The sequence below is a fragment of the Microcaecilia unicolor genome, chromosome 6, assembly GCF_901765095.1.
Source record: "Microcaecilia unicolor chromosome 6, aMicUni1.1, whole genome shotgun sequence".
Classification (NCBI taxonomy): domain Eukaryota; kingdom Metazoa; phylum Chordata; class Amphibia; order Gymnophiona; family Siphonopidae; genus Microcaecilia; species Microcaecilia unicolor.
In genome coordinates, this window is record NC_044036.1 from 151,340,547 (window position 1) to 151,484,725 (window position 144,179).

The 144,179-nt window shown below is 43.7% G+C and overlaps 1 protein-coding gene across 1 annotated transcript; it reads left to right on the forward strand.

Annotated features, from left to right (window-relative positions):
• Positions 1-311: 311 nt before the first annotated feature.
• PRICKLE2 (prickle planar cell polarity protein 2) lies at positions 312-93,736 on the forward strand. Its single transcript, XM_030206240.1, is given in 13 exon segments — positions 312-336; positions 339-442; positions 444-458; positions 21,969-22,082; positions 24,247-24,384; positions 32,423-32,626; positions 46,412-46,598; positions 50,887-51,294; positions 51,297-51,335; positions 51,338-51,424; positions 51,427-51,629; positions 51,632-51,740; positions 91,820-93,736. Coding segments are annotated over 13 exon segments (2,496 nt in total). The 5' UTR covers positions 312-326; the 3' UTR covers positions 92,698-93,736.
• Positions 93,737-144,179: the final 50,443 nt, after the last annotated feature.

Below are 144,179 nucleotides of genomic sequence, written 5' to 3' on the forward strand. Positions count from 1 at the left end.
ATTCTTTGTGTTTTTAAACATTTATCGAAATTCTTTGTTCTGTTACCTATAATAGATGGCCTTTGACCTCTTAACAAAGAGAGGGTTAAGTTTTCACAAAGTGCACACACGGGGAATTAGAAGACTGTTTTGCATGCACTAGATACGTGCCAGGGGCATGCTGCCAGGGAATGTGTTTAGAGTTTGGTATCCAGGCTCCAGTGACTGGCAGAAATCATTGAGACTGTTTCTGTTTTTGAAATGAGACTCACGAATGGATTTTCTGCTTCCTGCAGGAAGATTTGTCTTCACTGTAAGTGCCCACCGGAGGAGCACAGGTAATAGCGATGCCACTAGAAATGAAAAGACTATGAACAAGCTCATGTTCGATTTTCAAAGAAACTCGACATCTGACGATGACTCCGGTTGCGCCTTGGAAGAGTACGCTTGGATTCCTCCTGGATTTAAAACCAGAACAGGTAACCCGATCCTTTGTTTTTACATGATTTTCAGACAATTTCCACTGTGTATAATGAATGGCTATCTGCAGCGCATTGTACTGAATACTAGAAATGAAGCTTGCTTGCTTGTTAAATGAGAATACACTGGAAAGACCTGAGCAGTGTGTGTTAAAAAGGTATTTGTTATACAGTGGTAGTGACTCATGCAAAAGAAATTATTTATAGCTGGCTGTGCAGATGAGAATTCATAGAGCTACAAGAAGCAAAATCTGTTGAAAGAGTCAGCTCTCGTTAAAGATTCTTTCTTCAGGACACAAGTTGAAATCTAACTACTAAACAGAAAGGGATCAATCAGTGTCACAAGTTTAGCAATGATGTTTTTTGCACAGGTGAAGTTACATTTCCATATCCTGCAATTCTGTTCATCTGCAACTGAAATCGATCATTCCTACTTACAGAGCTATGCTAAACCACTAAGAAAAAAAAATACATACCTGTGCCTCAAAACCTGATGAGTTTCTCTTTCAGGGCAGTAATAAATATGATTGTCCATTTTTTATGCAGTGGTAGTGTATTGTAACAAAGGACACAGCGAAGCTTGTTGCAGACATGAAGGTCTTAGACGATGTGCAAAAAGTCCACTTTATTTAATAAGTCCAGCACAATGTAGTGAGGTGACTCAACACCGGCCGTTGTTTCGGCCAACCGGCCTGCCTCAGGAGTCTTAATGTTCTTTAAACAGAGTCCGTAGAACAAAATCAGGCTATCGATCTGTCTTCAGAGACTTCGTTTGTGTGCTCAATGCTACAGGAGTACGTTGTGCAGGGTCAGCAGAAAAACTTCGCCCTGTCTGAACGTTAAAGTCTCTGTTGAAGACAGGGTGATCCAGAGAGAAGTTGGTGAGGTGTTGGTAAAATTATAGCCATCATCAGTTGGCCACTTGTCTTTTTTTTTTTTTTTTTTTTTTTAATGGCTACTTGTTTTGGCTGAGTCACTTGTGTGGAGTTTTGGTGAATCTATACCAAGTCTTTTTATGCAGCTCTTCTAGAAAGAGAGGAATCTGTAACTTGTTTTTGTGAACTGTGCCTTGAATACTATGAGCAGTCATGTTTCTCTCTGAAGCGATTGTTAAAAATCGGACTTAGCCACCATTTTGGAATTAGTTCCTGTGTTCAGCATGGCATTCTTGAAGATGGTGTTACAAGGCTACTCTGTTCTTTTGCTTCTATGAATATTCCTGCATGTATTTCCCATTTTCTGGTCCAATTCAGCAATTTTATCACCGCTTACGAGAATCACTTAGCATTCCTCTACTCAGCTGGAAGGGACAAGTTATTCATTTGTAGGAAGATGGGCTGTTGGGACATGATTTAGAATCCACCCAAGCTCCTTTGACTGCTGTTTTGGCTTTTAATTTCCATCACACAGAAACTCATTATCTTTCATTGCTTATTTTTGGTTATTTTATTATGCCATATTATTTCTCTAAATAAGGATTGTTTCAAGAAGCCAAAAGATCCAGGAAGACATGATTCCTAGTAGGCCACCCAACAAGCCATTAGTTTGAAATACATATCTCTTGCTGGTTTCATTTTATTAAAGCACAGCAAGAACTGTGTTCATACAAATGTTCTGGCCATTCATTTTACCTTCCTACTAGAAGTAGAATTTAACCAAATCAATCTGTATCCTTCAGAACCTCCCTTCAAATTATGGTCCTCTGTTTACCTCACAATGTTTTGTTGATCAATAGAAAGAAGTAGCATTTCCAAAATTACTAAAATACTATTTAGAAACAATTTTTATATCTCACGTCTTATATAAGCACATATGCATATAGTGATAAATGGATGTAGGAGGGTAATTATTAACATGTGTTATTTGCCCTAACATATGTTATTTGCCCCTTTAAAAAGTGTTTAAAAGGCAATAAAGTGTTTTTCCATTAAAGTAAGTAATTACAGGATGCACAGTAATGAGATGCAAATGCAGCAGAACACCTCATTTTTATGTAACTTGAATAAGAGGCTTGCAATGAAACATTTCACATCATGCTGTTTTCTGGAAAAATTCTGCCAGCAAAAGCTCTTTATCTGTTTCCCTCAAGACTCCCACTAAGGACGTATGAGGGTAACTTTATAAGCCTTTCTACACCAAAACAGTTCTTTTAGTTGCAACCTGATACTGTGTGGTAAGGCAAGTGTTAACCCACAAATTGCAATGGAAAAGCCAGGACATCTTAATAGTTACTGCATTAGGGGCCCTTTACTAAAGGGTTGGCGTGCAGCAACAATCTTGCCGCACACCAATCCAGAACTACCGCCAGGTTACCGCAGGTGCCTAGCAGTAGTTCCCACCCCCAGCTTGCGCCTTTTCCAGCACTACTACAAAAATATTTCTATTTTTGTAGTGCCAGCGCTTACCCAGCGGTAACCGGGCAGGCCGTGCACTCCACCAGGGTTAGCGAGGAAGCCCTTTCCACCACCTCAATGGGTGGCAGTAAGTGCCTCCTTCCTGAAATGGTTCACTACCGCACGGCTATTCTTGTCCAGCAAAAAAGACAGCCTTTTACCTGCTGCGGTTAAAAGGTGGCCTCAGCATATGTCAAGAAGCACGTGCTGATGTTAGCACAGACCCCTTTAACCGCAGCTTAGTAAAAGGACCCCTAGATTTGCAGCTCCCATACGTTAATTTTCGGCGTTTAGGCCACAGCAACTGAAATCTAATGCTTGGAGTGTCTACCAAATGGGTAAAAGAAGATGGAATCCCTTGGTAAAAGGAAAATTGGAGGCAGAACATTGATTGTTTTCACTGATGTGGTCTTTGAAAGTATATTCCTCAATTTCTTTTTAACGTTTCTTGGTTGTTTCCAAGATTGTTTTTCTCTGTATCTCTTTACAATTACTGTTTCCAACGCCAGTGCTTTAGAGTTAAGTGAATTGTCTGCACACTCTTAATTTAATTTCAAGTTCATATTGTGTTCTAATGAATGATGTGCAAAGGGAAATAGAAGGTAATTGCACACTTTGAAATCCTTCCTTTCCACCTACAGTAACTTTTCAGTATAGAATAATATTTTAAGTAAAAACAAAATAGAGACTCTAAGGTCCCTATTTACTAAAGCTGTCCCTATTTACAAAAAAGGACATCTCTCTATCTGCTCCTTTTCCATGACTAACTAGAGGTCAAGATTCCACTTGAGAGCTTTTAAAATAGTGCCAAATGGAGCCAGAAGTAGGAGGTCCACTTCAGAGCCCAGGAGATTGCTTAATGAGAGCTCTGATTTTTAACTGCAGCTGAAAAGCAAGCTTAAATTAAACAGATCATTCCGGTTACAGCAGCTGCATTATACATGTATTCTATGGACAGTGATGCTAATTATACATATTAATATAAGCATCAGCGCTTTAAAGTCATTGCACTGACTGAAAATCCGCCCAATAAATGACTACAGGTAATAAACAGCTTGAGAAAACAAATATCGCATTTGGAGCCCTAACAGCATGTGGACTTACCTCTTAAATATCTGTAAAATAATGATAAATAATCAAAATGTAGAACAGATGCGTACAAAATCTCTTACATCAAACCTATTTGTATTAGTGGTGATCATAAATCTGTTTCTACAATGATATTAGTTTCATTGAGCTCTTACTTTCATTCAGGGTTAGATTATGACATAGCAAAGTAGGCAGCTGCCTAGGGCCCAAAAGGCTGGGGAAGGGAGCTTTCAGATATGCCAATTTTACAGTTCCCAACTGGTGCTGTCAGGTGTGCAGTGTTCCCTCTAAGCTGTGTGAGTGGGAGCATGCACACCAGTGGCTTAGCTACGGGGGGGACCACAGGGGCCTGGGCCTCCCCAAATTGGTTCTGGGCCCCCGGTTTGGCTGGTGGGGGTTGGAGTGGCAGGGGGGGAAGTGGCGGTGGGGGGTGGAAGTGGCAGCAGGAGGGTGGCGGCGGGGAGGCAGTAGCAGCCGCAGGGGGGGGGCAGAAGTGGCGGCGGGAGGCAGGCCAAAATGTGCCCCCCCCCACCTTGGGCTCTGGCCCCTCCTTCCGTCGAGGTCTGGCCTACGCCCCTGGTGTGCACGTGCCTAGCAAACTGCACACACAAACTTTTTGCTGCCTTTCTTATTGTGAACATAGGCTACACCGCACACAGAATCGAAGCTGAAAGCTTATCCACAAGGAGGAGACTGTATATATGGAACCAAAAACATTGGCGTGGAAATCAGTGCCAACCAAGCGTATTCTATAAGTGGTGCCTAGATTTAGGCGCTGGTATATAGAATGCGCTTAGTTACCTTGGCACCTAAAACTACACGCCTCCATTTATACCGGCGAAAATGTGGCATAAATCCTGGTGCGTAGATTTAGGTGCACTGGTCCATATTCTATAACTATGTGTATAAATTTTGGAACGCCCATTTCCCTGCCCATAACCATGGCCCTTTTGCTGTGCGCATTCAAATTTAGGCGCAGTGCGTTAGAGAATACACTTAGGGAGTTGTGCATTTAATTCTAATTTTCGCCAATTAGTGCTCATTATTCTTGTTAAATGCTGTTAACAATGCTGATTGGCTGGTTAGCCAATTAAGTTAAGTGCGTTACAGAATACACTTGGTACAGAATACACTTGGATTTTTGGCATGGAATGCTTGGCGCACTCTCCAGCTTATAATTCGAACGAGAATAACGCCCAAGTTCCGACCCTAATCGGGAGATGGGCGTTCTTCTCACAAAACAAATAAAGCGGTATAATCGAAAGCCGAACTTTGGACGCTTTCAACTGCACTCCGTCGCGGAATGCGGACAAAGTTGACGGGGGGCGTATCGAAGGCGTGTCGAAGGCGGAACCTGGGGCGTGGTTATCGGGCGAACAGAGATGGGCGCCCTTCGCCGATAATGGAACAGTTTTGAGCTAGAATTTAGGACACTTTTCCTGGACCCTGTTTTTTTGACGAATAAGGCCCCAAAAGTGCCCTAATGACCAGATGACCCCCAGAGGGAGTCGGGGATGACCTCCCCTGACTCCCCCAGTGGTCACTAACCCCCTCCCACCACAACAAATGATGTTTCACAACTTTTTTACTTTCACCCTCAAATGTCTACCCTCCTCCCAAGCAGCGTATGCAGGTCCCTGGAGCAGTTGTTAGGGGGTGCAGTGGACGTCAGGCAGGTGGACCCAGGCCCATCCCCCCCTACCTGTTACAATTGTGCTGCTAATGCTACTAGTCGTCCAACCCCCCAAACCCACTGTACCCACATGTAGGTGCCCCCCTTCACCTCTTAGGGCTATAGTAATGATGTAGACTTGTGGGCAGTGGGTTTTGAGGGGGATTTGGGGGGCTCAACACCCAAGGGAAGGGTGCTATGCACCTGGGAGCTCTTTTACCTTTTATTTGGTTTTTGTAAAAGTGCCCCCTAGGGTGCCCGGTTGGTGTCCTGCCATGTGAGGGGGACCAGTGCACTATGAATCCTGGCCCCTCCCACGAACAAATGCCTTGGATTTATTCGTTTTGAGCTGGGCGATTTCATTTTCCATTATCGCTGAAAAGCAAAAACGCCCAGCTCACACCTTGACGAATAAAACATGGGCGTCTTTTTCTTTTAAAAAATACGATCCGCCCCGCCCCTTCACGGACCCGTTCTCGGAGATAAACGCCCATGGAGATAGGCGTTTCTGTTCCATTATGCCCCTCCATATAGAATCCGGGGAAAAATGTTTTTTATGCGCACATAGGCCAGCAAAAAGTAGAGAGAACAATGCAGGTGTGGGGCAGATTTTAACTCCAGGGACTTGGCCAGAGCCACTGTCACCTGCGACAGTCGTACTGTCCGTCCTCCCAGACCCCTGCAGAGTCTTCCACCTGGTTCTTACCAGCAGCTGCCTACAACTCTGTTGATGTTCCTCTGCAGTCAGAACCATGTGGAGACCTGTAATTTCAGAAGACTGACCAGCCCCACACAGTTCCAACTGCAGAGGAAGTGGAGTAGGAAGAGGAGGAGCCAACAGTAGGTAAAAAGAACTGACTGCTGAGGATCAGGCAGTATAGGGGCAAAGAAAGTGAATATGCCATGGGGAGGGTATGATGGTAATTTGATTATGCCGTGGTTGGATGTTGAGGGATGAGGAGCTGATGTGAACATGCCAGGGACTGGAGAATGCAGGCATATAAAATTAGTATTTGTATTATGGTGGTGGCCCCAACATGCTTGCTTGCTTATTTATGTATGTATGTATGTATATATGTGTTGTCTATTGGGCTTATTAGCCACTTTTATGAACAGCAGGCACAGCCTGACATAAAATTTACAATGTAACAACGTAACATTAGTAAAATGACCAAATATACAATCAGTGAAGTAAACTTGGAGATGGTAAAATGAATCCTAGTAATAGTACAAACATGAAAACAGTATTAGAAATTAGAGGCCCTTTTATGAAGCAGCGGTAAGCCCACGCGGGCTTGGAGGAGTAGCCTAGTGGTTAGTACAGTGGACTTTGATCCTGGGGAACTGGGTTTGATTCCCACTGCAGCTCCTTGTGACTCTGGGCAAGTCACTTGCCCCTGGTACAAAATAAGTACCTGAATATATGTAAACTGCTTTGAATGTAGTTGCAAAAAAAAAAAACCTCAGAAAGGCAAGTACATCAAGTCCCATTTCCCTTCCCTTTCCCTAAAAGGGAAGTACCACAGGGCTACCGCAGTAGTTCCCTCCCCAGTGTGCGCCATTTCTGGTGCTGCAAAAATATTTCAATTTTTTTTAGCGCAAGTGTGTACCCGGTGGTTAATCGGGCAGTGCCGCGCGCTGCTCATTTACCGCTGGGTTAGCGCAGGAGCCCTTACTGCCTCCTCATTGAGAGGCAGTAAATGCTTCCCCACGAAACTACCACACGGCAAGTCATTCACTTGCCACACGGCCATTTCTTTAAGAAAAAGGAAACCTGCCTTTACCCACTGCGGTAAAAGGGGGCCTCTGCGCATGTCAAAACACGCACTGACACCAGCGCAGGCCTCCTTTTGCCACAGCTTCATAAAAGGACCTCATAGTAATAAAGCAGAAATATGATAAATGTCAGCAGAATATGAATGATACCAAACCGCATGGAAACTTGTTTGTTTAGAGCCCACTAGAGGGTTAATCCTGTTTGCTCATGTTTTGAAATTTGCCAAGGTGTTCTATCCCTAGTCTGAATGCTTTTAACCTTTGCCCTCAAATGTGAATGGTTTTAAATTTCTTTTTAGAGGCTCTTCCTTTCATATTCAAATGAATATTGAGTTAAACTCATTTTTGGCCATGTTGATTTAATTAGTCAAATCCCTATAGAACCATGGAATCTGTTGCTCAGTTCAGAAGGCCATGGGTTGCACCAACATACCTCTGTTTGAGACCTATAAAACACTTTTAATGTAACATCTAGTCATGGCTGATGTAAGAAAGAGAGAATCAAAAATCCAAGGCAGTACTGTGCATGCTAGGGCAGGTGGGTACGAAATGTCATCTGCAAAATATAACCTTGAAATCTTCTGCGCAACCATGAAGAAGAATTAGCAAGCTAGCATAGCCCTTCTGACATTGTGTGGCAGAATCTAAGGTGGCAGATTCAAAGTGAGGACTGCGTGGGCAGACAGACCTGCATTATCATATCTGCTGTACTTCAGAAACCAGCTCTTAGTGCAGAGAGGGGGCTAAATAGCTGGAAATAAGGCTGTACCCCCCTTCTCACTTCATACGATTGTGCTGAATTGCGCAATGTTCTTGTCATTCCTCCACAAATTATTCTTATTATGGTAACAGAACACAGGGAAGTTAACGACATGAGACATTGGGGGAGGGGAGGGGTCATTATCAATGTTGAGCTATTTTGGCACAGGGTCTCATTGAATAAAATGTTAAGATAGATTATTATACTGTTTACCCAGGTTGCCTGGTTCAGATCCTATCTGTCAGACAGGCAACAGTCCATGGGCACTGACCTGTGGAGTACCACAAGAATCAATACTGTTACCTATTCTATTCAATATCTACCTCAAGCCACTAGCCAAGCTGATTTAGTCAATGGGTAATCTCTCTTATCTGCACCCTTCTCCGCCATGCTAACGCCAGACTCCGTTCCTTTTATCTTGCTGCACCATATGCCTGGAATAGACTTCCTAAGCTGGTACGTCAAGCTCCATCTCTGGCTGTCTTCAATCTAAGCTAAAAGCCCACCTTTTTGATGCTGTTTTAACTCCTAACCCTTATTCACTTGTTCAGAACCCTTATTTTATCATCCTCACTTTAATAGTCCCTTATCTCTTGTTTGTCCTGTTTGTCTGTCAAGCAGGGACTGTCTTCATGTTCAAGTGTACAGTGTTGCGTACGTCTAGTAGCGCCTTAGAAATGATAAGCAGTAGTAGTAGTAGTAATGGACACTCGTTTCTACATTTATGTGAATGATGTGCAGTTACTCATACCCATTGAACCTGACTTACCCTCAGCCCTGATTAAACTGACTACCTGTCTAACATCAATTCAAGAATGGGCTAAAAACAACAAACCTAAGTAAAACTGAGCTTCTATGGGTCCCTAACATAACACATGGGGACATACCTGACATCAAAATTTCTTTGGGAAATACGAACTCCCCCTCAAATCAGAAGTCAGGAACCTTAGAATATAACTCGATTCAACACTTAGTCTGACCTCCCAAATCCATGCAACTTTCAAGAGCAGCTTCTATCACTTGCGACAACTATGCTGCCTCTCTCCTTACACTGAGAAGGCAAGCTTGTCTGCGTTGTGCATGCCATAAAAACTTCAAGACTGGATTATTGTAATGTACTCTACACTATTCTGACTACAAAGGGTTTTGCACCAGCTCTAATTAATTCAGAATGCTGCAGCAAGACTAATAGAAGGCTGTAAGCGACGTGACCAACATCACATCATTTTTGCATAAATTTCATTGACTACCAGTACAATACAGAGCCAAATTTAAAACTTTGTTTGACCTTCAAAAACCTTTAAAGGAAATGGCCCAGAGTACTTGAAGAACAGAATCTCCCTCTACACACCTTCAAAGTCACTAAGGTCCTCCCAAGGAGTTTCCCTAATCACACCCTCTCCAAAGGACATCGCACAATGCGATACCTGCAAGCGAGCCTTCTCCGGAGTAGCACCCATGCTGTGGAATGCACCTCCTGAAGGCTTCGCTTAACACAAGACTACTCTACTTCAGGAAGCAGGTAAAAGCTTGGCTCTTCAACCAGGCTTTTAACGGAAAAAAGTAAATGACACCGGCTGCACATACTATAGCAGGACCTGTTTATCCACTCCTACCCTAGCTAAGACCATATTCAAGCAACATTCTTTAATCTAGTTGGCTGCGGTAAGGGGGGGCTCGAGAGGGTCACGGCAGGGGGGTCCAGGGGTCAGGAACTCCGAGGGGGGGGGGTCTGGAAATTGGAGGAAGGGGGGGGCTGCAAATCGGAGGGAGGGAGGCAGGAAGGTGAGGTCTGGAACTCGGAGAGAGGGAGGGGGTCTGCAAATCGGAGGGAGGGAGGCAGGAAGATGGGGTCTGGAACTCGGAGAGAGGGAGGGGGTCTGCAAATCGGAGGCAGGGAGGTGGGGTCTGAAACTCAAAGAGCGGGAGGGGTCTGGAACTCAGAGGGGGGTCTGGAATTTAGAGGGGGGAGGGAGAGGGGTCTGGAACTGGGGGGGACGGGGGTCTGGAACTCGGGGGGGAGGGAGGGAGGGGGTCTAGAACTTGGAGGAGGGGACGAGAGGGGAGGAGGGGGAGAATGTACCACCTGTACAAAACTTTAAAAAAAACGGGGGGGGGGGGGACAACCCTGGAATTCGGAGGGAGGGAAGGGAGGGGGAACGACGACCCTGGAACACAGAGGAAGGGGGGGACACTGGAACTGGGTGGGAGGAGGGCCCCCAGGCACACACACTCTCACAGACACACTCGCACCCAGTATCACCCTCTCTGTCACACGCACATACTCGCAGATTCACTCTCTCTCTCACACAGTCATTCTCACACACACTCAAACATACACACTCTGAGGAAAACCTTGCTAGCACCCGTTTCAATTGTGTCAGAAACGGGCCTTTTTTTACTAGTTTATTACATATAGCAGTGATTTTGTCATTTTACTGTTAATGGCAGTTATTAGAAGATCTCATTGCGTAAATGGGACCTGTGCTAAAATAGCATCAGTTAGTGGTAAAATTACATGTCTTAACGGTAGCCCACATTGATAACTTCCCCCCTGATTTTCATAAGAAAGAGGCAAACTTTCAAAAGATTCACACCAACTAATATTTATTGAGATGTATTGGCTTCCTTTTTGAACAGATTCACCCAAGGCAGTATGCAGCTTCCAGAGTTACGGTTAAATCTTTGCTCTTGAAGATAGCATGATATGAAGTTGCAAGGAGGTAGATTCAAGAGCAATGTCAGAAAGCATTTTTCATGGAAAGGGTGCTGGGTGCCTGGAATAGGCTCCCGTTGAAGGCGGTGGACAATGTACCTTGTTAAGGGGTCCTTTTATTAAAACACATTGAAATCTGAGGCTTTCTCATGTGCTAAGCCCATATTGTACGCGAATGACATGACATACAATTTTTGATACCTTTGGGTAATGGTATTCAAGAAACATTTGTGAAATCGAACTTGATTTTGCAGTCAGTTGATGGTTGGATGTCCATGAATAGTCTGAAATTAAACATCAATAAGACACAGATTCTGTTACTGACAACCAGAGAATTGGATGATGTTCCCAACAATGTTTCAATTTAATAGTAAATCTATCCCCGTTGTTCGAAATCTGAGAAATTTAGGTGTGATGCTTGATGAAAGTTGATGATGAAATCTCATGTGCATAAGATTATCGGGGATGTTTATTTTAAGTTATGTACGTTACGGTGAGAAGATTAAAGAACTTGTTAAAACCATATAATTTTAGAACTGTTGTGCAGAGTTTAGTAACCCTTGCTTTCATTATGCAAACGCTTTGCTGTTAGGATTGCAAAAGACTCCGATAAAAGCATTACAAATAACTCAAAATTCAGTGGTGAGGGTTTTAGCAGTGTCACATTTTGGATCAGCTAGATTTAAGGAAATGTTATGCAAAAACTCTACCCAGTTGGTTCAGTTGAAAACTCAACTAAAGATAACCTGGCGAGTCTCTTACTTGAAAGGAAGCTCTGGAATGAGGGGCCTAGGATGAAAATGAAAGGGGACAGATTCAGGAGTAATCTGAGGAAATACTTGTTCATAGAAAGAGTGGTGAAAGCGTGGAACAGTCCTCTGGTTTGCATCTGAATTCATGAAAGTTTGGGATAAGGATATAGGATATCTCATGGAGAGGAAAGGTTAGTAGAGGGCATAGATGGGCAGATTGGAAAGGCCATATGAGGGTCAATTTTCAGACTGTGGGAAGTAGCCGGGTTGCCTTCCACAGTAATGCTGAGCCCAGGTATTCAATGCCGGGCAGTTTCCAGTGACCGGCATTGAATATCCACAGCCAAATATGGCTGCCAACTCACACTGAAAAATTGGTGGATAGCCATTTATATCAGGTGAATAACTGGCTATCCACCAGCCGCTAACCGGCGATATTCAGTGGGAAACAGCCGGCTATCTCCTGCTGAATATCGCCGGATAGCCAGCTAAGTACCATTTAACCGGCCAGGTGCCATTCCTATCCAGTTAAATGGTTTTGAATATCGGAGTGGGGGGGGGGGGGAATGGTCTTTATCTGTGCTCATTTTTCTATGTTTCTATGAATTGGTGAGACATTGATTTAACATCTAACTATATAAATGAGAGGTGACTGACTCACCCACAAATGCGCAGTAGAGAGCAGCTGTTCTGCGCATGAGTGGCACGTCACAGGTCTCTTCCGATGTCAGCTGATCATAACTGCAACTACTTATCATTTCTAAAGCGCTATACTAAACGTACGCAGCGCTGTACAGCGACCCTCCTCTTTCCCCTGCCCCCTCCAGCCACCCATGTCCAGCGACTCTTCTCTTTCCCCTGCTCCCCCTCCAGCCACCCATGTCCAGCGACTCTTCTCTTTCCCCTGCTCCCCCTCCAGCCACCCATGTCCAGCGACCCTCCTCTTTCCCCTGCCCCCTCCAGCCACCCATGTCCAGTGACCCTCCTCTCTCCCCTGCCCCCCCCCCCAGCAACCCAGGTTGTCCAGCGAATTCTTCGGGGCAGGCAGGAAACAACCCCAGTCTTGCCTGCCTGCCTGCCTACCTGCCCGCCCGCTGCTGGTGCTGACTCTCCCCCGCTGCCGGATCGCTCTTCAAAATGGCTACCAAGACTTTAGCAGAAGTCTCAGCGGCCATTTTGAAGAGCGATCCGGCAGCAGGGGAGAGTCAGTGTCGGCAGCGGGCAGGCAGGCAGGCAAGACTGGGGATTTTTCCTGTCTGCCCCGAAGAATTTGCTGGACAACCTGGGTGGCCGGAGGGGGGCAGGGGAGAGAGGAGAGTCGCTGGGCATGGGTGGCTGGAGGGGGGGCAAGGGAGAGAGGAGGGTCATAGTATATAAGAGTGTACTGTAGATATCCACTCTCATTTCTTGCTTTGGCTATTTCATTACATTTTTCACAACAAAAATGTCGCCCGTTTTAATGGGCTTTACGGCTTGTATTATATAAATGAGAGATGCAACTTTCCCTGTTTCACCAGAAGGATTATTTCTAAACCTTTTGTGCTGTGTTATGATGAATGAGTTAACGACAAATGCGGTTTTCAGTTGCTGTAATGAAACTGATGTGCACCAATGCCTTATTTGTAAAAGACATCTGCAATTTGGAGGAGTCAGACAGTTGGCTAAATTGAAACGCTCTGTGCAGTGTTCTGGGTTGAAACGTAGTGCTCTGAAGCAGGGGCGTAGCCAGACCTCGCCGGGAGGGGGGGCCAGAGCCCGAGGTGGGGGGGCACTGTTTAGCCGTCGCCGCCACATTGGACCTCCCTGCCAGCCTGCCGACGATCCCTTTGAACACCCCTCCCACCACCAACTCTCCCCCGCCGTTGCTGCCTGCCCCGCCGCCGCATACCTATTTTGCTGGCGGGGGTCCCCGAACCCCACCAGCCGAAGAGTCTCCTTCAGCGCCGGAGTAGCGCCTTCGTTCAACGAAGTTCCTACGATCAGCTGTTTTGACGCCTTACGTCCTGCACCATGCATGTAGCCCCGTGCAGGACGTAAGGCATCGAAACAGCTGATCGCAGGAACTTTGTTGAACGAAGGCACTACTCAGGCGCTGAAGAAGACTCTCTTCGGCTGGCGCGGTTCGGGGACCCCCGCCAGCAAAAAAGGTATCTGATGCGGCAGCGGGGTGGGCGGCAACAGCGGGGGAGAGTTGGTGGCGGGAGGGGGGTTCAAGGGGATCGTCAGCAGGGGGGGCCAGGGCCAAATCTACAGGGACCCAGGCCCCCTCAGGCCCCATGTAGCTACGCCACTGCTCTGAAGTAGAAAACAATCTTTTAATATACAACCAGTTTTCATTGTAGGATATGACTTGAGGGTCCTTTTACTAAGGTGCACTGAAAAATGGCCTGCAGTAGCGTAGGCGCGTGTTTTGGGTGCGTGCAGATCCATTTTTCAGCACGCCTGCAAAAAAATGCCTTTTTAAAATTTTTGCCGAAAATGGACGTGCAGCGAAATAAAAATTGGCGCCCGTCCATTTTGGGTCTGAGACCTTACTGCCAGCCATTGACTTAGCGGTAAGGTCTCATGCGTTAACTGGGCGGTAATGACCTACGCGTGCAAAATGCCACTTGGCGTGCGTAGTGGACGCGCACCAGAAAATACAAAATTATTTTTCAGACACGCGTATCGGACAAGCGCCAAAAATGAAATTACTGCAAGAACCACATGGTAGCCGGGTGGTAACTCTAAATTTGCGCTCATTGGATGCGCGTAGACGCACTTACGCGGCTTAGTTAAAGGGCCCCTTGGTGAGCCTATTTTTGATTGTATCTTTGGCCATTGGGAAAAGCTTAGCTCAGTGGTTCCCAAGTCTGGTCCTGGAAGCACCTCAGCCAGTCAGGTTTTCAGGATATCCACAATGAATATTCATGAGAGAGATTTGAATGCAGTGGAGGCAGTGCATGCTTTATGTTGGCATTGTAATGTAGTATACTATGCCATACTTTCTATTGTAATTTCTATATTTTACTGCTGTAATTGTTCATTGCTTATGTTTGATTTATTCTTACTGTAAACCACCTTGAATTCCTTCAAAAAGGTAGTAACCCCCCTTTCTTTTTGTTTAGCTTTCTTTGGGGGGGTGGTACATTGAAAACCATTGTTCAAAATTCTTGGGGTACATGTAAAGCAGTAGCTTTAATCTTGAGAGTTTAGAATAACGTCTATTAAGCACCAGTTTAAGTTAAATTTTGTACTGTTGCACAATTGGTTGTTACTTTGCTGATATTGCTAGGTGTGCTTTACCTTTCTATGTCAATACTCTCAATTCTTAATAAAGACTTCAATAAATTAAAAAAAAAGGCAGTAAGTAAATCCTAATAAATAAATAAACTTAGAAAGTCCATAGCATAGAAAGAAAAAAGAACACTTCAGGGCTTTTCTTCACCCCATTGCTTTTTCTGCAGAATCAGTGATTGTATAATCCCCAAAAGAAGAGCAGATTCATAATAAGCACTTTCTCTTTGTCAAAACACATCTAACAATGGAATCTAGTTTATTATAATAATATAGGCTGCGTTTTCATATTTTACCCCAACGATGAGCATTTTTGATTGTATGTTAGGACTTTAAATTACAGAACCTTATCCAGAGCTCTGTATTTAACAACATATATAACAACATTTGCTGCATTTGGACCTGATATTAAATATGATAAGGGGTATGTCGTGCACATTTTGAAATAAATTACTTGACAGAAAATATAATCTGATTAGTCATGGCTCCTTCTTCTCACCTGATTCTCAATCTCTTACCCTTCCTCTGTCATGCCTCTCAACTCTGCAGATGGGTAATGCTTTTGATATGTCACCTTTCTGTGGTACAACCAAAGTGATTTACATATTATATTCAGGTACTTTCTCTGTTCCTAGTGGGCTCACAATCTAAGTTTTTGTACCTGAAAGAGATTGACATTGAAAGAAAGTTGCAAGAATCTTGTGGTAAGTCAGAGCTTTAATGCAACAGTAGATATTTTAGATAAGCCATCTTAACTCTTTTGTGTGGCTTTTCTATTCTTGTAATTTCATTTGCAAAGAAATGTGGCTTAAAGTTTTGTGATTACCATCACTTGTACAGACAGATGCACCATCTTGAATCAAAGTAAACTGGCACATGGTAATACCAACCATTGTAAGATGCATACACAAGCTGTCAGGAACATATAGAAAGTACAATTTCCTCAAATTACTCCTGAGCCTATACTGGGTCAGAAAAATGGTCTATCTAGCCCAGTATCCTGCTTCTAGCAGTGGCCAGTCCAGGTCACAAGTACCTGACAGAATCCCAAATAGTAACAAGATTCCAGAATTCCAAAGAGTAACAACATTCCAAGCAGAGGCTTTCCCCATGTCTATCTCAGTAACAGACTATGGACTTTTCCTCCAGGAACTTGTCCAAACCTTTTTTTTAAACCAAGATACACTAACTGCTGATACCACATCCTCTGGCAACGAGTTGCAGAGCTTTTCTATTCATTGAGTGAAAAAATATTTCCTCCTGTTTGTTTTAAAAGTATTTCCATGTGACTTCCTTGCGTGTCCCCTAGTCTTTGTACTTTTGGAAAGAGTGAAAAATCGATTCACTCCTACTCATTCTACACCACTAAGTATTTTGTAGACCTCAGCTATCTCTTTTCCAAGCTGAAGAGTTCTAAACTCTTTAGCCTTTCCTCATATGAGAGGTGTTCCATCCCTTTAATAATGTAAATGCTGGGTGAGTAATCAATGCTGTTCCATAAATGATGCATGCAACTTAGCATAAAGCATGGGCTGGACCCACATTTACACACTAAAGTGTCGCGTTTAGGCACGTGCATTTACACCTGTAGGCGCATTGATATCAATTTACACTAGTATTCTAGAACAGAATTTTGGCGCCCAGATGCCATTATAAAATTAGCACTCGAAGCCTAAATTGTGGTGCTCAGCTATAGAATTGCCCCCTTAATTTTTTAGCCCTGCCTTAGTCCCACCCAGAACACACCTCCTTGCCAAATGCATGATTTTCATTTTTAGACTTGTGTATTCCAACTTTCTAAAATTAGGATTTAGACTTTTAGGCAATATACATGTTGAAATGCCAGAATGTGTACTTCTAAAACCCAAATAGTGCTTCTAAAATAAGTACCATATTGCATAAAAACAGGTACTATTTATTTACATCACTTGATGTACTGCCCTTCTGGCTTGGCGCCAATCACAACTGGTCCAGCAGCCAGAATCGCTTCCAAGCTTAGCAGTTGGCAGCAGGTGTCCCCAAGCCACAGCCTCCGGCCCCCCTACTGTGTTTTCTAAGCACATGTTTTTATACATCATACGCCTGGGATATTGTATGAGCATCCTTCCTTTGCATGTAAGAGGGCCCCTTGTTATCCTTCACTCTCGTGATGTCATCAGTTCTGGAACAGGGAAAAGGAAGCAAGTAATCATGCTTCAACTGTGATGGCAGCTTAAGCTAAGGGCAGGAAGCCAAAAATACATCAGACACCCCACTATCACATTTGAATGGCTTCCAAAATATTTGTACATACCAACTCCGTAATAATCAATGAGAAAAATGGGTAATTAAAGGAAAAGTAGAAATCAATAATTTGGTTGAGAAAACACTTTCAAATCTATACTCATTTCAGATAGGCAGTTCTATAGATGTTGGGGAAACCCGCCATAATTGTATTAATAAAATAACCTCCAGAATGAATTGTTTTATCCCCAGTGCATTGCTTAACATGTGCATCATGGAGGGAAAATCAGACATGCAGATGGAAATAAGCAGAATGACAGGCCTTCATGAATCATCGATATTTCTGCAGTTCTAGGAGTACAGAGACATATGTCTTTCTGTTTAAGAAGATGAGAAGTGAACATGTGGAAAACCATTTGCATGCATCTAAAAAGACTGCAGCATGTAAATGAGTATTTGAAAGAGTTTATGAAAAAGATAGAGGGAATAAAGGTGCATTTTAAGGAAAACCTAGAGGCAGATTAGAATAAGGCAGTGGTTGATGAGATTCTAGTCTTTGAGATATGCCAAAGTGTTTTTTTAAAGGGCTGTGGACTGACTCTTCACCAGTGACTTTTGCATTGGAAAATTTAGCAACTATCTAAAATAAGGACTGTTATCCGATAGATGAGAAGGACAATTTTCAAAAGCAATTAAATGAAAATCACCTGCTCTCTCTGTGGATGCCCACAGCAGAAATGTTCCTGGGGTGAGATTAGGCTGGGGAATGCGACCCCACATAGTTCCTGCAGAGAAAAAGTAGGTGGAAATCTCCGTAGGTACTTTAGCCTGGGACAGTTCTCAAAGGATAGCTTGCACGTATTTTGAGAAATGATGCAAAGTTTTTCAGTTAAAGAACCCAATGACTTTGTGAACATGTTGTTTAAAAATTGCCTTCTAAAAAAAGAGCATGGTTCCAATATTTAGCGCTATTTAACTGGCTAGGAACGGCTCCTGGCCGGTTAAATAGTGCTTAGCTGGCTAACTGTTAATATTGAGCATTAGATAGCCGGTTAAGCGTGAATAGTCAGTGCTAACTAGCTAAGTTTAGTGGTTAAGATAGGTCTGCCTATCTTTCAACACTAAGCACTTAAGCGCCCTTTAACTAAGCTGCGGTAAGCAGGAGTGACTCTTATGGTAGGAGGGGGGGGGGGGAGGGGGTGGGAGGTTAGGGTGGGTAAGAGAAGTGAGGTTCATGATATAGGTTTTAGATTAATAACAGCGGGGTAAGTTGGGGGCTCTAAGGGGGAAACATCTGCTGATGCAGTGTTATATTTTTATACCATGGTGGACAAGTTACGTAGTTGAGTCAGGGGTATTTAATAAGGGAATATGTATTTCCTGACATGCCACCCATAAAACATTGTTGAAAGGTAACAATGGTTGTTGAACAGTTTGACCTTTTTATATGTTACTAAGTTGAACCCGGTTCTTACTAAGGCCGCAAGCTGGGGGAGGGACCACAAGAACAAGGATTCCTTCTCCGATGTACCAAATTATACTAAGTTACAAGGTGCAGCTGGATTGGTTGGGGTGCGGGGAGTCCAGGGGCTTAAACTTCTGAAAAAGGGCCTGTGCACAATTATGACACAAAGGACCTCTGATACTATACCTCTCCACTTTGCACAATTTGGGGGGAAGAGTAATGGTTGGGGGGGAGGGGGGACAAATGAAAAATACTTGATGGTACATGTTCTCTTTTTGATTCTTTTTGTGTATTTATGAATACTAGAGTACTATTCTGTACAGTGTGGTTTTTGGTTATGTATTGTGAGTTGATCCATCAATAAAAATTGTTGAAAAATTAACTAAGCTGTGGTAGGCTCTACGCGCATGCAGCGTGCGCCCAAATGAGACTATCGCCAGGCCAGCGCTCCCTCCTGGCGGTAATTTCAGATTTGGCATGCCCATAATGCGTGGATCAATTATTTATTTCCTCCTACGCACGCCGTTCCGACAGTAATCGGTACTTGACGTGCACCGACCGGTCACCACGTGTGTAGCGCATGAGCCTTTACCGCTACATCAGTGGGTGGCATTAAGGACTCAGGCCAGTTTCAGGCACACGCTGGTTTCATTTTTACTACAGGCCCTTTCAGATGTCATTTTTAAAAAAAGCCATTTTTCGTAGATGCGGTAAAAACTGGACCGGTGTGCGCCCAATACCCGCGCCTACACTACTGCAGGCCACTTTATACCATGGCTTAGTAAAGGGCCCCTCAACCAGTTAGCGCTGAATATCAGTTTAATCGGTTGTGTTGCCGCAGACAAAACTGAAACTAGATATTCAATGCCGATCACCATTGAATGTCTGGAGTCAGCGCTTGCAGTGGCAGCCAACCGCACTGTCTGCCGCTGGCTGAATATCGAAGGGTGTATGTTTTGGCTGCCTTTCCTGTTTTCATACATGCATAATTTTGGATCACTTCATTGCAGTGGTGTTGTAGCCAGACAACTAATTTTGAGTGGGCCTGAACCCAAATGGGTAGACACAGAATTTGTTCACTACCCCTGCCCTCTGTCCCTTCCCAGCATTCCCCAATTCAAAATGTAAATACTTGAAGTGGTGGGGATTCCCAAGCCCCACCAGCTGAAGGCCTCCTCTTCCAGCAATCAAAATTCCTTTCAAGCTTAGCAGTCCATGGCAGTGCTTGAAAACTGAGTGTGTTTTTTTTTTGGGGGGGGGGGGGGGGGGATGGGGTTGGAATGATTGTGGCAGCAAGCGGCTTGGGAACACTGCTTTGGAAATTGTTCTCTCTGCTGGAGGAGGAGGTCTTCAGCAGGTGGGGCTGAGGGATCCCTGTCAGCCACAGCAGATGTGTACTAATTGTGAGTGGGCTTGAGACCAAAATGGGTGGGCCCTTGCTCATTCGATCCCACTTTTGGCTACACCACTGCTTCATTGAAAAAAATGGTGAAGCAGAATTACTGCATTGAAGAAATGGTGAAGTGGGTTTATGACACAAGGAAGAATGAGTAAATATATTCACTTGCAAACCAATAACATATAGATGTATTTGTTTAAGTAAATCAGTATAATTAGGTAGATTCAATGGTGCATCCCCTATCCTTATTCAGGTTATACTAAATATTGTTATACCAAGTATCTGCTGTTATGACAGCTGTTATTTGAGGGTCTTTTTTTCCCCACCCCTCACCCTCCAGAAGGTAGAAATAATTTGGGTGAATTGAGCTGATGCCCTTTAAGATTGTCAAAAACAAGCTTTTCAACAGATTTCATCTGTTAATCATTTTTCGCAAATTGCTACAGAAAAGCTGCCGGGTGTTTTGGTGTAGGTGGAGGCAGAGACAGCATGTTGAGTGCCAGGGAGCAGCGGCAGCATCTGAAGCATAGGCAGGTGCTGACATATCCTCTGAGTCAAGGGAAACATGCTGAAATGGTGGAGACTTAGGAGGGAAAAGGTAAAACTCAGCTTGACTCAATCCCCCTTAAAAACACATCCGTTGTAATACATAAGAACACAAGTGTTGCCGTACTGGGACAGACCAAAGGTCCATCAAGCCCAGTATCCTGTTTCCAACAGTGAAATATCCAGGTTTCCAGTACCTGGCAAGATCCCAAAACAGTAAACTGGATTTTAGGCTACTTACCCTAGAAATAAGTAGTGCATTTTTCCCCAAGTCCATCTTAATAATGGCTTATGGACTTTTGTTTTGGGAAGTTATCCAAACCTTTTTTAGACTCTGCTAAGTTAACTGCTTACTACATTCTCTGCCAACAAAATTCTAGAGTTTAATTACTCATTGAGTGAGGAAATATTTTCTCTGATTTGTTTTAAATGTAGTACTTAAATAGCTTCATTGCATGCCCCTAGTCCTAGTATTTTTGGAAAGAGTAAACAAGCGATTCACGACCACCCATTCCATTCCACTCATTATTTTATAGACTTCTATCATATCTCCTCTCAGCTATCTCTTCTCCAACTGAAGAGCCCTAGCTGCTTTAGCCTTTCCTCATAGGGAAGTCATCCTATCCTCTTTATCATTTTTTTCACCCTTCTTTGTATGTTTTCTAATTCCACTATATCTTCAATTTGGAGATGCGGTGACCAGAATTGCACACAGTATTCGAGGTGCAGTCGCACCTGGGAGTGATACAAAGGCATTATAACATTCTCATTTTTGCTTTCCATTCCTTTCCTAATAATACCTAACATTCTATTCACTTTCTTAGCCGCCGCTGCACACTGAACAGAGGGTTTCAAAGTATCATCAAGGATAATATCTAGATCCTTTTACTGGTCGGTGACTCCTAATGTAGAACCTTACATCACGTGGCTATAGTTTGGGTTCTTCTTTCTCACATGCATCACTTTGCACTTGCTCACATTAAATGTCATCTGCCATTTGGATAACCAGGCTCCCAGTCTTGTAAGGTCCTCTTGCAATTTTTCACAATTCTCTTGCGATTTCAAAAGTTTGAATAATTTTGTGTCATCATCAAATTTTATTACCTCACTAGTTATTCCTATTTCTAGAACATGTATAAATATGTTAAAAAGCAGCAGTCCCAGCACAGACCCTTGCGGAACCCCACTATCTACCCTTCTCCATTGACTGATCATTTAACCCTGCTGTCTGTTTTTCTAACATTTTAACCAGTTTTTAATCCACAATAGGACACTACCTGCTGGCTGAACATCTTGATTTATTTCAGCTGCATTAGCCGGCATTTAGAAAAAATACCAACTGCTGTTTGTATTACCCATATGCCTCTTCTGTAGAGTTTCATGGTTTGTGAGTATAGAAATGAGACCCAGGTATATGTAGCCTTTTTTTTGTTTGTTTTTTAGGTTCACCAGTATTACAGCTGCCTCCCAGATGACAAGGTGCCCTATGTGAATAGTCCAGGAGAAAAATCTAGAATAAAACAACTTTTACACCAGCTGCCACCTCATGACAATGAGGTAAGTGGTAGAAAATCATTTAACATATGTCTGCTATGGCATGCAAGTTTCTCCCTTACATGCCAGAGAAGCCCCTCCCAGTGCATCCGCAGATGCACTGAGCAGTGCAGGGTGCCACCATTTTGGAGATGGTGCCACCATTTTGGAGATGGTGCTGGAAGGAGGAGGGAGTGCTACTCCCTCCTCTGTCTCTTCGAGGTAGAGGGGCAGTGAGGTTTGGGGGGGGGCCATTAAACCTCCGGGGCTTCTGTCAGAGGGAGTTTGGGAGGCTTCTTAGCCCAGGGTAGTATGGGGAGGCCTACTAGGATGTAGACACATGCTGGACAAGGCTCCCCATTTCTCACCAATGCTCTGCAAACCCTAATGCCAGCTCCGAGCTGGCATAGGGTTTGCCACAGCAGCAGCATCCTTGTTTGGCGTGTTGCCTGCTGATCATTGAGGAAGAATATATAATTCCCTGATTAGCGTGCGTTTGCAGTCAGAGCTGGCGAGCTCATTTTTCACGCGCTCGCTGGCTGTGATCATGGGGCTGGAGCAAACAAGGGCGCTATTATGGATCTAATAGCAGAGAGGTCACGCATACATTTAGGCACCGCCATTTCTACCAACGAAAATATAGTGCAAATGCCTGTGCCTAAATGTATACGCAGAGCACTATTTTTCTATAATTATGCACATAAATCAAAACCACGACCCACTCGTTCCACCCCGAAACGCCCGTGACCCTCCCATTTCCGCACCCCCTTTTTCAGGCCACGCGTAAATTTTAGGCACAGACCTTGCACCTAAATTTATGCATGTAAATCCTGATTAAATCTAATTAGTGCCAATAATTGCTTGTTAAACAGCCAATTAGCACTAATTGGCTCGTTATTCTATTAAATTGCACACGCAAATCAGGGGCATGCCTAAATTTGCACACACAGTTTTTGTCAACTTTTATAGAATCAAGATGTTAGCAGGCAGAATATCACTGCTAACCATTTAAATACTAGCTTCCCAAGCTACAAGTGATTTTAATTGTGATTTCTCAATGCTAGAGCTCAGCTTAATCACTCATGGATCTAAAAAAAAAAAAAATCCTTGCTTTTCTGTTTTATCGATCTTTTAATAAAGTGTACTTAACTTCAGAATACCATTCAGGATCCTGGACAGCATTCTGAAGCTAAGAACATAAGAATAGCCATACTGAGTCAGATCGATGATGAATCCAGCTCAATATCCTGCTTCCAGCAATGACCAATCCAGGTCACAAGTACCTGGCAGAATCCCAAAGAGTAGCAAGATTCCAGAATCCCAAAGAGTAGCAAGATTCCAGAATCCCTAAGAGTAGCAAGATTCCAGAATGCCAAAGAGTAGAAAAATTCCAGAATCCCCTGTAATAGCAAGATTCCAGAATCCCAAAAAGTAGCAAGATTCCAGAATCCCAAAGAGTAGAAAATTTCCAGAATACCCAGTAATAGCAAGATTCCGGAATCCCAAAGAGTAGCAAGATTTCCGTGCTACTCATCTCAGGGATAAGTAGTGATTTTCCCCATGTCTATCTTAATAGCAGTTTATGGACTTTCCTCCAGGAACTTGTAGAAACCTTTTTTTAAACCCAGATCTGCTAGCTGCTTTTACCATCTCCTCAGGCAACAAGTTCCAGAGCTTTAAATATTTGGATTAAAAGACCGGTAAAATAAAAAAGCAGGGAGTATTTTTAGATCTGTGACTGATTCAGCTGAGCTCTAGTAGTGAGAAATCAAATGCAAAGTGCTCTTTGGCACTGAGATCTTTTTTCTCCTGGCACAGTGTTTCTGCCTATAAATCGTTTTAGGTTTCAGGTTATTTTTGCCTTTTTGAGATTTGCCATATACTTCATGAGCATGCCATGGTAGTCTCAACCTACTATAAATGTAAAACATATTTTTTTCACTTATGCATGCATGCAAAACCTTAGCATGAAGGTGTTATTAGTATATTTTCCTCTGGCACCAATTCACTTAGGGGTCCTTTTACTAAAGTGCACTAACAGAATTTGCATACACTAACGATTAGCGTTTGCTAAATCTATTAGTGTGCCTCAGTAAAAGACCCCCCTTTTACTTTGGATTTAAATCATGTTCTAAGATAAGAATAAAACTCTTTCTAATTGTGTAAAACATCTTTTCATTTGTTATAGGTACGATATTGTAATTCATTGGACGAGGAAGAGAAAAGAGAATTAAAACTCTTTAGCAACCAAAGAAAAAGAGAAAGTTTAGGTAGAGGCAATGTTCGGCCTTTCCCTGTGACAATGACTGGAGCAATTTGTGAACAGGTAAATGGTAACACTCTGCGCTGCTTGCAGACAATGTTCCCTTTTCATCTGCTGGACATTTTTCCCATATTAAATAATGTTTATGAAAATCAGATAAAAAGCTTATCTAACAAAATAGACTTTTGTGTACTATTTCTTGATCTTTCTGTCTTGTGCATAAGAAAATAAATGTTGCCATACTGGGACAGGCCAAAGGTCTATCAAGCCCAGTATCCTGTTTCCAACAGTGGCCAATCCAGGTTACAAGTACCTGGCAAGATCCCAAAACAGTTAAATAGATTTTGTGCTGCTTATCCTAGAAATCTAACAACAAAGAATAAATAATGGCTAAACTTAGTCCAACAAAAATTTGTAAAAAACACACAACAAAAACTGGACAAAGTTCACGTATTGCAATAGAACCATAAACGGCTAGGGAGGTTATCTCATAACGTCAGAAGTATCCGTGTGTGCCAACTGTTGTTCTGGCTCACCGGTCTGTATGTATTTGTAATCATTGAACACCTCCAGCCAACCAATGGTACCCGCTAGTACTCATATGTGAAAAAAAATTGCCTATATATTGTTCATTAATTTCAGGAAAAAGGCACAACAATGTCCGTGGGTACCATTGTTCAACAACAACTCAGGCTGCTACCTATATGCCCTTGACAAAGCAAGAGACCGCGAAACAGGGTCCTGTCGGGCTTATCAGATTACCGGAGTTGCCTAAAGAGGTTTCACTAACCTAAACTGAAACCCGATGAGCTCCAGCCGTTGAAGTTATTAGACAGCGCTGGGAGCTTACAAGCTAAGTTGATTTTGTGCATTACTTGCTCATTTACTTAAGTTGATTTTGTGCATTACTTGCCTATTAATTGCAATAATGTTTAATTTTTGAATTTTTGAACAATGGTACCCACGGACATTGTTGTGCCTTTTTCCTGAAATTAATGAACAATATATAGGCAATTTTTTTTCACATATGAGTACTAGCGGGTACCATTGGTTGGCTGGAGGTGTTCAATGATTACAAATACATACAGACCGGTGAGCCAGAACAACAGTTGGCACACACGGATACTTCTGACGTTATGAGATAACCTCCCTAGCCGTTTATGGTTCTATTGCAATACGTGAACTTTGTCCAGTTTTTGTTGTATCCTAGAAATCAGCAGTGGATTTTCCCCAAGTCCATCTTAATTATGGCTTATGGACTTTTCTTTTAGGAAGTTATCCAAACCTTTTTTAAACCCTGCTAAGCTAACTGCTTTTACCACATTCTCTGGCAATGAATTCCAGAGTTTAATTACATGTTGAGTGAAGAAATATTTTCAATGATTTGTTTTAAATGTATTACTTAATAGTTTCATTGCCTGCCCCCTAGTCCTAGTATTTAATCCTCAGCATTATTTTAAAAAATTGGGGAGCAGGGTACATTCAAGAAAGAGCCCAAAAATTTAGGCACCAGGATGATGCACACCAAGCTTGAATTCTCTAATGGTAGTTCCGCACGGAACTGCCATTATAGAATACTTCCGTAATTTCGCGCTTAATTTTAGACACGAGTACTTATACCATATCAAAGGCTGTTGGTAGTTAAGCTTGTAACTCCTAGTGTTATATAACCGCTGTCCCCTCTAAGCTGAGCGGGAGTCCTCCACCTATAGTTCTGCCAGTGGGTGACGCTGTTTCACTATCACATTTTCAATAGTGAGGTACAGGCAAGCTCTGCAGGACTCCCGGGAACCTGCCTGTCTGTAGCAATTGAAAACACAATGTTGACGCACCACCCCCTACTGGCAGCAATGCAATTGGAGGACTCCTGCACAGCTTGGAGGGAAAAATGTTTATAACCTGTATGCCTAACACCCTAGACCAACCCCTGATGCGTCATGCCCATCCCATGGCCTCACTCCTTTAGAAGTTGAACGCAATGGAATCAGCACGTGCAACTTCTAGTTTAGCAACTAAGGGCAGATGAGTGCATAAATGTTAATTGGTGCAAATTATTGCTGTTAACTCCAATTAACAGCCAATTATTAATTTAAGTTGCATGTACAACTGCCCTTATTCTATAACTTGTATGCACAAATTTGCACAGTAAGCATAAATGTGGGTGCACAAGTTTATAGAATCTGGGGTTATGTCTTCATTTTCTAAATTAACCTTCAAGAGCTTGTGCCCATCACTTTGCTTCCATTCTTGAAGCAGTGGTGTAGCCAGACCTCCAATTTTGGGTGGGCACAAAGTCTTCTCAGCAGCTGCTCTCCCCAGTTCAACTTGAAATACTCAGTTCTTCTCGGCCGCTCCTCACCCTAGCTCAACTTGAAATACTCAGTTCTTCTGGGCAGCTCCTCAGCCCAGCTCAACTTGAAATACTCAATTCCTGACCTAACGGGAATCTTGCAGCTGAAGAGCTCCTTGAAGGCGTTCTGAACTTTCTCCCCCACAGCTCAGCAGTCAGCAGCAGCGTTAGTGAGCCTGATGCCGGCACCCGGCGGATGCTCACTAAAGCTATCACATACTGTCAAACAGCAGGGGAGAAAGTTCATGAGGCCTTCAAGGAGCTCTTCAGCTGATGGGGCTTCGGGATCCCTGGGTTTTAGTTCCCAAGAAGGCACCTACACGGAGCCTGTTCTGTAAAGAAAGGCATCTACTTTCCTTTATAGCGGCGGTCTCTCAACACACGACCTGCAGGCCGCATACGGCCCTGGTAGTCCATTTTGCGGCCCCATAACCAAGAGAAAATTTGAATTGGCTCACCTGAAGGATGTGGCACTCTTGAGAAATGGGTAGAGAAAAGGCCCCGTGAAGCTCCATTGGGTCGCATGTGCCTGCATGGTCACATTGACGCGCATTTGCATGCATGCTTACTCATCAATGTTAGGCACACTCTACCCATTGGAGCTTCACATGGCCTTTTCTCTACCTGCCTCCCAATAGTGTCGCTCTCTTCTGCCATCTGGCGCCTTCGTCTTGTGCTTGTATAATGGCATATACATGTGAAAATGACTTATAACCCCGTTATGGGCATGAAAAAACCAAAGGACCCAACAAGTTATAAGTACATAAGTAGTGCCATACTGGGACAGACCAAAGGTCCATCAAGCCCAGCATCCTGTTTCCAACAGTGGCCAATCCAGGTCCCAAGTACCTGGCAGAACCCAAAGAATAGCGACTTTCCATATAGAACCCCAAAGAATAGCGACTTTCCATATAGAACCCCAAAGAGTAGCGACTTTCCATATAGAACCCCAAAGAGTAGCGACATTCCATTTAGAATCTCAAAGAGCAGCAAGATTCCATTCAGAATCCCAAGCACATAAGTGTTGCCATACTGGGACAGACCAAAGGTCCATCAAGCCCAGCATCCTGTTTCCAACAGTGGCCAATCCAGGTCACAAATACCTGGCAAGATCCCCAAAAAGTACAAAACATTTTATACTGCTTAACCCAGAAATAGTGGATTTTCCCCAAGTCCAATTTAATAATGGTAATAGTCTATGGACTTTTCCTTTAAGAAGCCGTCCAATCCTTTTTTAAACCCCATTTAGCTTCCATAATGTTGATATCGTTTCATTTTCCACAGTATATCATTTATTTTCTTTTAATGCATATTCTGTCATAAGAATGCATGCAGTTTTCATAATGTATGAAACTTAGAAAATTTTGGGACCAGCAATGTGCTAAAATGCTTCAGTGAGAGATGAAGTAATATAAATGATCAAAGATATTTCAGTAGTTCCAAGTGTTGTTTCCGAAACAACATTACATTGAAATTTTCAATCAATGTAGCTCATGCCTGTTATCCTACTGTGCTGATATATACAAAGAAAAGTAGATGGGACTTGATATACTGCCTTTTTTGTAGATACAATCAAAGAGGCTTACGGTACACCGCCTTGAGTGAATTCCTTCAAAAAGGCGGTAAATAAATCCTAATAAATAAATATTATATGCAGATACTTATTTTGTACCTTGCCCAAGGTCATAAGGGGTTACAGTGGGAACTGAATCCACTTCCACAGGTTCTGATGCTGTTGCCTTAACCACTAGGCCTACTCCAGCCTCTCCCTCATGCTTCTACCACTTACGCCATCAAAGTGAATATTCTATCTGATGGGCTGTGTTTTCTGCAGGAAGAATGAGGGTTTTACACAAGCTAGAAAGGCTTCAACAACTCCGGCTCTTAGCTAAGAGGGGGCCATGTGGCTCAGTTTCACAGAAGAGTCATCACAAGCTTTCTTTGGAGTGGAGTCAAAGCAGCTCTGTTCATTTCTGTATTTACTTTACGATAAGGACAAAAGCCTCCTTCAGCTGGATCCTGGGGGAACAGGGGGGTGGATAGTTGGGTACTTGAAACACATCAAGAATAAACAATTACATCAGATCAATTACATAAAACACTAATAAAAAGCATGTACAAAATAGCCTGCTGTTATGTAACGAGACATGATGAGAGAGAATTAGAACAGCCAAGGGAACTTTAGCCATGTTATAGATGTCTAATGGTCAAAGTCCTATGAATCAGATTTTTGTTTTATATTAATGCACTTTGTTAAAACACTTTTTTTGAAGAGTTTTTTAGGGAGATGATTATGTCAGCCTTTTTTTGCTGTTGTTGTTAGCACCACAGTGTTACAAGGAGCTGCTATTTATGGGTTCCTGTTTTTAGAGGCACTTCACAAATGAAAATGAGAGAGCCTGTTGTTAAGGCTGTGTCTGTTGGTCCATCTGTACATGTGTTTCATTGTGCTTGTGCAGCTGCACAAACAAACAGTGAGTCAGAGGGCACAAGCAAAGAGTTAGAAGGGGAGTGATGGAGTTCAGATCCTGTCACTCAAAGAAGAGAGAAAACAGTCAAGCCATGCTCACAACACACTCCTTAATCTCTCCATCCTGGGCATCCACATGTGTAAATAACAGCTTTCTGCAATCACTATTTACACATTGGGCAAGTTTCATGTGTAAAATGCCACTGTTTGCATGTGTAAATGTTTCTAAAATGACCTGAGGGTAATTTCGTAACAGACCACCTAACTTGTGAGGCAAGTATATGCATACCCCCAAAGATGGGCATGTAATTCTGTGCACACTGCTGGATTTTGCGCACAGCTTGATTGGTTAACAAGCCGATCAGCGCTGATAATTGACCACTAATGAGCAATTGTTGGCACTAATTAGAATTTACGCGCACATCCTTCTGTGCGCATTCTATAAAGTTCTGTGTGACATTTCTAAGTTGCGCAACTGAAAAGGGGGGTGTGATCAGGGGTGTGTCTGTTATATATAGCTTAACCCCTGATTATATGCAACCTTTAATTGATTTTCCCCCTTTGCAACGCTCTCCCTGGTTCAAGAGATTACCTAACCCTCCACTATCCCAGCTGCAAAAATGTGATCTACAAGTCAATCTGCATGTCAGGATTCCCTCACCTCTGTACCAGATGGTGGAATTCCCTCCCGAAACTCATCAGATGAGAACCTAATTATTTGATTTTTTGGAAATACCTTAAAGCCTCTCTGTTCAAACAATTTCTCACAGATGTTCACAATTAATTTAAACCCTTTATTGTACAAGTATTCCAATTTCTCAGTCCCATTCTAATTGTTATTATACATGGATGACTATAAATTGTTACCTTTTTGCATCTAGCATTCATTTCCATACTACATATTGTAATACTCGGCCCTCATTTACTTAATGTATATTATCCCGCATCACTTTTTGTACTGTTAATTACAATAAGTTGTTAGCTAATGTGGGATATAAATGAAATAAGGGGTCCTTTTACCAAGCTGCGGTAAAAAGAGCCCTGCGCTAGCGGCAGGGGCCATTGTTGCTGCATGCTGAGGCCCTATTTACCGCAGCGGGTAAAAAGGCCAAATAAAGACATGACCATACGGTAAGATTGCTCTTACTTTGTGGCCATGCGGGTGGGGGGACTACTTACTGAAAAGTGACGTGCATTGGTACAGAATACTGCTTTAGCGCAAGTAACTTGGGCACCAACATTTAGACTAGGATTAAGTTTAGACTAGGTGTAAGTCTGGCATCCAAAGTTATGTACAGGAATCGGCGCTAAGCGCAATTATATAAAGGGTGTGCACTCTGTATAGAATCACGCTTATTGCCGATGAAAATTTGAGCACCATTTTTAGAATACCCCTCGTTGTTTCTCTTTGAAAATTGCCCCACCACACGCACACACTTACAGTGCTGTTCAACACACACACAAGTGTAAAAACAAAATTACCTGAATACTTTGAAAATGAAAAGGCAGGGCTGCCGAGAGACAAAGCTGGGCCCGAAGCAAACAATCTTCAGGGCCCTGCCACAGCCCCTCCCCACCGCCGCTGCTGCCCCATCATTGCTGCTCCCCCTGCCGCCCCCTCGTGCAGCAGTGAATGAGAGAGAGTAGCTATAGGTCCTTCTTCCTGCCTCCTGTGAAGTAACTTCCTGTTTCCGCACAAGCAGGACGCAGCAGAAAGAAGGACCAGTGGCCAGCAGAACAGTCTGTTTTGATCGCTGGCACCCAGCCGTCCTTGGAGGACGGACTTGGGGGAATTTTGCCCCCCCCCCCCCCCCCCCCCAGCGGCCCTGTCAAAAGGTATGTGTGAAAGTCCAATCCCCAGCTCTGACTTCATCCCAGGAAGCACCTCTGATTGTCGAGGTCATGACACACAGGCTTTTACCACATGTATTACAGATAACAAGATGTTTCCACCCATAAACTTCTCTTTTATGCCTGTAGAATTCCCTCCTGGCATTTTTCAGCATACATAACTGTATAAACACACAAAAAGCCTCATAACATTACCCAACATGTAAAAATATGCATGCACTTTTCTACAGTTTGGGTGTATATGTGTTTGGGATAGATTTTGGCATAATTTTCTATTTAACTATGATTCCTGTGGGCAGTTTTATAAAGACCCATAGAGGCTCTTTTGCTAAGCTATATTGTGCAGCTAAAATGAGGTTTTTAGCACAGTAGACAGTAGCACAGACCTGCACTGAAAAAGCAGCCTTTGCACAATAGAGTGGGCAGGATCTTGGTGCGACATTGGTGGGTGGAGGTGTGGCTGGCTGTGACAGCAAGTGTATGGGTCGGTATCATGCACTAGCTGTCAAGGCTGCCAATAATGCAACTTAACTTACCCCCACTTCAAGAGGAGATATTAAGTGCGGCTGTGCTACCAGCAGTGGGGTGGCCACTGAAAAAATAGTGGAGGATCACGGCCCCTTTGGCCTTGTACCTGACATCCATCATGCCCCTGACATCCCTGATATCAGCTCCCATCCCCCCCAACAGACCCTGACCCCCCCCCCCCCCCCACCTACAGATGTCAGTTTCCACCCCTTAACATGTTTCGCAAGAGTACCGCTAGGGGGCAGAGGCACTATTTTGGAGGATGGTGCCAATTCAGGCGGCAGAGGTGGGTGACCGCTGCTGCCTAGGATCCGCTGAACTACCATTGATGACCATGAGTAGGTCCCGGGGTGGGGTTGGAGTGGAGGGGAAGGTAGGGATTCTGGAGGTTCAGGATTGTAATGTCAGAGGGAGGGTTTGTTGAATCAGGGCGGAGTCTGTTCAGGGGAGATGGAAACTGACATCGGGGGTGGGGTTTGTTGGATAGGTGGGAGCTGACATTGCGGGTGATGATGGGGCCTGCACCAATGTCACAGCTCTTAAATTATTCACAGTGGGACTGCTCACATTGCATGCAGCGGATAGCACAGGGGCTAACCGGTTCTGTGTTTTCAAGAAACAAAAATAGTATCAGATTTTATTTTTGTATTTAGAAGGGAGGCAAGGCTGTAATTTCTTTCCAGGCAATTCGTAAAGTATGAAGAACCCAGGAAGCAAGGGGCCAACTTGCAACCACTCCTGGATCTTGTGAGGTGGATCCTTCCTCCCTCCTCTGTTCTGGGGGCTCTTTTTGAAACCATTTTTTTAACAACCCTTAATGCTATTTTATGTCATCTAAAAGATAAATATATGTACTGTATGAAAAAAAATTTCTGTTTTTTTTTTCATTTTATATATAACAGTGCGGGGGCCAAATCAATGGAGGAGATATGGCTGTATTTGCCTCAAGAGCGGGACATGGAATTTGTTGGCATCCACAGTGTTTTGTGTGCTCCGTGTGCAATGAGTTACTAGTCGACCTTATCTACTTTTACCAAGATGGAAAGATCTACTGTGGCAGACACCATGCGGAATGTCTGAAGCCTCGCTGTGCAGCCTGTGACGAGGTAGGAGCATGTAGAGCTCATTGTGCTTGCTAATGGACAGCATGATAACTTCCATTGTTCCATGAGCAGTATCGCCTACTTGTGTGCTTCTGACTCTGATGTAGATGCTGTCATGCTTTAGACCTTTGCAAATTTCGTTTATCAGTTTTAGCCACACATCTACAGGGCATGCTGGGGACATTTTATTGCACTAACCAGAATGTTATAGCTACTATAGATGGTCTACACTAAATGGTTGATATTTAGCATGAGTTAACCGACTGGGAATGGCTGTCGACCAGCTAATTTGCGTCTTGATGGATAACCAGTCACTTTCAGTGGCATTCAACTGGTTATCACTTCTGAAAATGCCCGGTTACCACTGAAAATAAAGTCGACGATGTAGGGAGCATTCCAGGGGCGTGACTGGTTAAGTCTCGATATTTGAATCTTAACCGGCGAGGCTTAGCAGCCAAATAAGGCCATATAAAAAGCAGGCCTATCTTGGCTCATTAAGCCATGACTGGTTAAGTCTGAATATCGACTTAACCAGTCATGCGCTAGCCAGCATTGAAAAACCCGGATATTCAATGCAGTCACTGGGAACGGCTTGGCATCGAATATCCGGGTTGAACGCTGCCAGTGGTCAGTCAAAGCACTGCCTGCGGCCGGCTGAATATAAGGAGGTAAGGAAGCAATTCTGTAACTTGGTGCTAAAATGGGGCATGCTTAGTGCCCGTTCTGTAACAGCACTCGGGCCCACTTAAGCCATTACAGAATACTGGTGCATAATTTAGGCGCACCCACTAATGACAGGTCAACAGCTGGTGTAAGCTGGTGCACTTAAGTGCATCAAGCAACATAATAGTTTCCTCTAAGTTGCAGACATGGCCTGTCCATGCTGTGCTATATAGAATACTGGCATTTACACGCCTAACTGCCTACAGTTAGGTGCGAACATGTATGCCAGCCATTGAGCTCACTTAAGCGCTTGTGTCCAAAGTTAGACAAATAAACGCAGACTTGGTGGAGGCACACACAACTGCCCTTATAGAATTCATTCTTAGCGCACATTGTCCTAGTGGCTAACATTAGGTGATCTATATCGAATTACCCCCTAAGTGACATTGGTTATATACTTTATAGAATAACTTCTAGCATTTATTTGTGTAAACATTTTATTTATTTATTACATTTGTATCCCACATTTTCCCGCATAGCAGTAGGCTCAATGTGGCTTACAGGTTCCGGAGAGGAGAGTACCAACTCCGGGAATATATACAGAGTGGAAAATAGAACAACAGTAGGTGCAAGGAAGCTGATAAGGTTCCGGAAAAGAGAATACAACTCTGGGATGAATATATAGTAGTATATAGAGAGAAGTAATCCCAATGAAACTGATAAGTCTCCAGGGATGGGACTTCAGCTTCTAGTGAGCAACACAGAGTAGGATAAAGGTAGAAGTACACTTAATTACAACTGGAGTGGTAAAATTCATACAGTTTGAAGTAATAGGATTATGTGGAAGGGGTATTGTTCATTTCTTAGTTCGATAGATGTAATGCATTGTTCATGAATTAGTTCGGGTCTGCTGGGTAGGCTTTCTGGAAGAGGTGAGTCTTGAGGTCTTTTCGGAATTTTAGATGGGTGTTCATAGTTCTAATGTTTCTAGGTAATGCGTTCCAGAGCTGGGTGCAAATGTAGGAAAAGCTGGATGCATATGTTGATTTGTATTTTAGTCCTTTACAGTTTGGGTAATGCAGCTTTAGAAACGTTCTTGATGATTCAATGATGATTCTAGTTGGTAAGTTGATAAGTTCAGTCATGTAGGTTGGGGCCAGACCATGGATTGTTTTGTGGATCAGAGTGCAAATTTTGAAGGCTATTCTAGTTCCTTGATTAGTAGCCAGTGCAGTATTTCGCGTAGGGGTTTAGCACTTTCGAATCTTGTCTTTCCGAAAATGAGTCTAGCTGCCATGTTCTACACGGTCTGGAGTTTCCTTAAGATCTGTTCTTTGCATCCTGCATATACGGCGTTACAGTAGTCCACATGTAATAGTACCATTGTTTGAATTATGTTACGGAAAGTTTCCCTTGGGAAGAATTGTTTGATCCGTTTGAGTTTCCACATTGCATGGAACATTTTCTTTGTGGTGGCAGAGGCTTGGCTCTCCAGGGTTAGGTTGGTATCAATAGTAATTCCAAGGATCTTCAGTTTGTCTGATATTGGGAGAGTATGTTCCGGGGTTTTTATGGATCAAGGGAGGTTTGTTTTGTGATGAGAAGAGAGAATAAGGCCGTGAGTTTAGTTTGAGTTTGAATGCCGATGCCCAGGCATCCATTAAGTTTAAACTAGTCTTTATTGCAACAGTGATTTCTGTTGGATTAGAGTTGAACGGTATGTAAATGGTGACATCATCCGCATACAGAAAAGGATTAAGATTATGCTTGTAGAGACTGATCCAAGATGGCATCAGGTTAAGACATGATAATCCTACCTCGGATGGTCTTACTTTAAATTCTTCTTTTTTCCTTTTTAAACTATGCCCAAAAGGAAGGGAAAGACGAGGGGAGGTAAAAGCTCCTTACCCTCCACGATACCTCCTCGAGGGCAAATTCCGATCACGGATTTCACTGTCTCTGTCGCTAATTTGGGTGCCCCGCCAGCCGAGGCAGAGAGGAGCCTTGGCCAGGAAAGTGAATTATCACTTAGCCCAAGAAGCCCGCGTTTGCCCCGTGTAGCAGGAAGTGACGCCGGAGGAAGTCCCGTCCAGCAGCCCGAACTTGAAGCTGCGGTCTTGGGGAAGGAGCACTCCCTCGACGCTACGCTGTTCCCGCCGAGTTTTTCCGGCGAAGACCCGAGCCAAACATCCACCCCTAGGAGTAGGGGTAACATGGAAAACATCCAGGTGGAAGCCCGAACCGCTCAGGAGATGGCGGATCGACAGGTGGGACCTGCACTGCAACTCCTACCCCTAGAGAAGCCATCTAAGGTGACGTTGGAGTCTTTGTGGGGGGCGATGGAATCTTTGCATAAAATATGTTTAACTTTTGTTTCTAGCTCTCAAGCTAACACTTTAAAGATAGAATCTTTACAGAACAATTTGGCTTCTCAAGCTAGTAATTTAAAGCAATGTGAGACTACCATCTCTTCATTGAAAGAACAAGAATGTAAACTGTTCCAAAATGCGGACTTGATGCACAGGAAGATTGAAAATCTAGAAAATGGGGCTAGAAATTTAAATTTGAGGTTTTTGAATTTTCCCTTTGTAAAGTACACCCCATTAAGAGACATGTTTCATAAGTTGCTGAAGGAAACTTTCAATTATTCTGATACAAATTTTCCCCCAATACAAAAACTTTATATGATTCCTGCTCGAGCACCTAAGGAAAAAGATAATGAGTTTACTGAAAAGGTTTTGGAACATTTAGATGTATCCGCGCTGCTCGAGCAATCACAAGAAGTGGTTGACTATAGATCCACTTTGTTGGTATCCTTTGTTTTCTTGGCGGATAAGGAAGCTATCCTGAGGCAATATCTGAGACAAACCTCTTCTATGGTCTTTCTGGGGGAACGATTCCAACTATTTCCAGATGTATCGAGAACCACACAGGAACGGAGGAAAAAATTCCTGATGATGAGACAAGAGACAGTACAGATAGGAGCTAAGTTCCAGCTTCGATTTCCTTGCAAATGTGTAGTTTCTTATGAAAACAAGACTTATCATTTCTTTGAGCCTTTGCAACTTCGTTCATTTTTGAATGCAAAGCCACCTAACCCCCCATAAGGATCCAACAGAGCGGACTATATGTGTTTATTAGTGACAACCTGATGCCATACTTGTATTATAATTTTATATTTCTTTGTTAAATATCCTTATCCTCTTGTAAGGTTTCATTTCAGTCTCCCTAAGTAGAGGACTATGAAGACTAATAGTTTCCTATGGGATTTTCCCAAATAATGATTACTGCTACTGACATTATTGTGTTATTTCTTGACAAAGCTTTGCTTTGGTATGTAATTTAAAAGTTATAAATAAATAAATAAAAAAGATTATGCTTGTATAGGGCATTAGCAAGGGGGGATCATCATCAGATTAAACAATATGGGTGAGAGAGGTGAACCCTGGAGTACTCCGCAATCGGTACTCCATGATGGTGATATGTTTGAGTTTGCTTTTACTTGATAAGATCTTGTGGTTAGGAAACCCTTGATCCATTTGAGTATATTCCCTCCTATGCCTATCTTGTCGAGTATTCTTAATAGTATATAATGGTCAACCATATCGAATGTGCTTGACAAGTCGAATTGCAAGAGGAGTATGTTTTTACCTAATGTGATTTCCTTTTTGAACTTGGCTAGGAGAGTTACCAGGATGGTTTCTGTACTGTGGAGAGATCTGAATCCTGGCTGTGATTCATGAAGGATTGAGAAATTGTCGATGTATTCAGTAAGTTGTTTAACTACAATGCTTTCCATCAGTTTGGTTGTAAGTGGGATGGATGCCACAGGTCGGTAGTTGGTGATATCATTAGTTTTCTTTTTCGTGTCTTTTGGTAATGGTGTGAGTAGTATATTACCTTTGTCTTTGGGGAATATGCCATACTGGAACAAGAAGTTGAAGTGGGAGGTAAGTTCAGTGATGAATCGAGCGGTGGGGGGGGGGGGGGGGTTCATTAGATAATTGGGGCAGGTGTCCAATTGACAGTAGGCTGTAGAGATCTTATTGGCTGCTAGTGCTAATGTTTCTTGTGTGATCTGGGCGAAATTTGTCAAAGTTCGGTCGCTGGGTATTCTTCTGAGCGTGGGTCTAGCTCATTAATGAAGGCATCAAGGTTGGTGTAGTCCTGTGACATATTTTTGCGTAAATCGACAATTTTGCCTTTGAAGTAGTTAGCAAGATCGTCTGCTGTTGGGATTCCTGATTTTGTTAAGGACACTGGTTTTGTGTCTAGTAATTTATCCAGTAGCTTGTATAACTTTTTCATGTCTTTGAAGTCAGAACCTAGTTGTTCATTATAGTAGTTCCGTTTGGATTGTTTGATTTCATATTTGTATTTTCTATGTGATTCTTTCCAAGCGTTTAGATTTTGATCATTTTTGTATTTTCTCCAGGCTCTTTCGAGTTGTCTGGTTCTAGATTTTAATTGTTTCACATTTTCGTTGAACCATGGGGTCCTGTTTGGTTTGTGATTGGTTATTGTTCGTAAAGGAGCAAATTCATTTAGAATGGTGATACATCTCAATTCCCAATCTGCAAGATAGTGAATAGAATCAGATGGAATAGACCAATTGTTGTCGTAAATTGATTGCCAAAATGCAGTTGTGTTTGGTAAGATTTTTTTTTCATCAGTTTTGAGATGCCCATTCTTCAGCCAATGTAGGGTCAGATTTAATTTGAAGTGATCTGACCATGGAATTTCCGTCCATTTGTGGTCAATGACTTTAATGATTTGGTCTGATGTGAATTTATGGGTTAGCAGGTCAAGTGTGTGGCCTTTTCTCTGGGTGGCATTCAGATGTGGCCATTCGAAATCCCATAGTTGGAAGAATTCCTTACAATCTTGGACACCAGTTGAGTTTGGGTCTTCTAAATGAAGGTTTATGTCCCCAATGACTAGTATGTTTGAATTAGATGTGCAAGTGGCCGATATGAAATCCATTAGAGTTATATATGCTTCGCTCCAAGTGCCTGGCGGTCTATAGAATAGGACGCAATTTAGATTGACGGCTACACTTTTATGTTGCAATCTGATTGAGGCAATTTCTAGTTGAGGTGTGATTGATTCAGCAGTGGTTTCTAAAGTGAGATGGGATCTGTAGATTATGGCAATGCCTCCACCTTTTTTACCTATTCTGGCCCAGTGTGTAATGTTGTATCCCGGAGGGCAAAGGTCCAGTATTATGGGATCTTTTTGGTCATGGATCCAGGTTTCGCTGATGAAGAATAAATCTAAAGTTTCCGATGCGATCCAATCTTTTATAATTTCTGTTTTGTTTACTGTTGTTCTGGCATTGATGTAACCTATTTGAATTGTAAGGTATGGATCTTCTGTAATGGTGAAAGTGTGAACCTTTGTTAGTTGTCGTTTGTATGTCGATTTGGATTTATTAGAGTTTGTTTGTGCAGTTTGTTTGTGGGATAATGTTTTGCTATTGTAAGTTTTGTTGCCGGTGTGGTTGAGGTTGGTGTGTCTGGTAATCCTGAATCGGCTGTGTAGTATTGGTATGGTGTTATAATCATCAAGAGGTGTGGCTAACAGTATTTGGACCAATGTTAAGGAGTAGATTCCTAGGACTTAACTTTGTGGTCTTGGTCTCAATGTCTTTCTCCAGACTACGACTACGCTGCAAAAATATTTCTATTTTGGTAGCGCCGGTGTGTACCCGGTGGTAATCAGGCAGTGTGCCGCGTGCTGCTTGGTTACCGTTGGGTTATCGCAGGAGCCCTTACGGCCATCTCAATGGGTGGTGGTAAGTGCTCCCCCCCCCCCCCCCATAAAAGGCCACATAGCAAGTGCTTCATTTGCTGCGTAGCTATTTCTTTAAGAAAAGGGAAACTTACCTTTTACCCACTTTGGTAAAAGGGGGCCTCAGCACACATCAAAAACACGCACCGAAGCCAGCGCAGGCCCCCTTATGCCGCAGCTTCCTAAAAGGAGCCTTAAAAAATTTGCGTGCTATAAGTGCACACAAATGGAAAAAGTAACACATGGCGCTTTAGTGTGTCCTGTGTTAGTCCATTTTTTTTGCTGTGTTAGGCGTGTGTTAACATCTACCGCAGCTTTGTAAAAGGACCCCTTAGTTGGCCAGTGAATCTGGCTAACCAAATTTATCTATACTGCAAGGGCATATTTCCCCCCTGTGGGCTCTAGCTTGCTTTAAGGGGGCAGTTTGCAAAGGGACATAGCTGGCGAAGAAAGGAATTACTTAGCCAGTTATGTCCCTTTGCAAACTGCCCCCTTAAAGCCCAGCAAAATATGAAGGATTGTGTGTGGTCTTTAATTTAAATGTAATTTCACATTTATAGACCACTTAAGCAAAAATAGCTCAAGGGAGATAACAGTCAAGCCAGTCATTACAAGTTACAACTAAGATTCACAGAATTACAAGAAGATTCACACTATCACAAATAATTACATAAATCGAATTTACTGCAATTTGAAAGCTCATCTCTTTTGCTGTTCTTTTAAAATGTAATAAAGCAATAAATAATACCCTAGTATCCAGCCAACCTAGGTTTCTCTAGGACTGACACAGTGGCGTTCCTTAGTCGGCTGCCACCCGGAACGGTTCGCTGTTGTGCACCCCCCCCCCTCCCCTGGGTGCAGCGTCCCCCCCCCCCCCCCCCCGGGGTTGCAACACAACACCCCCACCCCCCCTGGGTGCAGCATCCCCTCGGTGCATCACCGCCCCCCCCCCCCCCCCCCCCCGTCCACCCGGGTGCATTCTTCTTACCTGCTGGGGTGCTCGGAGCAACCGCACAGCTGTCGGCTCCTCAGGTTCCCTGCTCCCTCTGCCCCAGAACAGGAAGTAACAGCAGAGGGAGCAGGGAAACTGTGGAGCTGACAGCTGTGCGGCTGCTCCCTTCACCCCTCCTGCAGCGTGCACCCGGGGTGGACCGCCCCACCCTCGGTACGCCACAAGAACAGAGCATTACAGTTGTTACATCTATGCAATTGAGAAGATTTCTTTTTTTTTACCTTCATAAATCAAGGCAGTGCACTGAGAATATGTAACATGATCCCACAGAAGGAACATATACTTAACGGCGGTTGCCCAAGGGCTCTGGAAAATACTGTATGCATTGTGGTATCTGACCCGCTGAGCTTATAAGATTCGGTTCAAGGTATATCTTGCCTTCAGCTATATTATCTATCTTCCAGCATCAGACTGTAAAATTTCCCATGACAGAAGGACACGGGAGGAAGGAAAGGATAAAAAGCATGTGAAAAATGTGATGTGACTGGCGCATAACTGTAATCTAATGCATAAACTCAATGGTGTTCATTCAGGGCTTTTCTCAAGCATCCATTTAAGATTTAAGGGGACAGGGTAAGAAATTGTTTTGGACATGAATCATACAAACTATCTAAATGCCAAACTGTAAAATATCAATAACAAGTGTACAGGCTAACCCCCAAATTCTACAAATAGCGCCTTAAGTTGTGCGCGCTAATTTGGCCGCCCAGCCAAATTGTGCACACAACTTAATTGATTAACAAGCCAATCAGCACTGATAATTGGTACTTAACCAATTACAAGCACTAATTGACTTTAATTAGAATTTACGCACACAGCTTTCTAGGTGTATTCTATAATACGGTGCGTGTAAATTCTAATGTGTGCAGCTGAAAAGGGAGCATGGATATGGGCAGGTTGTGGGCATTTCAAAAAAATATGCACACTATTATGGAATACGCCCAACCTGCGCCTAACTTAGGCGCAGGTATTTAGGCCTGGTTTTAGGTGGCCTAAATGGGTGTACCTAAATTTTAGTCACAGTCACTGCATGTGCACATATTCTAAAAACTACACCTAACTTTCGGCATAGTTTACAGAATCACACTAACCACATGATTTTTCAGTGCTGATATTTAAGGCACCACTTATAGAATTTACTCCTAAGGATTTAGGGCCCTTTTGCTACACCACATTAAACACTTAGGGCCGGATTCAGTAAATGGTCTCAAAATATAGGGGATTAAAATAAATTGGCACCTAGTGTTATTTTACAGACTGGTTGGACCGTATAGGACTTCATCTGCCGTCATCTACTATATTTCTATGAAGGGTGCACCGGGATGAGTGCTCGCTATAGAACAGCATTGGGCGCTGAATTCTGCATTCAACTTTGGGTATTGTGATATCCCCCTTCTCACTCAGGGTGACCTGGTTCTCAATATGCAGATCAGATGCAAATTAGTGTGCTACCCCTTCTCGCTCAGGGTGAACTGGTTACCACTAAGCAAATCAAACAGGTCTCACCAACTGCATATTTCTCAGGCAACTCTTTATTCCAGCCCCTGGGCACACTTCTTCTAGCTTAACACTTTATGCTTTCATAGATCTTCACATTGAGCCTCCCCATACAGATACATGGGCTCAGTACTACACAAATACTCTGGGGACTCTCAACCCCAGGCTTTGCAGCCTGCTTCTCTCAGTACTTTGGACACACAGTCCTTTCTTCTTTGAACACACAGTTCTGGACACACAGTCCCCCCTCTTTGAACACACAGTTCTGGACACACAGTCCTTTCTTCTTTGGACACACAGTCCTCTCTTTGAACACACAGTTCTGGACACACAGTCCTTTCTTCTTTGGACACACAGTCCTTTCACTGACCACACAGTTCCTATAAGTACTGAGGACACACAGTTAAACACTAATGCTTTAGGGTCTTCTTACCCCAGGATTTTCAGCCTGCTGATCTCCTTTGGACACACAGTCCACCACAAGTCCCTAGGGTTAGCCAGGATCTTTCAGGGGCTTTCCCTTCTTCTGCTGCCAGCTCACTTTTCTTCCTTTCACACTCCGGTGGGGTATAAAGTGGTTAATTAGACACACAGGACCCAGCCCATAACCTCCCACACCTGTGGACATCCCAGGGCTCTCCCCTGTCCTAGCGACCTCCACATATTCTCCTACTAGCGCCCTCTAGTGGCCTACCCCGTATAGGACAGTCTCATACTTATCACAGTATGAGGATTTACGCCAACTGAAACCAGGCGTAAATCCTGGCTTGCAAGCTGGGCATGCATGCGTGGTATTCTGTAATACTGCATGCAATTTTTTGGAATAACCCAGACCTGCTCATGCCCCTCCCATGGGAAAGCTGCCTTTGCATTTATGCATAGATACACTTAGGCACTATCCTATAACTGGGTGTGTAACTGTATTTCCACTCCGACCTGCCATTTCAGTCCCGTTTCAGTGCCTTGCATCCATTAGAAAGCCATTTATAGAATTTTTCCCTCAACGCTCAGTTTATGCTGTATTGCCTGTTAATGCGCAGTAGTGTTAAGGGGCTTTACAGAATTTTACATAAAAATATCAATACTGGGTCAGACCAATGGTCCATCTAGCCCAGTGTCCTGCTTGCAACCGTGGCCAATCCAGGTCACAAGTACCTGGCAGAATCCCAAAGAGTAGCAACATTCCGGAATCCCAAAGAGCAGCAAGGTTCATACTACTGATCCCAGGTCAAGCAGTGTCTTCCTCATGTCTATGTCAATAGCAGACTATGGACATCCTCTGGCAACAAGTTTGAGTTTAAATATTCATTGAGTGAAAAAATATTTTCTACTGTTTGTTTAAAAGTAGTACCATATGACTTCCTTGAGTGTCCCCTAGCCTTTGTACTTTTTCAAAGAATAAAAAATGGATTTATGTTTACCCATTCTACACCATTCAGTATTTTGTAGACCTCTATCATATTCCCCTCAGGCGTCTCTTTTCCAAGCTGAAGAGTCCTAACCTCTTAAGCCTTTCCTCATATGGGAAGGTTTCATCCACTTAATCATTTTCGTCACTCTTCTTTGAACCTTTTCTAATTCTGCCATATCTTTTTTAAGATACGGCGACCAGAACTGCACACAATATCAAGGTGTGGTCGCACCTTGGAGCAATACAGAGGCATTATAATATTCTTTATCTTATTTTCTATCCCTTTCCTAATAATTCCTAGCATTCTGTTTGCTTTCATGGCTGCTGCCACACATTGGGCAGAAGATTTCAGCATATTGTCCATGATGACACCTAGGGCCCTGTTTACTAAGATGTGCTGTACGCACGCTAGCATTTTTTATGCGTGCTAATGCTAGACACACCCATTTAAAATCTTCCCTTTACTGCCGTCAGGAGACTAAAATCAGCAGATAGGCAGGCCTAAGACAATCTGCTGCCTGAGGCAAGGAATAAGCTAACGCCCCAGCTCCTCCCCTTCTGCCCCAACTCCTCCACCACCACCCCCCATGATCAGACATCCCCATTCCTTCCCCAACCCACTTCTCTGAAATTACCTTTTATTTTCTTATTTTTCAAAAGGCGGAGGCAGTGGCAGCAATTTCCATAGGCTGCACTGCCGCCAGTCCCGGCCCCTTCTCTCTACTGCTGTGGCCCACCTCCGAGGAAACAGGAAGTTATGTCAGGGAGGCAAGCTGCAGTAGAAAGAAGGGGCCACGACCAACAGCAGTGCAGGCTATGGGAATCTCTGCTGCCACTGTCACCTTTTAAAAAAAAAACTAGAAAAGAAAAGGTAAGTTCAAGGAAGGGGTTTGGGGAAGGAAGGACGGGGGGGGGGGGGAGGTGATGCCTCCTCAGAAGACTGCCGCCTAATGGTAGGGCTGCCACGGCCTGGTGCTTCTTTAAAAAAGGATAAATGGTGATGAGGGAGAGACACTGCACAACTTCCCTTCATACAGCATAAGAAAATGTCAGAGGCAGCACTTGTGTGTCTGTGTAAACACTGTCCTGAGACATGTTCTCGTTACTTCAGTTTTGTGATGATATAAAATCGTTTGTTGAGAGGACAGTTTAAGAGGGGTTTCTATGGGTAAAAAGCAAGTTGGCTGCCTGGCGCTTACCCTCAGAGTGCAGTGAGAAGTGTATGTGGTGATTTGGCTGCACTGAGAGTGACGAGGTATGTTTAGGTTGGGGAAGAGGCCAGGTAAATTATGCATATGGACTGCATTTTCCAAAATTCTTCTAAATATAACTAACTTGGAAAGAAGAACAGCATAAAGAAATGTGAAAGTAATGGTTTAAAAGTTTATACAGCAGAGAATTATACGTAGGGGCCTTTTTGTTAAGCTGCTGCGGGTCATGGTGGCCATTTTGGATCTTGATCAAGGGCCAGGTGGCAGTAAAGGGGGACCGCTCATGCCTGGGAACATTGAGCTACTGATGAAGACCCTTGGGTAGGTGAGGGGGTGGAGGGATGATCCACCTCTGGGTGGAAGTTGTTTAGGCCTGTGGGAGTGGAGTTTAGAACATCAGGGGTGGGGTTTGAGTTGGGGAACAGATAGGAGGATGTATCAGGGTGGGGTTGAGATCACAGGTTTGTCAGGGGGGGAGATCTGATGTTGGGGGGGGGGGGATGTCACAGAGAGTGCTATTATTTGTTTGTTTTCTGGTGCTGCCCCTACCATGCTGCATGCAGTGGCAGAAAGTGCGAGTGCTCCCGTGCTATCTTCCGCTGCATGTAACACGGTGCCATAGAGTAAATGTCTGCCCAATGTAATCATTATTGGCTGCTACACAGAGGGCACCAATTTTCATCAGCTTGTTATAAACAGTGTGGGATAAACAAAAAGGGATCCTGTTCAGAAGAAATGGATCCTCAGAAGCTTAGCAGAGATTGGGTTGCAGCAACGGTGGTTGGGAGGCGGTGCTAGTGGTTAGGAGGCGGGGCTAGTGCTGGGCCGACTTCTACAGTCTGTGCCCTGAAAACGGCAGATACAAATCAAGGTCAGGTATACATATAATGCAGCACATATGAGTTTATCTTGTTGAGCAGACTGGATGGACCGTACAGGTCTTTTTCTGCCGTCACCTACTATTTTCAAAGCACTTAGCCTTCCAAAGTTCCATAGAAACCGATGGAACTTTGGAAGGCTAAGTGCTTTGAAAATATGCTATGTTACTATCAGAGGCATAATTGAAAGAGAAGGACGCCCATCTTCCAACACAAATCGGAAGATGGGCTTCCTCTCAGGGTCGCCCAAATCAGCATAATCGAAAGCCGATTTTGGGCGTCCTCAACTGCTTTCCATCACGGGGATGACCAAAGTTCACGGGGGCTTGTCGGCAGTGTACCGAAGGCAGGACGGGGGGCATGGTTAAGAGATGGGCGTCCTCGACCGATAATGGAAAAAAGAAGGGCGTCCCTGACGAGCATTTGGCCAACTTTACTTGGTCCAATTTTTTTCACGACCAAGCCTCGAAAAGGTGCCTGAGCTGACCAGATGACCACCGGAGGGAATGGGGGATGACCTCCCCTTACTCCCCCAGTGGTCACCAACCCCCTCTCGCCCCCCCCCCCAAAAAAAAAAATTTTAAAAACATTTTTTTCCAGCCTCTATGCCAGCCTCAAATGTCATACCCAACTCCATCACAGTAGTATGCAGGTCCCTGGAGCAGTTTTTAGTGGGTGCAGTGCACTTCAGGTAGGCAGACCCAGGCCCATCCCCCTCACCTGTTACACTTGTGGTGGTAAATGTGAGCCCTCCAAAACCCACCCGAAACCCACTGTACCCACATGTAGGTGCCCCCTTCACCCCTTAGAGCTATGGTAGTGGTGTACAGTTGTGGGGAGTGGGGGTTGGGGGGCTCAACACCAAAAGTAAGGGAGTTGTGCACCTGGGAGCAATTTGTGAAGTCCACTGCCGTGCCCCCTAGGGTGCCTGGTTGGTGTCCTGGCATGTGAGGAGGACCAGTGCACTACGAATGCTGGCTCCTTCCACAACCAAAGGGCTTGCATTTGGTCGTTTTTGAGATGGGCGTCCTCGGTTTCCGTTATCGGCGAAAACCGAGGTCGTCCATCTCTAAGGTCGACCATCTCAACATTTAGGTCGACTATCTCTTAGGTCGACCTAAGTGTTGAGATTTGGGCGTCCCCGACTGTATTATCGAAACGAAAGACGGACGCCCATCTTGTTTCGATAATACGAGATGCCCCGCCCCTTCGCGGGGACGTCCTCAGAGATGGGCGTCCCTGTTCGAAAATGCCCCGCCTCGTGTTCTAGCTCCCCAAAACAGTCATAAGTACAGTTTTGATTTACTGATGCATTTTTCTTTTCAGATCATTTTTGCGGATGAATGCACGGAAGCTGAAGGGAGGCACTGGCATATGAAGCACTTTTGCTGTTTTGAATGTGAAGCAGCCCTAGGGGGCCAGAGATATATCATGAAGGAGGGGCGTCCATACTGCTGCAACTGCTTTGAGTCCTTGTACGCAGAATACTGTGATACCTGTGCTCAGCACATAGGTGAGGACAAAGACGAATGATTGGAATTGTATTCAGAGACACTGTGAAAACGTCAGTGATAACATCAATGTCATCTTCTTAACCACTATTTCCCCTAGACAGAGTTCAATGCGGTTTACAAAAAGTGAAAAAGTCAGCCGGTGAAATTCCATCAATAACAGCTCACTAAGGGGCCCTTTCACTAAAGCGTGCCTAGGACTAGGGGGCACACAAAGAAGCTACAAAGTAGTAAATTTAAAACAAATCGTAGAAAATATTTCTTCACTTAATGTGTAATTAAACTCTGGAATTCGTTGCCAGAGAATGTGGTAAAAGCAGTTAGCTCAGCAGGGTTTAAAAAAGGTTTGGCTATCTTCCTAAAAGAAAAGTCCATAAACCATTATTAAGATGGACTTAGAAAAATCCACTGCTTGTGACCTGGATTGGACACTGTTGGAAACAGGATACTGGGCTTGATGGACCTTCGGTCTGTCCCAGTATGGCAATACTTATGTTCTTATAGTCTGTGCCTAAATAGGAGGTGATAGGGTCATCCGTATGGTCAGTAGACATAGAAGGTAATTTTTATTATTATTATTTGTTGCATTTGTATCCCACATTTTCCCACCTATTTGCAGGCTCAATGTGGCTTACATAGTGCAGTAGTGGCAGTCGCCAATACCGGCATGAGCAAATACAAAGTGAGGTTGTGACAGACTAATGATCAGAATTGATAGACATATTGGGGGTCAAGGGGAAGAGTAGGTTATGTCCAATATGATCATTTTCTAATGGGATGCCAGTACCTATGTTAAGCTTGAAAGGAAGCACCTGCTTAGTGCTATTTTTAAAAGAAAAGTTGGTGACTGCACCTAGATTTCTAAAAAAAAAATGTGTATAAACAATAAGATTGTATAATCTGTGTACATAGGGGTCCTTTTACTGCAGTATGTTAACATGCGGTTAGTGTGTGGAAATACCGTGCGGCCACATTAAGGGGTTTTGCGGTATTTTGCCTGTTTCCGCGTGGTAAATCGTGCATTACTGAATTTTTCTGCCATGGGCAGAGAGTGGGCATGGAAGTATTAGCCAACCAGCATGTTAATTGGCTAATCAGAACGACGAGTGAGGTGATTAAATCTGAAGATGATGCTAAGCTATTCAAAGTTCTCAAAATGTATGCGGATTGTGAAAAATTGCAGGTAGACCTTAGGAAGTTGGTAGACTGGGCATCCAAATGGCAGATGCAACTTAAGGTGGACAAATGCAAAGTGATGCACATTGGGAAGAATAATCTGAATCATAGTTACCTGCTGCTAGGGTCCACCTTAGGGGGTTAGCACTCAAAGATCTAGGTGTCAGTGTAGATAATACGCTGAAATCCTCTGCGTATTAGCGAATTTGGCACTCAACTTTGGGCATGAGGACTTATACCAGCTGAAACCTGGCGTAAATCCTGGTGCACAAATTGGGCATACATCCCACTGTGCGCATCTTTTATGGGCGCCCGTAACCCAGCCACACTCCTCCCATGGTCTTTAGGCTCCCATTGTTACAGAATAGTACATAGCCAGATCGGCGCCCATCATAATTAGTACCAATTAAGTTCTTCTTAGCTCCAATAATTAGGGCGCCCTTTTACCAAGCTGCGGTAATGGCGGGGGGCCGTTTTTGCCATGCGCTGAGGCCCTTTTTACCGCAGTGGATAAAAAGGCTGCAAAAATACATGGCCATACGGTAAGATTGCTCTTACCGTGTGGCTATGTGGGGGGGGGGGGGGGGGGGGGGGGGGGGGGGCGTTAAGGACTTCCACACTAACCGAGTGGTAACCAGGTAGCGCGTGGCACTGCCCCGATTACCGCCAGGTTAGCGCCTGCAGAAATATTTTCTAAATATTTAATGTCGCACGCTGGGGCTAGAACTACTGTCAGTACCTGCATCGGGCTGGTGGTAGCTGTAGATTAGCATTGGGCTTACTGCAGCTTTGTAAATCACTAAATCATTGGAGCCCATTAGCACTTTATTTTGGGCGCTGATCTGGGATAAGTGCCCAAGTTTGGGCAACCTTTAATGGAATCTGGGAAATAGTTCCCATCCAAACTAACCGTTTGCTCAGTTTTGGCTATGCCACTGTTTGGCAAATTGGTTTAAAGTTTGCATTAAAAATATAATCCGGTGCAGAGATTTTAAGTCACTGTTCCAAAAGAAATCACTGACATATATTGATGTACATTTCTATACATATATGCGTGTGCGTGTGTGTTTGTGCATGTGTGTGTGTGCATGCGTGCAAGTCTGTGTGTTTGTGCATGTGTGTGTGCATGTGTGTGTGTTTGTGCATGTCTGTGCACATGTGCGTGTGTGTGTTTGTGCATGCATGTGTGTGTGTTTGTGCATGTCTGTGCGTGTGTGTGTGTTTGTGCATGCATGTGTGTGTGTTTGTGCATGTCTGTGCGTGTGTGTGTGTTTGTGCATGTGCGTGTGTTTGTGTGTGCATGTGCACGCACATGTGTGTTTGTGCATGTGTGTGTGCGCGCGTGTGTGTGTTTGGTTTCCAGAAAAGATGTTGTTGAGCAGAATACATTAACACAAGGGACAATGTTCTGTAGCCCTTCACTTCTATAAATACCATGTGATGTGATTGTTGCCAGGGTAACAGTGCATTTGTTGTGAACAGCACAGTAAAGAAACATATAAAGCATACACATACTGAAGATGCAATAGCAAAATCTTTCTTTTAACATATTAATTATCTGGAGGGAGACAAAGCACATTTTTCAACGTCCCCTTATATCATAGACCATGCACTAATGTTGCCATTAATAAAAATTACTGAATAAGCACTTACCGACACCTATTTTGCAGGCAGTAAGGGCTCAAGCAGTAATCCTGAGCTAACCAGTTAGCACACGACAGGGGAGTAGCTATCATGGGGCCACGGGGGCATGGGCCCCCTTAGATTTGGCCCGGGGGACCCCAACCACCGCCAGCCGAAGTCCTCTTCTCGGCCGCACGGTGTTGCTTGCTGAATGATCTAATCAAGTTTCTGTGCTTGCGTCTGACGTAGGACATCAGACGCACACACAGAAACAGATTCAAACCTGATCAGATCATTCGGCAATGCCGCGCGGCTGAGAAGAGGACTTCGGCTGGCGGGGGTTGGGGTCCCCTGCCAGCAAAGGTATGTGGCAGGAGAAGGTTGGCGGCAGGAAGGGTGGTCAAGAGGGTTGCAATACCGGGGGGGGGGGGGAGGACTAAAATGTGCCCCCTCACCTCGGGCTCTGGACCCCTCTCCAGTCGAAGTCTGGCTACGCCCCTGGAGCACGGTATTGTTCATACACTAAGGGCTTGTTTTACTAAACTGCACTAGCGATTCCTGGTGCAGCAAATGCACCACAGCCCCTTCTGGGCTGCTTCTCATTTGCCACGCAGGAACTGCTAGCGCAGTTTAGTAAAGAGGCCGTAAGTGATTGGGCCCAAGAAAACAACAAGGCAGATGATCTACAAACTGCAAGATGGAAAGACAACAAAGTAGATCAGTAGAAGAAAACCATAAATTTATTGAACAAAAAAACAAATATTCAAATAAGCCGATTGGTTTTCTTCTACCGTAAGTGATTGGTACAGGAACACCAACTCTCTGCCACCCCCACCCCCCCTGACATGCCCCCTCCAACAAAAATGTGTAAATATTTGTTAGAGTGCGGATAGCACATGCTGATATGAAACTTACTGCAGGATGCCTGAGCTCATCCCATGGTAAGCCATTTTAAGCTGTGGTAAGTTCAGCTTCGTAAGAGGAACCCATTGTAAGGCTTGTTTGCACAATTCCCATGAACCTCAGATGGCTCACAGTGCAAGCAGATTTTATTCCTTTGTAATGCACACATATGGAAAAGAGAAATTCTAGGCAATGATAGGGGTTGAACATTTGCCTTTGCTGACCTCTGTCAAGAATCTGGACATTCCCAAGTTGGTGGAATTGATTGGCTGTCCATCATAAGTTGCAGCAATATGAATCCAAGACAACATGGCTTTACTAGAGGTGTTTTCAGACAAATCTAATCAATTATTTGACCAGTTCACCAGACAGTTGGATCAGGTGAAAAGCACTATCCCCCCCCCCCCCCCCCCCCATTCAATATTAATCTTAGGGGTTGATGTTCAAAGCGATTTAATCAGACAAGAGGTGCTCAATAGTTAGAATTTTCTTGAAAAATTTGAATTGATAGTTTTCTTCTCAATGTGGGTTAATAAAATAGTAGAATAAAAACATGTATATTTTCTATGTATTTTTTTTCTCTCAAAGGAATTGACCAGGGTCAGATGACTTATGATGGACAGCACTGGCATGCTACAGAAACCTGCTTTTGTTGTGCACATTGCAAAAAATCACTACTGGGACGTCCTTTCCTACCCAAACAAGGACAGATATTTTGCTCCAGAGCTTGTAGTGCAGGTGAAGATCCTAATGGTTCTGATTCATCCGACTCAACATTTCAGAATGCACGAGCGAAGGAATCGCGCCATAGCACAAAAATTGGCAAAAACAAGGGAAAAATGGAAGAAAGCAAATTGAACCCATGTAATCAGTTACATGTGACGTCCAACAGACTTTCTGCTGATGTGGATCCTTTGTCAATGCAGATGGATTTGCTGAGTTTGTCTAGTCAGACTCCTAGCCTAAACAGAGAACAGGTATGGAGAAGTAGAGATGAGTGTACCATTATGGAAACAAAACAGAAAGAAGCCATTCACAGAGCCCTTGCAACTTCTTAGCCAGTGTAATATCCGGACCTCCTATAGCCCTGGACAGATTTCATGGGCTCAGCCAGACACATGGGCACAACGTTTGGTAATCCAAAGAGAAGTTTATCAACAGCTATGATTGGACACAGCGAGAGCTTTGCCCAGGACTGCAGGGATGACTATTATCAGGGCAAGGCTAGACAGCAGGAAAGTTTCAACGACATGTCTAACCAAAATTTTAGCGAGACAAGAACAAACGTCCGAGTTCCAAGCTATGATGAAGGGAGTAGCATGACTGCTCAGCATGTCGAACCAGACATCCAATTAACGCACTTAAGTTCAGCAAACAGTTGACGTCTACAGAACGGACTCCAAGAGGATCCATGGATCTCTTGCTCTTTCCAATGCCCACAGGTAAGACATCAGAACAACATATGGTACTGCACTTGCCTTTAGTGTTTGAAAAGGTCAATCGTTAGCCCGCAAGTTCATATAAAAATGAATGCACGATTATAAGAACTTGTGGGCTAACGATTGACCTTTACAAGAATTGACTTGGTCAGTGATGCTCCAATTACTACTATGAGCACATTTCACAACATTATTACTGTATAAGTTTCAGTTTGAATTTTGTATTATACTGTGGGTTTTTCATTTCAAAGTTGTTGTCTTTTCCTCAAAACTTAATTTTGTTCCTGTCTGTATTTGATTTCATGTAAAACGTTGCATGTACCAGTGTTTAAGACTGGACTTCACTTGTATGATTGAATTTTGTGTTTTAAATTATTGTTGATACAAAATAATCACAGCTCATTCTTATGATAACACCGCATGAGCCACTTATTAAATATCCTGTACTACTCCTATGGACCCTTTTTTTCTAATGAGTTAAGCACTTTCCCCCGGATTCAATATAGCACGCCTAGCGTTCCGCACCAAAATCCATGTGTACTCTATAAAATGCATGAAGTTAATTGGCTTTTACAGGCTAATGAGCACTAATTGGCAATAATTAGAATTAACATGCATACTCACTAAGCATATTCTGTAAAGTACTGTGCCTAAATTCTAATGTGCGCAAACAAAAGGGTTCATGGTTATGGGCGGGGAAATGGGCATTTCATGGGAGCTCCAAAATTTACATGCACTGTTATAGAATATGGCCCTCTGCGCCTAAATCTACGTACCGGATTTATGCCACATTTTTGTTGGTGTACATAAGCATCGCCATGCTGAGACAGGCCAAGGGTCCATCGAGCCAGCACCCTGTCACCGACAGCGGCCAAAAGAACAAGCAATTTGTCCCTCCCATCCATAGTATACTGTGTTCCTCATCCATTCAATAACATTCTATGGTTTTTTCCTCCAGGAAGCCCATCCAACCCTTTCTTGAAATCCGCTAAGTTTAACCGCCTTAACCACCTTTTCCAGCAGCGAATTCCAAACTTAACTTACGCATTGAGTGAAGGAACATTTCCTCAGATTCGTTTTAAATTTACCACACTGCAGCTTCATCGCATGCCCCCTTGTCCTAGTATTTTTGGAAAGCGTAAACAGACACTCCACATCGACCTGTTCCATTCCACTCATTATCTTATAGACCTCTATCATATCTCCCCTCAGCCGCCTTTTCTCCAAGCTGAAGAGCCCCAGCCTCTTCAGCCTATCCTGATAGGGAAGTCGTCCCATCCCTGTATCATCTTGTCGCCCTTCTCTGCACCTTTTCCAATTCCACTATGTCTTTTTTGAGGTGCGGCAACCAGAATTAAACACATTACTCGAGGGGCGGTCGCACCATGGAGCGATACAACGGCAGAATAATATCCTTATTTTTGTTTTCAGTCCCTTTCCTAATGGTACCCAACATTCTATTTACTTTCCTAGCTGCAGCAGCACATTGAGCAGAAGTTTTCAACGTATCATCAACGACGACACCTAGATCCCTTTCTCGGTCCGTGACTCCCAACGCTGAACCTTGCATGATGTAGTTATAGTTTGGGTTCCTCTTTCCCACATGCATCACTTTGCACTTGTCACATTAAACATCATCTGCCATTTAGACGCCCAGTCTCCCAGTCTCGTAAAATGAAGGCCGTAGTTTTAGGCACTAGGATATCAACTAAGTGTATTCTATATACCACGCCTAAATCTAAGTGTCACTTATAGAATATGCTTAGGCGGAAATGCTTTCCATGCAGAATTTTTAGACGCCATATACATAGAATCTGGCCCTTAGGGCCAGAGTCAGTAAATGGCGCCAAGAGTTAGGCGCTGGGAAAAATCAGCACTCAGTGCTATTCTGTAAAGGGTGCACTAGGATTGAGCGCTTTTTAGAGAAAAGCACAGAGCACCGATTCCCCACACCCAACTGTGGTTGCGAGGACTTCTGCCAGCTGAAACCTGGTATAAAGCTGAGTGCGTTTCCACATCAAATTCTATAACACACTCCTGACCCACCCTTGCCCCTCCCATAGTCCTTGCCCCCTTTTGGGTTATGCGCTGTGGGATTTGCATGACCTGTGTTATAGAACAGCACACATCGAGCTGGGTGTGCAAATCTCAGTGTTGCAATTAATGCCAACTATTATTGACTGTTAATTGTTGTTTTGTGCGCAACTCAGGATTGCGCCCAAATATGGGTGTGCAACTTTCAGCAACCTATATAGAATCCAGGGGTTATTGCATGTTTACCACAGGTTACTGCTAGTACACAACTGTGGTAAGGGGATTTGCAGTATTCTAGCATTTACCATGTGGTAAAGATGCATATTAACACACATGAAATTCTACATATGGCACCCAAAATTGCACAGCCAAATTTGGGCATGTGCCCAGGTTGTGCGCGCATGTTGAGTAATGAGCCGTTAACTATCAATAATAGGGTGCTAACAACCAATTACTGCAATTAATTGGCTCAATTAGAAATTGTGCACACACCTTGCTAAGCACTATTCTATAAAGATCTGCATGCAAATCTTTAATGCGCAACTGAAAAGGGGGTGTGGCCAAGGGAGAGGCATGGGCCGGTCAGGGACATTCACTAAAGATGTATACAGTATTATAGAATTTGGGGGATCTGTACCAAACTTACGCAGCAGGATTTACACTAGGTTTCAGTTGGTGTACATAAGAATAGCCATACTGGGTCAGACCAATGGTCCAACTAGCCCAGTATCCTGTTTCCAATAGTGGCCAATTCAGGTAACAAGCAGAAGCATAGCCAGATTGTGACACCAGGGGGAGCGGAGAGTGGACTACATAGGCGCACGCACGCACACACTGTGTTGTCGTGATGGGCTGCCTGTAAATGGCACAAGTACCTGACAAAATCCCCAAATAGTAGCAACATTCCATGCTACCAATCCCAGGGCAAGCAGTGGCTTCCCCATGTCTGTCTCAATAGCAGACCATGGACTTTTCTTCCAGGAACATGTCCAAACCTTTTTTAAACCCAGATATGTTCGCTGCTGTTCCTATATCTTCAGCAAAGAGTTTCAGAGCTTAACTATTCCTTGAGTAAAAGAATATTTTCTCCTATTTGTTTTAAAAGTATATCCATGTAATTTCATTGAGTGTCCCCTAGTGTTTGTTAGTTTTGACAGCGTAAAAACGCGATTCACTTCTACTCGTTCTACACCACTCAGGATTTTATAGACCTCAATCATATCCTCCCCTCTGCCACCCCTTTCCAAGCTGAAGAGCCCTAACCTCTTTAGCCTTTCCTCATATGAGAGGCATTCTATCCCCTTTATCATTTTGGTCACCCTTCTTTGAACCTTCTCTAATTCCACTATATCTTTTTTTTAAAATACAGAGACTAGAACTGAACACAGTACTCAAGGTGAGGTCACACCATGAAGCAATACAGAGGCATTATAGTATTCTTGGTCTTATTTACCATCCCTTTCCTAATAAATCCTCATGCTCAAAGTTGGTCACAGATCCCAGCACTATTGGTGGAGCACAGCAATAGAATTCATTGTTAATATGTTCTTATTGTTAATATGCTCTATTATGGTGATGAAAATATGAACATGCCATTGGAGAAAATAATTCTCCGCCACATTTAGTATGTTTCAACAATTTTTATTGATGAGTCAACATTATACACATAACGGTTAATGCCAGGGTTTTACAACTTGGAAAACATAATGGATTTGTGCAGGCATAACATTAACCTCTATCATTAACATTTTTATCTTTTTCACCCTTCCCCCCTTTTCCCATTCCAAACCTCAGAACCCAATTGTAAGCTAATTTTATTATTATGATTTAACCATTAGACAATAGTTATGATCACTGAAAGCTGATGCTGTGCTATGCCGTTTACATGACAGCATCATTGTCAATCAATTACATTTCCGTTAAATTCTTCAATGCCAACTTTTAGTTTATTGGTTCATGAGTCCCAAGTCCCTGAATCCTTCTTCCCCCTTTTTTGTGTATTACCCCCCCCCCCCCCCCCCCTTGGTCATGGCAGGATGGCCTTTAGGAGCTTGTATTCTGATAGCCCTCCAAAACCAATCCTCCATGTGTTAGTGTGTTGTCTATATGGTGGCCTGATAAATTAGGCCTCGAGTCAATCTAAACCATACCCGTTTTATAGTTATGTCATTTTTCTTTCCCCCCCCCCCCCCCCCCCCTTTTCCTTCCCCTCCCGGCTTCCATTATCTCTTATCTTCCCCCCCCCCCCCTCTCTTCTTAGTCTGATCTAAACTCTTCCCACCCTCCCAATTCCATTTTATATTCGACTCTGTGCTATCCAAGACCGCGAGACCCCCCCCCCAGCCCCTCTATTCCCTCCGTTCTGTCCGCCTCTATTCCATGTTATTGTGTTTCACAAGATATTGAGTTCAACACCAGACTACGGGCTTTATAGGTAAGAGATTGAATATAACTATCCCAGATTTGCAGAAATAACTTTTTCCGTTTAAATGCGGAGCGTGCATATTGGAGTTCCAGTAACATTAATCCATGAAATCTATTCCTCCACTGCCAATACGATGGGGCCTGATCACTGGTCCATACTCCCAACACTACTCTTTTGCCCACCATCCCTGCCTTCCTTAACATCAGCTTGAAGTGTTTATCATGGACCCCAAAATCTTCAAATCGGTCTAGTAAAAATCCTGTGCGGGACAAATTCACAGACCTTCCCCCCAATTGTTCTAAGTAGTGGACCACCTCCTTCCAAAATGTTTGAATATGGATGCACTCCCAAAATGCATGAATAAATGAGTTGACCTCCCTCCCACACTTGATGCAAATTGGGGAATCAATCCCTCCTACTTTGAAGAGACGTTCCTGTGTGAAATATGCTCTGTGTAGTACCTTAAAATTACATTCCCAGAGCTCTGCACTGATCGATCCTGATGGTATGCGCTTAATCATTTGACCTAAGTCTATGGAAGTTGCTGGGAGGCCTAGATCTTGACTCCAACGTTGTTGTAATATTTCTTTCCCTGAGGTCCGCTGTATGTAATCTAGTGCCAACTTCAATGTTGATATCGAGATCCCTTTTGTTTGAATAGGTTCATAAAATTCAAGTAGTTTCTGTCTAATGGGAAATTTTTGGTCTCATGTCCAAACTAGTAATATAATGTTGTATCTGTCTATAGGCAAACATATCCCGTATCTCTACTGTTTCAGACTCCAACAGTGACTCCCAGGTCTTCAGCCGTCCATCTATATCTAGTAAGTCTTGGATATATCGTATCCCCTTAGATTCCCATCGACGAAAGCTACCATTGTCATTGCCTGGGGCGAACTCCGGGTTCCCCCACTAATGATATATGATCTGATTGTCGGGGATTCCCTCCCAGTAACGGAATCAGAAAATTCCATGATGCCCGAATCGATTTCAAAAGAATACTATCACATACTTCCCCAGGAATTTTATTAGTAGGGCAGTGGACCAGCGAGAAGACATTCCGTTTGCTATATATTTCATGTTCTATCGCCCTAGGGGTGTACCTCTGCTTATCTAAGACCCAATCCCCCAAGTGCCTTAACAGACATGTCCAGTTGTATTTTTGCATGTCTGGTATTCCCATGCCCCCTTGACTCCATGCCGCCACATTTAGTAAATCAGTGTCTGGAATGGCTGTATTCAGTTCCAGAATTTATAGTAGGGATATAATTAATTAGCATGCATCCTGTAGCACACCCTAAAAAATGTGTGTGTAAAGTCGATTGTGCATGTTTAAAAAAATTATATTAACAAAATTCATGAAATTAACCAAAAAGAGCAAAAAATAATCTGAAAATTGAGGGAGGGGAGAGGGAGGGAGAAGCCAAACAAACCGAAGCCAGCCAAAACTGTTTCCTTGTGCACAACATCCCTGCTTTACAGTCTTATAATCCTTGAGTAGTGATATTTAAATTCACCAGTTACAAATTCTTGATTGTTCGTGCAACTTTACCCATGTAAATCCTCAGGAGATTGTTTACTAAGCTGTGGTAGAAATCAGCTGGCAGTAAATGCCAAGATGACCATAGGAATATAATGACCCCCCTCAGTCATTTCAAGTTTAATATCTCTCAGGCTTGTTCAAACAAATCCATCTTTTCTTATTAAAACTAAACACATTTTAAACAGAAAAATAAACTCATAGCGCAAAGAATGTGTGATAGCTTAATGTCTTCTGTTTTTCATTGTAGCTTGACGAAGGAATTATTGTAGTGACGGGAAATAGAATTATTTTGGGAGCCAGGCATTTCTGCCCTACTTCTCCTTAACTACTTTGACGCATCCTTTTCTCAAGTCTCTTGCAGCTCACTGTCCTGAATTCTCCTGATGATATATCCTGTTTTCCAGATTGCAAAACTGGAGCATCTTTTTTTTGCTACTTGCGTTCACGAATTCATTCGTACGTTGCTAGGCAACATTTTGCTCGTTACTGCAGAGCTCCACCTGGTTTCCATGGTGCCACTGTCAGTTCAGCAGAGCAGAATTATTGCAGTAATTGAGTTGGTCGACCAGGCTGTTTGAAAGGCTAACAATCCAATGGACAGTGGCATTGGAGGACATAGTGGGTTGGCAGAAGGATGCACAGTCTTTCAGATTGAGTTTGCCAGCTCAACTATGGCTCAACTTTGTGGTGGCCAAACATCCAGGCTACCTGAGAGTTATTCTGTGACCTATGTGAAATGAGGTAGTAGTTTTAGGCTAGTTCCCAGTGGAGAGATGCTGACGTTATGGTCAATAGTTGACATCCTTAATGAGAGTCCAAGCAGAGAGGTACATAACATGGATACTGGGGGTAGGCTTTTGGCAAGGTGACCAGGCATCCAGCTTTGTACAGGACATTCCTGTTTTTTTTTTTTTTTTTTTAATCTCTTTATTATAATTATTATTATGCCATTCAGAAAATGAAACATAAAATCAGAAATCTCTGAAAATTATACATTCACAGAAATATAATAATTTGGATTACTTATATATACTTATTCCACAATATTTGATCCAAGAATCAGGAAATAAACACTTCTTTAAACTAAGAAAAAAGAAAAATAAACTAAGTTTCTAGAGCGGAGGTGATAACTAGAGTTACAATCAGACAGCTGCATTAATTTGGTTAGCTACTACAGAGGGGTTGCTCATACTTTCTTTAGCAATTACAAATTCTTGAAGCTTTTGGGGGTCTGTGAAAAGAAAATTATTAGATTCATAAGTTTCCATGTAAATGTCTGAGGACATTCCTGTTTTTAATGCACTGTCACTGTAAAGGTCCGGCAAGCCCAATATCCTATTTCAGTAGCCAGCCCAGATCAAAAATATCTGGCAACATCCCAAAAACTAGATAGCTTGCCAACCTTCCACCAATTTTTCGTCTCACTGCAGGTTCTTCTCCAAGTCGTCCTCCACACTGTGGTCTGAATAATCTCACTATACCCCTGGTTTCCTTTTTCTCTCTCCTCCTTTACTTTGGATATTTCCTCATTTCTTCCAACCTCTGCCCTCCCCTTTCTCCATTTGTCTCCTCCACCATTTCCCCTTCCTCTTCATGTTCTTTTCTGTCTCTTCTAGGATTTTTTTTTAATTACATTTGTACCCGCGCTTTCCCACTCATGGCAGGCTCAATGCGGCTTACATATTATATACAGGTACTTATTTGTACCTGGGGCAATGGAGGGTTAAGTGACTTGCCCAGAGTCACAAGGAGCTGCCTGTGCCTGCAGTGGGAATTTTCTCAGCTTCTTCAAGCTCAATACTACAGGTAGAGTAGTGGAAGGTTGACAGGGCAGAAACATGACCAACATGTGATCTCTGTCCCCTTGGCTGCTTTTCCCTCATGGATCCAGTTACTGGTTCTTTGAATAAAGCAGTCTTTGACTTCATCACATTGTCTGGTTGTGTTTTCTGGTATTCTCTACTCTTGATTTGGACTTTGGACTTCACGTAGAGGTTTCTACCTGTTTTGTGTTTTTGGCCTGGCTTCTTTTGTCATTCAGAAGCACAGGAGGGAAGGAGGAGCAGCTACAGGGCAATTCTATAACCTAAGCATTAAGATTGATGCCCCCTTTGCAAACATAAGGGGCTGACATTCAGCCAGTGGGAGGTAGCCCGCATAAGTCCTGCAGTCGGTGCTGACCTCAGATATTCAATGCCAGGCCATTTCTGGTGACCAGCATTAAATATCTGAAGTTTTTTTTAGGGAGGGTGGCTCTAGCTTAACTGGCTATGTCAATATTCAGTGCTGGCTGGTTAAGTTAATAGCAGGCAAAGATAGAATTGCTATTTATAGGGTCCAATTTGCCAAATAAACTTAGGTGGCCAGCGCTTGAATATTTGCGGATAGCAACATATAGCCGGTTAGCCATTGTACACTAATTGCAAATATTCAGTGGATATAACCAGCTATCTCACACTGAATATTAGCAGTTAGGCGGCTCAACGCTATTTAAGCGGCCAGGAGCTGTTTCTGGCCGATTAAATAGTACTGAATATGGGGGGTAAGTGTTTCAGATACTAGCGTGTATGCATGTATATGCATACTTATACATGTTTACGCCAGTACGCCATCTAACAGGAGCGGACTGAAAAGTTGTCTGGGTCCCCCTCCCAGCCACTGCCTGACAACCCCCTACTACTGGTATGCTGCCCCTCCTACCGCTGCAGCTGACGCCCCCCGCTGCCCCAATTCTTTCCTGCCTGCTGCGCTGCCGCTATTCCCCTGCCTGCCGGCGCTGCCGTGTTTTCAAAATGGCAGCAGAGACTTCCCATGGTAGTCTCGTGGGTCTCGACAATCTCATGAGACTTCTGCAGGGTGTCTTGGCCACCATTTTTAAAGTATGGCAGTGCCGGGCAGGGGGAATAGCACCAGCACAATGGGCAGGAAAGATCATGTTCCCCCTCGCAGAGGCCACTAGATCACCAGCGGCACGCCTTTAAAGTAGGACTGGGGAGGGCTGTAGTGTGCGATGGGCATCCAAGCAGAGCCTGTGGGCCCCCTTAGAGCTTCTGGGCCCTCGGGCCAGTGGCGTAGCTACGTGGGGCCAGGGGCCTGGGCCCCATAATTTGGCCCTGGACCCCCCTGCCGCCAACCCTCTCAACCCCCCTCCTGCCGCCAACCCGCCTTCGCCGTCGCCTGCCTTTGCTGGCGGGGAACCCCACACCCCGCCAGCCAAGGTCCTCTTCTTCTCGCAAAAGGCTTCCTTCTGTTTTCTGACGTCGTCAAAAACAGAAGGAAACCTTTTGCGAGAAGAAGAGGACCTCAGCTGATGGGGGTTGGGGTACCCCGCCAGCAAAGGTAGGCGACGGTGGGTTGGCGGCGGGAGGGGGGGTCGAGAGGGTCGGTGGCAGGGGGGGCAAAGTCGGCAATGGCAGGGGGGGGGGCTAAAATGTGCCCCCTCACCTTGTGCATCTGGACCCCCCTCCTGCCGAAGTCTGGCTATGCCGCTTGCCTCGGGCACTGTCGGCTTGCCGATTGGTCAGTCTGCCCCTGCCATCTAAGCACTATTCAGCAAATACCCACTTAATTTACATCAGGGGCATAGCTACGTGGGGCTACGGGAGCATGGGCCCCCACAGATTACACCCTAGCCCCCTCTACATTTGACCGCTCCACCGCCGCATCAGGTACCTTGTTTGCTGGCGGGGCTCCCCAATCCCCGCCAGCTGAAGAGTCTTCATCAGCGCCGGTCGATTCTGGCGCCTTCGTTGTGTGATCATTTGTTTCTGACGCCTTACATCCTGCACCATGCATGTAGCCCCGTGCAGGACGTAAGGCATCAGAAACAGATGATCACACAATGAAGGCGCCAGAGTCGACTGGCACTGAAGAAGACTCTTCGGCTGGCGGGAATTGGGGACCCCCGCCAGCAAACAAGGTACCTGATGCAGCAGGGTGGGCGGGTGGGGTGTGGTTGCGGCAAGGGGCGGTCGGTGACGGTGGGAGGGGCTAAACAGTGCCCCCCCCCCCCACCTTGGGCTCTGGCCCCGCCGAGGTCTGGCTACGCCCCTGATTACATAGCACATATTTGCAAGGCAGGGCAGACTATGATTGAGACATAGGTGGGGCTCCCACATAACACATGTAATTTACGGAATGCTGTAAGTTATACACGTCCCTGCCACATTTAGGCTTCCGCACTTACACCAGCTCTGTGGTTAGTGTTAGTGCGGGCACTTAAATGTTAGGCACATTGGGCCTGATATTCAGACTGCAGGAGGTAGCTCGGCTGTCTCCCGCGGTCAGCACTCTGCTTGGATGTTCAACGCCATGCAGTTTCCAGTGACCAGCACTGAATTTTCCACTCCCTCCCAGACACCTGGGAGGGAGTGGAAAACATGAAAAAGGATCTGCGGAACCTAGAAGAATGCTCTTAGGTTTGGCAATTAAAATTCAATGCAAAGAAATGCAAAGTGATGCACTTATGGAGTAGAAATCCACGAGTGACGTATGTGTTAGGCGGTGAGAGTCTAATATGTACGGACGGGGAAAGGGATCTTGGGGTGATAGTATCTGAGGATCTGAAGGCGACAAAACAGTGTGACAAGGCGGTGGCTGTAGCTAGAAGGTTGCTAGGCTGTATAGAGAGAGGTGTTACCAGCAGAAGAAAGGAGGTGTTGATGCCCTTGTATAAGTCGTTGGTGAGGCCCCACCTGGAGTATTGTGTTCAGTTTTGGAGGCCCTATCTTGCTAAGGATGTAAAAACAATTGAAGCGGTGCAAAGAAAAGCTACGAGAATGGTATGGGATTTGTGTTACAAGACGTATGAGGAGAGACTTGCTGACCTGAACATGTATACCCTGGAGGAAAGGAGAAACAGGTAATATGATACAGACGTTCAAATATTTGAAAGGTATTAATCTGCAAATGAACCTTTTCCGCAGATGGGAAGGCGGTAGAACTAGAGGACATGAAATGAGATTGAAGGAGGGCAGACTCAAGAAAAATGTCAGGAAGTATTTTTTCATGGAGAGAGTGGCGGATGCTTTGAATGCCCTCCCGCGGGAGGTGGTGGAGATGAAGACGGTAACGGAATTCAAACATGACTGGGAAACATAAAGGAATCCTGTTTAGAAACAATGGATCCTCAGAAGCTTAGCCGAGATTGGATGGCAGAGCCGGTGGTGGGAGGAGGGGCTGGTGGTTGGGAGGCAGGCTAGTGCTGGGCAGACTTCTATGGTCTGTGCCCTGAAAATGGCAGATACAAATCAAGGTCAGGTATACACAAAAAGTAGCACATATGAGTTTATCTTGTTGGGCAGACTGGATGGACCATGCAGGTCTTTTTCTGCTGTCATCTACTAAGTTACTATCCTGCTTATAATCGAACGAGAAAAACGCCCAAGTTCCGACCTAAATCGGGAGATGGACGTTTATCTCACAAAAACAAATAAAGCGGTATAATCGAAAGGCGATTTTTGGACGTTTTCAACTGCACTCCGTCGCGGATGCGGACAAAGTTGATGGGGGGCGTGTCATAGGTGTGGCGAAGGCGGAACTGGGGCGTGGTTATCTGCCGAACAAAGATGGGCGCATTTCACCGATATGGGAAAAAAGTATGCGTTTTAGCTAGAATTTAGGACACTTTTCCTGGACCCTGTTTTTTTACGAATAAGGCCCCAAAAAGTGCCCTAAATGACCAGATGACCACTGGAGGGAATCGGGGATGACCTCCCCTGACTCCCCCAGTGGTCACTAACCCCCTCCCACCACAAAAATGATGTTTCACAACTTTTTATTTTCACCCTCAAATGTCATACCCAGCTCCCTGACAGCAGTATGCAGGTCACTGGAGGAGTTGTTAGGGGGTGCAGTGGACTTCAGGCAGGTGGACCCAGGCCCATCCCCCCTACCTGTTACAATTGTGCTGCTTAATGCTTATTAGTCGTCCAACCCCCCCAAACCCACTGTACCCACATGTAGGTGCCCCCCTTCACCCCTTAGGGCTATAGTAATGGTGTAGACTTGTGGGCAGTGGGTTGTGAGGGGGATTTGGGGGGCTCAACACACAAGGGAAGGGTGCTATGCACCTGGGAGCTCTTTTACCTGTTTTTTTTGGTTTTGTAAAAGTGCCCCCTAGGGTGCCCGGTTGATGTCCTGGCATGTGAGGGGGACCAGTGCACTACGAATCCTGGCCCCTCCCACGAACAAATGCCTTGGATTTATTCGTTTTGAGCTGGGCGCTTTCATTTTCCCATTATCGCTGAAAAACAAAAACACCCAGCTCACACATTGTTGAATAAACATGGGCGTCTATTTTTTTCCCAAAATACGGTTCGGTCCACCCCTTCACGGACCCGTTCTTGGAGATAAACGCCCATGGAGATAGGCGTTTTCGTTCAATTATGCCCCTCTATATGTTACTATGAATATTCAGGTATTTTTTGGCCGGTTTCAGCTAACCGGCCAAGCCGCTTTTCAGCGCTGGCCGGTTAAGTTGAAATAGGCCAAAGAAAGGCCTGCTATTTCGGTGGCTAAGTTTGGTCGCCAAACTTAGCCGGTGATGCGCTGAATATTAGCGGATAGCAGGAGCTGTTCCTTGCCGGTCAAATGGTTTTTAAATAGCTGGTGGATTGATATCGTTTTGAGAAACTACACAAAACAATTTTGAGATTATACTACCAGCCAATGAAGGGAGAAAGCAGATCAACAGGGACAAACAAATACCCGGGTAACAAATCTACTGCTGAACCGTCCTGAAAAAAGAAAATTTACTGAACACCCTGGCTGACACCTTCAGGTTCTGTCTGCTTCTTGCACAGAGCTCTGCTCTTCCAGCTGCTGTGACCATCAGACAGGGAGTGTAGAGGATGGCTTGCTGACATCTGTGAAGATGGATCATGGCCTGAAGCCAGGGAAGACTGAACAATGCTCTGTCCCAGCAGCAGTGTCTGAGAAGTAGAAAGATGATCTTCACAAGCACTGAGCAGGTCTGGCCTAGACATTATTAGCAGGGATAACATACGAAACTTGAGCACGTCATTTGTACAAAGTCACGCATAAAAGAAAGCTGACCCTCCAAGTGCAGTATTTCAAAATGCATAAGCAAACAAGAATTCCTGCATCACGTGAAGTGGTCACAACCAAACACAGATTTTAAAATATTTTGAGCCTGATTTTTAAGAAAAAGGGTGGAGGATTAGGCTCAACTTCAAATCCCACAGCAGGTCCTTGTGGCCTTAGGCAAGTCACCAGTAGCACTGGCAATCTCACCCTATTTAGGGTATTTCATTGAAACTCATACCCATGGCAGCCTCATGAACTATTCAAAGCTCTCTGGTTGTCAGCAGCAGGGACAAGAAAGAAATTCAAGAAAAGTCAGGCTCCTTAGTTAAGGCAGAAGTTCCCATCCCTGTCCTGGGGGATCCCCAGCCAGTTGGGTTTTTGAGATATCTACAGTGACTATTCATGAATTATATTTATTTATTTGTAGCATTTGTATCCCACATTTTCCCACCTATTTGCAGGCTCAATGTGGCTTACATTTTCCACAATGGTGATCACCAATTCCGGAAGAGAAATACATATTTAAGGTGAAGGAGACAGAGAAGATTAGGTATACAGTTACAGAAAGTACATTTGCATATATTTGCATGCAACAGAATATATTTAAATTCATTTATACATATTCATTGTGGATATCCTGAAAACCTGACTGACTAGGAGTCCCCCAGGACAGGGATTGGAACCTCTGGCTTAAAGGATTTAAAAGGGGGGTTTGATCCCCCTTCCTTCATTGGCAGTGGGGGAAGGCTGGGAATCCCTAATCCCTTTGTGCCCCATTGGGAAGAGTATTCAAAATTATCTTCTGCAAAATGAATTTGATTGGTTCAAAGGTTTTAATTTAACTTAATTTCTACATATATTTCAATCTAGACAAAAGAACAAAGTGGAGTACATAGACAAAGAGAAAAAATACTAAACAGCTGTAACTACCAAAATAAATAAAATACACTAGATCTTAAAATAACAACTTCCTAAGCATCACACCACCCCAAATCATTCACTCCCCAGATGATAAAATAACAATACTTCTACATCACTTGACTGGTACCCCAAAGCTTCATACTGCCCCTGAAACCCAGCCTTCCCTAGATTATAAAGAACAATCCCCTTCACTAGTACTTTCCCCCTCCCCAAGCATCCCACCACAAAAAACCAAAATAACAGGAGCACCTTACATCCTCCTTACCAGTACTCCCAAGCATCATGTCATCACCCCCAAAACCTTCCCACCTAGGTCATAAAACAGTAACAATCCCCTTACGTCCCCATCACCTGTACCCCTCCTCAGGACTAAACAGCAAAAAAACTACAAATCCCCCCTACACTTGCAACAATCATTCATATACAAAAAACAGACCAATGAAAATAAAGGCATATAGTCCATAAAAACAAAGGGCCCTGTTTACTAAGCCACATTATAGGCGCGGTAGCATTTGTAACGTGCGTTAACCATGTATGCGCGTTAGTGTACGTGCCTACAATATCCTTATAGGCGCCTACATGGTTAGCGCGTGCGCTAATCGTAAGCACGTTAAAAACACTAACGCGCCTTAGTAAACAGGACCAAAAGCAAGATGAAGAGAAAAATCTCAAATTTTCTCACAGTGTTATGATCCTTCAGTCTCTTGCTTGGTATGCTTTCACTTCTGTATCTCTTGGTTTTGTTTGGGCAAGTTTTGCACCCTCTCTACTTGTCTGTGCTTCTCAAAGAATAGGGACTCCTGCACAGCCCCCAATACCCTCCTGATCACATACTCTCACACTTCAAATCCCGTTTTCTCTCCACACTCCTGTCCTATGGGAGACAGGTCTTGCTCCTGGCCCTTTTCTTGTCTTCATCTCTCCTTATTTTTTGAGTTAGAGGACTAAAGTCCTAATGGGTCCCTGGGTGGAAGAATCACCACATTTCCACTTTACCATTACTTGGACCCCCACCCCCCTTGTGGGAAAGAAGAAAGGAAGGAAGACTGAGAGTACCTCCCTATACCCAGGTTTTATATTTCCCCCAATTCCCAAGGAGCTTCTACAATTAAGGCTTCCACAGACCACCCCTTCATTACTTTGACTGGCACTAATCTAGATGAAGTACATTCATTAAAAAAAAAACCCAAAATCAATAATAAATAAATGCATAGTAATTGAAAATAACAAAATAAACAAGAATGAATAAATACACATAATAAATACATAAAAATAGAAAGAAATATTCTAAAAAACATATCATAAATTGCTTGAGTGAAAAAACAAGATTTCATTTTTTTCCAAATAGTGTTCCATAATATTCTGTGTAGACATGCATTAATCTCACACTTTGTTTAATGTCTTCTGAAGTAACTATCTCTTAATAAAAGATGGTAAACCCAATGCTTCATTACATTGTAAACACTTAAATGCAATCACCATAACTTTAAAATCAATCCTGCATTTAATAGGAAGTCAATGAAGCTCAGACAAAGTAGACGTAACCCAACATCTATTGGCCCCTGTCCACAGTTGTGTTCTGTCTTCTGCAGTAATTGAAGGTGCTGCAGTGTATTCTCTGGTAGGCTGCAATATACCACATTTTCGTAATCTATTTTACTTATCACTAACGCATGAATTAAAATTGCCACAGCGTTCCAGTCCAAATACGGAAAGGTGAGAAATAACCACTTAAGTCATGACATTGTACTTAGCTTTTTTAATATACTGCTGTAATACAAAGCATTCATACATTCTGCTGTATCTGGGGAAAACAGTTTGGCGCCATCTGTCTGAGATCCTAAGTTCTTGGTTATCATCCTTGTATTTCTAAAGGCAGTATTGTATTAGAAATTCCACCCATTGCTTTGCCTCTTAGAGCTTGAAAAGGAAACATTTTCATTAGCAAATGCAGTTTAGTTTCTTCACGCTGACTGTGGAATCAGAGTGGACCCTGAGTTTGCTGACAGGCCTTAGCATTTAAAAAGGTTTTAAATGCACTGAGACTTTGTAATCTGTCGGCATGCTTTTTCAGACCTCAGACAGAAGTGATCTGTCACCTCTACAGTTACTACCTTTCAGTCTTGCCATTCTAATTAGATGTGATGTTTTTTTCTTATGGCAAATCATGTTCCTACAAGCAATTACAACAAGGTTCTGCATAAGGCAGTTGCCAATTCTGACAACCAAAGACAATGTTTCTCAAATCCGACACGGTGCATTGTAGCTAGCTTTGGTCGGCTGTTTTATGCATTGCTCAGCTGCAGCCTTCATAAATCAAAAATCCTGTAAGCGCAAATATGAGCTGCATATTATATAAACTTCTGCAAGCCATGGGCAAAGTGCTACCATCCACTTCACTGTGAGCCACTAACCAGCTATTTTCAATGTGCGTCTCCTCTCAATGTCTTTGCTATATGGTATATTAAATGATGCTGGTGCCAAAGAGTTCCAGTCGATTTTACAGGTTCACCAAAAGTATTACATTTATTCAACAGAGGCAAAATTTTTTTTAAAAAAGCACACGTTTAAACTTACTAGCTTCATACCATCATGGAAAACCTTTAATTTGTGTGCTAGAACTCAATGTGCAATTAGCAGAGAGGTGACCTCAAGCAATTTTTTTTTTTTTAAAAGGCCGTAAAGGAAAGATTTCTGAAATGTTATATATATGTCAAGAGAGTTCTAGTTTCTGTATTTGGGTCCCAGCTCCCTCTTTTTTTCTCCTGGTAAACCCAGGGTTAGACGTAAGAGCCAAAAGTCTGCATTCTTAAGAAATGATGTTTGCAGACCTTGATGGAGACCAGTAGAGTCATTGCAAGATTAATGGGTCCTTTGATACTAGCCACTGATTAATCTGTTGCTGGTTAACATGTGGAACTTTCAGAAGCACTTAGGTTGCAAGTGACTGATATATATATATATATATATATATACAGTGGTGTGCTGGTAAATTTTTAACAACAGGCTCTCTCCCCGGTCCACCTCGGCACCCCCCCCCCCCCCCCCCCCCGTCCACAACTGCGCCCCCCTGTCCACCTCTGCGCCCCCCCCCCCCCCCCGTCCAACTCTGCGCCCCCCAAAATTGCAGAGCTAGCTATAGCCAGTGGGTGGTGGGGGGGGGGGGGGGCAATGCATTACTCTCTCCAGGAAAAAAAAATTAAATGATCCCAGGTTCCAATCTAATTCATGTTTAATGTGGGATAAAATGCCATAAATAAGTAAATAAATATAAACTTTTAATGTTGAACACCTGATTCTCAAAGTGAACATATTCCAAACACTATAATGAAAATAAAATGATTTTTTCTACCTTTGTAGTCTGGTGACTGTTTTTCTGATCATGCTGGCCCAGTTTCCAATTCTGCTGCTATCTGTCCTCCTAACTCCATTTCCAGGGCTTCCTTTCCATTTATTTCTTTTACTTTCCTCCTTTCTTCTTCATTTCTGGTCCTCAGCTTCTGCCTATTTTCTTCATCCATGTGCATTTTTTCTCCTTTCTTCCTTTTCCCTTATCTTATCTCCTTCCTCACTCTTCCCTCCCCTCCATCTATGTCCAGCATTTATTCTCTCTCCCCTCCTCTCCCCCTGCCCTCCATTCACCCATGGCCAGCGACCCTTCTCTCCCCTGCCCTCCATCTACCCATGGCCAATGACCCTTCTCTCCCCTGCCCTCCATCCACCCATGGCCAGCAGCTCCCTTCTCTCCCCTGCCCTCCATCCACCCATGGCCAGCAGCTCCCTTCTCTCCCCTGCCCTCCATCCACCATGGCCAGCAGCTCCCTTCTCTCCCCTGCCACCCCCTCCCGACTTGTTCCGCAAATTCTCCTGCTTCCTTCCTCCCTCCCGATCAGGTCCCTCACCGACCCTACCTTGGCCATCAAATTCTTCGGGGCAGGCAGTGTTGCCTGCCCGCTGCCATCGCTGACTTTCCTCCGCCGCCCGATCGCGCTTCAAAATGGCCGCCGAGACTTACAGAAGTCTCGCGAGGCCGCCTCTGGAAGTCTCGGCGGCCATTTTTAAAGCGCAAACAGGCGGCAGAGGAAAGTCAGCGATAGCAGCGGGCAGGCAACACTGCTTGCCCCGAAGAATTCGATAGTCAAGGTAGGATCGGTGAGGGACCGGATCCGGAGGGCGGAGGGAGGGAGAGCCGGCTCGCCCTTTCCAACAACCGGCTCGCAAGTCCGGCCAAAATTTAACAACCGGATCTTGCGAGCCAGAGCGAGCCGGCTCCAGCACACCACTGTATATATATATATATATATATATATATATATATATATATATATACTAGTAAATAAGGCCCGTTTCTGACAGAAATGAAACGGGTGCTAGGAAGGTTTTCCTCGGAGTGTGTATGTTTGAGAGTGTGTGTGTGAGAGTGACTGTGTGAGAGAGAGAGAATGAATGTGCGAGTGTGTGTGTGTGACATATAGTGAGTCTGGGTGCGAGTGTGTCTGTGAGAGAGAGAGAGAGTGTGTGTGTTTGAATGAGAGTGTATGCGAGTGCGTATGTGAGACAAAGTGAGTATGAGAGAGAGAGTGTGTTTCACACAGATACACTGTATGTGAGAGAGTGTGTGTGGGACAGAGAGAGTATGTGTGCGATACACAGACTGCCTGTGAGACCGAGAGAGTGTGTGAGACTGAGAATGTATGAGTGAGTGTGACACATAGAGAGTGAATGTGTTACAGAGTGTGACATAGTGTGAGAGACTGTCTGAGAGTGAGAGAGACACTGACTGTGAGTGTGTGTGAGAGAGAGTGTGTGTCACAGAGATACCCCCCTCCCTCTGTGGTCTGAGGACCCCCTCCCCCTCTGGTATGAGGACCCCCTCCCCCCTGGTCTCAGGATCCCTCCCCCCCTCTCAGGACCCCCTCCCCCCTGTGCGTTCCCCTCCCCTCTGGTCTCAGGACCCCCTGCCTGTCCCCCCCCCTTCGTGGTTTTTAGGACCGTGCAAATGTGTGTCTGTGAAAGAGAGAGTGAGACTGGGTGCAAGTGTGTCTGTGAGAGAGAGTGTGTGTGATTGTCCTCTGTCCCCTGGCACCCCCTCCAGCCACCCAGCGATTCTCCTGTCTCCCCTGCCCCCTCCCCCTCCAGCCACCCAGCGATTTTCCTCTCTCCTCTGCCCCCCCTCGAGCCATCCAGCGATTCTCCTCTCTCCCCGTCCCCCTTCAGCCACCCAGCGATTGTCCTCTGTCCCCTGCCCCCCCTCCAGGCACCCTGTGATTCTCCCCTGGCCCCCCCTGCCCCCCTTCCAGCCACCCAGCGATTCTCCTGTGTCCCCTGCCCCCCTCCAGCCACCCAGCAATTGTCCTGTATCCCTTGCCCCCCCTCTAGCCATCCAGCGAGCCCCCCCTCCAGCCACCCAGCTATTCTGCTGTGTTCCCTGCCCCCCCCTCCATCCACCCAGCCATTGTCTTGTATCCCCTGCCTCCGTTATTGAAAGCCCTGGCCGTCTCGAGTTTGTTCCCTTAGTCCTGCCTTCTGAGTACCCACCCTCGATGTCATCACGTTTTGACGTGAGGACGGGTCCCACTCTCGATGTCATCGCATTTTGACGCGAGGGTGCAGGAGAGAGAGATGTGACACCGTTACAAACCCTTCAGTGAAGCCACGGAGTCAGTTTCAGAATGTTGGAGGTGCGTTTTATTATAGTAGATATATATATGTACTCAACCAAGTCTACAATGCAGTGCTAATCCACAGTTAGAAAGGGAATGGGATTTGATATACCGCCTTTCTATGGTGACAATCAAAGCAATTTACATGTTATATACAGGTACTTATTTTATACCTGGGGCAACGAGGACTAGATTCAATAAGTGGCGCCCAAATTACCAATTAGTGGTTCACTGAATATGAAGACACCCATTCAATTCCTAAGGACTTCTTCGCATTCAGCGCACGCTAATTGGTAACACTGTTTTGTAAAAGGAACCCTTAACTGGCTAGGGGACCCTTTTACTAAGGTGCGAAGGCGCCTACGTGTGTCCAACACACGTTAATTTGGAACTATGAAGTGTCCCGGGTGGTAATTCCATTTTTTACACGCATCTGATACGCGCGTCGGAAAATATTTTTTATTTTCTACCATGCGGTGCTAACCGCAGTAATCGGCAGTGTACACTGATGATTACCGCCTGGTTAATGCGTGAGACCTTACCGCTAAGTCAGCGGGTGGCGGTAAGGTCTCAGGCCCAAAACGGATGCGCATCAATTTTTATTTTGTTGCACGTCCATTTTCGGCCCACAAAAAGGCCTTTCTTACAGGCGTGCTGGAAAATGGACCTGCGCGTGTCAAAAACACGCGCCTACACCAGCGCGGGCCATTTTTCAGCGCGCCTTAGTAAAAGGACCCCTAAAGAAATATTCAGTGCTGGCCGGTTAAGTTTATAGCGGCCAAAGATAGGACTGCTATTTAGGTGGTCCAATTTGACCGCTAAACTTAGCCAGCCACCTCCACTGAGTATTCACAGTTAGCGCATAGCAGTTAACCGGCTGTATCACGCGATATAGCTAGCTATTCATGAATATTCAAGCACTGGCTGGCTAAATTTAATCTGCACTCAATAGATGCATATAGCTGCTACTATCTTTTTTTAAACTTTCAAAATAACTGAATATCACCTAAACTGGTGATTTTGAGTAAATTATCATTTTTATGGGGGAAAGATGCATAGAAAGAGAGGACCCTTACCCCGAACAACCCCCACCCCACTCAGGTGTCACAGATCTGCTCTTTAAAATTCTGGTAAATTTAAGGCACTGTTACTCCCTTGGTCTGTTTCATGGCATGTTTTTAAAACGGTTTATCCTCCGTTGAGTGCGGATTTGTATCTTTATGAAAATGTATTTGCTGTTTTATCCTGCAGAACTGAAAAAGAGATGCTTCAAATCTATTAAACCAGCATTTGCAAACTGTAGCTTGGATGTTGACAGATGATGTGCATTTAGAGCCGTCCTCCGCCCAATGTAATATGAAACAGCTGGGATATTACTTTCTGAGAAGGTTCATAATGGAAATGGCAAATGAGCATTACAGTGGCGTTGGCAGTAGGACTACAGGGGCATTACACAATTACTGAAATGTGGAAAATTCTTTCTACTCTAAAAAAAAATCTTTCAAAAATCGGTAGTGGGTTGTAAAAAGATACAGTTCATAAATCAAAAAAAAAACCTATTCAGTAATCGCATCTCTCCTTGCATTTAAAGTCCCTGGGTCAGAGGTATGGAAGGATTTCTTTAGAAATATGTGGTATATTTAGTCATGAGACTTCCAGTATGGAAATGTCGCACCCCAAGTGGGTGGGGGAAGGGACATAGATACTTTGTCCCTCCATCTCCCCTCTCGCCGACCCTCTTCAACCTAATGATGACACCCTTGACCAAATTATTGTCCAATCGGAACCTCAATCCATACATTTACGCAGATGACGTCACGATTTACATCCCGTTCAAACAGGACCTAAAGGAAATCACCAATGATATCAACCAAAGCCTCCAAATCATGCATTCATGGGCGGATGCATTTCAGCTGAAACTTAATGCAGAAAAAACACAATGTCTTATACTTACTTCACAATACAACACAAGCAAATTCACTACTATAACTACACCAAACCTCTCCCTTCCAGTTTCAGACACCTTGAAAATTCTTGGAGTTACCATTGATCGAAATCTTACACTTGAAATCCATGCGAAGAATACAACTAAGAAAATGTTCCACTCAATGTGGAAACTTAAAAGAGTAAAACCTTTCTTTCCAAGGGCCATTTTTTGCAACCTGGTACAATCAATGGTACTGAGTCACCTAGATTACTGCAATGCACTCTGTCGGCTGTAAAGAACAAATCATCAAGAAACTTCAAACAGCCCGAAACACTGCAGCCTGACTCATATTTGGAAAAAACAAAATATGAAAGCGCTAAACCCCTAAGAGAAAAGCTACACTGGCTTCCACTTAAAGAATGTATCGTGTTCAAGATCTGCGCTCTAGTTCATAAAATCATTCACGGAGATGCCCCGGCCTACATGCTAGACCTTATTGACTTGCCACCCAGAAATGCTAAAAGATCAGCCCGCACATTCCTTAATCTACACTTCCCCAGCTGCAAAGGACTAAAATACAGACTAATACACACGTCCAGCTTTTCCTACATGAGCACGCAGCTGTGGAATGCATTGCCACGTAACTTAAAAACAATTTACGAACTAATCAACTTTCGTAAATCCCTGAAGACCTATCTCTTCACCAAGACATATCACAACGATCAATAATTGTAATTGTAACACATCACCACTTACCCTACATCTTAACTGGTTCTTTCTATGCCTGTTTGCTTAACTGTATTATGTCATCCTACTCTCTATATAACACTAATTATATCTTTTACTCTGGAATGGCGAAAGCCATAACGAAACATAGTAAGCCACATTGAGCCTGCAAATAGGTGGAAAAATGTGGGATACAAATGCAATAAATAAATAAACTACAACTCATTTTGTATGAGTTTTTCTTGCACAATTCTTTCCCCCACCCCAATCCAATTTCTAGAACTCACAGGGTCTTAAAGTCTGATGGGCAACTGACGTGCTGTTTGGGGTCAGATGTAAAGATCTAAATATGTATACTTTGGAGGAAAGGCGGGAGAGGGGGGATGCAAGAGAGACTTTTAAATTGAAAGGAAGCTCTGGAACAGGTGATAATAGCATAAAGGTGGAAAGGGGTAGACTCGGGAATAATCTAAGGAAATACTTCTTTATGGAAATGCATTCAACAGACTCCTATTGGAGATAGTGGAGATGTTACTGCTACTGGGAAAAAAAAGGTTTTTTTCAATAGGGGCAGTAAATGGCCCTGTTCTAGAATTAAAGGTATCATGTGCTACAGGTGTGGTATGCATGCAGCATGCACCAATATTACTATTCATTTCCACAGTGCTTTTTGTACCTGGGTCAATGGAGGGTAAGTGGCTTACCCAAGGTCACAAGGAGCTGCAGTGGGAATTGAACCCAGTTCCCAAGGATCAACGTCTACTGCACTAACCACTAGGCTACTCCTCCACTAGCAACATTCCATGTAGAATCTCAAATAGTAGCAACGTTCCATGGAGAATCTCAAATAGGGAAAGGTAATGGGACTCAATATACCACCTTTCTGTGGTTTTTGCAACTACATTCAAAGTGGTTTACATAGTATATACAGGTACTTATTTGTACCTGGGGCATTGGAGGGTTAAGTGACTTGCCCAGAGTTACAAGGAGCTGCAGTGGGAATTGAACCCAGGTTGCCAGGATCAAAGTCTGCTGCACTAACCATTAGGCTACTCCTCCACTAAACCACCAGGGCAGCAGGGGTGGTGGCTGCAGTGATAGGAGGTGTGTCAGTCAGCGGCCAGGTGGGGGCCCAGACTACTCTCAATCCACCCCTGGCCTACAGCTAGACACAAGTATTTACACAGGCTATTGAGCCAGTGTAAGTGCTCACATGTAAAGTTAATCATGTAAATGCAGACTTAAAGTAATTCTATAATACCAGTTGTGCACACAACTACCATTATAGAATTTGCATTATCCTGGCACCCAACTTTAGGTGGTCTATACAGAATTGCTTCCTATCTGTGTAGCAGATTTTTTTTTAGATGTAAATTCTTGCTATGTTACTAGGGAAAGAGCAGATGTTTCTTTCAGCAGGTCTTGGTCGATTATTTTCCAACACAAAACCTTTAAATGACAGAAAAACAACCCTTGACACATCCACAGTGTGAAAATGAAAAGGGCCGGGTGCATGTGTTCAGCTCCCAAGAGGTAATCACATCAGAGTAGCCAATATATAACTGAAATGCTTCAGAAAACAGAGCAGAACAAACATGATGGGTAATTAGAAGGCAGACAGTTTAAACAGTGCCATCAATTATTTGCTGTGCATTTAGGGATGGATTCAGGCAATGACACTTAAAATTCAGCGCTGGAAAAAATTGACACTAAGCGCAATCCTATAAAGGGCATGTGCCTTTTATAGGATCGTGCTTAGCGACAAATCCCTCATCTAACTTTAGGTGCCAGACTTACGCCTACTGAAACCTGGTGTAAATGCTGGTGCTCAAGTTAGACGCTACCTTCCAAATTCTGTATATTGCGCTTTAATTTCCGCACGGAAATCGAAACATATTCTACAACAATACGCGTAACTTAATTAGTTAACTAGCTAACCAGCGCTGTTAATTAGATGTTAAGCAATTAAAAGCACTAATTGGCATTAATAAAGATTTACGTACACAACTCGCTAAGGGGCCCTTTTACAAAGGCATGGTAGGCACATGCCAAAACAAGACTACCATCAGGCTAGCACCCCCCCCCCCCCCCCCCCAGCAGTAATTTCAGATTTCGTGCGTGCCCATACCGGCAGGACAAATTATTTATTTTTTTTATTTTATAATGGCCAATAATACATCCATATAATAAACAAATGGAAAAGATATTAGGAATATACAATTAGGTAGACAAATTGTCTCCTAAATATTATTAAAGAAACAAATTTACTCCAAACATTGGGGCAAGATACAAGGAAAATAAATTTTTTATACAAATTATTTATTTTATTTCCTACTGCATGCAATGTTTCCAGCATTAATTTGCATTTAGCACATGCCAACTGGTCACCGCAGGTGTAGCGCGTGAGCCCTTACCACTTGATCATTGGGCGGCATTGAGGGCTCAGGCCGTAAATCAGTGCACTCTAGTTTCACTTTTACCACAGGCCCTTTTCCCGGCCCATTGAAAAAAAAAAAGCCATGAACATACATAACATACTTAGTAGGTGACGGCAGAAAAAGACCTGTACGGTCCATCCAGTCTGCCCAACAAGATACAAATCAAGGTCAGGTATACATATGAGTTTATCTGCCATTTTCAGGGCACAAGCTCCATTATCGTAGCTCTGAAGGGGAAATCGAAATGCTTGTGTTCCCAGACTCTTAACCCCAGCCTTCACGTGGTGGTGGTTACAGTGGTTAGGCCTTATACCAGACCCTTTTTGTTCAGATCTGAATGAGAACATGCAGATGCTGTATCCTCTCACTATTTCATATAACATGTCATTGGTTACTGGAGTCCCCCAGCCTATTCTCCCATTCCCTGCCTACAGGGGAAAATGCTTAGTAAATCGACACATGGTCTGATGTAACACATCCCATAAAACAACCTGATAAGTTGAAACCCAGCTGGCCTGGTGTTATAAAGAAGAAATGTCTTGCACTGATCTTCCCTGGGGGATTAGGGGCCCAACATGCGCCAAATTGGAGGTACTGCCCAGTTACCACGTGGCCCTTGCGGTAATTTCAATTTTGGCGCGCATCCGCTACGCACGACTGAAAAATGTTTTTATTTCCTGGCACGCGGCAGCTATTCGCGTCAAGTGGCATTTGACGCACATAGACCATTATCATCCGGTTACCGCAGACAGTACCACTAGGTCAATGGCTTGAGGTAAGGTCTCAGACCCATAATGATTGCGTGGCAATTTTCATTTTACCGCACGTCTGTTTTAGACAAAAAAAAAATACATTTTTTTTAGCTGCCCTAAAAATAATTCTGCGCACGCCCAAAATACACGGCTATACTACCGCAGGCCATTTTTCAGCGCACCTTAGTATAAGGATCCCTTAGTGTTTTAGCGTGCCTGACAGCCAGGTGAATATGAGGTCTCGCTGCTTGATTTACGTTTCTACTCTGCATTGCCATTGTATTTTCGTTCAGCACCGAAAATTATTCTTTACTAGGTGTTTAATATTAATGTTGGCTTCATCTTAGTCACATTTTACCTCATGAATCCACAAATGTTATTTCACACAAAGGAAGGACTTCTAGCCCACATCTGCCATCACAAAGGCACATTCTTCAGGAGGAATGGAAACAGAAAAGCTTTGTAAGTTATCATTCCTTAAAATGCAGTTGTGGCTGACAGAAAACTCAAAAGCTCTGCTTGAGTTCAGCAAAAGGCACGGCACCCACCTCCTCCAACCAGAAAACACTGGTAAAGATTATGGTGATCGAAAATACATCGCATCACAACCAATCTTTTAGACCAGAGTTACTAGTGTAAAGAAAGCTACTGAAGTGATAATCTCTATGCATGAAGCAGTCCCAGCAATTCCCTCTTAAATGAACTCTTTTTAGCTGTGGTGATGTCTAAGGTCATTGTATTCATTAGGAGCTTGTTCACTAAGGTGCATCTAACAGAGCTGGTGCAAGGATACTAGGCACTAGTGCTATCCAATTCGCGATTGGCCGATTCCTTTTTGGTGAATCGATTTGTTTTTTTGAAAAAATCGGATAGTTCGATTCCCCGCATACCTTTTAAAACTGGTAGTGAGCAGGAGCAGCCAGCGACGTTGCTTGCGCCGGCCACACAGCCTTCCCAGTGATGCAACTTCCTGTTTTCACAGAGGCGGGAATACACCAGGGGGAAGGATGTGGGGCCCAGCTCCTGAAGCTGGAGAACCAAGGGTATGTAAAAGCACATTGCGTTCCACAGGTATGGAGTCAGTATAGGGAAATGGCCTTTCTGTGGTTTTTGCAACTACATTCAAAGCAGTTTACATAGTATATACAGGTACATATTTTGTACCCGGGGCAATGAAGGGTTAAGTGACTTGCCCAGAGTCACAAGGAGCTTCAGTGGGAATCGAACCCAGGATCACAGGCCGCTGCACTAACCACTAGACTACTCCTCCACTTATAGGTGGCTTAGCTGCTAAAGTTGCAGGAGGAAGGGTTCTTAAGGGTATGTTGCTTTGCTGTGAGCCAGGGGGTCATACTGAAATGCCCTCTGGTAGGTGTGTAACAGTAACTTAAGTCTGTGCTGCCCTAAAGAAAGAAGGTTGTCCAATATCCTTTGGGCCAGCTATGAGTGACTAAGCACTTCTGACTTTGCATTTGCATCTGTCTCTTTGATTCTGTCTGGGCTTGATGTGATGTGGTTGCTTCAAAGAGCAGTCTAGAAAGTTAATATTTAAACTAAACAGAGGATGGGGAGAAGGGAAAATGCTAGGCAGCTGACATAAAATGCTTATTTTTCTTGCTGCATCCATCTATATGGGGTAGGAGGTGAGCAGTTTTGCTTTTTCTCCCTCTGCTGGTAAGAGGGCATAAGGGCTGACAAAAGTGTGCATCCTACAGACTACTGTGAAGTGTCTGTTTACACGTTCCAAAAATACTAGGACTAGGGGGCATGCGATGAAGCTACAATGTAGTAAATTTAAAACGAATCGGAGAAACATTTTCTTCATTCAACTTGTAATTAAACTCTGGAATTCATTGCCAGAGAATGTGGTAATGGCAGTTAGCTTAGCGGAGTTTAAAAAAGGTTTGGACGACTTCCTAAAGGAAAAGTCCATAGACCATTATTAAATGGACTTGGGGAAAATCCACTATTTCTGGAATAAGCAGTATAAAATGTTTTGTACTTTTTTGGGATCTTGCCAGGTATTTGTGACCTTGATTGGCCACTGTTGGAAACAGGATGCTGGGCTTCATGGACCTTTGGTCTTTCCCAGTATGGCAATACTTATGTACTGAAGAAAACATGATTACAAAAATGGTATCTTAAAAATATTCCAAAGTCAGGAAAGGCGATTATGAGGTAAGCATAATTGAAACTTGTTAAAAGGAAGACTAACAAAAGGCAGAAATATTGTGTCGCTGCTTTTTGAATCTGATGTACTAAAATAATTACATTCAGTTAGTCTTTGTTCGATTGCTGCTGACAAACTATAAGGTGAAATTTGTTAATAAAACTATTGCCTTCACATAAATATAACGCACCTAATCTATTCATTTCCATAGTAGACTTAAAGAACTGAATCAAATCAAAAAATCAATTCATATGAGCAAATTGAATCGAATCAAAAACATTTTGACTGAATCAGACAGCACTACTAGGCACACTAGGTGAGCATTTAGTGGTCAGTTGAATAAAGGTCACTAAAACTTAAGCACTTAAAATGCTGGCGCTAAGCTGGCGTCTGTTAACGCTTTCCAAAAATACTAGGACTAGGGGGCATGCGATGAAGCTACAATGTAGTAAATTTAAAACGAATTGGAGAAAATATTTCTTCACTCAACGTGTAATTAAACTCTGGAATTTGTTGCCAGAGAATGTGGTAAAGGCGGTTAGCTTAGCGGAGTTTAAAAAAGGTTTGGACAGCTTCCTAAAGGAAAAGTCCATAGACCTTTATTAAATGGACTTGGGGAAAATCCACTATTTATGGGATAAGCAGTATAAAATGTTTTGTACATATTTGGGATCTTGCCAGGTATTTGTGACCTGGATTGGCCACTGCTGGAAACAGGATGCTGGGCTTGATGGACCTTTGGTCTTTCCCATTATGGCAATACTTATGTACTTACGTTTGCACACCAAATCTGTTATATAATACTAGCATGAGTTAACATTTAGGCACCCAACTTTGGGCGTGACCACTTATGCCACGTCAGGGGCATAGCCAGACCTGGAAGTAGGGGGGGGGGGGTTCAGAGCCCAAAGTGAGGGGGCACCTTATGGCCCACCACCCTGCTGCTCTCCCCCCCCCCCCCCCACAACGCCACATACCTTGGCTGGCAAGGGTCCCCAACCCCCACCAGCTGAAGCATTTCTCCAGCGATGCTCTCCTTACGTTGCCTGCCCTGCTTTACCTCACGTTGCGCTTGCTCGATTTATTTCCTATTTGTTTTTAAAGTATTTCCATGTAACTTCCTTGAGTGTCACCTAGTCTTTGTACTTTTTGGAATGAGTAAAAAATCAATTTACTTCTTCTGGGTCTATACCACTGAGAATTATGTAGACCTCAATCATATCTTTATTTATTTATTTACTACATTTATATCTCGCCTTTATCCAAGGCAGGTAACAATAGTCACATACATAGTCTTAAGTAACAATCACTAAGCACTTGACGCTACAATATGGTCAATAAAATAGCCCTAACCCTCATCCATCTCTTTTCCAAGCTGAAGAGCCCTAACCTCTTTAGCCTTTTCTCATACGAGAGGAGTTCCATCACCTTTATCATTTTGGTTGCTTGTCTTTGAACCTTTTCTAATTCGCTATATCTTTTTTGAGATAGGGCGACCAGAACTGATTGTTCAAGGTGTGGTCGCACCATGGAGTGATACAGTGGCATTATATTATTTCCAGTCTTCTTCACCATCCCTTTTGTAATAATTCCTAGCATCCTGTTTGCGTTTTTGGCCATCGCCGCACAGTGAGCAGAAGATCTCAGCGTATCATCTACGATGACACCTAGATCATTTTCTTGAGTGCTGACCCCCAAGGTGGACCCTAGCATCACCTTGCATTTGTCCACATTAAATTTCATCTGTTATTTCAGCAATCGAATATGGTTACCAAACTTGGCCAGCGATGCAGTGAATATTAGCAGATAGCCAGTTATATGGTGCGATATAACCGATTATCCACTAAGTGCTAACCTGTAATTTTCAGAAAGGAATAACTGGGGATCTCCCGCTGAATATCACCAGTTAGCTAACTGCCATTTAACCAGCCAGGACCCATTCCTGGCCGGTTGAATGGTGTTAAATATCAGGCGGCATGGCGTTTAGGTGTCACACAGGTGCCTGTCAATTTAATGGTGCTTTGATGTGCATAATTGGCACTTATCTCTAGATGCCATTTTACAGAATTGCTTCATAGCTCCTTAATTCTATAAAAGTCACCAAAAAATTATGTGTGCAAATTTGGGTGCATGCCCAATTTGTGTGGGCAATTTAATTGAATAATGAGCTAATTAGTACCAATAACAAGCAATTATTGGCACTACGTAGATTTAATTGGGATTTACACATGTAAATTTAGGAGCGGGATCCACACCTAAAATGTATGTGCAACCTGAAAAGGGGATGCGGAAATGGGCGGGGCATGGGCATAACGGGGCAATGCCCAACATTTATGCGTATTATTATAGAATAACGATGATATGTACCTAATGTAGATTCGTACATTTGCACCACATTTCAGTTGGCGTGTCTAAAGTTTGGCATGATTCCCAGGCATAAGCGCTATTCTATAAACCGCATCTAACTTTAAGCGCAGCACATAGAATAATGGTTTTTCGGCGCTGAATTTTTTGGCACTGTATATAGAATCTAGTCCTATGATTGTACATGCAAACTCCAACTACGCTCTGTCCAAAATCTGTCATGTGCATACCCACCACAATGTACGTGCCATCTTGCCAAAGTGCGTTCTTTTATACCAGCTGGCATTTTATAAGAGGCATTTATGCACATGCATTGATACATATAACCCACAGTGACTCAGAAAATTACCTCCTTTATGTACATTGAAAAGATTATTTAAACGTGTGCACAGGTAGTCTGAAGAGTTAACATGGAGGGGCATAATCGAACGGGGGCACCCATCTATAAGGGTGCCCATCTCTAAGGACAGCCCCGTAAAGAAGCGTCCTTGACCATATTATCGAAACAAGATGGGCGGCCATCTTTTGTTTTGATAATACGGTCAGGACCGGCCAAATCTCAACATTTGGGTCGACCTTAGAGATGGCCGGCCTCGGTTTTCGCCGATAATGGAAACCGAGGCCGGCCATCTCAAAACTGGCCAAATCCAAGCCAGTTGGTCGTGAGAGGGAGGAGCCAGCATTTGTAGTGCACTGGTCCCCCTCATATGCCAGGACACCAGCCAGGCACCCTAGGGGGCACTGCAGTGGACTTCATTAATTGCTCCCAGGTACATAGCTCCCTTCCCTTGGGTGCTGAGCCCCCCCCCAAATCCCCCCCAAAACCCACTCCCCACAACTGTACACCACTAACAGCCCTTATGGGTGAAGGGGGGCACCTACATGTGGGTACGGTGGGTATTGGAGGGCTCACATTTACCACCACAAGTGTAACAGGTGGGGGGGGGGGGGAGGGATGGGCCTGGGGCCGCCTACCTGAAGTGCACTGCACCCAGTAAAACTGCTCCACTGACCTGCATACTGCTGTCATGGAGCTGGGTATGACATTTGAGGCTGGCATAGAGGCTGGCAAAAAAATGTTTTTAAAATTTTTTTTTTTAGGGTGGGAGGGGGTTGGTGCCCAATGGGGGAGTACGGAGAGGTCATCCCCGATTCCCTCTGGTGGTCATCTGGTCAATTCGGACCAAGTGAAGTCGGCCAAATGTTTGTCAAGGCCGCCGTTCTTTTTTTCCATTATCGGCCGAGGATGGCCATCTCTTAACCACGCCCCCGTCCCGCCTTTGGTACACTATCGAAACGCCCCCTTGAACTTTGGCCGGCCCTGTTACGGAAAGCAGTTGAGGGCGGCCAAAATCGGCTTTCGATTATACCGATTTGGCCGCCCTTTGGAGAAGAGCACTCATCTCCCGATTTGTGTCGGAAGATGGCCGCCCTTCTCCTTCGAAAATAAGCAGGATGGTGACTTAAATTGACTAAACATTAATAACATTGGACACTCATTATTCAACTTTACAACATCTGTTTCAACTTTACAATGCACGAGCATCTCCTGGCAAATCACATTGGCATGCTGATGACTGCAAGGCTCAGTAAGAAGCATGCCAGGGACTTAATCTCCTCAGAAAAATGTCAGCTCAACATGTTGTAGACATAACTTGCAGCTTTCCCATTCAGACATATAAAATGTTCAGTGCTTTAAAATGTGTCTGGGCTTCTTACAAGTCTATATAATTACTAAAGTCTGGATTATTTTGCTGAAAACGAGGCATTCGACCTTTGTGCTGGAACCAGTTCCTCATTTATAGCATTGTTCTTGTGCAACAATTGTTTTCAATTTAACATATTTCAACTTTAGATACAGTTTACAGGAACCGATTCCATCTTAAGTTAAAGGGCTTCTTTATTTTTTATTCCAAGAAATTTTATTGAAATTTCAGTTTATAAACAATAAAGTGAACAATACACAAAAGAATGTTAAAATATAAAGTAAAAGAGCATAATGTCATAGACAGTATAACCGAGTATAACCGATTATCCACTAAGTGCTAACCTTTTTAAAACCCAGATACGCTAACCGCTGTCCTCTGGCAGTGAGTTCCAGAGCTTAACTGTTGGTTGAGAGAAAAAAATATTTCCACCTATTTGTTTTAAAAGTATTTATTTATTTATTGCACTTGTATCCCACAGTTTCCCACCTATATGCAGGCTCAATGTGGCTTACAAAGACCTGTTATAGCATCGCCATACCAGGTTAGAGAATACAATTGGTGTTACAAAGAAGTCAAGGAAGACAAGAGGATTTGGTCAAGCAGTGAAAAGATACATTCTGAATAAAGTTGGGTAGGTGTTGTGTTATAGTTAGTTAAGGGATCTCGTGGTAGGCTTTGTTAAAGAGGTAAGTCTTCAGGGATTTGCGGAAGTTCGTTAGTTCGTTAATCGTTCTCAGGTGAGTTGGAAGTGAATTCCACAGTTGCGTGCTCATGTAAGAAAAACTGGTCGCGTGTGTTAGTTGTATTTTAGTCTCTACAGCTGGGGAAGTGTAGGTTAAGAAAGGTGCAGGAAGATCTCTTAGCATTTCTGGGTGGCAGGTCCACAAGGTCCAGCATGTAGGTCAGGGCATCTTCATTTAGTATCCTCTAGTCTTTGTACTTTTTGAAAGAGTAAAAAAATCGATTCACTTTTAACCATTCTGTACCACTCAGGATTTTGTAGACCTCGATCATATCCCCCCTCAGCCGTCTCTTCCAAGCTGAAGAGTCTTTCCTCATACGAGAGGAGTTCCATCCCCTTGATCATTTTGGTATCTCTTCTTTGAACCTTTTCTAATTCCGCTTTATCTTTTTTGAGACTCTGTGACCAGAATTGAACACAATACTCAAGGTGAGGTCGCACCATGGAGCAATACAGAGGCACTATAATATTCTTTGTCTTATTTTAAATTAGGAAAGCTGGTGAATTGAGCCACACTATAATAATGGGTGATTTAAATTACCCCAGTATTGTTACATCAGGGAGCACTTGGGAGGTAAAATTCCTAGATGAATATCGGCCAATATATTTTAGAATAGCAGTAAACAACTATACATGCACAAGTGTTAGTATTCTTTAACATACATGTGCATTCAGTGCGTATTTATACAATGACCAAGATCCGAAGGAGTGGCGGTGGGATTTGAACCTGTCTTTTCTAGCAAACAGATAACTAGGTTACTCCTTCACTCCATTTGAAAATGAGTCAGACTTATCAGAAATTTCTTCCCCTTGATTTCAGTCATGAAGGAATCAGAATTAGTTTTGTCTCTTTGCCGATGAAAACCAAATATTATGTCTGTGGCTTTGTAAGTATTCCAGCGAGAAGCGTCGCATCTGAATTGCAAAGGATAATGGTCCCTGTTTACATTAAGTGTGATTTAAACTATGCTATGAGGAATCTCATGCATCCATGTACGGCACAAACCCAGCAGCTGTGCTGCTGGGTCAGAAGATTTAAGCTCGGATGTTCTCCTGTGCACGCCTCCATATTTGGAGTTATTTGTAGAATTGAGTTTATTTGAGGGGAAGCACAGATTCTCATTCTTAAACACTTTGCAGTGTACCATAGAAGAATGATCCGAACATCTTTGTCATTTAATATTAAAAATAGAGGAAAGGAGATTCTCATATTACAAGTAACTTCTCAGAAGAGTGATTGCTATGCGCAGTATTTGCTGGCAAGCTTAGGTATCTCTTCCTTCACCCAGGAAGGAAATATTACGGTAACTGTATGTTTCAACTGATGTTTTCATCTGTTTGGACTTCAAAGCAACAGTATTCATTGCATAATTTTATTTTATTTATTTATTTGTTTGTTACATTTGTACCCCGCACTTTCCCATTCATGGCAGGCTCAATGCGGCTTACATGGGGCAATGGGTGACTTGCTCAGAGTCACAAGGAGCTGCCTGTGCCTGAAGTGGGAATCAAACTCAGTTCCTCAGGACCAAAGTCCACCACCCCAACCACTAGGCCACTCCTCCACTACAAACCAGATCAACACAATCTAATCCTTTAGTTATTTCTCAATGTAATGATGCTCAAAAATGGAGGAAAAGCCTCAAAAGATATTGGGGTCACTCTGTTGTTAACAGCTTCCAAGCTTATTAACCTTAGGGAGCCCCCTCACTCATCACTGGCAGAAAAACCTCCACCTATTCTTATGAATTACTTTGTGTTTTAACAAAATTATCCAGACTTTTAATGTTTAATCTGAACTTATCTTCTGCAGTTGCACAGTCTTGTATAACTATCCACCATGTAGAATGAGTTTATCTTAGTGGGCAGACTGGATGGGACCGTTCAGGTCTTTATCTACCATCATTTACTATGTTATATTTCATAGTTAATATACCAGAAAACAATTTTGTTTACTTTTTGTTGTTGTTTAGGTTTTGTTTTTGAAAGCCCCTCCTATGATTGAGGCAGTTTTCTCTTACCCTGTTGTACCCACAGAAAAGAGCTCACCGCAGGGGGGTTACACACTTATAAAGTAGGTGCAGAGAATGTTTTGCATTTAGTTTTATGCAACCCTTGTGTTTCATGTTTAGGGGATGAGTAAGAGCAGAGTTACAAAATATGCACACATTTTCTGAATATGTGGGTGGGCCCGATATTCAGCCTGCAGCAGACTGTGCATTGACTGTCTGTTGCTGGTGTTAAACCCAGATAAGTATACCCATACTGGGAAAGACCAAAGGTCCATCAAGCCCAGCATCCTGTTTCCAACAGTGGCCAATCCAGGTCACAAATACCCGGCAAGATCACAAAAATGTACAAAACATTTTATACTGCTTATCCCAGAAATAGTGGATTTTCCCCAAGTCCATTTAATAACGGTCTATGGACTTTTCCTTTAGTAAGCAGTCCAAACCTTTTTAAAACTCCACTAAGCTAACCGCCTTTACCACATTCTCTAGCAACGAATTCGAGAGTTTAATTACACGTTGAGTGAAGAAGCATTTTCTTCGATTCGTTTTAAATTTACTACATTGTAGCTTCATCGCATGCCCCTTAGTCCTAGTATTTTTGGAAAGCGTAAACAGACGCTTCACATCCACCCGTTCAACTCCACTCATTATTTTATAGACCTCTATCATATCTCCCCTCAGCCGCCTTTTCTCCAAGCTGAACAGCCCTAGCCGCTTCAGCCTTTCCTCATAGGGAAGTCGTCCCATCCCCTTTATCATTTTCGTCGCCCTTCTCTGCACCTTTTCTAATTCCATTATATCTTTTTTAAGATGTGGCGACCAGAATTGAACACAATATTCGAGGTACGGTCGTACCATGGAGCGATACAAAGGCATTATAACATCCTCATTTTTGTTTTCCATTCCTTTCCTAATAATACCTAACATTCTATTTGCTTTCTTAGCCGCAGATATTCAACGTCAGGCTGCTTCTGGCAACCAGCATTAAATATCCGGTATATTTTCAGCCACTGAACAGTTACCTGGTTAAGTTATAGTGGTTAAAAATAAGACTATTTATGCGATCTGATTTAACAGCTAATTTTATCCAGTCTGACGCTGAATATCCGCGCCTATCTGAATAAGTCACACGGTATAGCCAGTTTAGCAGTAGGCATCAGGGGCGTTGCTGCTATGGGGCCACGGGGGCCAGGGCCCCCGTAGATTTGACCCTGGACCCCCCTACCGTCAACCCCCCCGCCCACTCGCCGTCGCCTACCTGGGCTGGCGGGGACCCCATCCCCTGCCAGCCGAAGTCTGCTTCCTTCCTTTCAGCTTTCTGAGTCTGACGTCCTGCACGTACACGTGCAGGACGTCAGACTCAGAAACCTGAAAGGAAGGAAGAAGACTTCGGCCGGCGGGGGATGGGGTCCCCGCCAGCCCAGGCAGGCGACAGCAAGCGAGCGGGCAGGCGAGCGGGCGGGGGGATCGAGAGGGTCACGGCAGCGGGGGGGGGGGGGGGTCGGCGAAGATGATGGCTGCGCCGGGGGGGGGGGGGCTAAAATATGCCCCCTCACCTCAGCTCTGGCTCCCCCCTACCGCTGAAGGTCAGATACGCTCCTAGTAGGCATTAACACCCAGATTCTATATAGCACACCTAAGCTGATTCTATAACAATACGCATAACTTAGCAAGCTAATGAGAGCTGGTAACAACACTTAACAAGCAATAATGAGCACTAATTGGCACTGATTAGAATTGACGCGCACAACTCACAAAGCGCATTCTGTAATGAAGGGCAGGCAAAAAGGGGCATAGTTATAGGTGGGGAAATGGGTGTTCCAAAATTTTTGCATGTAATTTTAGAGCATGGCTCTCTGTGCCTAAATCTATACACCGGGATTTACGCCATGTTTTTGTTAGTGTAAATGGACATGCGTAGTTTTAGACATTGAGCTATCGACTAGGTGCTGATTATAGAATACGCTTAGTCAGCACTGATTTCAGCGCTGATTTTATAGGTACCATATATAGAATCTCCCCCTATGCGCTAAGTGCTAATATTCAGTGGAGATAACCAGCTATCTCACGCTGACTATTTTTATTTTTTTTATTTGTTACATTTGTATCCAGGTAACAAGCACGAAAAGGGGGGAACCCCGCTATAATTTGCGAGATACAATAATCATATACACAGCGGGTCTACTCTTGCAGGGTGTCACTCTGCAAGAGTAGACCCGCAGTGTGTATGATTATTGTATCTTACATTTGTATCCCACATTTCCCCACCTATTTGTAGGCTCAATGTGGCTTACATAGTACCGGAGAGGTGTTACAGACTCCGGTGTAAACAAATACAAAGTGATGTTGTGGTAAGATAAAGTTCATGTGGCACAGCCACATTAGGGAATCGTACAACAGAAGAGTTGTGTTATGTCCTTTACGAACTTTAGTTTTGTTGTGTTGCAGAGATCAGGCATTTATGTTGGATTGGTAGGGTAGCCAGCTAAGTGCTATTTAACCATCCAGGAGCCATTTCTGGCCGGTTAAATAGCACTGAATACTGGGGGGTAAGTATTTTTCTGTTCCTGGAGGGCGCCCCAGAAAAAGAAAATGTATATAGTTACAGTGGAATTTGAACCTATGTCCCTTGGTAGCGTGGAATGTTGCTACTCTGGAATTCCAGAATGTTGCTACTCTTTGGGATTCCGGAATCTTGCTACTCTTTGGGATTCTGCCAGGTACTTGTGACCTGGATTGGCCACTGTTGGAAACAGGATTCAGGGCTACATGGACCATTGGTCTGACCTAGGATGGCTTAATCCCTCCAGTGGTCAGATGCTCAATCAGAGCAACGTTTTGTAATCTGGACATGACTGAAACAGGTCTAGACAAAAATGTCCTTATTTATAGACATGGACATTTCTTCCTGTTTGAAAATCGCTGTTGGGTGTCCTATTTTTAGGCTCTCTAGTCCTGCCCAAAACACCCCCCCCCCCCCCCTTTGCTATTTGGACAAACTGCAGTGTGAAATGTCCAAATTCAACATGGGAATTTGCACATTTTTAGCAGATCGACTTTTTTTACGCACTTTGGAGAAGATTCTATATATGGCGCCTAAAAAATCAGTGCTGAAATCAGTGCCAACCAAGCGTATTCTATAATCGGCGCCTAGAGTTAGGCGCCAATTATAGAATATGCTTAGTTGATATTTCAGCGCCGATATCTGTGCGCATCCAATTATACCAATGAAAACCTGGTGTAAATCTCAGAGCGTAGATTTAGACGCACTGGGCCATATTCTATAACTAGGTGCCTAAATTTTGGAATGCCCATGAAACGCCCATTTCCCCATCCATAATCATGCCCCTTTTTGCCTCTACATATTAGAATTTCAACACACATCGTTACAGAATACGCTTAGTGAGTTATGCACCTAAGTTCTAATCAGTGCCTAGTGCTCATTATTGCTTGTTAAGTGCTGTTATCAGCGCTTATTAGTTTGTTCAGCCAATTAAATTTTGCGTGATGTTATAGAATCCGCGCCGATTTCGATGCCTAAATCTAAGTACACTATATAGAATCCGGGGGTCTGCGGCATCCATCTGCTTTCAAAATAAGCACCTTAGTGTAATTGTGGAGAACCAACTGCGGCAAGCAGTTAACATAATTTACAGATTGGGTGGCAGCACCGGTGGTTAGGAGGCAGGGCTAGTGGTTGGGAGGTGGGGCTAGTGCTGGGCAGACTTCACGGAGAGAGTGGTGGATACTTGGAATGCCCTCCCACGGGAGGTGGTGGAGATGAAAACGGTAACGGAATTCAGACGTGCATGGGATAAACATAAAGGAATCCTGTTCAGAAGGAATGGATCCTAAGAAGCTTAGCCGAGATTGGGTGGAGGAACAGGTGGTGGGAGGCAGGGCTGGTGGTTGGGAGGCGGGGCTAGTGCTGGGCAGACTTCTACGGTCTGTGCCCTGAAAATGACAGATACAAATCAAGGTAAGGTATACACAAAAAGTAGCACATATAAGTTTATCTTGTTGGGCAGACTGGATGGACCTTACAGGTCTTTTTCTGCCGTCACCTACTATGTTACTATGTATGTATTCTGTAAGTTATGCATGTAACTGGGAGCCCCACCCCTGCTCTACCTACGTGCATGCTCCATTGCAATTGTGCACTATCTCCTGGATGCTATATATGGCGACTAAAGTTGCTCACGCAAAACAACGCACATAGCTTATTTGTGCGCACAACTTGATTAATCAGCCAATCGGTACCAATAATTGGCTGGTAGCAACCAATTACTGGTGTTAATTGGCATTAATTGGAAGTTACAAGCACATCATATTCTATAACACTATGCGTGGAACGCCTGTAGCGTGTAATTTCAAGGGGGGCATTTTGGGGAATGTTCCAAGGGCGTTCTCAGAATATACATGCATTGTTACAGAATAGACTTTGATCATCACCTAAAATTAGGTGTTATTTATGCACATAACGCTAGTCTATAAAGGACGCGAATCCTTTATAGAATAACGCTCAGTGCTTAAACTTTTTCTGTGCCAATTTTTTGGCACCATTAATAGAATCTAGTCCTATAGCACATACTTACACCCTTCTTAAGGTGCTTACACATGTAACTACTAATTTTCTGTAGTTAGATACATAAAGGGCCATGTACCCATGTTTACCTATTTATAGAATTGCTTTTTAACTGTATAGTTAATCAGGTTCATTTAGGACAGTGTTTTCGTTGCTCAAATAGTAACATAGTAGATGACGGCAGAAAAAGACCTGCATGGTCCATCCAGTCTGCCCAACAAGACAAACTCATATGTGCTAGTTTTGTGTATATCTTACCTTGATTTGTAACTGTCATTTTCAGGGCACAGACCCTACAAGTCTGCCCAGCACTATCCCCGCCTCCCAACCACCAGCCCCATGCATACATTGAACTGTAGTCCAGTCAGATTTTTCTTTCATTTGTTTAGAACATGGAACCAGGACTGTCCCAAGTTCAGTCTGGATATTTCATAATAAGACCCTAAAGATTGAAAACGTTAGTGTTTTTATTACTGTTGGTAAAATTACAAAGGTAAGGTAGACACATGATTTAAAAACAGTGATGCATTTAGTTCCTCCACAACTTGAACCAAACTCTGGGAAGTGAGCATATGTTGTTTATGTATTATCAGCTGTAATGGTTTGTATAGCGGGGGGGGGGGGGGGGGGGCATTTCTCCAAATCGGTTATTTGGCCATGTAATTACCTCTGTGTGCTGACTTTATCTGCTTCAGCTGCTTTATTGACTTTGGTCCTTTGCATTTCCTGAGAATAAAAGTCTGGGGTGGGCTTAACCCCTGCTCAGGAAATGCCATAGCTCAAAGGTTGTTACTGTTGTTGATTAGGAGGGAAAACAACAATGGTTTGTTTAAAATGTTTTGATTTTCTAAATGTGTTGGTCTGGTGGTGTTTACGTGTTAGTCATACTTGTGAAATTAAAACTTTGTGCTGCCACCAATCAGAATTTTAGCTTTTGTCTTTAATGTTCTCTGAGGACAAAGTCTTTAATAATCAACTAACATTTCAATTCACTTTCCCTCCCCCCCCCCCCCCCCCTTTCAAGGATTATCTACAGACGGAGGTCCCAAGCGTCAGGAACATCTCTCCAGGTTTTCGATGCCAGACTTAAGCAAAGATTCCGGGATGAATGTTTCAGAAAAATTAAGCAACATGGGGACGCTGAATTCTTCTGCACAGTTTAGGAGTGTTGAATCCGTTCGAAGCTTGCTGTCCGCACAACAGTACCAAGACCTAGAGCCAAATCTGAATCAGCTTGCAAATCCTGCCAAGTACCGGGAGCTGTCATCCCATGGAAGAATGCTTCAAGGATTTCAGTTTGAAGGTGGAATATCAGGGAATGAAATGGCAGGACAGAGCAGTGTGAAATTCCCTCCACTGAGCGAGCGCACTCGAAGACGAACCCGTGACAACGATCAAAACTATCGCCATCACAGACAAAGAAGGTCCAGGCGGTCTCGTTCAGACAACGCTCTTCACCTTGCTAGTGAGCAGTGCAATAGACTGAAAGACAAACCTTTTCTGAGAACCAGAGAGGACTACGATCGCTTCATGCTCCAACGAGGGTCCAGAGACACAATGGAACCAGGCCACAAGAGGGAGATGTACAGCCACTATCAAAGGACTGCATCTGATCTTGCTTTACAGAATCATATTTTTGAGAGGTGGGGGCCCTATCTCAATGAATACGACTGGTGCTCAACGTGCTCTTCCTCTTCCGAATCCGACAATGAAGGTTATTTCCTAGGAGAGCCAATTCCACAACCGACCCATCTTCGATATGTTACCAGTGAGGACCTCATTCACCAATACGGTTCTTGTGGTGGTGGCAGCGGTGGCATACCCAAGTCCTCCACTCTAGGTGGCAGAGGACAGTTGCACAGCAGAAAAAGGCGAAAAAGCAAAAACTGTATTATTTCTTAGTAGGCAGTACTGGCACTGTCCAAGAATGTAAATTTATAAATTTGCACTGTTTTGGATTTAAGCGCTTTTTTTGTAACAAAAAAGTTCTAAGGACTGGGAATTAAAGTAATAAGGCAAAAGTTATGGACTGACGTCTATAAATAATCCTAATTATTGGCATGGAGAATTCTTTTGCACATTTCACTTTGAAGCAACTTTCACTTTAAACTGTATTACCTGGTTTGGTTGGTTCACCAACATAGCAGCACCTTTCCTATGGAGTCCTTCCTACGTCTTACTTTTCACAGGATGTTCTAGCCACCGGTTTCCTGTTAGCTTGGGCCATTCTGTGGTAACCATTTTTGCTGGTTTTCACTTTCTGTACCTTCTTTCCCTTCAGTAATTTGTTTATCAGGCAATGCAAATATCTTAAGTTATTTACATGTTCATTGTAAATGGAATGTAAATGAAAGTACTGACAAAATATTTTTGTATTTTGGAATCTCAGAGGATATTGTCTGTCTCAGAAATATACAGTCCCAGAAGTGCATGCAATCTTAACATTTTTTAAATGGTACTGCGTACGGTCGCTTTTTATTTGTCACTTATCCACCAGACATTGTTCATAGGGACATTATGAAGTATGATTTTGTGGTCAGTGGTAAAGTGGGAGAAACTAGTTTAATGATTCATCACATCAGTATAGTGTGCATAGCTTACCAGAGTCTTAACACCTCCAGCATCTTCACCTCTGTTGATTTAAATGATTTTTAAACTTCAGAAAAGTAACTTAACACTTAGAGTAGCTGTACCAAAATGTCAGCGATGTTAAAATAACCAAAGTCTGATAAAAAAAAAAAAATTACATCCATGTACAGAAATGTCAATTTGCTGTGTGTTAAAAGCTACTGTTGTGGGAAATTGAAAATACAAGCGGTGCAGTTGTGTTGGTGTCAGCATCAAGTTGCTTTGAATATGAACCCGCTATACTCTGTAGTGTCCTGGAACAATTTATCTGTTTTCCTTTATGGCATGAAGACATCTTCAGTACTGTTTAATACCTGGAACATATTAAAAAAAAAACATTAAAAGAGGCTAATTTCATTTCTTTGGAGTAAGAACAAACCCAGAGTTATACGACATCCAGGAGTGCAAATGATACTTTTAGGCTATGCGATGCAAAATATAGATGATCTTTGAAGTCCTCATATTATCCAGGTGAGTTACAATTCAGATACTGTAAGAATTTCCCAGCCCTCAAAGGCTTTCGGTGTAAGAGGTCTATTTCGGTGTAAGAGGTCTATGGTAAAATCAGGGGCAGACCGAGAGTGCCCACCCAGCCTTTGCCCGACACCCCCCTACCACTGCAGCTGATGCCCCTACTGCCCCAGTCCTATCTGAAGAGCCCTGGTGGTCCAGTGGTCTCTGTGGTGGTGGGGGGGACCATGTTCTTTCCTGCCCGCTGTGCTGCCGCTATTCCCCCACCTGCCGGCACCGCCGTCTTTTTAAAATGGCGGCCAAGACTTCCCACTGTAGTCTCGACAGTCTCGGCCGCCATTTTTAAAGTATGGCAATGCTGGGCAGGGGGAATAGCGGCAGCACAGCGGGCAGGAAAGAACATGCTCCCCTCCGCAGAGGCCACTAGACCACCAGTGGTGCACCTTTAAAGGTAGGACCGGTGAGGGCTTTAGTGTGTGGAGGGCATCCGGGCAGAGCCTCTGGGCCCTCGGGTACTGCCCAAATGGTCAGTCCGCCCCTGGGTAAAATTGTGGATTTGTATGCTGTTTTACTGCAGAAAAATTACTGTGGCGTTCACTAATCTCCAGTATCTCCGGACAAGGGTCATTATTAAACAAGTTGAGGCTCAGAGGACCCCAAAGCTCATAAGCAGGCTGTACCTACTTCAATATCAGAATGGCTAAGGGCTCCCTATGGCAATTAACCCTGGTTGCACTCTTGTAACGTCAAAGAACATCAGTAAGTTTCTCAATTCTACTGCTACCCGTTCATCAGAGGTCATAAAAAATCCTCCAATGAATCACTTGTCCAAATACAATACAGTTGATGCAATGGTGCAAGAAAAATGTATCTTATTTCTGAATTTAAGCACCCTTGATTTAGTATCAGACTGGCTTAGGGCTCCCTGTGGCACTTGTCCTGGTTGTGCCCACATAATGCCAGCTGTGCTCTGTATTGTGGGTTAATGAATCACATGATAATTTGTTTGCTGTTGGTGCAGGCTGGAAATTGCTACTACTACTACTAATCATTTCTATAGCGCTACTAGACATATATAGCACTGTACACATTATATGCAGGTACTTTCTCTGTCCCTAGAGGGCTCACAATCTAACCCCCCTGTTTACTAAGCCGTACGTCAATGCTGACACAGCCTATTTATTGGTGCACAGCAGCCGCTAGCGTGGCTTAGTAAACAGGGGATTAAGTTTTTTGTACCTGGGGCAATGGAGGGTTAAGTGACTTGCCCAAGGTCACAAGGAGCTGCAGTGGGAATTGAACACAGGTCACCAGGATCAAATCCCGCTGCACTATCCATTAGGCCACTCCTCCACTCTGGTTTGCTGGCTACAACAATGGCCTGCTATATTTTCAGGGTGTTAGTCCCTGCCCCTTCCTGGCACCAATTCCTGGTTGTCTAGCGTTAGGGTAGGTCTTCCCCTCCCTGCACCCCTGCCTCCTTGTACAAAAAATCTTTTATACTTTTATTTGTAAGCACTTAAATTGTTTGAGAAAGGCAGATCAAGCAAAATGCAAAGAGTAATGAATCTGATTGGGGTATATCTAAGAAATGTGCTAACGCGGGACTTTCCCGTTTGCTAAGCCCATTTCCTGCACACCCAGGAAATAGGACATGTCCAAGTATTTCAAAACACGATTCAAAAGTGCCAAACCCCTACGAGAAAAGCTGCATTGGCTCCCAATCAAAGAACAGACCATCTTCAAAATCTGCACCCTGGTACACAAAATTATCTACAGCATAGTACCTGGATACATGACAGACCTAGTAGACTTACCAACCAGAAACAGAATTAGATCATCACAATCATACCTAAACCTACGCTATCCAAACTGTAAAGGACTAAGATACAAAATAACTTACGCATCCAGCTTCTCCTACATAAGCGCACAACTATGGAACGGACTCCTATATGCTGTGAGAACAATCCATGACCACCTAAACTTCAGGAAATCACTCAAAACTCACCTCTTCAAAAAGGCCTATCCCACCGATCCAACATAGATCCCTGCACCAAGCAACACAGCATAACTAATGATCGTACTGGACAACCTATAATCTTCACTCCTTTGACCCCACCTCATCTGACCACAATATAACTTTGTATCTGCTAACAACCGTACTGGCAAACGCCTCTACAGCACTATGTAAGCCACATTGAGCCTGCAAATAGGGGGCGCCAACTGATAGTCTGCAGGGGGGCACCAGAGACCCTAGGACCGGCCCTGGAGTGGCAGATAAATCAGGGAAATCACTGTAAGAAAAAGAAAAAAGGAAAGGCTTTATGCCTGCCCACCTATATTTTATCTAGCCTTACTGATCACCCTGACACCCTCTTCAGATCTATGAAAACTCTTAAGTTGATCTGGTGTAAAGAAAACATACTTAACTCCCAAATATCTCACTATACATTTACATGGGTATGCTAACAAAAAAGTTGCCCCCATAGTCTTCGTCTCTTCTCTCATTTCAAGAAATTTTTTTCGTTTTTCTTGAGTAACTTTAGTAACATCAGGAAAAATCCGTAATTTTTGACCGCAAAACTTTTGATATACATTCTTAAAATATAACTTAAGTATAGCATTAAAGTCTTGCTCAAATACAAATGAAATCAAAAGTGTAGCCCTGTTTGTTACTTCTGATAGTGAGTCCTCTAAGATCAAAGAAATATCTTTCAAATCGTCCTCTTCTTGCTGAATTTGTTCCAATTCTTCAGGGATCCCCCCCCCCCCCCCGACTCTTTTCCACAGGAAGAAAATATAGCTTATTTATTGGAGGAATATTTTGAGGGGAAATCTTCAAAATTTCAACAAGGTATTTCTTAAATAGTTCTAGGGACCATTCAGGTCTTTATCTGACGTCACTTGCTGTGTTACTATAAAATTTGATATACCGTCGTTCTAATGAACAGTCAGAGTGCTTTACAGATATGTTCAGAAATACAAAGCATAAACTAATCTTATAAAACCCCATTCAAATCCCTTAAAAATGATAAGCAGCAACAAAAGCAAAACAGTAACAAAAATAAAACCCTATAGCTATATCTGTAACACCTGCCTCACAGACCCACCACACTCTGTGAGCAACTGTGCAATTCCGACAACTGTTTATGGATCCAGAAAAGCCGATGTAAACAACTACATCTTGAGCAAAAATTCCCACCGAACCATTACAAGGAAATCTTAACAGGAAACTGCCACCCTTTCAGATAAAACTTCTTGGTACAACCTTCTTTCCACTCTTCTGTATGTAACAAAACAGGTCTGGGTAAGTCCAGACATTGGATCTCTGAAGTACTGCATTCCTATTACAGAAAAAGAAATGCAGTAGTGCATGGTCACATTCTCACAGGAACACCAAGGATGCCAGTAGGGTTCCCCTCTGATGTTCTTTAACCAAGGAATGTTCTAGATAACTGGTTAAGTACTCACTCCATCATCTTTCTCCTTGTTAACAGGCAAAATGAAGACAGCTTTATAAATGGAAAGTAAAGCAGAGCTTGGTATCTTCAGCATCTCTAACAACAGCTCAACAGCCGATACCACAAGAATCTGAGGGAACCCTCAGAGTCACAAGTCTAGTTGTATTATCCAACATTTCCAATCTATGGTGTACCATCATCTTATCCTTGATTATTATTGCCTGTGTGTCCTAAGTCTTTTTGGTCAAATATCCAAGGTAACTGCTGAAACCTGGGGAAACAGATTTATGAAGCTTAAACATAACTCAATTTACACTTCTTCAACTGTAAAGGACTAAAATACAAGTTGATACACGACACCACCTTCTCTTACATGAGCACAAAGCTGTGGAATGCACTACCTACAGCCCTGAAAGCTATTGACGAAATAACTAACTTCCGCAAATCTTTGAAGACACATCTCTTCAACAAAGCCTACAAGGAGAACTCATAGCCTTACAGAACTACCTCACTAATCCACTCAGTTACTGAAGTCCACCTTCGATTCCTTATATCCTGCCCAACATCTTCCTTCTCTCTTCCTTACTTAATCTTTGTACATTAATAACTGTATATGACATCATGGAATGACTTTGTCATAACAATACTCTGTAAGCCACATTGAGCCTGCAAATAGGTGGGAAAATGTGGGATACAATGCAATAAAATAAATAAATAAATAAATAACTTCCCATGAACTATCCAAGGCCTCTACAATAGACTTCTGCCAAGAAGACAGAATTCCTCCTACGTCGGCTTTTATATCAGAATCATGTATTAAATATCACTTCTCACTACGGCCTCCTGTTACTAAGCTGTGCTAAAAAGTGACTTTAGCGTGCCCTTACGCAGGTCTTACACTAAGGCCACTTTTAGCACATCCACAAAATGGCCGATTTTCCATTTTCCGAACTAACGGCCATGTGTAAAATGTTAATCAATCAACAATATCCTCTTGATATTCTGAATTCCTTAATGTGATCTTACTGCTATAAATAACCTCTTATAGATTAATGGAGGAAAAGCCTCAACAGACTCCTTGTTGTTTGACCCAGTGGCCTTCAGCTGTCTGGAGCACTAGCTGTCATCATCAGCACAAAAACCATCATAAGTCTGTTTAATATTACAGAGTATTTTAACATGTCTATTGATATAAACGTTGCAGGATGCAATGACTTATCTTGCAAGAGCACAGTCTCCTATTCCCACGGCCGACAATGGCCAAGGTTTTGAGTCCTTCCTCAGGGTTCGTGGTACGTGTGACTGTTTCACTACTGTGGACCGGACAGAATAACGGACCACAGTAGTGAAACAGTCTGTTTGACAGTCTGTTGACGCTTTTCCTCCATTAATCGGTAAGAGGTTATTTAGAGCAGTAAGATCACATTAAGGAATTCAGAATATCACAAGGATATTGTTGATTGATTTGCTTGAGAAGTATTATTATCTTCGGTGGCTCTTAGATTTGATAATACATGTGCTAATGTTGCCATTAGCACGCAGCCTTTAACAAAAATTGGTGCACGAGCACTTATCAACACCTATTTTGTAGGCGAGAAGGGCTCACGCACTAATCTTGATCTAATTAGTATGTGGTAATGTGACTGTGCTGATTAGCGCAGAAATGTCCACTTTCTGCCCCAGACATGCCCCCTCTGTGAAAAAACTACTACTACTACTAATCATTTCTATAGCGCTACTAGATGTCCGCATTGCTGTCCACTTGAACATGAAGAGACAGTCCCTGCTCAACAGAGCTTACAATCTAATTAGGACAGACCAACAGGACAAATAAGGGAATTACTGAGGTGAGGATGATAAAATAAGGGTACTGAACAAGTGAGTAAGAGTTAGGAGTTAAAAGCAGCATCAAAAAGGTGGGCTTTTAGCCTAGATTTGAAGACGGCCAGAGATGGAGCTTGACGGACTGGCTCAGGAAGTTTATTCCAGGCATATGGTGCAGCAAGATAAAAGGAACGGAGTCGAAAATGTATTTTTTAGTGCTTGGTTTTCTGCACACACATCACAAAATTACCGTGGGACACCTCAATACATCCCGTGGTAAGCTCTTCTAAGCTACTCATTTTTGATTGGAGACGGGATGACTGACAGGCGATTGGTTGTCTCTTTCTCCCACCTCATCTTGAACTATTCTTCTCTTTTCTATTCTAAGCTGTGTGATTTCTTCTGTCCTATTTTGATATTGGCATTCCTTTCTCTCTACTTTCATTTTTAGTTATTGTACACCGCCTTGATTGGTTGTGAAAGGAGGCATATCAAATCTGCAGTAAAAAGTAAGCACACACTGGTGCTTACCACAGCTTGGTAAAAGGACCCATGAATCTGTTATGGTCCTAGTAGAGGAGATTCCACTTATCTGCTGTTGTTCAGTTGAATATTAATGTTTCACACAGTTTGCAGTGGGCTCGGCCCACTCAGTGCTCTGCTGATCCAGCCTTTCTGCTTGGATCAGAAGAGCACTCAGTCATCCACTACCTTCCAGTTCTCACAGTGATAAACATACTGAATCTTTAAATGTAAAAATAGGAGCTGGTGGTACTACTGGACTAAGGGCCAGATGCACTTAAACTTAATGAGCCCTTAACGAGCCATTAACGAGCAAGTAGTAAACCCTGGCATGCACTAAATGCCATTTTCCGATCACGGTAGCAGCTAACGAAAACGGAATGCAAATCATTATAATGAGCTGCAGTATCATTGCAAGGCTATTATAATGATATGCACTAACGTTTACCGATTCCCCTTACGGTGGAAACCCTAACGTGAGGTCTGCACTTCTCGTTAGGCAGGGGCTGCTGTGGGAAAGGAAAAAAAAAAGCTGTGCGTCTGTGCCTAACATTGACGTCCTTCAAGGATGTCCCTGACGAGCACTGCTTTCTTTTTTCCCTTCCGATGCCCCCCCTGCCCGAGGTCGCCGCCGCTCCCCCTCCCCACTGCATTGAAAGAGCTTTCCGCAGCCCTGCCCCCCCCCCGAGGCCACCGCCGCCGCTCCCCCCTCTCTTGAAATGACAGCTTCCCTGCCATCCTCTGCACCCCCATGGCCCCACCCCTGTCGCCCCCTGAGGTCATCCCCACTGCCACTCCCCCCTCTACCCGCCCCCCTCCATCTGCCACCAGGCCCTCACAGCGCCTCTCACCCCCGTGTGAAGGCGCTGCACTGGCCTCAGCAGGCAACAGCTGATCGCTTGGCTTCGGGACTTCCCTTCTTTCCTCCTTGGCCCGCCCTCGTCTGATGTAAGTTACCTACGTCAGACGAGGGCGGGCCAAGGAGGAAAGGGCCCAGTGGCAGATGGAGGGGGGCGTGTGGAGGGGGGAGCGGCGGTGTCGACGACCTCGGGGGGGGGCCGGGGCTGCAGAAAGCTCTTTCAATGCAGGGGGGAGGGGGAGCGGCAGCCTTGGGTGGGGGGGGGGCGAACGCCGTCTATAAAGGACGTCCATAAGGCATGTCATTTTTTTTTGTTTCTTGTATTTTTTACGTCCTTGGCATGCGCAGAGCAGCCAGCATAACGCTTGGCTGCTCTGCGCATGCTCTACCAGCCAATTCTCCGACCGTTTTACGAGGGATTAGAGAATGCAAGTGAGCTGCAACGAGCAGCTCATTTGCATTCTTTTTTGATGCATTGCCATTCCCTACAGATTCACTATGGAGTTTGGTAGGGAACAGTTCTAACGACGACTTTAGTGCATCTGGCTCTAAGAGACCAATTTTTCACCAGAGGGCTAACTGCTCCAAGCTGTGCCCTCACGGTGCCATTTTATGGCTTCATAACAGGCTACAGCATCACTTTGGTATGTGTTGTCTGACATAGCTGCAGGGTCTGTGGCAAACTGGAGGGATTTTCTGCACCTTCCCCTTCTGTTTCCCCATAGTGAATGCAGGAGAAATGCCAGAATGGAGCACAAAGCGATGTGTGTTCTCCTCAGGGCACTATCTTGCTTTCTCCTTTTTCCCCAGAGTACCCCCGTTATCAAAAAAACTGTGCCCTCTCCTTCTCCTCCCACTTCCATCTACTGAGGTACCTGTGCTGTCTATTTTGGACAAGGAGGAATCATCAGTTGCTCCTGCCCTGGTGGCTTCATTTCTTCAAATGGCACTGACTGGCCCCTTATTTGGCAGGTTATCCTTTAGGAGTAGTACTGCAAGACTGTCATTAGGGATTAGGTAACATCATTTGTGAAAATGGAGCAGGAGTGACCACAGATCACCTTTGTTCCCCACTGGAAACAAAACATCCTGGTAGATGCTGGGGGATAGCAAATCCAAGAAGACAGGAGGAGCCTCCACGGAAAGTCAAAGCAAAACAGCAAAAGTAGAGGCTGACAAATGCGCAAACCAATAGGGAGATAATCTCAAAAAACAGTTTATTCAGAATATTCATATCAATATCAAGGACCCGACACGGTCCATGTTTCGGCGCCAAAACGCCTGCCTCAGGGGTCACAATCAACTTTCTCTGAGGAGAAGCTGATAGGCTTGAATTCCTTTATGTATGCAAGTTAATCCACAGAGAGAACAAAGGAACAGCCAACCGATCAGCAAACACCATGTGACAAGAACAAAGATGCTGGGGGATACCATGGAGTCCCCACAGGAGGGCACAAGGGGTTGAGGGTGTGAAGAACATGGCCTTCATACTAGCCTACCAGAGACTAGTGGAGGGAAAGGAGGAGGTGGTGGGGCTTTTATTTGGATCATGCCAGTTCCTGAAAGTCTCTCCCAGGGAGCATCAACCACAGTATTTGTGGGCTGACCCTGGAGAAGTTGACAAATCCTCTAGAAGTGTTAACGTTCCAGCAACAATGTACCTTGCAAAGTTTACCACAAGCTGTGTTATTCAGTTTGCATGATAATGAGCTGCTTTGCATGCAATGCAACTTTTTAAATTAAAATCCTTTGGGTCAGGCTTTCACACACTGTGGTGAAATAACAAATAGTAAATGGTACGAACACATCATAGGCTTTTAGCACGTTAATTGCCCTTTAATGTCTACGAATGCCAGAACATGGATTAGTAAATATATCCCAGTGTTTGTACGGATGGCAATGGAGGGTTAAATTATTTGCCCAAGTCCGAAGGTAGACACATGTTTTGATGCTTTCCCATCAGCTGCTCTAACCATTAGGCAACACCTCCACAATGAAATGCAAACCAAGGTGAATTGTAAAAAGCTGCTTTATTATATGTAGTATCATAAGAATGAAGTTCATCCCTGTAGTTATATACTGCCTCCTTGATATACACTATTCAAGGTGGTGTTTCATTGCATAAGATCAGTCAAAACCAAAATTACAACAACATTAAGCAAGTCAGGACTCTTTAGCCTGGAGAAAAGGCGGCTGGGGGTGATATGATAGAGGTGTACAAAATAATGAGTGGGGTAGAGCGGACAGATGTGAAGCGTTTGTTTACGCTGTCTAACAGTAATAGAACCAAGGGACACAAGATGAAATTAGAATGTGGAAGGTTTAAAACAAATTGGACTCAGCGCTTGGTTAGACTCTGGAACTCATTGCTGGAGAAGGTGGTGACGGCAGCTGGCCTTGCTGAGTTTAAAGGGGGTTTGGACAGATTCCTGAAGGAAAAGTCCATTGATCGTTATTAAATTTTGGGGTTTTGCCAGGTTCTTGGGGCCTGGATTGGCCGCTGTCAGAGACGGAGTGCTGGGCTTGATGGACCTTTGGTCTTTTCCCAGCGTGGCAGTACTTATGTACTTATGTCAATACATGAAATCAAGCAAGACATAAAATCCAATAAAAAACACACATTAAAACAAAGAAACAAATATATCACAACAAAAGACCTGCATCATCAAAGAATGCCTACACCCACCCTTTTAGCAGAGTCTGCCTAGCTCCCATCAAGGTACTTTTAGTAGAGGTAGGCTTATAAAGAACATTATAATGCTTTTATCACCTCCTTAATTAGGTGCTCAGCTTCCTCTGATGCAAAGTTGGCCTTTTTCATTAGTGCTCCTCATTCGGCAGCCACTATGCATGTACTCAGCATGCTTATAAAATAGGCATATTCACCCCTAATTGGATGCTAAGTAGGCTTTATATACAAAAGTATCTGTGATTTGAATGTCATATACTAATGACAACATTTAGACTTAGCAGTTCCTTGTTGTATTTATTTGATGAAATCTTGCATTGGTAAGACATTACCCCCTACTGAGCTAGTCAGTCTCCTTGGAAATGTTCTGCTTGATGTAATAATAATAGGTCCCTCCTTTCAAAACACAGCTAGATAGGATGTCTCATTCTTCAAAAATAATCCAGTAACTTATCTATATGGTGCATTAAGAAGAAAGCTGGATAACGATTTCATTTTCTGCATCAGGGTCACTGCATTCACTATGAGTATGAGACAGAGGAATTTCAAAAATTCAAAAAGGCCAACAGGACGATGCACTCAAAATTAAAATGGAACCACAGAACTGAGGGAAGGGGCAGGTGTGCCAGGGACAGGAGCAATAGGAGAGGAGGGTCTGGATTACAGAATCCAGAACCTGTTCTCTGCTCCAGGGTCACCCCCTCCCCTTCTGTTCCCTGCAGTCTGTTTGGAAGGGAAGGGCTGGAGCTGAACATCTCTTTTGCTCTGGAGTCTCATTTCCACAGAAATTAATCCCTGAACTAAAGCAATTATATGCCTGTTTAGTGTCCACAATCCAACATACCACTGCTATAAATGGAGCCTTCTTCGGGACTCTAAAGCAATCTAAATAATAAGAGCAGCATACACTATTAAAGAAAGGTATGCTCTGTTTCTCTAAGCACCTGCTGCTTATCCTAGCTATAGACAGGGACACTGGGCTAGATGGACCATTGGTCTGACTTACTGTGTGATGGAGTGAATGTCCCGTCACACCAAACTACCACAGAACCTTCCTCCTGTATAAAGCAAGGGAAGTGGAGGAGTGGCCTAGTGGTTAGGGTGGTGGACTCTGGTCCTGAGGAACTGAGTTCAATTCCCACTTCAGGCACAGGCAGCTCCTTGTGACTCTGGGCAAGTCACTTAACCCTCCATTGCCCCATGTAAGCCACATTGAGCCTGCCATGAGTGGGAAAGCACGGTGTACAAATGTAACAACAACAAAAAAAAGAGGGTATAAGAGGATGAAAGGAAGGAAAGCCTCAGTTTCCCTCAGGAGACTAAAGAAGATGGAGGTAGAACTCTGCTCCACAGTGATCAACTATCTATTCTTTTTCCTTTGTTTCAAGTTTTGGGGAACTGTTCTGGTGAAGCAAATAGAATGAAGACTGAGATAAACTACTGAAAGGCAAATCTGTAAAGCGTACCTAAGTGTATGCACCAATAGTGCACACAAATTTACATGTAGACACTTTAGTGGCACCAATAATTAGCAGTTATGCATGTAAGTACTAGGTTCTCTTTTATAAACAGTGGGCCTAAATCCATATTGCACAAATGCAAGGGGTGAATTAATGTGGACAGAGCATGGGTGTATCATGGACGTATCACCTAGCGATGCATGCAACTTATAGACTATCTTGTGTGCATTAGACATACATGCAATATACACATCTAAATGCACATCTAGAACACAAATAGGGGTAAATTCTATATATGGTGCCAAACAAAGTGCTATTGTACAAGATGTGCTTAAAGTTAGGGACAGTTTATAGAATAGCGCTTACGACTGGGAATCACACCTAACTTTAGGTGCGGCCATTTGCACCAACTAAATGTGGTGCAACTACCTTTGTGTAAATTTAGAAGCGGATGCCCTAATTTTCTAACTACACACGTAACTTAAAGGGAATGCCCCCACCCGCCCACGACCCTCCCATTTCCACACCTTCTTTTTTGACTCCTGCGCCTAAATTTATGTGCGTACATTTCAATTAAATCCAACTAGTGCCAATAATTGATTAAAAAGCCAATTATCTACACAAATAAGATTATTAAATTAAATTGTGCATGCAAATTGGGGGTGAGCCCAAATTTGCACGCACAATTTTTAGCGACTTTTATATAATTAGGGGATTAGCGCTTCTAAAACAAACTCCTAAATTTAGGAACACAGGGGCCGATATTCAGTCTATGGAAGTTAGCCGAGCTAAATTCCGTGGTCACCGCTAAACCCAGATATCCAATGCCGGGCTGTTTCCCGTGACCGGCATTAAATATCCGGTTTATTTTTGACTGGTTAGAATATAACTGGGTATGACGATATCAGACTTAGCCAGTTATCCTCTAACTGGGCAAAGATATTCCATATTCAAGTGGCCAAATATAGGGGTCCTTTAACTAAGGTGTGCCGAAAAATGGCCTGTGCTGGTGTAGACATGCGTATTGGATGCTTGCAGGTCCATTTTTCAGTGCACCTGCAAAAAAGGCCTTTTTTTGAGCCAAAAATGGACGTGCGGCAAAATAAAAATTGGCGTGCATCTATTTTGGGCCTGAGACCTTACTGCCACCCATTCACTTAGCAGTAAAGTCTGACACGTTAATCAGGCCATAATCATCAGTGCGTGCACACTGCCGATTACCGTCCAGTTAGCACCGTGCGCCATAAATCTTCCAGCGTGCGCGTAAAAAAGAAATTACCGTCCGGGCAGTAGCCAGGCGGTAATTCCAAATTGGCGTGTGTTGGGCACATGTATGGCACCTACATGGCTTAGTAAAAGGGCCCCATAGCCGCTAAAGTAGAGCTGAAAATTGTCGGATAGCTGGTTATGTTGGCCGATATAACCGGCTATCTGCTAGCCGCTAACCAGTGATATTCACCAGCTGGCTATCCCCCGCAGAATATCACTGGATAGCCAGTTATGAGGCAGTTAACCATCCAGGTGCTGATCCTGGCCTGTTAAATACTTTTGAATATCGGGGTGGAGGGGCAAGCTTTTCTTGACTATTGGCCTTTATGAGAGCCAAGATTCTGTCAAATGACCCCTAGCACTTTAGGAATCTTTTCTCTTACATTATTCTAAGTAGCTGTAAATCAATGGACCCAAATAAATAAATTCATTAATAAAAAGTCAACCTGGCAGAAAGGCACTTTAATGGAACTCCTGCTGCAGCCAAACTGAAATAGCAGACCAGGCACTTCTTATATCAGCTGTTCTAAAGTTGTTTTTTTTTTTTTTTTGCTTTTCATCCTATTCATGCCTTTTCTCTATTCATCCATTTTACAATCACAAAAAGACACTCAATGGCACTGACGTGTGATTACATACCGCTAGCTGTGTTCATCACTCATTCTACAGGAGGCGGGCATAATTTCACTACAATAAACAGCCCGCTGTGTCTTACTCAGCTGCCGTGGGCAACCAACAGAGAGTGAGTTATGTCTGATCACTGCCGTCACAAAGTTAGTTCATCCTCTAAGACATACAATTTGCCACATTGGTTTCACCAGCACATGTATGAACGGAGTCACTATGGTGCTCCACTGAGCTTCATGATCAAGTTTTAAACTTGGATTTTGCATAGTCTGAATTTGGAAACAACTTTCTATTAGCTTGATTTTCTGTGTGAGAGAGAGAAAGAGAGAGAGAAAGAGAGAGAGAGAGAGAGTTGTGGTGCGAAGACCTTCATATGCCAAAAAAAATGCGAACACTGCAATGCTCTTCCCCTACAAACTGTTTGAAAGAAGGACATAGGCTCATCTTTTCACATAATGCTCAAAAGCATTTTAAAAATTACTGCAAGAATCTGGTCCCCAGGTGAGCATCAAATATTTGTTTCTCTTGAGCTCATCTGGTCCTGGATTCAGTTCCAAGGATGGAGTGAGGGAGGGGTCAACAAGCAAAGTGACAACAATGGGCATGTGTTCAAATATTGCCTTAGGTACAAACTAGGGGTGGGGGGAGCTATCCATGTTGTCAACCGTTGAGATGGGTTCATTTACTGTTAGCCCCAGTTATTAGTCATTAGGTCTCATTGCATAACATGGGACCTGTGCTAAAATAGCACCAGTTACTGGTAAAATAGCACCAGTTACTGGTAACCCACATTGATAATTACACCCCTTAGATTGTAAGTCTGCTGGGTAAAGGGAAACACCTACCAGCTGATTTTCTAAAGTGATCGCCGCCCATCTTCCGACACAAATCGGGAGATGGGTGGCGATCACCCAAATCGGCATAATCGACAGCCGATTTTGGGCGGCTTCAGCTGCGTTCCATCACGGGGCCGGCGAAAGTTGAAAGGGGGTGTGTTGGCATGGCAGCAAAGGCGGGACGGTGGCGTGCGTTGAGATGGCCGGCTTCGCCCAATAATGGAAAAAAGAATGCCGGCTGTCAGGAGAATTTGGTCAGTTTTATTTGGACCCTTTTTTTTAGGTCCAAGTCCCAAAAAAGTGCCCCAACTGACCAAATGACCACCGGAGGGAAGCGGGGATCACCTTCTACTACTACTACTAAACATTTCTAAAGCACTACTAGGGTTACGCAGCGCTGTACAATTTAACATGGAAGGACAGTCCCTGCTCAAGGAGCTTACAATCTCCCTTACTCCCCCAGTGGTCACCACCCCCTCCCACACACACAAAATAAAAATCAGACATTTTTTGCCAGCCTGTATGCCAGCCTCAAATGTCATACCCAGCTTCCTGACAGCAATATGCAGGTCCCTGGAGCAGTTTGTAGTGGGTGCAGTGCACTTGAGGCAGGTGGACCCAGGCCATCACCCCCCTACCTATTACACTTGTGCTGGTAAATGGGAGCCCCCTCCCAAAACCCACTGTACCCACATGTAGGTGCCCCCCTTCACCCCTTAGGGCTATGGTAATAGTGTAGAGTTGTGGGAAGTGGGTTTGGGGGGGGGGGATTTGGGGGGCTCAGCACACAAGGGAAGGGTGCTATGCACCTGGAAGCTAATTGTGTTTTTTTAATTAATTTTTTTAAGTGCCCCCTAGGGTGCCCGGTTGGTGTCCTGGCATGTCAGGGGGGCCAGTGCACTAGAAATGCTGGCTCCTCCCACGCCCAAATGCCTTACATTTCACCGGATTTGAGATGGCCAGCTCCAGTTTCCATTATGGCTAAAAATCGGAGTCGGCCATCTCATCTAACCCCAGCGAGTGATTTGACCGGCACCAAGCGTATTTCGAAAATACGCTTGGCTCCGCCCCTTCGCAGAGCTGGCCCCGAAGATGGCCGCCCATCAATTTGGCCGGCGCCGTTCGATTATGGCCCTCCTAATGTCTCTGAATATAACTCACCTTGAGCTACTGAAGAAAGGTGTGAGCTGAATCCAAATTTAAAAAAAACAAAACAAATAAATGAAGTTTGTGTAGTAAGTTAGCTAAATTAGATTACATGGGGATCTGTGATCTGCACTCAAAATTGCATTCCCAACTTTGAGTGCCCTATATAGAATCTAGTGTTATATGCCTGGGACCTCTGAGACTTCTTTAGGCCTTTTGTGAAAATGTCCACCAGATTTTGATTGTGCAAATGGTTTTGCTTTAAATTCTATGGTGAAAATTTTAGATTCAAAGGTGAAAACAATACCAAAATTTTGCAAAACACTTTGCAAAGTGAGAAACTGAGGCCCTCATGATCAAAAGCAAACTCCGGCGCTAGAGGCTGTTAACGCTATACTAGCACCAGAGTTTGCAGCCGACCCATGATCAGAGCCCTCAAGCGCCTGAAACAGCGCACTCGAGGGCTCTCAGCGCAAGTAGCATGCAAATGCATGCTAGACAGGGCTTCTAGCGCAATTAGCTTGCAAATGCATGCTAATCGGCGCTTAACACATTCATCCCCAATGATCAGCGACCAGCGCGCCAAAGATTGGGTCGCTGGCCGCAGCAAAATCAACGCCAGCTCCGAGCTGGCGTTAGATTTTGCGGATCATTGGGGAGGAATGGTGAGCCCTGTCCAGCATGCAGTTGCATGCTGGCAGGCCTCCCTTCCCCCCCCAAAGCAAACGCGAATGGGGGGGCTGGAGGTCCGGTGGACCTCTGGTCCCCCCCGATGATCCCCCCCCCATGTTCACGGAGGGCTGGAGATCCAGTGGGACTCCAGCACCCCCACCCCCTGAACCCACAGAAATCCAAGTGTCCTACCCTCCCTCCCTTACATGGTCTGTAGCTCCGCCTAGCACATCCCAGGTTGCAATGGGCGGGGCTGGGCGCCGCCATTTTGAGCGTCTACTGACTAGAAGAGGAGGGAGGCAGGCAGGCTGCGTCCCTCCTCAAACAAAAGTTAGGGGGGTCGGGAGGGGGGGTTCACCACACCACACCACATCACGGACCACCAGGGAATCTAAGTAGAACGCTAGGGGGGAGGAGTTGGGGTGGGCTGGAGGTCCACCGGACCTCCAGCCCCAACCCCCGTCGATACATCACCGTGTGGCGATCCTTTGGCCGGAGGTGGCCAATCAACGATTTGTGGGGGTTTGGGGGGCTGGAGACCCACCGGATCTCCAGCCCTCCATGAACATGGGGGGGATCGTGGGGGGGACCGGAGGTCCACCGGACCTCCAGCCCCCACCCCCCATCGCTGGGTGGGAGGGTGGGAGATGGTTTGCCCGGCGGCAGCCTCGTTGTTCGGTCCTCGGCAGGCTGTTTGACAGGTTTGGGCTTTTGACAGCCCAAATCTGTCAAACAAGTGCGGGAGGATTGTGCTGAGCGCATGCTCGGCACAATTCTTCCGCACTAAAACATGATAATCAAAGATAATAGCACTGCTTAGATTTGCATGCATCATCTTTGATCATCAATGCAGAAAAGCCCTGCGCTGTCCCGGCACTATTTTTAGGGCGCTGTTTGGAACAGCGCGGGGCTTTTGATCATCTGGGTATGAGATTGCACATCCTTGGAGTGAGAATTAGTGGGTCACTGTTATCTCCCATTACAAGACTGGTGGAGAGACTTGTCCCTAGTATTAGACTTCATCTGTTTTGTTTAGTGCTAATTATCTGCTCTGTAACGTAGAATTCTAGTGCTCAAGTAGTGCTACAAATATCAGGGACTGTAGTAGGTTATGGCACCTTTACTTGAACCTACCTAAGAAGAAGGGACTTGCATGGTCTTGAAAGTTCATGTGTTATAATATCTTTTGGCTACTCTTGTATTTGTTCATAAAAGGCATCACAACTTAAGATTCCACTGTTAATTATTAGAAGGGCTTGCCATATAAAAACAACAGAAAATAGCTGTGTTGCAATAACTCATTATCCATTGGGTAGGCAAGTGGAAAAACAAGGTTGGTTTATTACATATCTTATACTGTGTGTTCACTGACAACTAAATCAAAATTGTCCCCTTAGGGGCAATTCTATAACCTCATACTTCCATTTAGGTGCCCTAAGGACAGGTGGTAGGAGCCTATTCTATAAGGGAACTTATGAGTCTAGATTCCATTATAGAATACTAGAGTAGCCTGGTTTCAATGCACCTAACATTTAAATGTAACAAGAACCCGGATACATAAGCACCGCCATACTGGGAAAAGACCAAGGGTCCATCAAGCCCAGCATCCTGTCTCTGACAGCGTCTAGGCTTCAAGAACCTGGCAACCCCCCCCCCCCCCCAAAAAAAAAAAAGAATAATGTTCAATGGACTTTTCCTTCAGGAATCTGTCCAAACCCCCCTTAAACTCCGTAAAGCCAGCCGCTGCCACCACATTCTCCGGCAACGAGTTCCAGAGTCTAACTACACGCTGAGTAAAGAAAATCTTTCTCCTATTTCTTTTAAATCTACCATATTCTAGCTTCATCTTGAGTCCCCTGGTTCTATTATTTTTTGAAAGTGTAAACAAACGCTCTGTCCGCTCTACTCCGCTCATTATCTTGTAGACTTCTATCATATCACCCCTCAGCCACCTTTTCTCCAAGCTGAAGAGCCCTAACTGTCTTAGCCTTTCCTCATAGGGAAGTCGTTCCATCCCTTTTATCATTTTCGTCGCCCTTCTCTGCACCTTCTCCAATTCCTTTATATCTTTTTTGAGATGTGGCGACCAGACTTGGACACAATATTCGAGGTAACCTTTGGTATCCTGCACGTTACCCACATAAGTGGGAGACATGCCCATGCTCCACTCCTGTGTACATCCCCCTTGCAAATACACGTTATGGGATCCTTTTACTAGGCACGCTAATGGATTAATTTCACACTAATGAATTGTTGTGCATTAGGTACCATTCAGCCCATAGGAATACAATAGGTTGTGCAGCATTTAGCGTGCACTAAATCTGTTAGCACGCCTTAGTGAAAGGACCCCTATGTAGGTATTTTCAGATTACCTACATAGGGGTAATTCTATATATGTTTCCTATAAAATCAGCGCTGAAGGAAAACACGCTTAAGTGTATTCTGTAAACTATGCCTAAGGTTAGACGTGGTTTACAGAATATGCCTAAATCCATCCATGCAACTAGAATGCTTAACTAGGCACTGAGCGGGTTATTCTATAACACTGCGTGTAAATTTTCAGAATGCTCACAACCCGCCCATGCTCCTCCCTTAGTCACACCCCCTTGTGGGATCTGCGCGGTACAATTTACGTGGACTACATTATAGAATACTCTTAGTGAGCGGTGTGCATAAATTCTAATTATGGTCAATTCGTGCCGATAATTGCTGTTAGCGTCCGATTATCGGCGCTGATTGGCTTATTAACCAATTGAGTTGCGTACGCAAATCAGAATACACCCAGATTTGCACGCACAATTTTAGTCGTGCTATATAGAATTTGGGGGCCTGTGTGTATATGCACACTTATGTGCTTAAGCACTAGCAGTCGACAAAGTTACATGTCTAACACGAGTAAATGTGGATGCATAGGTTATAGAATCACCCTTTTAGTATAATTTAATAGATGGTAGAGGTCATTTTAGAAGGGTTTATATTGTATTTGCATATGCAGATATCAGGTTTACATGTGTAAATGGCTCTGGGGGTGCAATTAGCAATTTTTTTAAAAGCTGCTACGTAAATATCCAGAGCCGCTGGTGGGAGGTGGGGCTAGTGGTTGGGATGCGGGGCTAGTGCTGGGCAGACTCCTACGGTCTGTGCCCTGAAAATGGCAGATACAAATCAAAGTCAGGTATACACATAAAGTAGCAGATTAGATGGACCGTACAGGTCTTTCTCTGCCGTCATCTATGACATGCATAGTCTTGAATTGGGCGTGTGCTGAAGATGGTTTGGGTGGGTCTGAAAGGTATGTGTTTGTGTCCTATTTTACAACATCAATTACATACTTTTAAAAAATTGGCCTGTCAACAACATTTACACCTGCTCTGCTTGCCTCAACTTAGGCTTTGTAGACAATTACTGTGAAATAATTGTTTTTAAAGGATAATTGTTTTTAAAGGCTACGCATCGAACGTCATTATTTTCATAGGTGTAGGTGATGTTTGAAAGCATTTTACAGGTTCTGATACCCAAATACTTATAGATCAAATAATTATTTTATAGTCTGAAGTAGTAACCTCTGCAAACTAGAACAAAACAAGACTGAAGCACTACAGTGTGGATTTAGAGTGCTTACGAAACAAGCAATCAGTAGAAAGGATTTTTTATCCAATCACAGTTCCACAGAGCACAACACTTTTTTGTTTAAATCTTAATGGACCTCAGCAGTGAGCAAATGAGGCAGGATTTGGTGCACTGCGTATATACTGTGAGTTTGAAGTTATTTTATTTATTTATTTGTTACATTTGTACCCTGCACTTTCCCACTCATAGCAGGTTCAATGCGGCTTACATAGTAGTAAGATTAAAAAGTATAATGGAGAGAATACAGTCTAAGTTATACCAGACCACACCCTGAGGCAGCAGTAGCAAAACATGCCACACACTGGTGGTTTAGTGTCTGGGTCCTGCACACTTTAAAGATAAGTGTTGATATTGAAAGTCCTGTTGATACGAGTTTTATAATTAAACTAGTAAAAAAGGCCCGTTTCAGTGAGAGATGAAACGGGCCCTAGCAAGGTTTTGTTGTCCTGCGAGCCTCCTGTTCCCCGGGCCCCCCTGCAGCCACCCATGGCCACCGACCCAGCTGTCCCTGAACCCCCTCCAGGCACCTGTCCGCTGCTGGCGCTCCGTGATGCAGGTTCCGTCGGAAAAATGGCCGCCGAGGAGCAGGGGGAGATGGCGTTTTGTCGAGTGTCAGTGCTCCGCCCTAATCGTCATCACGTAGTGACGCGAGGGCGGGGCACACACTCATGGGGAAAGCGGATATCTGGACGCCTCAACTTCCAGTGGTGGCTTCATTTAGAACGTTGGGGTTGTGAATTATGTGCGGATGGGGCATGGATGAGGGCGGGTCTATGAGTGAGAGTGAGTGGTGCATGAGTGAGAGTGAGTGTTGCTGACAGCCTAGCCTACCAACACTGCAGGGCTTCAGTGTTTCCCTCCCACAGAGTGCGCTTCAAAATGTTGCAGGTGAGAATTATTTATATAGATATTTCATATTAAGAGACAAAAAGAGAGGGACCAATGAGGAGGCAGGTGAGCTATGCATAGGTTTACATGCTTATATGAAATGAGTTGCCGCTGAGGTCTGTTAAGATTTAAACAAATGAGTGTTGTGCGATGTGGCAGTGGCATAGGTACAGGGGCCATGGGGGCCTGGCCTCCCCAAACTGGCTCTAGGACCCCCATATGGTTTGCGGGGGTCCCCAACCCCTGCCAGTTAAGGCATTTGTTCCGCACTGGTCTTACATTGCCTGGTGCCCTCCTGTTTTTCAGCGCCATGCACGCTCATTTTAATGAAACTGAGCATGCTCGCTTATTCTCAGTTTCATTAAAATGAGCGTGGATGACACTGAAAACAGGACAGGGCGCAATGTTAGATCAGCACGGGACAAATGCTTTAGCTGGCGGGGGTTGAAGACTACTACTACTACTACTACTTAACATTTCTAAGACCCCCGCTAGACAAGGTAACTTCCAGTGGCAGCGGCACTGAAGCAGAAGCGGTACTTTCCATTGGTGATGGGGGGAGCGGCGGCAGCGGCAAGGCAGAAGTGGTACTTTCCAGCGGCAGCGGGGGGAGCAGCGGCAGGGGGGAGAGTGAGCAATGGTGGGGGGGGGCAGAAGTGGCGTTGGGAGGGCAGCAGCGGGGAAGTGGGCCAAAATGTGCCCCCCCCCCACCTTGGGCTCTGCCCCCTCCTCCCGTTGAGGTCTGGCTATGCCCCTGCTATGTGGAACTATGACTGGATAAGATATCCTTTCTACTGCTGGTTAATGAGCATAAGAAACAAGTGAGAGATACTTAACTTTAAGCTGCTGCACCCTTATGCTCCTGAGAAGAGACTGGAGCTGGGCTTGCTAGAAATGAAGAGAGTTAAAAATCTCAGATTCCATGATGAGCTCTGAATTTCTTGGCCAAGAAAAGCCTTCCCATTATGAATGACTTGTGTCTTGGAGACCTGCCAGTCTCAAGGGGAAACACTGCTGTTGTCAAGAGTAGCCTCAATGCAGTAGCACTGTGTTGTTGTCGCCCCCCCCCCCCTTCCCTCCTCTCTTTTGAATTCAAAGGTTCATCGCTTACAGGAGCATTTTTTCACAGTGTGGCTCTGGGACCTGGATACATCTTTTTGAGAGAGTACACCTTTGGAATAGGCCCTGTGTAACATCCAACAAAGCCATCAGAAAGTGCTCTTTAACAAATCTCAAGTCTGACTGTGTGTCTAGTAACAGGGAGCCCCTGTCATTAGCGGGATTTTAAAAGAGCTGTTAGTGGCTTGAAGAATAGCTTCAGCTCTCACTTGACAGTTTCTATGGTTTGCTAGAGCCAGTCAAAAGATTGCCCAAGAAATGCTTTTAGTAGCTATAAACAGATAATGAATTTCAAGCCCTGAGCAAAATAGCCCATGATTAAAAAAGCATGTGTTGGCTTGGTGTTCAACACAACACTGTGAAAGATTCCAAGCAGCTGCTCTCAGCCCTATCTCAACAATTTTAAGATTATGGGCTGAATTAATTACAGATATTTGTGAATGAGGCTGGAAAAGAGCTTGTGCTTGTCTGAGAAATCAATTATCTCCATCAGTTCAGTGCATCCTCATTATGAACTCAATTCTGTAAATGGTGCAAGTGCTGGGATCCGCACCCAATTTTGGGCACGAGGATTTGCACCGACTGAACCCTGGTATAAACCCCCATGCCTAAATTAGGCGCAGATCCGTTGAATTCTTTAGCACTGTGCACAAATCCTAGAAGCACCCCTGACCTGGCAAGGCCCCTCCCATGGCCACACCCCCTAATCAAATTTGCGCAGAAAATTTTACATGTGCATCTTTATAGAATAGCGACTATAAAGATGTGCATGTAAATTCCAATTAGGACCAATAATTGATTGTTAGCACCCAATTATCGGCACTAAATGACTCAATAAACTATTAAATTGTGCGCACAATTTGGGCGCAATTTTGAACACTATCCCCCAGATTCTATGTAGTGCAACTATTGTTGTGCATGCAAATCTAATTATCAGTACTAATTGGCACTAATTAGAATTTATGCACACTACTCACTAAGCTTATCCTAAAAGAGTCCACATAAATTCTACCACGCAGATCCCAAAACGGGGCATGGCTAAGGAAGGAGCCTGGGTGGGTTGTGGGCATTCCTAAAATATAGTGCAATGTTATAGAATAACCTGCTCCATGCCTAAAGTTAGGCGTGAGCATTTACACCAGCTTTTCATTGGCGTAATTTGCTGCACCTAAATTCTAGTCATGAGGACGAGCTTAGGCATATTCTATAAACCATGCCTAACTTTAGGCGTGGCTTATAGAATATGCCTAAGCATGTTTTCAATCTGTTCTGATTTTCTAAGCACTATAAATAGATTTAGGTCCTATATGTAGAATTAAGGGGTATGCTTTTATCATAGGTATCCTTTCAATTCTAATATCTTATTAAAATGTTTTTAGATAGATACTTTTTTGTTTTTATTTTGGAGAATTTGGAGAGTAAGAGTAGCAGAAGGCTGAGAACCAGAAGCTCTTTGTGACCTTGGGTAAATCACTTAACTCTCCATTGGCTCGGGTACAAACTTACAAGGACTAAGGGGCATGAATGGAGCTACTAAAACAAATCAGCAAAAATATTTCACCATGTAATTAAACTCTGGAATTAATTGCCAGAGAATGTGGTAAAAGAAGTTAGATTAGCAGGGTTTAAAATAGGTTTGGATAATTTCCTATAAGAAACGTCCATTAGCCATTATTAAGATGGACTTGGGAAAATCCACTGCTTATTTCTAGGAAAAGCAGCATAAAATCTATTTTACTATTTTTTGATCTTGCCAGGTACTTGTGACCTGGATTGGCCACTGTTGGAAACAGGATAATGGGTTTGATGGACATACGATCTATCCCAGTATGGCAATGCTTATGTTCTTATGATTTACAAGAATACAAATCATTCAAAAATAGACCCTTAATATGACACAAGTAAGATATACAGCAGTAAACAGATACCTTGGCCCTCAGTTCTGTAAAATTCTTAAGCATCATAAATGTGCAAATGTGTTTTCCATGTTACAAAAAATATAGAGAGGATGCTTAGGGAGTGTTTTTTCATGCATCATTATTTTGCACATCTTTGAATTCTAGTAGCCAGAAGTGAAACAGTTTAACCATGAGAGTCCCTAGGGCCAGTCCACTGGTAATTCCCTAATCCCTTATTTGTCCTGTCTGTCTGTACAGTACTGTGTAGTTTAATAGCACTATAGAAATGATAAGTAGCAGTAGTAATAATAGTAGTGGTGAGTACTATACACTGCTATGTACATGACCTAGGCTTGATCCTGACTCAGGTTTTTTGTTCCTCAATGCAGTAGGGGTTAGATGTGGAGACATCATTCACAGTCTTTGCTGCCAGAGAGTTCAGCCATTGCTCACTAGTGACACCCATTGGCTGGAGTCATGGTACACGTTAGCCAGATTAAAGTGAGAGCCACAATTTGTGACCCCGCCAAGAAGGGACTGTCATTGCAGTGGTTGGGCTGAGTTTGGAAGAAGGATGTAAAAACAGGGGGAAAATCCTAGGTAATTATGAATGAAAGCTTATGGTCTTATAGCCCATTAGAGGCTGGTTCTGATTGAGCTGGAAGCAGAAGGAACCGCCATTCTTTGTCGGTAGGTTGTCAGCTGGCTCCAGATTCACCTGACAAGGTTGATCTAGCCCTGGGTTTACCCCTTTGCATGCAAGGACTTGTAACATAGTAACATAGTAAATGACGGCAGATAAAGACCTGTTCGGTCCATCCAGTCTGCCCAACAAGATAAACTCATTTACATGGTATGTGATACTTTATTTGTATACCCAAGTTTGATTTGTCCTTGCCTTTCTCATGGCACAGACTGTAGAAGTCTGCCCAGCACTGTTTTTGTACTAAGTTCTGAAGCTAACGTCGAAGCCCCTTAAAATTTACACTCCAGCCCATCCCTATCTATTTAGTCACGATCACGGCATAGACCATAGAAGTCTGCCCAGCTCCCATTTTGTTTCCCAATTATCGGCATTGCCACCCAATCTCTGCTAAGATTCCATGGAACCATTCCTTCCAAACAGAATTCCTTTGTGTTTATCCCACGCATGTTTGAATTCCATTACCGTTTTCATCTCCACCACCTCCCGCGGGAGGGCATTACACATATCCACCACCCTCTCCATGTAGTCTTGCTTTCCTTAAGGAAATCAAGTTTGGAAATCAGAACTACAAGTTCCTGCGTGCAATGGGGTAAAACCTGGTCTGGATCAATCCTGTCAGGTGAATTTGGAGCCAGTTGGCAACCCTATTTGTTGGTGATATGCATAGGTTTCACCATACCAGTATGTCACTAGTGACATGGACAGCGCTGTGTTTTAAAACATACCACCTCCAGGGCTTGTCAAGATGGCGGCGAAATTGGACGCTGAGTGAAGCGCTCCTGAGAAGCTGGAGAGGGCAAGCGATTTTTCCTACTCAAAATGCTGCGTACTAAACGCAAAGCGGTGGTGAGAATGGTGCCCCAGCCCTCCTCAACCTCCACCCCGACCCAGCCGAACATCGAACGCTTCCTCACCGCTTCCTCAACGAAAATGAGGGAAACGGATCCCATAGCACTGACGACTGAAGAAGGGGAGTCAATGCTGGGAGAGGAAGTCTCCCTCTCTCCACCATCGACAGTGCTGCCTCTGTGTCCGGCATCGACTGCGGAGTCGGGGGTGATCTATTGAATCGCCGGAGGTGTGACGAGAGGATCGCCAAGTGAGGGACTAACTCCACAAAAAACGCTGTGTTCCGAGGTTGATCCTCGTGAGAAAACGAAGATAAGCCTAGAGAAGATTTGGCTAATGCTGAATAAAATGGACACGACATTGCAAAAAACATCAAGTGAGGTAGCAACTTTTAATTCTAAAATTGAAGATCTGAAAGTAACAGTTGATTCAGTAAAACAAGAGTTAGTAACTACAGTTACAAAGATACAACAGGAAGTTGAATCACTTCAAACATTTAGAGACAATGTAGTAAAGGACAACACAGATATATGTCGAAAGATTGAACAACTAGAAAATTTTAACCGACGTTTGAATCTACGCTGTTTAAACTTTCCTAAACTTCCTGGCTGCACTCCAATGGAACTTTTCAAAAGATATTTGAATGAAAATTTGAAATTTCCTCTAGAAGCAATCCCGCCTATAAATAAATTGTATTATATTCCGAGCGCTAAAAAGGAAGAAGGAGAGAAAAAAATATTTGAAAAATCAAATTTAGACTTGAATAATATTTCAGAACTATTGGAACAATCTCTAGACGAGAAAACTGAAAGAGCGACACTCATTGTCTCACTTGTATTTGAGCAGGATCTAAATGCGATCATGAGATTGTACTTTAAGAACATCAAAACCCTCTTCGGAGGTGAGAAAGTTTGGATTTATCCTGATGTTACGAAGCAGACTCAGCAAAAAAGGAAGGCATTTCTTGCTATGAGGAAGAGAACTGTGGAGTTTGGGGGGGGGGGGGGGTTATTTCCTCTTAGCTTATCCGTGCAAGTGTGTAATAAGACTGGGTGAAACAAAATATATATTTTATTCAACAGCACAGCTGAAATCCTTCCTAGACTTGAAGCAACTATGAATTAACAACAATAGGATCATTTCGAGGAAACGCCGCATAGTTTAGTAAACGTTGTTCTTGCAAAATCTTCTCTATTCATAACGCCCCCCGGTATTTGGGGTCTAAGGAAGCATAATAATTTGTACCTTGTGATTTATTTTTCTTTGTATTTCTATTTCTTATACTTTTTCCTTAGTTAAGATTGACGAAAAATAAGTTTTTCTTATGTTAAGAATTTTGCTGTATTTCTATGACAAGATATTCTTGTTATAAATTCTAAATGTCAATAAATAAATAAAAATAAAAACATACCACTTCCAACAGGCACCAGTACGGGGGGGGGGGGGGGGGTCAGAACATGGGTTTCCTATGTCATGGCGCACAGTAATATAGTCTGAGACACAGGGCCAACTCCACAGAACCATATTTTGAACGCATTTTTCAAGTCAAGAAGAAAGGGTTATATATCACGTCATTTAAGCCTCTTCTATGCTCCCCAAGTCTTTCTCACATTATAGAGGTATCAGTTTTGTCCTGTTGAAAACTGTATACTAAACTTTCCAGGGAATTTGCTTTTATGCTTCAGCTACAAAGTATCCCTTCAAGTTTTCCCTGTAGGTCCTCGCCTTGCTTTGTCTATTTCTCCAGTTCGTTGACAGAGACAAATGTGTTTTGACCTACAGTAGAATGATGAAAGGCCAACAGCCTTACAATAGATCTCAATGAAAGTGTTTTCCTTTCATGAAGCCTTGTCTAACAGTGACACCCTTTGGTTACACTCCCCACAAAGGTCAGAGTAAAAAATGATTTTAAAAAATGCAAGCGATTGCAATTATCGCATGCATAAATTGGTAACATATATTTTGTGATTGGCATAAAAACCTTATATGTCTTCTGACGCCAACTGAAACATCCTTCGTCTTACCTAAGAATAATTTATTTTTATACCTTTAAAGAGAAATCAAGTATATTCTTTCCATGTACCTCCTCTATAAAATGTCTGTAAGACTAAACATCTTTGAAGGACAGGCAGCTGTTTTTTTCTCTCTGTCTCTTCTTCCTTGAATGAGTCCTGCTGGTCTTCACCCTTCCCTGAGGGTTAAGAGAATTATGTAGAGAAACATCACTTTCAATGTCTAGAAAGGAGTTCCCTGATGCTAATAAATGGGGGCTCTGTCAAATCAGCTGATTGATATCTGAGATCCCGCATGAGCCTGCAGGGTGCAAGTGAGTTAAAGTGAGGCCATTGGTTTGAAAGAGCTTTACAAAACATTGTTTTTATTTTAATCGCAAAAATGAGTGGAGTCAGCCAATGATACAATAGACAGAGGAGGTCCGGAACTTCAGGCCACCCATACCTACTGTACACTGAAGAGTTAATCCAGAATTTAAATGGACTAATTCTTTAACCTCATTGCCTTTCCACAGCTGTGCTTTGACATCAGACTGGGGGAGGAAGGCTCATCTTTATCCCATTGCCTGGGTCTTTTGCTCTCCATAACCCAAAATAATCTGAATTCTTTTCTTATCTACAGCTCATCTGTTTTCTGGATGAATCAGCCAATCAATAATAGGTACATAATTCTGCATAAATCCTCTTGAATAGGACACAGAGAGCTCAATTACATTAATCAGAAAATATGTTTAACTTTCTGGAAGGTTAATTGGTGTATAAGCCTATGGAATCGAGCCCAGACAATTGCATCCAATTTACTACAAACTTAGAAGTCTTGAAGATTGGAAAGGTGGGGAGGGTGGGGAGGGAGGTTCCCTTTGAAGTCAAACTATGTAGGTGTAGAGAACACATGCTAGGAATTTTAACTAACATTAGCCACCAATACACAGACCTCCCCTAGGAGCCTTGGAATGGTATGATCCTTCACCTAACATTAGCCACCAGTACACAGACCTCCCCTAGGAGCCTTGGAATGGTATGATCCTTCACCTAACATTAGCCACCAGTACATAAGACCTCCCCTGGGAGCCTTGGAATGGTATGATCCTTCACCTAACAGCCACCAGTACACAGACCTCCCCTAGGAGCCTTGGAATGGTATGATCCTTCACCTAACATTAGTCACCAGTACACAAGATCTCCCCTAGGAGCCTTGGAATGATATGATCCTTCACCTAACATTAGTCACCAGTACACAAGACCTCCCCTAGGAGCCTTGGAATGATATGACCCTTCACCTAACATTAGTCACCAGTACACAAGACCTCCCCTAGGAGCCTTGGAATGGTATGATCCTTCATCTAACATTAGCCACCTCAAAAGATAAGTGCCGATCAACAATTCCCAATATTTTAAGAGTGGTTTCCAATGGATAAGTAATGCAGTCAATGCTAAAATTTCAGCGGGGATCATGGTCAAATGGACAGGTTTGCTTTTTTATTTATTTATTTATAATTTCACAAATAATTACAAGATAATCTTCCTACAGCAATACAGAGATAGCATAGATCATAAGGAAAAACAAGTAAAATTCTTATTTCAGAAAAATTGTTTCCCTATTCTTAGACCACAATAATAAACCACAATAGGGGGGAGTCAAATAAATTGAGGAGAACAAATTATTTATCATTGCTAGAAAATAGGACCTGGATCGCCCCATGGGTATTTTTTTTACTACGCTATACCCAGACCCAAGAGTCATTTGGCAATCTTCTTTAATTCAACAAAGCTTTTCAGTTGTTCAGGTTCATAGAAAATATACTTGTTATCTAAATATTTTATCAGGCATTTACACGGGTAAGCTAGCACAAAGCTAGCTCCCAATGCCTTGACTTTGTCTCTCAATAAGAGAAACTCTCCTTTTTTCCTGGATAAATCTACTAACGTCCGGGTAGATCCACACTCTGGCCCCTAAAAAGGTTTTTTGAGCATTTTTAAAATACAGTTTCATAATCGAGTTTAGGTTCTGCTCAAAAACAAAAGAGATTAACAAAGTTGAGAGAATGTGAATATCAGGCAGTGAATTTTCCAAAAATGCTGTCAGATTTTGTAGTCCATGACTTTGTTAATCCTGAACCTCTGATTTTCTCTTTTGTTCCTCCATCTTCTTTTGTGGAATTGGAAGGTAATATATTTTGTTTATAGGAGGAATCATCTCGGGGGAGCAATTGAGAACTTCAGATAAATATTTTTTGAATAGTTCCAAGCCACTCAATTCAACCATTTTTGGGAAATTTAACACTCTCAGATTAAGTCTCCTGTTGAAATTCTCCAACTGATTTATTTTATTATGGATCACACTTTTGTCTTTAATCAGACATTCAGTTGTAATTTTTAAAGAGGAGATTTCTTGGTGAAAAATAGCATTTTGTGTGCTAGAGTCTTGCTTTATTTTTTCAATGGAGTCCTGCAAAGAATCTACCTTAGTTACCAGGGAGGCAGTATCCACTGCAGCCTTTGTAACTATTTTATTCAAATTTTTTTGCATTGCCCATATGGCCTCTAAGGTTACCTCCGTGTGAGCTTCCAGCTCTTGTTGTTGAATATCTTCACCGCTTGCTCCGGGCGCGACCCCAACCGCCGAAAATTCTTCAGCGCCTTCTTCGGACGCTATTGAAGATTCTGCCGCGTCACGGTAGCTCGCAGGACAGACAGGTTTGCTTTTTAATGTACTCATACAGCTAAATCTATGTTCACATTCTGCATTGGATGCCATGAATGTTCCTCCAAAATACACTTGGATGGTTAATTATTGTTTCAAAAACAATAGTGAGAAAACTACATTTATCTTGATTGGTCATAGGGATGATGATCTGGAATTTGGTCCCTTCATATTAAATGGAATAAACCATAAATTAGAACCATATTTTAAAATTTTAGGAATAGTTGACCAAAACCTGACTTAAGAGATTCAAGTGAACACTCTTGTAAAAAAGAAAAAAAAAGTCTCTGGCTCATGAATAATTTACAATGTGTTTGGAAATTTAGGGGTCCTTTTACCAAGCTGCAGTGAAAAGGGCCCTGAGCTAGCGGTGGGGGCCCTTTTTGCCGAGTGCTGCGGCCTTTTTTACCGCAGTGGGTAAAAAGGCCATTGGGTTGTATGGGGGAGCCAGCATTCTTAGTAGACTGGCCACACAGAGTCACCCTAGGGGGAACTGCAGTGTATTTCCCTAAAAGGTCCCAGGTACACAATTTACCATTACCCCCTTATATTGTATGGACAGCCCTCCAAAACCTACCAAAAACCTACTGTACACCACTACAATAGCCCTTATGATGGCAGGTGTCACCTATATGTGTTTACAGTAGGTTTTTGGTGGGTTTGGAGGGCTCACACTTTCCACCACAAGTGTAACAGTTAGAGTGGATTATGGGCCTGAGACCCCTATAGTGCATTTCACTGACCACTAGTCTACTCCAGGGACCTACTTGTTTGCTCTAATAGGACTGGCTGTAACATCTGAGGCTGTCAGTCATACAGACTGGTATGTACTGTTTTTTTTACACCTTGGGGGGGGGGCTTATCCATTATTAAAACAGGTCTAGCTCAAAACGTCTTAAAATGTCCAGGTCTTAAGAACATCCAAATCATGCCCTCCTGACACACCCCTTTGAGATCTGAATGCACTCCAGACAAACTGCATAGAAAAATGTCTGGAAAATGGATTTCAAAAATACCAATTTTGGTCAGAAAAATGTCCAAATGCTGCTTTATGCAACTTTTTAAACGGTTTTCTCTTTTGAAAATGAGCCCCAATGTGGACAGAAACAACTTGTCATAAGCCAATGGTTCTTTTTCTGCCATTATCTACTCTATTACTATATAGACCATACCTATTCACCATTCGCAGTCAGGTTTCTGTAACCATTATAGCACTGAGACAGTACTAGTCACCAGTTTATCAAACTTCAAACAAGAGCTATCCACTGGTCGGAAAGTACTTTTGCTTCAATTTGACATGTCAAGCGCCTTCGATATGGTGGACCATGACATACTACTTCATCTTCTAGACTCTTTCGGCGTAGGTGGGTCGGCTCTACGCTGGTTCAAGGGCTTCTTATCCTCCAGATCCTATCGGGTCAATGTGAATTCAACCATCTCTGCTCCTTGGACTGCCTCTTGCGGGGTACCACAGGGTTTGCCCCTTTCTCCAACATTACTTAACATCATGCTGGTACCGTTAGCCACAGCTCTAGCGAACCTAGGCCTCAATCCGTTCATCTATGCCGACGGCATAACCATCTACATCCCCTTTCATACCACTGTATCCGAAATAGCTGTTCTCATTGAAGCTAGCTTCTCCACAATTGAACACTGGGCTCAGGTGTTTCGGTTTAAACTCAACAAGGACAAAACCCAATGTATCATACTCTCGTCCCCCCATAGCCCACTCACTGAAACTACTCTTCCAGTTCAAGGCTATGTTCTACCAATTTCCAACAGTTTGTGTCTTTTAGGAGTGAATCTAGATGTGCACCTACAGTTAGACAATCACATGCAACTGGTCTGCAAAAGAATGTTTAATGCTATGTGGAGGCTCCGGCGCATAAGACATTTCCTTCCAAGAGACCTGTTTCGTACCCTTGTGCACTGGCTAGTACTGTCCCATCTTGATTACTGCAGTGGGATTTATGCGGGCTGCAAAGTCTCTCTCCTAAAAAAGTTCCAGACAGTCCAGAACACAGCCGCGAGACTGATTTTGGGTAAGAATCGATTCGCACATGCTCAGCCTCTGCGCTTCATTGGCTACCTGTACAGGAACGTATCACCTTTAAAATCTGTGCTTTAACCCATAAAATTATCTATGGGCTTGCCCCAAACTACATGCTCAACTTGATTGATCTTCCACTCAGGAATTCTGTGCCTGCTGCCCGGTCATATCTTCAACTCCACTTTCCAAACTGCAAGGGCGTCAAATACAAGATGATTTTTTCCTCTTCTTTCCGCTATTGCTGCCCAAAAATGTGGAATGCTCTGCCGAGGCACCTCAAAATGCAAATGGACCACACCCTCTTCAAGAAATTACTGAAGACTTACTTCTTTGTTGCAACCTACTCTCCTTGTTCCCCTGATCAGGGCCGTGCCGATGCGGTAAGCGAGGTAAGCGCCGCAGGGGGGCGCCCACCTCTGGAGGGCGCCGCCGCGGTGCTTACCCTCGCCCCGCCGAGGACTTTAAATCTTTTGGCACCAGAAAGGGGGGTGCCGCCATTCCCACTGCTCTTCATCCTGGCACCCCCCCTCCCGCACCAGCCCTTTAAATTTATTTGCCGAGCGAGCGCAGCACCTCGTGTGCAAGTAAAAGAAGCGGATCCGATCATCTCATTGGGCCTTCCTTCACTGTCCCACCCTCCTCTGACGCAACTTCCTATTTCCTCTAGGGCGGGACAGTGAAGGAAGGCCCAATGAGATGATCGGATTCGCTTCTTTTACTTGCACACGAGGTGCTGCGCTCGCTATCGCGTCTGCAATTTCTTTTTAAAGACGGGTGGCAGGGAGAAGACGAGGCAGGGTGAGGGTGGGGGACAGATGGGGTGACCGTGAAGATGGGGGGGGACTCGGATAGCAGAAAGGACTGGGTGGGAGACAGATGGGGTGAGGGTGGGGGGCACTTGGATAGCAGAAGGGACTGGGTGGGAGACAGATGGGGTGAGGGGGACTCGGATGGGCAGAAGGGACTGGGTGGGAGCCAGATGGGGTGAGGGGGACTCGGATGGGCAGAAGGGACTGGGTGGGAGACAGATGGGAGAAGGGGCATGGAGCTGGAACTGGGGTCTGAAAAGTGAGCAGGAGGGAGAATGGGGTCATGCCTGGGGCAGGGGTGGATGGGAGAATCAATGGATCTGGAACTAGGGGCAGCCGCAGGTGGGAACTGGGAGCTGAAAAGAGGGGGCAGTGAGAGAGGGGGGATAGATCCTGGATGGAATGGGGAGTGAGAGGGAGGGCAGACCCTGAATGGATGGGAGGGCAGAGAGGCATGGATGGGAGGGCAGGGCCCAGGGAGAGGACAAATTGCTGGAAGGGGAGGGGAGAGAGGATTGCTGGCTATGGATGGAGGAGGGAAGGGCAGAGAGGGACAAGGATGGACATGGGGGCCCAGGGAGAGGACAAATTGCTGGAAATGGAGGGGAGGGGAGAGAGGAGGATTGCTGGCTATTGATGGAGGAGGGAAGGGCAGAGAGGGACAAGAATGGACATGGATGGGAGGGCAGGACCCAGGGAGAGAGGAGAAATTGCTGGAAATGGATATAGAGCAAGAAATGAAGAAGAAAGGAGAAAAGTAAAGAAATAAATGGAAAGGAAGCCCTGGAAACGGAGTTAAGAGGACAGATAGCAGCAGAATCAGATACTGGGCCAGCATGATCAGAAAAAGAAAGTCACCAGACAACAAAGGTAGAAAAAAATCATTTTATTTTCATTTTAGTGTTTGGAATATGTCCACTTTGAGAATTTACATCTGCTATCTTATTTTGCAATGTATAGCAATTTGTTTCTAAGAATATTGCTGACAATTCCTTTCAGTGTGGCAAGTGGTGAGCGATCATTTTCATGAGGGGGGGGGGGGAGTGATCATTTTCACGGGGGGGGGCGCCAACTGATAGTCTGCAGGGGGCGCCAGAGACCCTAGGCACGGCCCTGCCCCTGATGATTAATATTCCCCTTTACGTTCCCCATCCTGCTTAGTTTTCCACTGTTAGTCAATGCTCCCCTTGTTTAACCTTTTTTTCCCGCTTTATCTGTATCTTCATAATTTGTAATTTCTCCTAACTTTCTGTAAGCCACATTGTGCCTGCATGTGTGGGAAAATGTGGGATATAAATGAACCATAAATAAATAAATAAGGACTTTTACATTGGTAATGAAGATCAGATATGACAGCTACTAGGTCTGACATTTTTTCCATTCACAGCACTGCAGTAATAATAGAGGCTAATCTTAGTCTCATGTAGATAAAAGCCATTCAAAAATAGGTAAATTAAAAAGAGGCCCATTTAATAAACATTACAAGTTAAAAAGAGTCCCATTGTATATCTGAGTAGATACCTTATCTTTGAACCTTCCTGCCTTTTGTATGTTTGTTTCATTCTTTGTCCCCTATGTTACAGCATTGAACAGGACATGAAGGGGACTTGCTGTTACAAAGAAAACTTTTCTCTTCAGTGATCATAGAACTGTTAGTCTGAAGCAGCCAAATACTTAGAGGCCCTTTTCCTATATAATAATTTGCACCTCCAACGTTCCATGTCTGGCTGCCTAGGTTCGTAACATCTCCTGACGTCAGCCAGCCTCCAGTGTTCCATTCCCCCTCACTGTCCCGCACTCGCGTCAAGAAGTAATGACATCAGAGGGCGGAACAGTGAGAGGGAAGGGAACGCTGGAGGCGAGCTGAAGTCAGGAGGGATGTTACGGATGGAACGGAAGCCAGCGCTAGCCAGCCAGAGAATGTTCAGGTACAAATCGAGGGGAGGAGAGAATCGCAGGACATCGAGGGGAGGGAGGAAGGGGAGGGAAGGGAAGGGACGGGGACGGGAGGGCAGGGGAGAATTGATGGACATGGATTGGATGGGAGGACAGTAGAGGAGAGAATCGTGGGACATGGAGGGGAGGGAAGAATTGCCGGACATGGAGGGGAGGGCAGGGGAGAGAGAGAAAAAAAAAAGCTTACATGACAGCCTTCCTAGGGCCCGTTTCATTGTTGAGGAAACGGGCATGGTTCCACTAGTCTTTAATAAGTGGTATAGATTATCCAAATGAGTAGTAAATCCAAAAAAACTGAGGATGAACATCAGACGATGTAACAAAGAGCTTTTAAGTTTAATCATTGTTGACCATCACTTTGGATTCATCCACCACCAGTTCAAATATCAGCAAATTATTGCCATGAAAACTACAATAATATTAGATTGTGAGGCCAGAGGATGCCCTGAATCAAAAATATAGGACCACCTGACATAAGGAGGAATATTTAACCAGCTGTGAAGCTTAAGCCAAAGAAAAACAACAGGTGACTATCTAAATAGCTGATTATAAAATCTATTAGCCCCTGATATTGACAGAGTAAGACTTCAAAAACAACACAAAGGGACAAAATGTATGGTTCTCAAGTTTACATGAAAATTCATCTTTGAAATAGTTGTGCTGCACTTAACAAGCAACAGTAAGCATTAATTGGTAATAATTAGAATTTACGCAGACAACTCGCTAAGCATATTCAGTAATGAACTGTGCCTAAATTCTAATGCATGCAGTTCAAAAAGGGTGTGGCTATGAGGGAAATGGGCATTTTGTGCGCATTACAAAATTTACACACGTAGCTATAAAACAGCATAGGCCTGGCATTGAATATCTGGGTTTCACGCCAGCACTGGAAAGCAAAAGCACTGCCCGCCGCTTGCTGAACTTAGGGGGGATGGGATTCTGAAGACTCTTATGGGCAATCAATATTTTAGAGTATGATTCTTTTTATTTTTTACCACAGTTGTAAGATTTCCTAGTTCTGTCTCATCCTATGCTTGATGTTTAGTTTTCGTTGGTCTGCACATTTTGTTATTATTTTTCTTTGTTTAGATGTCATCTGTATTCTACATACATCACCTTGTTCTTTTATCTCCCTTTTTGTTTTGGTTTGGGTTTTTTTGTTTTGTTTTGTTGCAGATCTCGGTACCTGGTTAGTAATTTTGTTTTCGTTTCACATGCTTGGTTATTGGGACCCTTTCAAGTTTTGTTTTCAATGTAATTTGTTTGTAAATATTAGCATTATATGGCTTCATCTTCATCTTGATTTCATTATGTGGTCTTGTCTTGGATGAAGGCCAGTTTTTTTGTTCTTTCTTTATTGCTTTCTTTAATTTCATGAGTCAACACAGTTTTCCATTATTTTGTTGTCATATTTCAGTCCTCTTTTGTCTGGGTTCTTTTCTTTCCTGACAAAGCCACAGTCTTTTGCTTTGACCTGCCTCTTTTATTGACATATTTCAGATCACCACTGTTAAAATAATTATTTTTGTTAGCATGACTTATTTAATAGATGAAATTGAATAAATAATTCAGCTCGTTTGACATATGTTCCTATGGGCAACTTAGCGTTTAGCGTGTGCCAATCAGCACACACTAAAAACGCTAGCGCACCCTTAGCACAGCTTAGTAAACACGGCCCTTAACCTTCCATTGACCCAGGTACAAAACAAGTACCAGTAAATTATATATAAACAGCTCTGATTGTAACCACAGGAAGGCGGTGTATCAAGTCCCATCCCCTTTCCCTATGTGTAAAATTGTGTACAAGTTTATAGAACAAAAAGGGTTATTAATTTATTCATTTATTGCCTTTATGACGAGATTGACCCAAGACAGTATGCAACAGGTGTAGCTTCACATAGGCAACCTACATTGTAAGTTAGATATAGATATAAATATAGATATACACACACCCATAGGCATAGTTTCTCTGTTTTATTTGTGGGCCAAGGGGTAGTAAGATCCAGGGCTGCCGAGAGACTGAGCCGGGCCTGGAGCAGCCCCCCAGGGCCCCCGTCACCGCCCCCAATCTCTACCACTGTCACCTCCCTCTCCTTCTCTCAGGCCGCTGGCGCCACAGTCCCCAGTATCCACCCACCCACCCCCAGCCCCGTCAACAGCCCCCCTCCGTAAGCCACAGGGCCCCCTGCATTCAAATCGGCAGTGTCTCACCTCCATGTGAAAGCGGCCCTTCAGGCCCTCCCTCACTGTGCCCCGCCCTCGTGGAAACAGGAAGTTACATCAGACGAGGGCAGGACACAGTGAGGGAAGATCAGACAAGGGTGGGACACAGTGAGGGAAGGCCCGAAGGGAGGTGATCAGCCGCTTTCACACGGAAGTGAGGCGCTGCCGATTTGAATGCAGGGGGCCTGGTGGCAGACGAAGGGGGGCTGTCGACGGAGCCAAGGGCAGGCAGGTGAGACCGGGGACTGCAGCGCCGGTGGCCTGGGAGCAGGAGGAGAGAGACCCCGGCACCAGGCCCCCTTGGAGGCCCAAGCCTGGGGAATTTTTTCCCTCCTGCCCCCCCTCTCGGCGGCCCTGGGGAGATCAGATTGGCATCTATTAGCTTTCAACCCCCTACCACTGACACTCACTCTTCCACACATACTCTCTCTCATTAATACCCACCCACCCCACCCCCTCTGACATACACTTCCTGTTGCTGTATGGAGTAAGATCAATGGATAGAAGGGAACCAGGACAATGCAGTGGAGGCAGCACTGACTGATGTTGTCAATGGGAAAATGGCACTGAAAAGATCGGCGACTGATACCACAGAAAACCGGCAGGAGGAAAGTAGTTCCCTGACCACTCCTGTGTAGGTGAGCAGAGTGAGTGGAAGAGTAGCCTAATGGTTAGTGCAGCGGACTGAGATTCTGGGGAATTGGGTTCAATTCCCATTGCAGCTTCTTGTGACTTTGGGCAAGCCACGTAAACCTCTATTGCCCCAGGTACAAAAACACAGATTGTGAGCCCACTGGGGACAGAGAAAGTACCTGCACAGTGTACAGCACTGAAGACGTCTAGTAGTACTGTAGAAATGATTAGTAGTAGTAGAGCAGGGTGTCCAATGTTGGTGATCCAAGTAGTGGCTCCACAAGGAAAGGTGATGACTTGGCGCAACCAATTTCAATCTTACCTGAATCAGCATTTCTTCCACCCTTGCCATGGCCTCTGAGAATAACTGTGGAGTCTTAAATTGGTAAGATTAAATGACTCTATTAATGTTCCATTTCTGTGTTTGTAAAAAGCATGGAGAAGTGACCTAGAATTTTGATTCTAATGTGGCTGGGTTGTAGACTAGAATAGAGACTGCAGAGACCTCTATAGGAGAACTTAAACGTGTTGATGTTGGCTTGATTAAGGATACATTTTTGGTCCTGCGACACCTGGAGCAGCAAGAAAATGGACACAAGAGCCTCAACATAAGGTTTTTGAATTTTCCTAAGGTTCTGGGTCAATCACCACGAAAGACTTATAAACAATAGTAGATGGAGGTACTGTATTTACACGAAAACGAGAATCCACCCTAAATAAGATCTTTTTCTCCTGGGGAGGAGAAGAGTAACAGAGAAGAATCAGAGGGATGGAATATTGTCCTCTGCAGATAGTTTAGATGTGACCACAATGCCGGAACAATCTGTAAGAAAAGAAATAATATTGTTTGTATTCTCTCATGATCTGGATATGATTATGAGATTATATTTTTGAAGGTCACAGACTTTATTTCTGGAACAGAGAATCGGGATCTTTCCAGATGTAATGAAAAAGATTCAGCAGAAGCATAAAATGTTTCTTTCAATGTGCCAGAAGGATCATGCTCTTGACACATTTACTTTACATTATCTTTGTAAATGTGTAATCCACTATGCTGATGTGAGATATGCATTCTTTGAACCAGAACAGCTGAAAGATTTTCTGGAAGGCAAAAGAATTTCCAACACATAAGGACTCTAGGCTGAACCTCCACTATCCCAACTGCAGAGGACTTAAATACAAATCTATACACGCATCTAGCTTCTCCTATATCTGCACGCAACTATGGAATGAATTACCAACTACCATAAAAATAATGCACGATTTGACAACCTTCCGGAAACTATTAAAGACTAAATTGTTCAAAGAGACTTATAAAAAGGATCCACCATAATGAATTAACTCTTAAACTACACCAGAACTAACTTTATTGAACTCTCCTAAGTTGATTACGCTAATCGCATTCTCATTATTGAACATTATTTCTTGCCCTGCTCTCATCTATGTTATGAATTCTCTATTTATCTACTTCTAGTTTTACCTAATTTTCTTATGCACCTTATTTGTAATATAATCTGAACTTCTTACTCTGTTAATGTGATTGCCATTGCAACATAATCCACCTTATAATTGAAAGAGAAAAACGCCTAGATTTCGAACCAAATCGGGAGATAGACGTTTATCTCACAAAAACGAATAAATCGGTATAATGGAAAGCCGATTTTGGACGTTTTTAACTGCACTCCATCGCGGAAGCGTACAAAGTTGACGGGGCGTGTCGGAGGCGTGGCGAAGGTGGAACTGGGGCGTGGTTATCGGCCGAGGAGAGATGGGCGCCTTTCGCCGATAATGGAAAAAAAGTATGCGTTTGTAGCTAGAATTTAGGGCACTTTTCCTGGACCCTGTTTTTTCACGAATAAGGCCCCAAAAAGTGCCCTAAATGACCAGATGACCACCAGAGGGAATCAGGGATGACGTCCCCTGACTCCCCCAGTGGTCACTAACCCCCTCCCACCACAAAAAATGATGTTTCACAACTTTTTATTTTCACCCTCAAATGTCATACCCACCTCCCTGGCAGCAGTATGCAGGTCACTGGAGCAGTTATTAGGGGGTGCAGTGGACTTCAGGCAGGTGGACCCAGGCCCATCCCCCCCCCCACCTGTTACACTTGTGCTGGTAAATGGGAGCCCTCCAAACCGCCCCCCAAACCCACTGTACCCACATGTAGGTGCCCCCCTTCACCCCTTAGGGCTATAGTAATGGTGTAGACTTGTGGGCAGTGGGTTTTGAGGGGAATTTGGGGGGCTCAACACACAAGGGAAGGGTGCTATGCACCTGGGAGCTCTTTTACCTTTTTTTTTTGTTTTTGTAAAAGTGCCCCCTAGGGTGCCCGGTTGGTGTCCTGGCATGTGAGGGGGACCAGTGCACTACGAATCCTGGCCCCTCCCACGAACAAATGCCTTGGATTTATTCGTTTTTGAGCTGGGCGCTTTCATTTTCCACTATCACTGAAAAACAAAAACGCCCAGCTCACAAATTGTCGAATAAAACCTGGTCGTCTATTTTTTGCGAAAATACGCTTCGGTCCGCCCCTTCACGGACCCGTTCTCGGAGATAAACGCCCATGGAGATAGACGTTTTCGTTCAATTATGCCCCTCTATGTAAGCCACATTGAGCCTGCAAATAGGTGGGAAAATGTGGGATACAAATGCAGCAAATAAATAAATAAATAAATTTAATAATTTCACTCACGGCTAGCTTCTGTAAAAAATCATCGCAGAAAAGAAAACACTTAAGCAGTATTCTATAAGCTGCGCCTAAACTTCGGCATGGTTTATGGAATAAAACGTAAGCGGAGAGCTCGCACACAAATTTAGGTACCGTCATTTGCATCAACAAAAATGTGATGCAAATGCCCATGCCTAAATTTAAGCGCGGAGCATTCATATTCTTTAATTACATGTGTAACTCAAAACCACGCCCCTGATCTGCCCAGAAACGCCCATGACCCTCCCATTTTTGCACTCCTTGTTTCAGTCCACTCGTAAATTTTAGGTGTGGATCCCATGCCTAAATTTAAATGCAGATCCTGTGCCTAAATTTAGGCAGGTAAGTCCCAATTAAATCTAATTAGTGCTATTAATTGGCTTGTTATTCTATTAAATTGCACACAAATCCAGGGCATGCCTACATCTGTGTGCACAATTTTGGCAATAGAATCAGGGGGTTATTGGCTAAGGGGCCCTTTTACCAAGCTACGGGAAAAATGGCCCTCTGCTGACGGCAGGGGCCATTTCCCCCCCCCCCCCCCCCCCCACGCCAGAGCCCTTTTTACCGCAGCAGGTAAAAAGACCCCAGGCACACATGGCCATGTGGTAGAACTCTTACCACATGGCCATGCGAAGGGGAGCCCTTTTTGCCACCAAATGAGGTGGCGATAAGGGCTCCCGCGCTAACCCAGCAGTAACTGGGCAGCGAACAGTGATGCCTGATTACCGCTGGGTTACCGTCAAACAAGCCATTTCCGGGGGTTTTATTCTTCCCTTGGAAATGGTGCACACTTGATGCAGGACTACCACCAGTGGCCATATTGGGCTGGCCGTAGTCCCGAAATGGTATACGGTCCCCTAAATGATTAACATAAGTGTGCTATACCTTTTCTTTATAATTTTATGTTCTTTTATGTTATCTTGAATTAGAGCTGTATTTCTGAGATGCCCCCCCCCCCCCTCCCATAATCGGTGTAAAGAGGTGCAAGTAATTTTGAAAACTGTTGCTTGGAGTTGGATGAGTGTCCTTTTCTTTCTTATGCACTGTATTTCTGTGATATAAGAATATTTTCTGATTTTCTCTTTCTGTATTTGCATGTGTAACTGTGTGCTCCACTGTCATACTACATGCCATTGCATTTAAGCACCATCTTATATGATAGTGCATAGCCAGAATATTGCCATTTACACATATCTACTATAATAATTTGCAATCCAACGTTCTGAAGCTGACTGCCAGGAAGTTGAAGCCCGGCTCGTAATGTCTGAAGCCTTCTGGTGACGTCACTGTGTTGCCTGGGAAACCGCGATGCATCTCAAGCACGGGCTCAACGAGTTCGCACAACCATCTCCATCCCCTAAACTTCACTGAAAAGGAAAAAAAAAAGGAATCCGGTGAGAGCGACCGGAAAGAGAGGAAACAGAAAGCTAATGAGACAGAGAAGGGGAGAGGAGGAGCCCAGCAAAACTCCCAGGATCAGCTCTCGCGGGATTTGAGCAGAGCCCGCAGTTCAGCTGTGGGAAATGTAGGAGGGGGCTTCGGGAGATGGGGAGGATTGCTGATGGTCGCTACGAGCCGACTGAGGTGCGAGACATCAACTGTGAAAGCTATGACAATAAACAAGTCAGAAGCACAACTTTTGAAAAAGTAGGCATTCTGCTCCTCGAACCTGTGTTTACAAATGGACAACTCTATGCTGCATTTTCATGAGTTCGCAACTGTTCGGATGTGATTGTTAAAGTAATTGATGGTCCTGATCAAGGAAAGCTTTTACCTCATTGTAATTTACTGTTCACAAAAATATTGTTTATGATGAAATCTTAAAAATTTAGGAAAACTATGTACGCATTAAAAATTTACTAAAATCTGCATACACTTTCACTCTTACAAAAACCAAAGCATACAACTCACTCACAAACACATAGAATGAAAACAACAGAAATACACAACACAAAAAACACATCTCATTGTCATGCATCACATTAGTTAGTCATAAAACAATCTGGGAAATTATTCATTAGCATCACAGGAAATATCTAAAAACACTTCCATTAAAAACATTCATGGCAAAATCAGATTACCTTGCTAGCACCCGTTTCATTTCTAACAGAAACGGGCCTTTTTCTCTAGTGTGTGTGTGTATATATATATATATAATTTCAGAACTTTATAGAATTTTACTCCAAATTTGGGGGCAATCCTGAGTTGTACACGTAAATAAAGGCCCTGTTTACTAAAGTGCACTAGCAATTTTAGCACGTGCTCAAAAATTATTGCGTGCTAACCATATAGGCACCCATAGGAATATTATGGGCATCGACACGGTTAGCACTCGCTAATGCTTAGCGCAAGCTAAAACGCTAGTGGGCCTCTAGCGTGGCTTAGTAAACAGAGTCCTAAATTAGTTAATGAGCCATTAACACTCAGTAATTGATTGCTAACAATCAATTATTGGCATTAATTGGCACTAATTTGGAGTTGCACCTGCAGCTGTCTATGCGTAATTCTATAAAGAACAGCACCTAAATTCTTTGTCTGCAACTCACAATGGGGCATGGCCATGGGAGGGGCATGAGTAGGTTATAGGTGTCCCAAAAGTAATTTGCAGTGTTACAGAATTGGGGGGATGTGCACCCAACTTGTGTACCAGGATTTATACCCAATTTCAGCAGGCGTAAGTCCTGGCACCTTGTTTTAGTTCCTGGAATCGTTGCTAGGGGTTACTTTATAAAAGGCGCTCATCCCAGAGTGCCCTTTCTAGAATAGCTATGAATGGCACTTTTTCCCAGTGTCCAAATTCAGGTGACATTTACTCAGTGTAGCCCTTTGTGTCTCCAACTACGTGTATTTCCTATTTCTTAGTATTTTACAAAATTCTCTGTGTTCAGTGAGCCTTTTGTAAAATATCTTGCTAATTCTCAACATATCACAATTTAGACATTCTTTTTTGTCTTTCTATATGAGCACTGCAAAATCTGGCTTTGTGGCATATTTGACCTAATTAGAGCAACAGGCTGAGAAACAGGGAAGCCCAGTTCAAATGCCACATATGACCCTAGGCAAGTGAATTAACCCTCCATTGCCTTAGGTACAAACTTAGGGGTCCTTTTACCACGATGCGGGAAAAGTTGACCTTAACTTGTCCTTACATGGGTTTCTCTGTGCACTAAGGCTATTTTTCCCAAAACCTGAAAATGGCCGATTTTCTATTTTTCAAATTAATGGTCATGCATTAATGTTGCTATTAATGCACAGCCATTAATAAAAATTAGCATGTGAGCGCTAACCACCACCCATTTTGTAGGTGATAAGGGCTCATGTGCTAATCCTGTGCTAATCAGCAAGCAATATACATGCACTAAGGGGCCCTTTTAGTAAGGCGTGCCAAGAAGTGGCCTGCACTGGTGTAGGCTCGTGCTTTGGACATAGGCTGGTCCATTTTTCAGCGTGCCTGTAAAAAAGTCCTTTTTTTGTGGCCCAAAATGGACGTGCAGCAAAATTAAAACTAGCGCGCGTCCGTTTTTGGCATGAGATCTTACTGCCACCCACTGACTTAGCGGTAAGGTCTCACGCGTTAATTGAGCAGTAATCGTCAGTGCATGTAAACTGCCGATTACCGCTAAGTAAGCGCCACATGGTAGAAAATTTCTACCGCGTGTTTTAGATGCACGTCAAAAATGGAATTACTGCCTGCAGCATGCGCTAGCCGGGCGGTAATTTCAATTACCTATGCGCCTTAGTAAATGGGCCCCTAACTGCTTAGCGCAGAAACACCCACTCTCCGCCCCACAACACGCCCCTTCACAGAAAAAATTGAGGGCCCTGTTTATTAAGATGCACTAGTGTTTTTAGTGCACACTCAAATTAGCACACACTCAACACTAAACATACCCATAGGAATATATGGGTGTCTTTAGCATTTAGCATGCGCTAATGTTTAACACCCGCTAAAATCACTAGCACACCCTCAGCACAGCTTAGTAAAAAGGGCCCTACAATTTTTTTCAGGTGAGGTTTGCATGTGCAGATTGGGATCTTACCCGAGCACGTCCTACAAGAAGCCCTTTTAAGCTGTGTAAGTGCATGCTAGCAGTTACCGCAGCTTAGTAATGGGCCCCCTTAGAGCCTTTCCAGGACAGGGAAATACCTACTGAATCCGAATGTAACTTACCTTAAGCTACAACTAATAAAGGCATGTGCAAATCCTAATTTATAATTAAATAAATATGCACATACGTGGTCAATATTCAAACTGCAATAATACATTTTACACTGTGATAAACATATGCCCGCTTTTATTTTTTTTTAATTATGGGGGCCTTATACATTCTATAGATAAAAATTCACTCTTCATATAGTTCTAAATGTTGTGCAATGAAGGCACGGTGAGGGAATTCTGAGGATGTGGCCACAAATATGTAGGGATTATACATACAGAAATGGATATTCAGCCTCTGTACATATTAAGGGTGAATTCTATATATGGCACCAAAAAAACGGACATTGAAAAAAGCACTATTCTATACACTGTGCTTAAAGTTAGGCATGGTTTATAGAACAGCGCTTAGTTGCTGGGGGCATGCGTAAATTTAGGCACCACCATTTGCACCAATGAAAACATGGTGTGAATAACCCTGCCTAAATATACGTGTGATACCGAAATTGTGCATGCAACTCAAAACCATGCCTACGCTCCACCCTGAAATGCCCATGACCTTCCCATTTTCACGCTCCCTTTTTTGGGCCATGCAAAATTTAGGCACATAAATATCAATAAAATCTAATTATGGCCAATAATTGCTTGTTAAAAAGCCAGTTATTGGCATTGGCTCATTATTCAATTAAATTGCATAGGCAAATTGGGCCTCAGTGCGTGGCAAAAACAGCCCCTGCTGCTTATTTACTCACATCTTTTTCAGCAGTAGCTCAAGGTGAGTTACATTCAGGTACACTGGATATTTCTCTGTCCCAGGAGGGCTCACAATCTAAGTTTGTACCTGAGGCAATGGAGGGTTAGGTGACTTGCCCAAGATCACAAGGAGCAGCAGTGGGATTTGAACTGGCCACCTCTGGCTGTCACCTCTGGATATCAAGAACGGTGCTCTAACCACTAGGCCACTCCTCCACTTAGTAAAAGGGTCCCTAAATGTGATACATATAGGCATCTACGGAGCAATTATATGTCACCTAAACTATAAAGAATGCTATAGAATATTGGCCTAACATTTCATTTGGGGCTCCAAACTGTCTTGTACCACACTCCCTTCCGAACTTAAAAAAGTCCATTTTAAAGGAAGGAAAATGAACTTGGAAGACTGCTGCTTTGTTTCAGATGTGTAATTCTTCTTTAGCAAAAGAAGATGTGTGGAGTTTAGTAGCGTCCTTCCACTTCCAATTTCTAATTGTTTCAATATGACAAGAGATTGTACGGAAGTGGAAAAAGAAGCCCGAGACAACAGTCCTTAGTGAAATGCCCTTAACGAGCGTCTCATTCTTGTCTCGTGTGAAAAGCTGCCAGTGAAGCCACTTGGCACAGGACCCTACTTGGTACTGTCATTGAGCTATCATTGTAATTGATCACAGGATTATATGGTATGGCAGCATTTTCTCTGTTCCCTAGGAAAGGCTAAGAATTGTTTTTCCTGTAGAAAAGTCTCTCAGGATATGAACTGTGCAGTAAATCTCTGAGGTTTGGCAATGTCTCTGATCCTTTCGAAAAAAATCTGGAGTCAGTTAGAAGAAACATTGAATACTCCACTGCTGCTCCCTGCACAGTCTTGTTTGGAGGGTAACAATTATTTTACAGGCTGAGCTGGCAAACCCTGGATTTTCACATACATACTCTATAAGGAATCGTATAGGTATGCAGAAATCCTTACCCATGGTGCTTTAGAAGACTTCATCAAGATCAATTGTTGTCCACTAATGGAACAATTCCATAATATAAATGCAAACATTTATGCACCCATTAAGGGCATGAATGTTTTCAGTAGTGGCATTTACCATATTTTTATGCGCATAGAGAGGTAAATTCTATATATGTTGCCAAAACAATTGACTATTTGGGGCTATTCTATTAAAGTTATGCGCGGTTTGTAGAATAGCTCTTACGCCCAAGAATCATACCTAACCTTAGGGGCGGCCATTTGCACCAACTAAAACATGGTGTACATACCCATATATAAATTTAGGCGTGGATGCACTTATTCTCTATGGGTCCCTTTTTCAGAGAGGCGGAAATCCCAACGCGGGCTTACTGCTCGCTCTTCTGGGACTACCACCGGCCCAATGTGGCCGCCGGTGGTAGTCCCGCCCTGAGCACACGCCATTTCCGGGAGGAAAAAGAAAACCCCTGGAAATGACTTGGGCATCGCCATGTGCTGCTCAGTTACCGCCTGGTTAGCGCTGGAGCCCTTATCGCCACTTTAATAGGTTCCCTGTCGTATGACCCTTTTTTCCGTAGCTTGGTAAAAGGACCCCTAAGTGTGTAACTTAAAGGAATGCACCAAATCCTGCCCAATTCCACACACCCCTTTTTAAAACTGTGTGTAAAATTTACACATGTACATTTCAATTAAATCTAATTAGCACCAATAACTGCTTGTTTTTTTATTGGCACTAATTATCTCATTATTCAATTACTGCAGCATTGGAGGGAATCTGAGCCTATCTCGCTCGCTCTCATGTGCCCCTCTGTGCCTTCACCTATTCTCTCTCTCTCATGTGCCCCCTCCCCTCAATGCATGGCTGTAAATGTTCCCCCCGAAATGGCCACACAAGTGCTTCACTTGCCATACAGCCATTTCTTAAAAAAAATAAAGACCTGCTTTTTACCTACCGCGGTAAAGGGGGGCCTCGAGGCCGGTGCAGGCCCCCTTTTGCCACAGCTTTGGAAAAGGACCCCTCTATGTGTGTGCATCTATGACAGGACTTTTCTATGATTTCACATTTCATAAACTCAACTAATATGGAATTAATTGCCAGAAATATGTTACATTTCTTATTTTCTGTTTAATTCTATTTTTGCCAGCAGTTTCTTTCCGGTCCTTTGGACATCCAGCAAGGTCGGAAAAAGCATCTATTGGGCAACTGCATCACGAGCCTTCATTTGTAACTCCTCGGGGTACTTGCAATATTTTTATAACTTTCTCAAGCTCAGCCATTGCAATGACAGTTTTGGACCAGGGGCTGCAGATCACTATTCCCTCTGGATCCCACTACACATGCAACCTAGCTCCAGCCAGAAGGTGTGAACAATGATCAAGGCTCTGTCCCCCCCCCCCCCCCCTCCCATGGGTGCCATCCTGCCTTTACAGTATCCTGAGCTCTCTGGATAGCCTGGGGAGTGAAAGTCAGGCCTGGTAAGCAAATCTGATACTTTGCTCAACACTACTGCTGTTCCATTAGGTCAGTTTTTACATTGCTTATATTACTCTGACATCTGGCTATAGGTTTCTACTTACATGAAACATGTTATTTCCTATATAACTATGGGCAGCAAGTTTGATATATCCAATCAAAGCTAAACAGATGAAACCATTAGGAACATGCTCTTACTCTGGTGCGTAGGTGTTAATACTCAGATCTCATTATATGCAAACTGTGCACTGGTTCAGAAAATCTTTGGCAATGTAACTTTTATGGAGAGATTCTTTTTCTTATTTTTTTAATGTTCCTATCACTTTGCGTTGGTTCTTTGGACAGAATACTTTGGAACGGCAATGGCTTAATCAACTTTCTGAGTGGGGAAATCTCATCCTGTGCTTCATGATTGTAGAATGCAGCCATCTGCCTTGCTCTAATCAGGAACAGCTCTTTATTTCAAAAGAATAATGTAGATTGTTGTACGGTTCTTGTCCTTGCCAAGACAGCTTGCATCCTGGAAAAGTAAATGTGCTTGGCTATGGGGAAAAATAACTGTCAATTTTATTTAAAAAAAAAAAAAAAGCCCCGGGTTATATTAAGTCTGCAATCATTATTATTAGCTTAGTTTAGTTTCATTTGTTAAACTCCCTTTCAAAATAATTGTCAAAGCAGTGTACAACTCGTCAATAGAAAAATATACAAACAGTAATTACATTTCAATAAAATCAATAGTTAATAATAAAAGTTGAGAGAACAATTTTAGACCAAAGAGCAAAAACTGAGAGAAAATATGTGATTAACAAGAATATACAGACAATTCTTAAATTATATATAATCAAGAATTGCAATGGTTTAGAAGACAGAAGTAAGACACAGAAGGACAAAGATAGGTAGACAGTTGCAGTCCATGATCCTCCTGGATGTGAAGCGGCTGTTCACACTTTCCAAATATACTAGGACTAGGGGGCATGCGATGAAACTACAGTGTAGTAAATTTAAAACAAATCAGAGAAAATATTTCTTCAACCAACACATAATTAAACTCTGGAATTAGTTGCCGGAGAACGTGGTGAAGGCGGTTAGCTTGGCAGAGTTTAAAAAGGGGTTAGACAGTTTCCTAAAGGCCAAGTCCATAAACCACTACTAAATGGACTTGGGAAAAATCCACAATTCCAGGAATAACATGTATAGAATGTTTGTACGTTTGGGAAGCTCGCCAGGTGCCCTTGGCCTGGGATTGGCCTCTGCCGTGGACAGGATGCTGGGTACAATGGACCCTTGGTCTTTTCCCAGTGTGGCATTACTTATGGATCGTCTATAAGCCAACTCAAAAAATATGGTTTTAGTCCCTGCTTACATTTAGAAAATGAATCTTCATCTCTCAAGAAAAAAGGGGGTGTATTCCATTACACTGGACCTTGACAGAAGAAACCAGATTCTAGGGTAGTCTCTAAATGAATTGTCAAGAAGCTTAGGGGCCCTTTTGCTAAGCCGCATAAGCATCTATGCACAACCAACGCACGCCAAAATGGAGTTACCACACGGCTACCACGTGGCCCTTGCAGTAATTTCATTTTTGGTGCATGTCCGCTACGTGCCCCCCAAATATTTTTTATTTCCCGGCTCGCGTCAGCTACACACGCCAAGTGGAATTTGGCACGCGTAGGTCATTACCTCCCGGTTACCACGTGAGACTTTACCGCTAGGTCAATGGCTGGTGGTAAGGTCTCAGACCCAAAATGGACATGCAGCAATTTTCATTTTGCCGCATGTCCATTTTCGGCAAAAATTTTAACAAGGGCTTTTTTTAACAGGCAAGCTGAAAAATGGATTGGCACGCGTCCAAAACCCGCGCCTACACTACTGCAAGCCATTTTTCAACGCACCTTAGTAAAAGGACCCCTTACTGTTTGCAAATGGAGGGTTTGAGCTGGAATGTATGGTATTAAGAAGCTGAAGGGAGATTGTGGTTCACCTGTATGCAATGCTTTATATAGCAGAATTAGAAAATTTTGAATTTCATTCTGTAATAAATTGGCATTATAATGGAGAGGTATTACAGAAGCAATTTATTTTTAGCTTTGTAAGCAATTTTACCACAGTGTTTTATACTACTTGAAAATGTTTAATAGTGAATAGAAGTAGAATAATCAAGATGAGCGTGAATGGTGACATTAAGGGATAAAGTTACCAATGTGGGCTACTGTTAAGACAGGTTATTTTACTGTTAACCTCAGTTATTAGTAACTAAGTCTCATTGCGTAAAACGGGACCTGTGCTAAAACAGCACTAGTTAGTGGTAAAATAACATGTCTTAATGACAGTCCACGTACATGACTTCTCTCCTAAGTAGAGTACGTAAATCCTTAGAGTCTAGAAAAGAATTTTGATGCTAGAAAACATGTCTGAACAGCTGATGATATTTGATCTTTGAAGTGTAAGTGAGAATCTATAATACATGAAATACGATGACCTACTAGAGAGGATGTTGTGTCAAGTTGTGAAGGTTGCCAGGTTATCTACATTGCTTAAAATTTGAGAGGTTTAATTTCAGTTTATTATCCGGAAGCCAACTGCATAAAGGTAGTTATAAATACTGAGACTAGTGTTAAGATCAGGGGGTTCATGCCCTTCATAAACTGGATAAATGTTTCTTTTGTTCATATGGTTATACTGTAAACGTGCACTTGCTTGGAAATGCCATTTTAACTTTGCATTTATTAATAATAAACTGATCCTTCCTTCTGATATAAGATTACTTATTGCAATCTGTACAATGGGGCTGTTTGTTGAATGAAAGCAGAATTTGAATTTTAAAATATTGCAAAGTAGATGGATAGGGAGGATAGCTACACTGGGAACTAAAAATACAAGATGTTGGGATTATGAAGGACCCCTTGGTCAGACAATTCCATCAAGGATTATTTACACACTATAACTGGTATGTATAATATGTATTTAACATTATGCTACTATCCAAACAGCCTTTTATGTAAAACTAGTATAAAAGGCCCATTTCGGTAGGTAATGAAACGGGCACTAGCAAAGTAATCCCCCCTTGCAGCGTCCTTCCTGTCTCCCCTGCCCCCCCTGCAGCCACCCATCTGGTCTCAGGACCCCCTCCCCACCAACCCTCCTCTGCCCCTGCAGCCACGCATATGCAGCAGCCCTCCTCTCTCCCCTGCTCCCCCTGCAGCCACCCATGTCCAGCGACTCTCCTCTCCCCCTGCAGCCACCAATGTCCAGCAACCCTCCTCTCCCCCTGCAGCTACCCATGTCCAGTGACCCTCCTCTCCCCTGCCCCCCTGCAGCCACCCATGTCCAGCGACTCTCCTCTCCCCCTGCAGCCACCAATGTCCAGCAAC